The sequence below is a fragment of the Silene latifolia genome, chromosome 8 (assembly GCF_048544455.1).
Source record: "Silene latifolia isolate original U9 population chromosome 8, ASM4854445v1, whole genome shotgun sequence".
NCBI lineage: Eukaryota > Viridiplantae > Streptophyta > Magnoliopsida > Caryophyllales > Caryophyllaceae > Silene > Silene latifolia.
Window position 1 is genome coordinate 46555715 of NC_133533.1, and position 144179 is coordinate 46699893.

A 144179-nucleotide genomic window follows, 5' to 3' on the forward strand; every position below is an offset into this window, starting at 1 on the left:
TTACCACACCTACATTATTTTTCAATATGAGACATATAAAATCTATAAGTAGAAAATATAATGATATGAACTTTTAAGAGTTATTCAAGACAATACTTAAGAGATTCAAAAGATTTTGGGTTGATGCTTAAGTTCCAAGGATGCCTCCTATTTATAATCATAGAATCACCCACCTTATGCTATATTTCGATGTGGGAAAATTCTATTTTTTTATATGTAGTATATTTATCACACCTATATTATTTTTCAATGTGGGACATATAACATACTATGAAATACACCATCTTTAATATGTGCAAATTATATGAAATCTATATATACTCTAATGATAGCATTTCTTACCATAAATCTAATAATATTATTTTCATAATTTTTTTACTGACATTATTTTGCCAAATGAAATGTAAAAGTTTTTATATAAAAATTAGAAACATCACTTGAATATAAAATAAGAAATACAGAGTATATATTATAATAACTAAAAGAATTTTCAAAGATTAACTTAGGATATAAATCATTATTGTAGAGACAGTAATACAAACTCTTTTAAGAGCTCTCTTTGACAATACTTAAGAAAATCAAAAGATTTTGGGTTATGACTTCTATTTATAATCATAACATCACCCTGCCTTATGGTAATCTTCCGATGTGGGACAATTCTAATATTTATACATAGTATATTCACCAGACTTACATTACTTTTCAATGTAGGGCAAATAACATACTAAGTACACCATTTTTTTGCACCTACTTTGACATCAACCCGATTTAATAATGAGAAAATACAATACAATACAATCCACACTCTAATGATAGCATTTTTTTTGTCACAATCTAATTATATAATTTTCATACGATACTTTTTTATCAAATGAAATATAAAGTTTTTATATCAAAATTATAAACATCACTTTAATATAATATAGAAAATGTATATATATGAGACAGTTCTATTATTTATACATAATATATTCATCACACCTATATTATTTTTCAATGTGGGACATATAACATACTAAAAAGTACATATCTTTTATATCAAAAAATTTTGGGTTAATACCTAAGTTTCAAGGATGCCTCCTATTTATATTTATAGAATCACCCTACCGTATACTATTATTTCAATGTGAGATACATAATTTAATTATTTAGATGTACTATGTTCATCATGCCTACATTATTTTTCAATGTGAAAGATATAACATACCAAGAAATACATGTCTCTTCTTAAAAAAGCTACTATTGTATACATATTATTTTTCTTTGAAGGTAAAATCACTTAGTCTCAATCATTAGATAGGGATCTCTACATCGTACATATAACGACTCATTAACGCTCTATTACTGCATTCAGAAGACAACCATTAGTAAAATCTTTAGTTTAGTACTGTGTCAAGAGACTACCATTAGTAAAACCTTTAGTTATTTATTTTTTGATTTTCTTGTTCATGTTCTTAACTCTTTCCCGGGTAGTTCCCTGCAACGATTTCCACTTTATTTTTTATATCATATCGTAGATAATGATAGAAAATCTTAAGAGCTCTTTAAAACAATATTTATGAGACTCAAAAAATTTTGGGTGGATACATAAGTTCCAAATATGCCTCCTATTTATAATCATAGGATCACATCACCTTATACTAATCTTTCGATGTGGAATAATTCTACTATTTATATGTAGTATATTCACCACACCTACTTATTTTCCAATGTGGGACAAAACATACTAAAAAGTACACAATTTTACGTATTAAGAAGTACACCATCTTTAATATGTGCAAATAATATGAAATCTATACTCTAATGATAGCATTTTTTTACCACAAAGCTAATTATATTATTTTCATAATTTTTTTAACGATATTTTTTTGCCAAATGAATTGTAAAAGTTTGATATAAAAATTGGAAATATCACTTGAATATAATTTAGGAAATATACATATTATAATAATTAAAAGATTTTCCACTTTATTTTTTACATCAAAAATTATACTTTCCTAAATTGATTTTTGATGATGTGGACGCTCTCAGATCGCTCGAAAAAACTCTTTTATATATATATATATATATATATATATATATATATATATATATATATATATATATATATATATATATATATATAGATATATTGATTGATTGATTCTGTAAAGTGAATTTGCTTCAGAGCAAAATATGTTTTCTAACAAAATTTATTGTATAGAGCATACATCCACTTATCAACTGAGTGTTAGAAAAATAGGTTCCTACGCCTCAAGATGTATGAATGTATGATTCTAAAGTTTAAGTTTTTTATTTCATTATTTTTTTATTTTTTTTGGTATGGAACGTATATTTGGAGTTCATCGATACTTTGTGAAGACATTTCAAATGACTCTCAAACAAGACAAAAAAAAATATGTATGATAACATAATTTTCATATATTTAGTAGGAAGAAAAGAAAAATCATAATTTTGAAGAACGGATTCGACTAAAATTGCTAATATGAAATTATCATTGAAAATAATGAGTTCATCATGAAGAGATTGCTTGAGAATATGCCCAGAATCACGAGGGTTGACATTTGGAGTCCAAATCCTCATATTATTTTTACACTTGCATCACACAGGTTTGTAAACTTAACATAGACTATTCTGCATATAGTAAGAGTGGATAGTCTCTAATTTCGCGGTAAGCGGTGATGGAGCCGTGAAGGGAGAGAGCTACAATAATGACCCAAAAAGGCGACTACAAAACGAAAAATTGCTAAATATCCAAAAAAATATTAACAGTGTAATAAAATTTCTATGATACTCAAGAATAATCATAGATTTTTTTTCGCTATGTTTTACGATTAAAAACCACAAATTCTCTTGCACAATTTATATCCACCATTTCAAATACCCTAGTAATTCTTAGTTCTCGACTAAAGTACATCTATAAATAATATTAAAATGGTAAACCTTAAAAGCCACGTAGATAATGCCATCTCGCATTACTAAATGTCACCTTGCATAACCAAAATTCCACGTCACTGATTATAGATAGCCACGTCATTATTTCTTATTTAAAAAGAAAAAAAATTGAACCATTAAATGCAAATAGCATAACAAACATTAACTTTGGCTTTTTTAATTTTTAGTTAAATTAAACAACCATTAAAAATAAATTCATACTAAATAAATTTTTTACGTTTATTGTTACAATATTTTAAGCAGCAAATAAATATCACATAATTATAATTTTACACCATTTATAAAATAATAAATAATTTGTAAATATTAAGAGCAAACAATAAAATACTTAACATTAATATTTAAATTTTTAAAACTAGAATAGGTTAAACGAAAAATTAAAAAATTACATCATTCTAATTTTAAACTGTTTATATGTGCAACTCCCTCTTAAATCTTATTGAAATAAACTTGCTCAATTTTGTTAAATTTGATAAATAAATAAATCTATAAATATAATTTATAAATAAAAGGCAAGACAAAATATCCACCTCTTTTAGTTTCGTAAGATAACTCCCTAAACAATTCTCATGTAATGTGAATTTTGTAAAAAAAAAAAAAAAAAAACAAACTTTTACATTTCTTTCTATTTACTCTATATTTATGTTTATAATAAATATGCCAATAATGAAAACGAATACTCAAAACTCATGAAACCTTTCTACATATTTACGTATATATTAACTTTGATAATAATAATAAAAAAAAAGTCTAAAAGTCATAAAATGCATCCTCATTTGGCTATATAAATGTTTTATGGAAGACAACATTTGTGAGCCAAAATTCAAGCCAAATTTTTTTTACCCCTATTGCCAAAAGAATTGTATGTATGTGTCAATAATCTTTCTTATCATTGTATCAATATCAAGGTAAGTGTATTAAGATTTTTAAATTAATAATTTATTTATTTATTTTTAAGTTCGATTGGTTTGAAGTAATGTTCACATTTTTAATTCTAATATATATGTAATTTTGTTTTCATTTAGAGACTATCAAGATTTGTGGAGTTGAACTATTCAAAGGTAAATATACTTATATCTTTATAATTCAATGCCTATTTCTTATCTTATTTAGAGAAAACTTAAATTAATAATGATAAGGTTAATATTACATAAATCAAATTCCACTATTTTATTTGTTATTAATCACTCAGTGGATTTTTTTTGTATGGATATTTAATTGGAGAAAGAAGACTATATGAAGAAGAGTGGTAAGAGAAAACTTAAATTAATAACCATAAGGTTAATATTACATCAATCAAATTCCACCATTTTATTTGTTATTAATCACTCAGTGGATTTTTTTTTGTATGGATAATTAATTGGAGAAAGAAGACTATATGAAGAAGAGAAATACTATAATTCCTTAAAGAATACTCCCCCATTACACTCAATACTATGTTATAAACTAACTACAAAATTGACAACATGAATGTGAATGAGTAATTGTTTTTAGGTTCATAATTTTTTTTTATTTCAGAAACTTTGAACTATATGTTTTATTTGGGTATGTGTTATTTTTTTATTCATCATTTTTTCTTTGAAAAATAGCTCTCATATAATGAAATTGGAGTTGCGATGATTTCAATCTTATTAACAAGTTGGACAAAAAAAAATCTCTTTTGGTATTGATAATAGCTAAATGTAAATTATTGTCTAATACTTATGCGTACATGTCATATTATCTTGTATGTATGTCTTATAACACAAATGAGATTGCAATGAGATTTGTAGTTGGTTACCATTTAACTCATTTTATCTTTTATACAAAATTTTAAAATTTAGGATTTTTGATAAATTGATATAAACGATATATTAAGATTATCGTTTATTAAACTTCATAATTATGCTACTATTAGAAAATATGATTTATGAGAATTAAAAGATTGAGAAATAAAAAGTCTTATAATTTGATATCTTCTTAACTCCTTACATTTCGAGATTTATTATTCTCAAAAAAAAGAAGGAAAAAAAGGATCAATAATTGAGTATTATGGATTAATTTACTCTTTCGCCTTCACGTACTAACTTTAGTGGCCTAAATGACAAAGGGACATTCAAGCTTTCACATAGAAAATTTAGTACATATTCTATACAATCTAATTAAAAGGCAATCTTAAGCATTTATCATGAATTACTGGACTTATTAAAGGTAGTTATTTTTTTAAAACCACATGTTATTAGTATATTAATCAAAATAAACAATTAAAGTACAATATATAGTTTGAACTCTAAACCCTTTTACGGAAAAATTTCGAGTGCGGACGAAGAAGGTGATTTGATTCAATGAGTGGTTGATGTGGTGGTTGTGATATTTGTTGATGTGGTGGTTGTGCTAGTTTTTGAACGATGAATCGAGGTTTAAAGCCCGAGGTTTGCGTGTCATTTAGGGTGATCAAAGATAAGAGTCGTCACAGAGGAAGGGGAGCGAGGTTGTCGATGGGAATAGGCGATCTTGGCGATTAGATTTGGTGGTGGTTGGTAACAATTGGGACCGATGGTGGTGGTGGCAGTGGCGGCCTAGTGGGTGGGACTGTTGGATTAGTTTGACCATAGGATTATGATGGGGAGGGACGTGAAAGGAATAATAATACATTAATAATGGTAATGGTTAAATATAAGTAGTCAATATAGGCATATTTTAATCTTTGTCTGAAATTAATATGGTAATATTCCTAGTTTAGGATAGTATCCATCGCCCCGAGGGCATTCGTTATCAAGATCGTTATTTATATTAGGTAGGAAATATTATCTTTAGGAATATTCTTAGGATTGTTCCCCAAGGTAATCCCTTATATATTGTAATCGGTTCTATCAATAATAATCATCTCATTCAGTTATACTCTCCCTTCCAACCAATGAGACATCACCCTTCTCGACACGCCAATTCCGTATTTCTACGCTCTCTATATACGAAGGACATGTTTGTTAGATTAATGATAATCAAATTCGTTATTCGTTAATTTGTTGCAAATGCATTTTTATTTGGAGTGGAAAAGGTTTTTCATTTTCAGAAAATTAAGTCTTCGCGGCTCTTTCATACAGGAAAATGGATTTCACGAAAGAGCCACAAAATAAGAACTAATTTTAAATGGAACTCGCGTAAAGATATCACCAAATCAGAGTGGCGCAGCGGAAGCGTGGTGGGCCCATAACCCACAGGTCCCAGGATCGAAACCTGGCTCTGATATAATGAGAAAAGCTTCCTGCCCTTTTTTACCCAATAAATCCGCTGTTTTAATAACTGTTGTATTCCTGGCAAAATTCAATCCGACTCGCCCGAAATTAGACCCGTCCGAGACCCTACAATACTATAAACATTTAACCGATACCAAGTTGTATCCGATAACCGATATAACTTGAACCCGATAGCACCCAAGCCGATTAAAACCGGACTATGAAGTCACCCGACCCGAATCAGACTCGAATAACCGCCTAACTACACGAATATCCATTAAGTCAATAACCGATAACCCTAAACCCATGTGGCGCAGCGGAAGCGTGGTGGACCCATAACCCACAGGTCCCAGGATCGAAACCTGGCTCTGATATAATGAGAAAAGCTTCCTGCCCTTTTTTACCCAATAAATCCGCTGTTTTAATAACTGTTGTATTCCTGGCAAAATTCAATCCGACTCGCCCGAAATTAGACCCGTCCGAGACCCTACAATACTATAAACATTTAACCGATACCAAGTTGTATCCGATAACCGATATAACTTGAACCCGATAGCACCCAAGCCGATTAAAACCGGACTATGAAGTCACCCGACCCGAATCAGACTCGAATAACCGCCTAACTACACGAATATCCATTAAGTCAATAACCGATAACCCTAAACCCATGTGCTTCCACCCATCTCTCAATGGACATTTTGTGAGAGGAAACGGTATCCGTCACAAGCTTGTGACGGATATTGCCCGTCTTCAATGAGATTTTGAGAACCGATCAAAGCGTCACAAGCTTGTGATCTCTCACAAAAAGGGAGAGGGGACAAGGTGGGGCACACCCCATGTGTTTCCCACTCATCTCTCAATGGACATTTTGTGAGAGGAAACGGTATCCGTCACAAACTTGTGATGGATATCGCCCGTCTTCAATGAGATTTTGTGAACCGATATAACCCAAACTTGATCATAGCGAAGTCTATTTGATTTGACGCAAGTGAAGAGCAATATTACATGAATATTAGAAAACCGATGATACTACGCAAGTGAAGAGCAATGGTTAAGTTTAACGGGAAATTTCTTAAATTTGCTACTGTATTTGATTTTGCAAGAAGTTTAACTTGAGTTTTTCACTATTTCACAATTTTATTCATTTTAGTTGAACATGTTATTAATTGTGGGAAAGGCCAGGATCCACGATGCATGAAGCACTGGTGTTGATGATTGAATATATGCTTACTTGACCTGCATATTTATATTTTATGCAAATTCATAACTCACGTTTAGATTAAAGTGAGAGGTGGCAATCGGGTGGGCCGATTCGATTTCAAGTCGGGTTATTCCGGGTTCGGGTCATCGTAGTTTTGGATTTTTTCGGCTCATGTGCATTGGTAGGCCTAACCGGGTTCGGTTGGATCATTTCGGGTCATGACATAGTCCGGGTTAGAATGGATAACTCTTGGTCAGGTCTCGGTTGTTACAAAATAAGGTTAGTTCGGCTAACATGTCATGTAACAATTCATATCAGGTCAAACTTATTATCTGTCGGTTTATTTCGGGTTAAAAGTAATCTTTATCGGCTCATAACGGGTTAGACGGGAGCATATTAATTCGGCCAACATGAACAATTCATATCATGTCTAAAATATTATTTGTGGGTTTATGTCGGGTCAAAAGTAATCTTTACTGGCTCATAACAGATTAAACTGGATCATATTAAGTCGGTCAACATGTCATGCAACCGTTCACTTTAGTTCATAATCTGATCAAATTATGCTCACTTCAGTTCTGGGTTTAATTTATGCTCAGCTCAGTTCAAGTTCAAGTTCATACTTCATTAAGACCCTGTCTTTTTTTACTTAATTTTTCTAAGCTTATCTTAGGTGTTGTTCGTTTGACCAAACCGTTAAACCAATCAAATGAATCTGAATTTGACTTATGAGCAAAAAAAAACTGAATTGAACCGAAGTACTCAACTGAACTAAGCATAAATATAAGAACATATAAGAACTGAAATTAAGTTCAAAAGAACAGACCCTTGTATATGAGGCCTAATATGAGCCGGAGTTTTCTGGACTAAACTAATAGAAAATAAACTGATCTTATAAGAGTTGGAACTTTTCTGAACTTATAGAAGCAGAATCAAACTTATAGGAGCCAGACTTTTAGAAAAATGGGTATAAATGGAACTGAAACTTAGAGAAGCTGAACCTTTTTGAATTGAACTTATAGAAGCTAATTTTTTCTTAACTGGACTTATAAGAACTAAACTGAACTTAAAGAGAGTGACTTTAAGTCCAAAAAACAAGATCATTGTAGTTCAATTAAGCTAAGTTAAATTTAGTTATTTGATTTATGTTAACTTAAGTTTAGTAAACTTAATTTTAATATATTTAATAAGGTAAATTGTTTAATTAACTTAAATTTAATTCAGATAAATTATTTAATTTAATTTAAACTCAACAAAATCTATTAAGTAAAGTTAAATTTATTTAACTTAAATCTTAAATTAATCAAGTTAATTATAACTTACTTTAATTTTGTTAAGTTCAATATTGGCTTAGCCAAACACCGGAAGGTTAATGACTTGAACCGGAGCCGATATTGAAGACCCGATAATTATGTTCACTTGGTTTTTATATTCTTAATTATATTTTGCTACTCTAATCGGTTGTGTTGTTAATTGTTGAACAATTTATTTCGTGTGACTCTAATCTCTATGTGCTACATTTATCGTATTCTTCCTACTTGATGATGTCAAGAGGGGGAAGTTGTTAAAATTATGCATGTGTGATCTAATGACTCTTAGGCTTGCGTACATCGTAATCATGTTAGCTAAAACGATTAGAAGTTCTACTTAGGCAAATTAAAAATTTGACCAAATTAAAGTACAATGATTATGTATATGCATCTTATTTCGATCATGTTTTGACTTGTGAATCTTAACCATGGATTAAGAGGGAAAAACACACTTAATTTTATTTGTCTTGCCATCATCAAAGGGAGGAAATTTTTGAGACCCAATTTGATTAGCTAGTGTTGATGATGCCTTAAGACAAATTAATCTCATTGTTTATTTAATCGCGTGCCTCTTAAATGTTAATCTTGTAGCTCAAGAGATCTAATTGTCAATGAAGATTGCACAAGGATGATCAAAGATGAAGAATGCCTTAGGTTGAGTCATGGTATTGTAAGAGATCATTAAACTTGGTTTATTTTCTAAGTGCAAAAACAACAGTGCAGTCCACTGTGAGTTATGAAGGCTCGTCTTTGAAAGAAAAATTTCGAAAATGTTTTAACTCTTGTAAATGGCTTTCCAAACTTTCAACAAACCTTTTACACTTAAGAAAAATATGTTGTGATCTTTTAAATTGAGAAGAAAGCTATTGATATCTTGGAAAAGAGGTTGCTTGCACAAAAAGACACTTATAAAAAATGGGTTGTTTACTTTTACACATTTGGCAAAGTTTATGGTTCCCATAAACACCGCCAAATAAGCTCTTTCTTGAACAAAAACTTAACCCATATTTATTAGTGTGTGGACAACAAGATTACTTGGAGAAGTAAGATAGATTACTTGAGCATAGAACTCGTGTCTTGCTTAAGGGGTCACGACTTTCTTGATCAAAAAACCGTCTCATTTTTCAAGTGTAGCCCAAGCTTCAATTGTTTACATTATTTCTACACTTGGACTATGGTGTTAGGTTCATATACCTATTATTAGACTCCTCTAATAGTGAACTAATTAACTTATTAATTATTTGTTCTTTAGATCTAGTGCATGCATAACAAAATGAAAGATTTATAAGAAAACAATGTTCCTTACATTGTTATGTATTTCGAAAATATGGGCACAAGTAAGGTCACCTTCCTTCACTTATTCTTAGTATGAGATTTAATTATGATATTTAAATCATGTGATCGCACTATTGTTGAGGACACATTTCCCAACAATCTCCCACTTGTCCTCGACAAGTGTGCGTCACCAATTCTCTTGTCCTATTACAATCTCCCACTCAATGCAAGGTGTCTTGCAGGTCGTACTTACATTTGATCATATCTTGAGTGGTTTTCTCGATCTGGAGATTAACTGACTGACCGGAATTATCTATCACAGATACCTTCCGAGCGTGGCAACGCATTTCCAGTTAACTACTCCCCGAGTGGCCTTGAGATTTCAAACAACCCTGACAAGGGGTGGACAATTCCTATCGCCCTATTCCCTTCGTTCAGCCACAGTCCATCATAACCCAAAATATACCCAGTTTGACCTCATTTACGAAATCGTAGAGTATAAATCAAAGCTAATCAGAAGTTGTGCTAACTTGGGCGAATAGTCTCTAGTCAAAAGAATTGACTCATAAGAATACTATAGTAGCTCTTGCCACGACCAGCTTTATGAATTACCGTAACTCTATAAGCGGTCACGCCCGACGATTGTCCCATACATGTCGCCTATGTGATCGACTAGTCATCCCATATGACTCTATGACACTTGAACTTGCCATCAATCGCATCACACTCTAGTCACTTGGAGACGTCACCTCATATAAGTAACTAGGGGCGAATACCATGTCAATCCAGTTCACTTTAATGGGGTTCAATTTGTCTCTACAACCCATTCGGATACGACAAGGTAGCGGGTGAGTTTAATAAAACTCAAACGATAAATGTGATTATCACATATGAATAGTCAATACACTATTACTACTTCATATTCTATAATCTTTAGTGTATAATAACACTAGTTAAAATGCAATACAAGCTTGGCAAGTGGATATACCCGATATCCATATATTCCAACTTTATTAATTGTTATTTCCTTCCATTCAATGTCATCTCTAATGACATGAATTTCTCTAAATATATGTCTAGACTTCATACTAGACCTGAGCTCTTTAACTTGAAAGAAGCTCCCACTGTTATCGCATAACTTGTGATAAAGTCATTTGTGGAGAGATTCACTCTTAATCCCTTCGTTGACTATTTTATCACAATTTTACTTAGATTCCTTTTGTAGAATTTGCAATGTGCGAAACTAAAACACTTTTCTTAGTTTCTTACTCCTTTGTCAATAACATTAGCTTAGGATTTCATCAAATCCTTTTAAGCTTGGAAACTAAAGTTTGTGCAACCCTTCAACACCTAACTTAGTTTATCATCCAAACATGTGTACAGATCATCAATTGTACTTTAAGGCTTTCACAAGCCCATCTTATGAATTAACTTATTATTGACTCATAATGTACCTAGCATATGGTACATCACAAAGATGTGCGTCTGTTGGCATACATAATCGTTCTAATGGCGGAAACATTAGTAATCGATTTCATGTAATCAACAACTTAATGGGTTCAGTGAACGACTATGATTCCATCATAGTAATTGCACTTTCATCATCATGAATAAGCCATTCAACTTTGTTGTTGTACAACAGATGTGAAATATCTTATCCTCATAAGACTCTCAACTCTATGCCAATATTCTCTCACATAGATTCAAAATCTAGAATACTTTGCATCCCTTTACATGTCTCCCAATTACTCTTACCAGAAGAGATCATTGGTATATTATTCTCAATAAGTAATATGTTATCATCATATATGACATGGAGAAACAATTCTAACTCCCACTTAACTTCATGTATATCATGATTCTTCAATCATGTGAATGAAACAATTCACTATAATCACATGAACGAAAAGTACAATCCTTTAATGCTAGCTTAAGACCATCTTGTGATCACTTAAGATAGCTACGCATAATATGTTAGGATTCTTAGATCTTCATCTAAGGTTTTGTGTTTTAAACACTTCCTTCTCTAAATTCCCATTTTAGAAAAGCGAATTCTATTTGCCATTCTTCATTAAAATGAAATGCGGCAATTCCTAACACAATTTGTCTTGATCAACATCTTTATGTAAATCTTATGCATTTGTGTACTCTAAAGCTCTATTTCCCTTTAAAGAGACCCTCACTTTAAAGTAAATCTACTCATGAGCAACAATTTTCGGATTGTAATGCTTCGGCTCGTATGTAACAAGGTCATGATACTATCACTTTCACAAAGTAATATTTTTGAACAATAAGACATGTGCGATAAACTCTCACTGAACTATGCTCTCATACTATCTTCATAGATAATAGTTCAATACCAACTCCCACTCTATAATTCAATTACTTTCACAAAGTAACATTTCAACTATAAGAGATGTTTGTGACGATTCAATCTACTCCCACTCTAACTCTCAGAAATATATCAATATTCATGAGAGATAGCTTTGTGAGTCACAAACATATATATTTAACGGAGTATTAGGAGTTTATCTAGACTATGTATTAGCTTTCAATGGGCCATCCTAACATGGCAGCTAGATAATATACGAGTCTTATCCATGTCATCTGTTTAATAGACTCTCTATTCTATGTATCTCATGGTTGACCATCCAATTAGAATTACTTGTCCGTTTTGGATTGCAAATTCCCAAAATTGAGTTCATCAACTCAAACCGACTCATATTAGTTTGATCTTATGGGTAGTGACGCTAGGTCATAATCCATCTTTAATAAATCAAATTTATTACTTAGATCTTTGCCACTACGATTGGGTCGTAATGCTTAGAACTTTATTCAATTGGTTCTCTACGTCATTTTAGAAATTTCTCAAATCTCTCAAATGCTTCACCTTTTATTAGATTAAGTAAATATACCCTTATCTACTTGAATCATTGGTAAAAGTGACGAAGTAGTCATAAATTCCCCTTGCGGTGATGTTTATTAGAACACATACATCGGCATGTATTAGTCTTAACAATCACTTGCTTGTGGCCCTTTACCACTAAAGGAAGTACAAATTATATTGCAAAGGAGACAAGATTCGCATATTCCATATGATTGAAAATCAAATGGTCCAATAATACTAGTCGACACTAGCGTTTAATGCGTTTCTCATTTACGTAACCTAATTGAAAAATCAAATGTACAAATCATTTGAATTACTAGTTATGAGTATTATGGTGCATATTATGTAGATATCTTTACATGAGTTGGAACTGTCTAAAACTTGTGTATCATAAAGATAAGTAACATGGCTCACATCCATGTCTATTTCAATAAAATACAACAATTGTTTTTGAGGACAAAATATAGATCCTTTCATGTCTCACATGGAAATAATGTTTTTAGACTAAGTGGGTACATAATAACAATTATGTAAATTATAACTCAAAGCTATTTGCTAAAACAAGTATATAAATTTCTCATGAAGTGGCGGCTACCTGAGCTCCATTTCATTGTCGGCGATCCACATCACCCTTGTTTAGCTTCTCCACATTTCCAAGTCCCACTTGGAGTAATAAGTCCAACTTGATATCTTCCAAATACTCGGGGCAAATATGCTTCCATTGGCCCATGACATTAAAATAATGATATTCATGGTAGGATAGGATACCCATCTTGGTTTTGTGGTAGTCTCACTATCAACTTCCAATTCACAATCGGATTTGGGTTTCTTTACTTTTCTTTGCTTTTCCATTATTAATACCTAATACTCCTTTCATTTGCAAGGACACTCTTGCTAGAACTCCCACTTAATTTGATATTTCTCCTTGTTTCATCAAACAAGGACATCTTGGAATCTGTAAGATTCCCCTCATATGATCCTCTTACCTGAGAGGTAGGCATGAGTATGTGAATGGGATGTGAAGAAGTAGTAAAAAGACAAAGATTTCCATCCTCACTAATGCCAACGCGTAATTCTCTAATCGTTTCATTGTCATAATCGGAGCATTTTTCATCGTATGATTGGAGCTATGAATTAAGGTGATGGGTGTAGGAGTATAAGATGAATTCATTGCGAATAAATAACTACAAAAAATGGAAATAAAGGAAATAATTATCATCTATCGTTTTAATAATACTCGTAAATTTAACTACAAGCATTTCATTTATATAGTGACCTCCACCCAACTACATAAATGATTCCGAGATCCAAATTCATATCAACTCGGGCACGGTGAGCCGATTCATCCCTTATTAATATAACTCGGTGGATTAACTCTTTAATCGATTCTACTTTTAGAACTCTCGGTCGACAAAAATTACTCTAATTCTCATCTTTAGCCCGGAACACATGCGACTACGGTCAACAATACTTCCGTTGAGCTCAATCCAAATTTTGATGTAATAACATTTTATTACCCCACTTCGCCAACGTAACAAGGTTTGTATTACGGTGAAGCCGGATTAACTCCCTTGTGAAATTGGTACTTCATGGGTTTCTACTTTTTGGTAAGGCTATTTCTCAATTATTATATGTGAGAGGTCTTGTCAATTTATTATCTATCACGTTTTAAGTGAACTAAAGCGGTGAACTACGATAATTATAATTGACACGGTCGATGACTCGATATGATATGCATGTGTTGTTATGGCGATTTGGCAATGCATGCAACATATTAAAAGAAATGCAAAGCAATAAATAAAATTCCTAGTATGGCCTTCCTAAAATAGAAAAACAAATAATGTATTACATATTCGGAAACCAACTCCTTTGGTCCCTTGAATCTTCAAATGGCACGCCTCCCAAGACACCGTCTTTGTCGGATCACCTTTCCGAATGGCACCGTCTTTGAAGATGCTCCATAATTACAAATAATAATAAAAAAAATACAAAGCTATTCCTATTATACATTTGTAAAATGGAAAAACTACTGAAAATAAAATAAAAGTGATTCGAGATCACATTAAATTACAACCGAATCAATATTCCCTTTCATTACGGGTAATATCGATTAAAACTAAGGCCATACTAAGATAAAATTACATAATTCAAAATTATATAAATAAAAGACATTCAACAATTGAAATATGCAGCATTATAATATGTACCTATCATGCAAAATCGTGTGCCAAATCGCCCTATTTAACTTATGTCGTACATATAACCCGGTTTCATGGAAATGCGTGATAATAACCTTTTAAAATCACTAATTAACACTTAAATCACATCTAAGCTCAAGTTAATTATCCTAACACATTTTAGGACTCAAAAATCAGTCATCACTAAATTTTTGACAATAATTCAACTTGATTTAATTTTATGCTCATTTTTTACCTTAAAATCATTATTTATATGAAATAAATCCAAATTAAATCATAAAAGTTTCAAAATTTGAATTTTAAATTTTTGAACATTCTGGAATAATTCCATGACCCTCATAATGTCAAAAAATATGGTTAAAATTTTCGAATTAATTTTGAGAAAATATAGTTGCATTTTTATCGTTTTTATCTCATAAAATATATAAAGTATACGAAAATTAAACCAATAATTTTTCCAACTTTAGATCTGATTAGTGGGATATTAATTCAACTTAAAATAATTTTCTCAAGCCATGCAATACGTTTTAGCTAATTTTTGCTAAAATAGTCACTATTTATGCCATTTTTACTCAAAAATCCATAAATCATGCTAAAGAAGATATTTAAATCTAGAAATTTACATACTCTCTTTAAATCTTGCATGTGACATCATATTAAAAGATCATGGCTTAATTCGAAATTTAACTAATTTTAACCATTTTACCTCTTTTAATCCATTTTTATCTCATAAAAATCATAAATCATGCAAAATTAATCAAATTAACTCGTCCTTTTACACACAACTTTTAAAATATGCATGTGAGGTCATATAAAGTTTTCAAGGTCAGAAACAAAATTTAACTATTTTTAGCATTTTAATTCCCATTTTAGTCATAAAAATGTAATAAAATGACCAAAAATCCTTAAAATGAGCAATAAATTTCCATGAATCATAAAAATGACCTAAAAACATTTTAGGACCAGAATATATAACATTCATGGTGATTTCGTGGCTTATACTTATAAATCACAAATTTTTAGTTTTATATGTTAACCTTTTAACTCGGAAAAACAATAACCGATTATGCATGCAACATCCTATGCTCTGATACCACTTGTTAGGTTCATATACCTATTATTAGACTCCTCTAATAGTGAACTAATTAACTTATTAATTATTTGTTCTTTAGATCTAGTGCATGCATAACAAAATGAAAGATTTATAAGAAAACAATGTTCCTTACATTGTTATGTATTTCGAAAATATGGGCACAAGTAAGGTCACCTTCCTTCACTTATTCTTAGTATAAGATTTAATTATGATATTTAAATCATGTGATCGCACTATTGTTGAGGACACATTTCCCAACATATGGTTTAGTGAAATTGTTAATGTGTGAAGTATACACTACTTGGACATTATGAATACCTTGCTTAATTCATTTTAACAAGTGTGCAACAACGAATTTAAAACCGAAAAAAAAATACTATAGCTTTTAATCGAGTAAATTAACTTTACAAAATCGTTTATCACTTAACAATTATTGAGCCACATTTTGCAAAATTGTTTTTTCTTCGAGTCTTTTAACGAGTACGTTGTGTTGCAATTAGTCATTCAAATCTTGTTCGATGATCTCGTGTAAAGAACTTAAAGGTTATCTCCACGTTCATATTGTGAACAACATTGGGATTCGTGTGTCTTGTAACAACCGAGTAGAACAAAATCAAAGTCTTATGATAGAGTTATCTTAAGCACGAAGTCTTTGAAGCGGAGTAGCTTTTGAGCATGAAGTTTTTCGGCGGAGTAGCCCAAAACAAAAGTCTAATTGAGGAGTAGCTTTAAGCAAGAGTCTTGGAAGCGGAGTAACGTTTAGCTAATAACAACCGGAGTAGGTTGAGGAGTTGTTTTATTATTCGGGGTGGTCTTAGTTTGTATGAGTTTACTTTTGAGACGTTTAATAAAATAACGATGGATGTAGGTCGCGGAGTAGTGATCGAACCAGTTTTAAAAACATCGTTTGTTTTGTCTATTTACATTTTAATTCCACTGCACTTTAACTCTCGATATTATTTCAGAATCTATTGTGGATTCCACTGCGACTTATACTTGCTGAATCGTTGCATACTTCTAATTATAGAATTATAAGTATCAACCTCTGTAATAACCCAAACTTCTAGAGCGTATTCGGTATAGTATTCGGCCGAGTAAAAGTCACTCGACCGACTGGGTTTTTCTACTCGACCGAGTAGACCTGGTAAGTGCTGGGCAGTGTTTTGCCGGCTGTCACTCGAGCGAGTGAAGAGTTCACTTGACCGAGTGCCAGGCCGCTTTCACTAAATCCAGCGTGAAAGGCTTGCCTTATCTCCTTATTATTTCTAAGCATCATTTCATATTTCCTCGACATTTTTACTCCTCACCTTATACCTCTATCTCTCTAAAACTCATAAACTATACACTACACATTACCCACAATATCTAGTTCATTCCTTTGAAGATTCACTCCTTAATTCTTGTTCTTGCTCATCCTTTGACACTTGTAAGTTTATACTCATCTTCTCCTTTTGTTCTTTAAATAGTAAACCCTAACCTTGCTAGTAGTAGTATGATGGGCTTTTAATTAGGAAATGACTAATTAAGTGGAGTAAATAGAGAGTAATTGGTATTATTAGTTGTTGTAGGATGCTTTGTGATAGTTATTATGTAATGTATGTAGGATGAGACGGTTTTATGATATGGATGCTTGGTGGTTTCGGATTGCTTATGGAGTATGCTAAAAGGTAGGTTAATCCTACACGGTTTCAATAATGTGTTCATTACACATGTTGTTGTTAATATTGTGATTAGTGTCACATAATTAGAGTAATTGCATTATAACATGTTTAGTTCGATTGCATTATAATATGATATTGGTTAAGACGACTTGATGAGTCGGTAATTGGCATATTGTGTGGTATCTTGCATTTATTGTGCTCGTCATGTGTATTGGAAGATATGACGGTTGTGATTGTTTGGTTTTTGTTGAGGAGTCGGAAGGCGGTTTGGAGACCGTCTTCCGCTTGGGCCGCCTCTTGGAGCTTCCCACTCTAAGAGTGACACCCCCATACTCCAAGTGCCTTACCAGGACCACTCAGGTATAGGAACGTCACCATCTCGGTTACCCGAGGCAATGATAATCATAAGAAAATAAAGAAACGTACTTTAAAAGTAAATATAATTTAAGTGATTACATGTCTCAAACCAAAACTGTCAAATGAAATACAACCAATCCAAAACTGTCTACTAATAAAACTGAACAACTACAGGACATCGTCTGACACAGCGGAAGACTCTTCTAACTGCAAGTGATGACTCATCCCAGCTAGCCCATATGCATCATATCAAACCTGCTTAATAGCTGCTCACCATCCCTAAATGGATCACCTTAAACGGGGTCAGTACTAATTACACAATTAAAGCCACACTGAAACAATCATACAAACAGCTCACACACAATCCCAATCTCCATCTCCAATCACCTCATAACTGACTACACACTAAAGTATGTAGCCTTGCCAGAGTACCCATCGCAATAGATACTCCTCGCTGCCAGTGGAGGACCGCATCCGTTCCCACCTAAGACCCACTCATCTCCATTGAGCGATAAACCCATATTCATTAATGTGCACATCCCTTCTGTGGCGGGTTCCACAGAAGGCGAATCAAGGGCGTGAAGCCACTCCCGCAAGTGACTCCACTCAGCCAGGGATGCACCCCGAAGATCACAGACAGTTATATACAACAACAATTAACAGTATAAGCCAACAACCGTCAAGATCACCAACAATGTAATTAATCAACAACTACAGCACAATCACCACACACATCATGTAACTAATATTGAGTAGGGAAGACCCTACCTAGAAAGCAATCACAAACTTAGACGATCTAAGCAGCTACTCAAAATCTCTCCTCAACAAAGCCTCCTCCTATACATACATACATATAATTACTACCTTAACCATATGATCATAAAACCCCCAAATCCCCAAATTAGAGTTTAACCAACATTAACCAAATACTATAAAAATGATATGTAAAACTTACCCATAACACAAGGATCACAACGGTACAAAGAACAAAGGAAACCGACACCTCTAGCTCCGGGATTTGATAATAATGCAGAAGAACAAGGCAACGTAACTTGAAATCTCTCTTAACAGTGAATTAGGTTTTGTAAAAGTGTTTAAATAAGATGACGAAACTTATTATATATTAATCCGCATTATTAACAAAACCCGTCAAATAACATCATATTTAGGACACGTATCAGAACTCCAAAACATACTTCCCAAACCAAACTCAACCCGACTCAAAACTGTACTAAGGCCAACATAGAACATACAAACTCTATGAAAACATGTAAGAACTCTTTGCGACCATCTCCTACCCCCCTAAAAGAAACAAGGTTACGTCCCCGTAACCATACATACCTGATAAAAAAGAGACGGATATCGCTCCCTCATAGCCTCCTCCGCCTCCCATGTAGCCTCCTCAACCTCATGGTTAGACCAAAGAACCTTAAGCAACACTGTCTCACCATGTCTAGTTTTCCTAACCTTTCGATCAAAAATCTGTTTAGGCACCTCAAGATAAGACAAAGACTCATCCAGCTCTATGTTCTCTACCTCTTACACATGTGACGGATCACTCACATACTTCCGCAACTGAGACACATGAAACATATTATGTACCCTATCCAAAGCAGACGGTAAAGCCAACCGATAAGCAACCTCACCCACGCGGTCTAAGATCTCATATGGTCCAATGAACTTCTTGCTCAGATTCCCTTTCTTACCAAACCTCATGACCCCATGCATAGGAGACACTTTCAAAAGAACCTTGTCCCCAACCTGAAACTCTATATACCGTCGATGTAGATCAGCATAACTCTTTTGTCGATCCTGAGCCGCTCTCATCCTCTGTCTGATCAGCTTAATCTTCTCCACCATCTCATGTACCATCTCTGGTCCTAAGACCACTGCCTCAACACTATCGTCCCAACAAATTGGACTCCTACATCTCCTCCCATATAAAGCCTCAAATGGCGCCATGCCAATACTGGTGTGATAACTGTTGTTGTAAGAAAACTCAATCAAATCCAATCTCTGCTACCAGCTACCACCAAAATCCATAATACAAGCTCGCAACATATCCTCTAGAGTATTGATGGTCCTCTCCGTCTGGCCATCTGTCGCAGGATGAAATATTGTACTCATCTTTAAGGTAGTTCCCAAAGACTCCTGCAACTCTTTCCAAAACCGTGAGATAAACCTCGAATCTCTGTCAGACACTATATCCTTAGGCACCCCATGCAATCTAACCACGTTCTTCCGATAAGCCATAGCTAACTGTGCCTTAGTCCATGTATCTTTCATTGGCACAAAATGAGCTGACTTGGTCAAATGATCCACTATAACTATATCATGTTGTTACCCTGTTGACTCATCGGTAAACCCACGATAAAATCCATAGAAATGGACTCCCACTTTCACTCAGGTACCTCAAGAGACTGAATTTTACCTTGTGGTCATCGCTGCTCCCCTTTCACTCTCTGACATGTCAAACAACAAGCCACGAACTCAGCTGTTTCTTTCTTCATCCCAGGCCACCAGAAAGTCTTTTTCAGATCTTTATATAACTTGTCACCGCCTGGATGTACCGAGTATGGTGTGCAATGAGCCTCTGTCATGATCATCTTTTTCAGCTCCTCATCACTAGGGACACACCACCTCCCATCAAATCTCATACTACCATATGTATGAATAGAGAATCTAGACACTGTCCCATTCTCTACTCTAGCTCTCCACTCCACTATATTGGGATCCAACGCCTGTTTACTGCGAATATCATCATAAAGGTCTGGCTGCACTGTCAAATCTCCCTTGGCATCCTCTTTCTGGATCATGTGTATCCTGAACTCCCCCACCTCATCTCTCAATCTCATCAAAGATATAGCTGTGCACAAAGAATGCACACTCTTCCTGCTCAAATCATCTGCAACCACATTGGCTTTCCCTTCATGGTAGATAATGTCCATGTCATAATCGCCAATCAACTTCATCCACCTCCTCTGTCTCATGTTCAACTCCTTTTGAGTGAAGATGTACTTGAGACTCTTGTGATCAGAAAATACCTTAAAGGTCACCCCATAAAGGTAATGTCTCCAAATCTTAAGAGCAAACACAACTGCACCCAACTCCAGATCATGTGTAGGGTAATTCTCCTCATAGCGCCTCAATTGCCTAGAAGCATAAGCAATCACTTTCCCATTCTGCATCAACACACAACCCAGCCCATTCTTTGAAGCATCCGTATACACCTCAAAGTTCTCACTCCCTTCAGGCAATGCTAAGATTGGAGCTATGGTCAAACGCTTCTTTAATGTTTGGAACGCTGTCTCACAACTTTCATCCCAGCGAAACCTGTTCTCTTTCCTCATCAAAACTGTCATAGGTCTGGCAATCTTGGAGAAATCTTTCATGAACCGTCGATAATATCCTGCTAAACCCAAGAAACTCCTAATCTCAGCCACATTCTTTGGTGCTTCCCACTTGGTAACTGCTTCAATCTTCGCAGGATCCACATCTACCCCATTCTTTGAAATTACATGCCCAAGAAAAGCTACTTCCTCCAACCAGAACTCACACTTGGACAACTTTGCATACAACTCATGTTCCCTCAAGGTTTGCAACACCATCCTCAAATACTGCTCATGCTCCTCCTTAGTCTTAGAAAAGACTAAGATGTCATCTATGAAAACCACCACAAACTTATCCAAGAACTGACTAAAGACCCGGGTCATCAAATCTATAAATACAGCTGGTGCATTAGATAACTCAAACGACATTACCGCATACTCATAATGGCCATACCTCGACGTGAAAGCTGTCTTTGGTATGTCCTCCTCTCTAATATTCACCCGATGGTAACCTGACCTCAAATCAATCTTAGAAAAGACTGTTGCACCACTCAACTGATCAAACAAATCATCTATCCTTGGCAAAGGATACTTGTTCTTCACCGTTACTCTGTTCAGCTCTCTGTAGTCTATGCACAACCTCAGGCTCCCATATTTCTTTTTCAAAACAGAACTGGTGCTCCCCATGGTGACACACTAGGTCTAATGTATCCCCTCTCAATCAGATCATCTAACTACTTCCTTAGATCCTCCAACTCCTTAGGACCCATACGGTACGGTGCCTTAGAGATTGGCCCCGTCCCCGGTTTCAGCTCAACACTAAAATCTATCTCCCTCTTTGGTGGCAACCCCAGAATCTCCTCTGGAAAGACATCTGGAAACTCTCCCACAACTGGTATCTGCTCAACTGTCGGACTCTCCACTCTGTGATCCCTCACATGGCACAAGATCAACGGGCACCCCTTCCTCAGACAGGACTTCAAGGTCACTGCTGCAATCAACTTAACTTTGGGTTTGACAACAAACTCACGATAAGATACACTAATCCCCTTAGGACCTCTCAGAGAAACTTTCTCTTGATGACAATCTATCTTAGCTTTGTACTTTCCTAACCAATCCATCCCGACTATCATCTCAAAACCGTCTAAAGAAAATTCCAACAAATCTACAGGTAGATCAACTTGCCCAACTATCATGGACACACCTCTATACAACCTCCCACAAGATACAGACTCCCCCGAAGGTATAAGAACTTCCTCTCTTACAGACTCATACTCACTCAAACCCAAACTTTTAATATGACTCGATGATACAAACGACTGTGACGCTCCCGAATCAAACAAAACAAAGGTATAAACACCATGATCAAGAAATATACCGGTGATAACGTGAGCATCATCCTCAACTGCTTTCTTCTCCATCATAAACGACTTGCCCTTTGGTCTTCTACCCACCTCCCGGACAGTACTAGCTGAGGTAGCCGGTTTAGCACCCGACCCCTGGTTGTTGTTGGTGTTCGTAGCTGGTCTCTGATAAGAATTACCGCCATTGCGGTTACCCCCACCATTGTTGTTCTGACCTCCCCTGTTGTTCCATGACCCAGCCGGTCTGTTACTAGCATAACTCTGTGTAGGACCTTGTGAAAAGCTTCCCTGTGACGGTCTCTAGAAACCCTCACTCATCGCACTGGTGCACTCATGTCTCTTGTGGCCCATACCGCCACAGTTGAAACAGGTCATACCCCACCTACCACCACTACTACCACGGCCTCGCCCGTATGAAGCCCCAGCACTGAACCTCGAGCCCGATGAATATGCTCTCACCTGATTATGGTTATTCTTCTTATAGTTGGATTGACCACCCCCTTCACTTTCAACTTTCCTCTTCTCAGCACCCCTCTCTTTGGTCATCTCAACCAACCTCCCAGCCCTCCCAGCTCGCTCATAAACTTCCTTTACATCTGTAAGGACTCCCACCGGTAGCTTCTCCATGATCTTGGGGGTCAACCCCTTTTCAAACCTCAAAGCTAAGTTGTCTTCACTCAGCCCCATATCCTCAGCATATCTGGACTTCTCATTAAACTGGCAGTAGTAATCAGCTACCGTCATATCGGATGTCATCTTAAACTCATCAAACTCTTCCCTCAGCATACTCCTCACATGTTCCGGCACAAACTCACGCCTCATCGCTTTCCTGAACTCATCCCAAGGTATTGCAGGTAGCCCCTGCTTCATGTACATCTCCATAACATTCCCCTTAACCTTATCCCACCACTCACCAACCGCTTCCCTCAGGTAGAACGGAGCCTATTCCACCTTCAACTCCTCCGGGCAATGAACTAACTCAAGAATGTTCTCCATCTCTCTGTGCCAATTATCTAGCAGAATTGGCGCCCCCGTACCCTTATACTCCTTAGGGTTGAACCTAGCTATGTGAATGCTGATTTTGGTGTGATCAACATCCTTATCCTTTCCCACTCGTTTCAAGGCATCCGTAAGAGCATCCTAGTACTCCAACATCTTCACTATATCATCAACCATCATACTCTCAGCTCTAGCATACAAGACGTTTCTTTTTGGCGGCATCTTGAAACTATATAAGAGAAAGGTAAACATAAACACTCATACCAAAACCCAAAACATGCATACGACCTGTATAAAACCCACTCGATCGAGCCCCTCAACCCACTCGATCGAGTCACCCCTCTTACTCGATCGAGTGCCTCGACTCCAGAATCTGACCAGAAACTTTTCTAACACATACTCGATCGAGCCTCTAACCCACTCGATCGAGCTGACCCCACTCGATCGAGTGCCCCTACTTACTCGATCGAGTGCCCAAAATCTCGCTTCGGCCCAAAAAACGTAAACTACCCACTCGATCGAGTCAGACCCACTCGATCGAGCCATGCTGACTCGTAAACACTACCCGCAAGTTCATCTTACTTTCCCAACATTATATAAAACTTCTATACTTTCAACATAACAACAACAACTATGCATGCATATATACGCAACTCTTTATATACTCAACAAAACAACTTCACTTCCGTATTTCTAACATGCTACATTATAAGTCAATCAATGTGCTTCATTCATCCAACATACAAATCACATATCTATCAATTTTAATTCCCCATATCTCCTATCCTCCACATTCACATATCCACCAATTCACATCACATGTTACTATATAAACACTCAAGTAAGAAGACTACACATACGATCCCAACACGTACCCCATGTGACCGGTTCAAAATTGTAGGGCGAGTTCGCGACTTTAGGACGCCTCCCAAGCCTTTGCATTAGCTCCTACAACCTCTACCCCGGGTTCATTTTAATTTGACTCCCTATGTTCATTAGGTTCATTGGTTACAAGTTTCAGGATCATCGTTCTGATACCACTTTGTGACACCCCCATACTCCAAGTGCCTTACCAGGACCACTTAGGTATAGGAACGTCACCATCTCGGTTACCCGAGGAAATGATAATCATAAGACAATAAAGAGACGTACTTTAAAAGTAAATATAATTTAAGTGATTACATGTCTCAAACCAAAACTGTCAAATGAAATACAACCAATCCAAAACTGTCTACTAATAAAACTGAACAACTACAGGACATCGTCTGACACAACAGAAGACTCTTCTAACTGCAAGTGATGACTCATCCCAGCTAGCCCATATGCATCATATCAAACCTGCTCAATAATTGCTTACCATCCCCGAATGGATTACCACAGTTTTTAAAACATTAAACGGGGTCAGTACTAATTACACAATCAAAGCCACTTTGAAACAATCATACAAACAACTCACACACAATCCCAATCTCCATCTCCAATCACCTCATAACTGACTACACACTAAAGTGCGTAGCCCTGCCAGAGTACCCATCGCAACAGATACTCCTCGCCGCCAGTGAGGGACCGCAGCCGTTTCCATCTAAGCCCCGCTCATCTCCATTGAGCGATAAACCCATGTTCATTGATGTGCACATCCCTTCTGTGGCGGGTTCCACAGAAGACGAATCAAGGGCATGAAGTCACTCCCGTAAGTGACTCCACTCATCCTGGGACGCACCCCGAAGATCACAGACAGTTATATACAACAACAACAAACAGTATAAGCCAACAACCGCCAAGATCACCAACAATGTAATTAATCAACAACTACAGCACAATCACCACACACATCATGTAACTAATATTGAGTAGGAAAAACCCTACCTGGAAAGAAATCACAAACTCATACGATATAATCAGCTACTCAGAATCTCTCCTCAACAAAGCCTCCTCCTATACATACATACATACATACATATAATTACTGCCTTAACCATATGATCATAAAAACCCCCAAATCCCGAAATTAGATTTTAACCAACATTAACCAAATACTATAAAAATGATATGTAAAACTTACCCACGACGCAAGGATCACAACGGTACAAAGAACAAAGGAAACCGACACCTCTATCTCCGGGATTTGCTAATAATGCGGAAGAACAAGGCAACGTAACTTGAATTCTCTCTTAACAGTGAATTAGGTTTTGTAAAAGTGTTTAAAGAAGATGACGAAACTTATTATATATTAATCCGCATTATTAACAAAACCCGTCAAATAACACCCGTAACCCGACTTACTCCATTGAGTGCCACTTACTCGATCGAGTGTCACTTACTCGATCAAGTGCCAACCTTACTCGATCGAGTAGCCTACACGCAGATTACTGTTTTCACATAAAACCATACTTACTCGACAGAGTAAGCCCCACTCGATAGAGTACCCAAAGATTCGTAAACCCGTAGTATTACAGAGAAGTGCACATTAATGACTTGAGTTTGGAGGGACTCGTGTGGTTGAGACACGGCGTATGGCAGGGATCCAGTTGGCTTCCGGACACGGTACGACTGGGCGTGTCCCGGTACCTATTTGTTGTTGTTGGTATGTCTGGGCGTATCTCGGTACCAGTGTGGTTGTCGGTATGTCTGAGCGTGTCCCGGTACCGTGGTGGTTGTGGGTACATCTGGGCGTGTCCCGGTACCGGTCTGGTGGCCGTTTGATAGCGTCTCATTCATGTTATAGTCATGTTACATACTCACACACTTTGAGTTGTGTCACACATTATTTATTTATTGAAACTGACATTTGTATGTCTGTGTAATTGTCACCTATTTCCGAAGTGGCCTTTGTCGATCCATATGATATTTCCGATCATATGGGGAGCAGGGTGAGTATATGTTTTGCTTGTTGACGTGAACAGGATTCGGGCCGCGCTACGGAATTTGGAGTCGAGAACTTAGCCACTAGGTGGATGATATAGTCATAGACGACTCATTCGTTTACGTTTATAGTTTGTAATCACTAAACTTAACTTATTTATTTATAAGAAATGTTTTTGATTGTATCTCCGATTTACCACTTCGGGAAACCGAGATGACAACATCTCCCAATTACCTTGGCCGGGTACGAAGGAGGTGTTATAACGTCTCCTTTCATATAAGTTTAGTCAAAAGTGTGTAGGAGTTTTAAAAGAAACTTTTATTAAGCTTAAATTTTTAAATAGACACCTAATTCACCCCCTCTTCCTCTTAGGTGCTCCCGTGCTTGACTCTTTACATAGAGCTGAAACCATGGAACACCTCTTTTTTAGTGTGACTATAGTAAAAAGGTGATTAACCTTGTGGGTTAATGGATTGAGGTTTCCATACCTGTAATACTACGGTTTTATGAGTCTTTGGGTACTCTATCGAGTGGGGCTTACTCTGTCGAGTAAGTATGTTTTTATACGAAATAGTAGTCTGTCTGATGGGTACTCGATCGAGTATGTGTGGCACTCAATCGAGTAAGCGGCACTCGATCGAGTAGGTTACTTACTCGATCGAGTAAGTTGGTCTTACGGGTTGTTTTAGCCGGGTTTTGTTAATAACGCGTGATTAGTATAAAAGGTTTCCGTCACCTTTCTTAATCAGTTTTCACTTTTCTAAAATCTTTCAAGAGAGAAAAAGAGTTACGTTGTTCTCCTTCTTCGCGTTAGCAAATCCCAATGGCTAAGGGGGTCAGATCGTCGTGTTCTTTACACCGTTGAGTTCGTCGTGTCGAGGGTAAGATCCTTGTATAGTTTTTATGTTATTTCATTGAGTTTGGTTAAAACCCTAATTGGGTAGATTTAGGGGTTTTTGGGTGATTTATATGTATGTGGTAGTAATTGAATGTATACATGTTATAGGAGGAGGATTCGTAGAGGAGAATTCTGATTAGCTGCTAGATCGTCTGTGGTGATTGCTGTTTCAGGTAGGGTTTCCCTACTCAGTATTGGCTACATAGTTGTTGGTGATTGTTGTTGTGATTGTTGAATAATTATAATGTTGGATTGGTTTTGGTGGTTGATAGTATATTGTTGATTGATTGTGTAACTGTCTGTGTTCTTCGGGGCGCGTCCCTGGCTGAGTGGAGTCACTTGCGGGAGTGGCTTCACGCCTTTAATTCGCCCTCTGTGGAACCCGTCACAGAGGGGATGTGCACATTAATGAACTTGGGTTTATCGCTCGATAGAGATGAGCGGGGATTTGGTGGGTACGGCTGCGGTCACCCACTGACGGCGTGGAGTACTTGTTGCGATGGGTACTCTGGCAGGGCTACACACTTTAGTGTGTAGTCAGTTGTGTGGAGATTGGAGATGGAGATTGGAGATTGTTTGAGCTGTTTGGACTGTTTCTATTTCTGTTTCATTGTGGCATTTGTTTATGTAATCAGTACTGACCCCGTTTAAATGTTTTAAAAATTGTGGTGATTCATTCGGGGGTGGTGAGCAGTTATTGAGCAGGTATGTTTGATGCGCATGGGATAGCTGGGTTGAGTCATCACGAGCTGCTTAGAAGTCTTCCGCTGTGTCGAACTTTGTTCTTAGCTAGTTGGTTTAACATTTGAGGACCTTTGTATTTTCTTTTGCCAGTTTCGGTTTTGGTTGTATCGCTTTAAACTTTATTATTATTAAAGTACGTTTCGTTATTGTCTATTTGATTATCATTGCCTCGGGTAACCGAAATGGTAGCATTCTCATGCCTTAAGTGGCCCTGGTAAGGCACTTGGAGTATGGGGGTGTTACAATACCAACGCATGCAATACTCGACTGGAGTCTGAGAAGGAGGGGGACAAAAACAAAGGTAGATCTGATTTTTGCAGTGATCAATGCATGTATCTACCATGTCTGGAGGTAAAGAAACATGAGTAAGTATGACCTTACTCTAACTTGCCCTTGAAAGATTGTTTCCACCATGGAGGAAGATTTGAAGATTAGATTAAGGGGTACTACAAAACGGCACTGAAAACATATATAAATTGGATTTGGAGGCTTATTGGCAGTGATTGAATGATGGATGGAGAAGACTAAGGTTACTATCGTGCTTCTTTGAGTTTGAGAGATGGAAATAGTATCGGCTTTTGTTGGATGAGGAAGAAAGATAGGGTTCTATATTTTTTGTTGGTTTTATGTAAGGTATAGTGTTTGGGCCAAGTTTGTTGAGCCCATTGTTTGTTTTGCGTTGGAGCGAGTCCAGTTGTCTAGCTACCGATGTAATGGCTCCGATCTTCTTTTTATGGTCAACTATCTCTTTTTTTTTATATATATATATAATATACTTACATTTTATAAAAAAAAAAAGAAACACAATTGAGGTAATTTAGTTATGGACCAATCGAAAATGTCAAAAGCGTAATGCTCATATGGTTTCTACTTTCTATAACTAAATAACCTACTAACTAGGTTTGTGACCTGTGAAAATCAGGGGTTTATCTGTTTTAGTTTTGTTATATTATAGTATTGTTAAGCTTTGTCCGAGCAATTAGTTAATCCATTTAAAAAGATATAGAGTCTTGAAATACATAAAAATTAGTTAGTTAATGGCTTATTTCTTTGACAATTTTGGTTTATTTGCAAAACTATATATTGTACTTTAATTGTTATTTTGATTAATATACTAATAACATGTTGTTTTTAAAAAAAAAAATACCTTCAATGAATCCATTCATTCATGACACCCATGTGGAAACCCGTTCAACAAATTCATGAGTAACCCAACCAATTGATCAACATCCGAGCAACATGCCCTAATCAAATAGGTAATGTAAATTGTAAATTATAAATAAGAGGTTAAACTTAGTTCATATGATCTGTATGTTACTAAAATTGTTGAAACTACACATACCTTACCGGCTATCGCGTCTTCACTTCAAATCTTTTAATTGCTTTGGTTTCTACTTACATTGAAACGCATGTGAGATGAGAATTATTTTAATTTGGTATGAATGTGAACGTATCAACAGTCATTCGACAAAACATAAATAATAAATAAACGAAATTAAATTTTACATTATTGATCCTATAATTATAAATTATTTGCCTTCAAAACCTTAGGAACATGGGTTACTGAAAATGAACAAAATTAATTTCAAAGTTTCTGAAATACTAATTTTTTTTTATGAAACTGAAAACAATTAGTCATTCACATTCATGTTGTCAATCTTGTTGTCAGTTCATAATATATTATTGATTGAAATGGAGAGAGTATTTGTTTAAGTAATTCTAGTATTTCCCTTATTCATATCGACATGTTTCTCCAATGAACTATCCCTACCAAAAAAAAGCATTGAGTGATTAATAACAAATAAAATGGTGGAATTTGATTTATGTAATATTAACCTTATCATTATTAATTTAAGTTTTCTCTTATATATAAAATAAAGAGGGCATTAAATCATAAAGATGTAAGTATATTTACCTTTGAATAACACAATTCCACAAATCTTGATAGCGCATAAATGAGAACAAAACAACGTATATGTGAAGATTAATAATGTGATGAGTACTTCATAACCAATGGAACTTAAAAATAAATAAATAAATAAATAAATTATTAATTTAAAACTTTAATATATATACTTACCTTACCTTAATATACTTACCTTGATGTTGATACAATGATATGAAAAACTATTGACACATACAATTCTTTGAGTGATGAGGTTAAAAAAAATATTAGCTTGCATTTTGGCTCACAAATGTTACTTTCCATCAAATATTTATAGTCAATTGAGATAAGTTTTATGATTTTTGGACGTCTTTTTTTATTATTATCAAATTTAATATATAAATAAATATGTAGCAAGGTTTTATAACTTTTGAGCACTGTTTTTCATTATTAGCAAATTTAATATAAACATAAATATAGAGTAAGGAGAAATGAAATGTAAAAGGTTTGTTTTAATTAATTAATTAATTTATTTTTATTTGCTCAAAATATTCTAATTTAAAATTTAGTATGAATTTTGATTTTTAATTGTTGTTTAATTTATCTAAAAAATTAAAAGGCTAAAGTTTAATGTTTGTTATGCTATTTGCATTTAGTGTTTCAATTTTTTTTTCTTTTTTTTTAAATAAGAAATAATGATGTGACTTGCTAGGATTTTAATGGTGAAATGAGATAGTTTTGGCTTGCCTTTTTATTTTATTTATAGATTTATAAATTTATAGATAAATGAATAAATCAATGTCATATAATAATTTGATAATCCACGGACTTGTCATGTCACATTTTTTAGGTTATCCTTTTAATAAAGATTTTATAGAATACTTTTCAATTTTTCAACTACACCTATAATTTTGTAAACACTAGTAGTTAATGTTAATTTTGTAGGGATTAAAAACACTATTTTGTTGAGGGAAAGAAAAAGGAAATCTGAACGTTTAAAAATTTTTTTTTAAAAAAATGCGCATCCGGGGAATCGAACCCCGGTCAGTACCGTGGGAGGGTACTATGATACCACTACACTAGATGCGCTGTGTTGTATGTTTAGTCGCTACGTAATATATATTCCTACAAACGCGAATATAGAGACCTATCAATCAAACATTAACAAATGGTTTCCAAAACTAAATTTTACAGTAGATTAAATCAACCAATTGACCTGCATTGGATTGGAAAACTAATGTTTGAATAGAGGATCACTTATATCTGCATTTTTGCCATTTACATATAAAAAAACTCAATTAAATGTAAATGAATTTGTAGACGAATTTGTGATAATAGTATGTCATCAGCAGAAAAAATATGCTAAAGGCCCATTAAACTTCAAAAAAAAAAATATACTAAAACAAGTTTTCCCATTCTGCTCTAACACATCCCACCTGTTTTATTATTTAAATATTTAATATATAGATGGATTCCATCAAAAGAAACTAATAATAATATCTGAAAACTAAACCACGCCTTTGTTTATTCTCCAAGAAATCCCGGCTTATATAAACCCAACACCCCATAACAATTCCATCACATCTTAAATCTTACAATTCTTACCCCCATAACAATTCCATGGCGCCAACACTACTAACCCCAGCAGAAGCCACCCTAGGGAGCCACCTGGCACGCCGACTAGTCGAAATCGGCGTGTCTGATGTGTTCTCAGTCCCAGGCGACTTTAACTTAACCCTCCTTGACCACCTCTTAGCCGAACCGGGTCTGAATCTAGTCGGGTGCTGTAACGAACTCAATGCCGGGTACGCAGCTGATGGGTATGCTAGGTCACGTGGTGTTGGCGCGTGTGTAGTTACATTCACTGTTGGTGGGTTGAGTGTGTTGAATGCTATTGCTGGAGCGTATAGTGAGAATCTTCCTGTTGTTTGTATTGTTGGTGGTCCTAATTCTAATGATTATGGGACTAATAGGGTTTTGCATCATACTATTGGTTTGTCCGATTTTTCTCAGGAGTTACGTTGCTTTCAGACCGTCACTTGTTACCAGGTACGTACCCGTTAACGAATTAATTAATGAATATACTGTGTGACCGTGATAAGTTTATTGTAAAACCGTCTAATTATTATGATTGTTTTATTTTAATAAAGGCCGTGGTGAATAATCTGGAGGATGCGCATGAGCAAATAGATAGAGCGATATCGACAGCATTGAAGGAGAGTAAACCGGTTTATATTAGTATAAGCTGTAATTTACCGGCGATTCCTCACCCTACTTTTAGCCGTGAGCCTGTTCCTTTTTCTATCTCTCCCAGGTCATTTTCTATTTTTTGTTTCCTTTTATGTTTCAATTAATTTGATGTCATCTATTTAGAACCTCACATAATAGTCTCGGTATCACCCGCTCACAATAGGGTGGGATGATACCATTTAATAAAACTCATTTTTTTTAATACTCGGTATAAAATAATCATTGATGGAATGTTAAATGTTAATTTAAGGAGATTATGGTCATAACTCATAATCGGAATAATATCGATATTATTGAATAAGTTACTCCGTGTAAAATAATCGGAGTATTATATTACTATGTTACTAATGTTAGATGGAAGATATTGTGATTATGTTTAGATGTTTTGACTTTTGAGTATTATAGGTTCGGATTAATGTAATCATTGAAAATACGAACAATTATCAATAATACAGAATTACCTTTATGAATTATGGCTTCTCTACTTTTAAGATTCAACGTAAAAATTTTATTTATTTTTATCTACTAGAACATTTATAACCTGGTTGACTGCTATTGGAATTACATCCAGATGAATATATTACTATACACTACCTTTTCTGCCATAAAATCTTAGAGTGTGTGCTTTTGCTTGTTAGTTCCGACATGCGAAACGTCCTCATCTTTGTATCTATGTGTGTCAATCAAATAGGATGAGTAACCAGTTGGGGCTGGAGGCAGCTGTGGAAGCAGCAGCTGAGTTTCTGAACAAGGCCGTGAAGCCAGTGATGGTGGGTGGGCCGAAAATGCGTGTGGCAAAGGCAGGTAATGCTTTTGTTGAGTTAGCGGATGCAAGTGGATATGCAATGGCCGTGATGCCCTCAGCTAAAGGGCTAGTCCCGGAGCACCATCCCCACTTTATAGGCACTTACTGGGGAGCAGTGAGCACTTCTTTCTGTGCTGAGATAGTTGAATCTGCTGATGCCTATCTATTTGCCGGTCCAATATTCAATGACTATAGCTCAGTCGGCTACTCATTGCTTCTGAAGAGAGAAAAGGCGATTGTTGTCGAGCCTGATAGGGTAGTGATCGGGAATGGGCCCGCTTTTGGGTGTGTTCTGATGAAGGATTTCTTCAAGGGATTGGCTAAGAGGATACAAAAAAATACAACAGCTTTTGAGAACTATAGTAGAATATTTGTTCCAGATGGGCAGCTTCTTGAGTGTGACCCTAAAGAACCTCTGAGAGTCAATGTTCTTTTCCAGCATATCCAGAAGATGCTGTCCAGTGACACTGCTGTCATTGCTGAGACCGGGGATTCTTGGTTTAACTGTCAAAAATTGAAGCTTCCCAAGGGTTGCGGATATGAGTTCCAAATGCAGTATGGGTCAATTGGTTGGTCTGTTGGGGCTACTCTTGGTTATGCACAAGCTGTTCCTGATAAGCGAGTTCTTGCATTCATTGGCGATGGTAGTTTTCAGGTAATTAACAATTGTTTCCTTGCTTCTTGTATCTCTCAATAAACCTCTGATGATTTCATATAGATAGTGTAAGACTGACTGGTTTTATTCATGATCGATCTTTATAGGTGACTGCCCAAGATATCTCGACTATGCTGCGAAATGGTCAGAAGACCATCATCTTCCTGATCAACAATGGTGGATACACGATTGAAGTTGAGATTCATGATGGTCCATACAACGTCATTAAGAATTGGAACTACACTGGTCTTGTCGATGCCATCCACAACGGAGAAGGAAATTGCTGGACAACCAAGGTAGGGCTTCAATCCTACAATCTAAATTGGTTTTTTCATCATTGTATATATTAGATGGGGTATCTCGCAATAATTGTATTGCGATACCATCTAATCTGAGAATTTGTTTTACTCATATCTGACGGAGTCTTTGGGTTTGGCATCAAACAAACAGGTATTTTGTGAAGAGGAGCTGGTGAATGCTATTGAGACAGCTACTGGACCGAAGAAGGATTGCCTCTGCTTTATCGAGGTGATCGTGCACAAAGACGACACCAGCAAAGAGCTTCTTGAATGGGGATCCCGAGTTTCTGCTGCCAACAGCCGCCCCCCAAATCCTCAGTAACTCCATCCTTTAGCCTGATGACTGGAAATAATTTCCGAAATCCCCAGTAGTAGAAGACTTGAAAACTTTCTTTAGGGCACATGATAGAAAAACCGTCATATTTTAATTAGCAATGACTTTGCTGTGCGTAGTTATTTTTAGTCCTGAACGTATGTTGAAACTTGACATTTAAAGTTGAGATTTGTTGGGGCCGGTCTAATAATGTTGATATTTGTTTGGTTTTCTTTAAAACTTTCCGTGTCGGATTCGCACAGTAAGACACTAAGAAGGCCGGACTTGGAGAGGGCAATAGCTCAATTCAGTCCAGTTTTGGAAATTAAGTTCTAATCCCTGAACACCGAAGTTTGAAACCTCTGTGGTTGATGCGTGTCTTCGAATATTGCACTTTGTAGTTTCTGGTTGATCCATCTTACTCTTTATATGCTTGCTTGCAGCATTGTTACAGTGTTACTGGTACTCACCACCTCACCGGAGTCACTTTACTGTGAGTTTGTGACTCATGTCTTGATTTTTCATCTGTCGGCCACTTGGCATAGGCATTGGCAATTTGGCATTACAGTTACCTTCAAACTCCTCTGGTTTTCACCTTAACAAAACAAAAATAACCTGCTCGCTAACAAAGGTAACAAATCAAACGATAAGTCTTTGGATTTTTTTAGAATGCAATTCTAAATAATGCTGTACAAGTAATAATATATTATGAAGGAGATGAGTTACATACTAAAAAGTTAAATAATCTAGAGACTCCGAGAGAGGACAAAGAACTAGACATATATGTTTCTGAAAAATTTATGTTTTATTATTCTACGAGACATTAGCCCTCCTAACTCCAACCGTATTTCACCCGGATTTCTACGCTTTCCATATACGAGTGAGTACTAAGGACATTTTTGTCGGATTAATGATAGTTGAATTCTTTAATTTGTTGTAACCGGCTTTTGTTTCGAGTGGAAACGTTTTTTCTAGCTTTCAAATTTTTGCATGTTTGATGTGAGTTAAGCTTGCAGAACCGAATAGCGTGAGTTTATATAAATTTTGACCATGATAATCAACAAATCAGAGTGGCGCAGCGGAAGCGTGGTGGGCCCATAACCCACAGGTCCCAGGATCGAAACCTGGCTCTGATATTAAAGAGAAAGCTTCCTGCCCTTTTTTACCAAATCCGCTTTTTTTATACTGTTGTACTCCTCTGTCCGCATCTTTGTTCAATGCCATTTCCACTACGCATAAAATCCAGCTAATAAACATACTGGCTCCACAATGATTTGCTATCACCGCGCCATCTTTCTCGAACATTCTGCTGGAAAAAATCGAAAGAAATTTTACCTTTGTCAAGAAATCACAGAAGCATTTTTGGTCGATCCATGATAAAACAGTCGAGAATTCACATACGACTGATAGTCTGATACAAATTTACAAGTACATGGTAAAGAATTCCTGTTATTCAATTGTTGATGAATTAAATGAGTCTTCAGTCTGGCTGTAACTGTAAGTGTACACAGAGATGTTTCTTCCAGAAAATAAGATCAATGACATAAAAACATTGCTGTGAAAATGAGCACTCAAAGGAAAACGGGCCATGGCATCCTTGTTCTATCTTTGTTCACTGTTGCTCTATGAAGCACAGCCTTGTATTTTTCATTGCTCATAATCTAGAAAACATACCGAAAATGTAGTTGGAGTTTAGAAATATACTCGACTTACCAAAGAGTAGACATAGCAAATCAGACTCGACCAAATCCGTACCCTGATAAACTGACATGAAAATGATTTCTAACCCGAATAATTTTGATACACATAATCTCTTTATGGATAAATCCATGTAGCACGGTTTTATTAAAAAAACTCGCTGAAGTATGGATTATGAAATGTCGATTCACCCATAAACTGACATTATTATATATTACCTACCGTATGGATTATAATACTAATAGTCATATTCTAGCTTTGAGCTGGTTGTTATTCACTCATAGGATCATAATTATTGCTCTATTCCTGATTAATTTTTCTCCAAGAATGTTAACTCTATTCGCTCTCTCGAATTGTACTCCGTATATTCAAGTTTTTGAGTTAATAAATCAAGTAAAACAAGAGTATGTGAATGAATGTAATTTGTGTGTTGTATTCATTATCGAAGCCGCGTACATTTATACAATTCTAGTGTGAATAATAAAACTAATCTTTGCCTATTTTACAAATATATGATTACGATATGATATGATCACGATATTATACATTTCGTGATATTTGCCTAATATTGTGAACACAATATGATGCAAATATTGCCCCCCTCTTCAAGTTGGAGCGTGTATGTCAGAAACGCCCAACTTGCCAATCAAATCTCCAAAACGTGGACGACCCAATGCCTTTATCAGAATGTCAGCGAGTTGAGAATGGGTATGAACATAACATGGAGTGATAACCCCATTGCGAATATGATTACGAATGAAGTGACAATCAATCTCGATATGTTTGGTGCATTCATGGTACACCGAATTATTAGCAATATGCATAGCACTTTGATTATCGCAATGTAACCGAACGGCGGTCATGTATACTAATCCCGAGACCCTCGAGCAAGCCCTTCAACCATAAGAACTCGCAGGTTGCCGATGTCATGGCACGATACTCAGCCTCAGTGGATGAGAGGGAGACCGTTGCTTGTTTCTTCGTTTTCCAGGAAATGGGTGAACCACCTAGACAAACAAAGTATGCGGTAATAGAACGACGAGTGATTGGACAACTCCCGTAGGCAGCGTCACAATAAGCCTCAAGATGCAAATTCGAATCAGCCCGGAAAACGATTCCTTGTCCCGAACGACCTTTCAAATATCGAACAACACGTAATGCAGCCTCCCATTGTGATTGAGTTGGTTTTTGCATGAATTGAGCTAGAATATGCACCGAATAACATATCTCGGGTCGAGTAAGAGTTAAATAAATAAGCTTACCAACCAAACGACGATACTTCGCTCCATCTTCGAGAGGCGTGTCATTAGCAAGAGCAAGACGATGTTTCTCATCCATGGGAACACTAACTGGCTTGCATCCAAGAAGGCCCATTTCGGACAATAAATCAAGAGTGTATTTCCGTTGACAAAGAAACAAACCCTTCGACTTACGGGCCACCTCAAGACCGAGAAAGTACTTTAATTTACCCAAATCCTTCATATAAGAGCATTGACTCAAGTAGGATTTAATGGCGGAAATAGCATTCGTATCATTCCCAGCAATCACCAAATCATAAACATAAACTACAATATCCATTTCAACTTCATTGTTACGATATGTAAATAAAGAATTATCGGAAGCGCTCATAATAAAACCATACGAGGATAAAGTCATAGCAAGTTCGCATATAAACTAGAATATCCATTTCAACTTCATTGTTACGATATGTAAATAAAGAATTATCGGAAGCGCTCATAATAAAACCATACGAGGATAAAGTCATAGCAAGTTCGCAGACCAGCACCTAGGGACCTGACGAAGACCGTAGAGTGACTTGCGAAGATGACATACTTTACCCTCCAATCCACGACTAAAACCAGGCGGCATACGCATATAAACCTCCTCCTACAGGTCGCCATGAAAAAATGCATTATGTACATCCATTTGATGTAATTCCCACTTCTTGATTGTAGCGACAGCTAAAAAAGTGCGGACCGTTACCATCTTCACTATCGGAGCAAAAGTTTTGGTGAAGTCGACACCGGCTTCTTGGTGATTCCCGAGAACAACAAGCCGAGCTTTAAAGCGCTCAATTCGAGCTTTAAAGCGCTCGATTGTCGCATCCGACTTACATTTAGGACGACTAACTTGAGGAATGAACTTCATTGCTCGTAAAGAAGGATGTCCTAACCGTTTGTGCCAAAGATCAAAATTCCCATTGCCTTCGACCACATTAACACGACTTGAAGCATCCATTGACAAGTGATAGAGTCCGTCAATGAGTTCACCCTCACCAATCCTCGTCTTCAAGATAGGGTCCTGTATAACGCATTTAGTGTTAGTGAATTGAATACTTAATTGTTGAGATAACAAAAGTTGTGAGATGGATAATAAATTGCACGTAAAATCCGGCACATATAAAACATTATATAACACGAGTCCATCATTTATTCTTTCTCGTCCTTTATGAGTGGCCTTCAATCGAGACCCATTAGAAAGGCCAACTTCTAGAGGTTGAATGGAAACAAAATCATCAAGTAACCGTAAATCGCCACAAACATGAGTTGAGGCGCATGTATCGACGAGCCAAGTGATGATATGCTTACCATTAAGACGGATATGATTGGCGTCCATAGCTTGCTCACCAAGTACAGCATTGGTTTTTAGAGAAGAAGGACCACCACCTGCATCCGTACCAGACCCGGGACGAGGTCCACGTCCATCTGGATAACCGTGCTTTTCACCACAGCGGGCCTCCGTGTGTCCAGGCTTGTTGCAGTGGGTACACTTCAGGCATGGTTTCCCTTGCTTGACCCCTGATCCCGTGCTTTGCCCCCCTTAACCGCAAACACCATTACTGCTGCTCGTTGTTGGGTAAGTGTACGCACCTCTTCCTCCTGCACAATTCGAGAATAAACAGAGTGTAAAGGAGGTAAGGGATCGCTTCTCAGTATGTTGGAACGAGCAGTTGCATAATAAGGTTCGATCCCCATCAAAAACTGACGAGTTTGTCGAATTTCCTGTCGTTTGCGGAGGGTGGTAGTCAAACCACAACGGAAGCCAGAACAATCACAAGAAGGAAGAGAATCATAGTCATTGATGTCATCCCAAAGCTTCTTCAAACGACCATAATACTCCATTATAGTCTCGCCATCTTTTTGTGTGCAATCAGAAATTTCTGATTCCAATTGATAAATTTTGACCCCGTTTCCATGTGAGAAATGATGCCGAATGTCCTCCCATAATTCAATCGACGTCTCGCGATAAGAGATCGTAGATCGTAGAGTAGGTTCAATGGCATTAAATATCCAAGCAATGACAGTGTAATTAACCGTCATCCAATCTTCAAGATCCTCCGAATTAGCCGAAGGTTTCTTGAGAGTGCCATCGATGAAACCAAGTTTCCTTTTAGCCCCCAAACCATTACGAAAACCCTTTGCCCATTCTTCATAATTCGGACCCTGGAGCACAACATGAGTAATTTTGGCTCCGGCTCCATCGTTCTTAGAAAGAATGTAGACGGGTTTGATGGTGTGGGGCGTAGGAGTAGATAGTTTATCGTCGCCTGACATTGTTAAGAGTCGATGGAAAATTGAAACCCAACTGATACCATAAAGTAAAACAATATGTGAATGAATGTAATTTGTGTGTTGTATTCATTATCGAAGCAACGTACATTTATACAATTCTAGTGTGAATAATAAAACTACTCTTTACCTATTTTACAAATATATGATTACAATATGATATGATCACGATATTATATATTTCGTGACATTTGCCTAATACTGTGTGAACACAATATAATGCAAATATTGCCTTACAATAAAATACAATAATTGATTATGCTGGTTTATTAGCGGTATTGATTACAGTATATAACTGTACACAAGAGATTAGGAATATCCACAATAAGAAGCACAAATTCTCATTATAGACGGACACTATCCGTCTATCCGTATAGACGGATACCATTTTCCCTCACAAAATATTCATTTGCCATAAAATGGAAAGCACATGGGGATGCCCCACCTTGCTCCCCTACCCATTTTATTAGAGGTCTTTATCCGTCTGTTTGCCCCACCTGTCTATACCAAAACCTATTGAATAAGAAGATAGCATTACGCGAAACTTGGCCGAGTTGATATATAATTAATAATTTTAGACATGTTGATTAGACAACAATGGGGGTGTAGCTCATATGGTAGAGCGCTCGCTTCGCATGCGAGAGGCACGGGGTTCGATTCCCCGCACCTCCATATTTTTTTTTCTCGCCTCCTTTTTTGTTTGTGCGTGTCTTTTCTCATCACCAACAAAGAACACGTATTGCAATTGAATCGTATAAAATTATATGTGCGATTTGTCTTGATACAACTCAAATTTACGTCATTTTTCATATTTTCCAAAGCTAAACATCATAGCATTAAATTGATAACTCTAATTCTCTCAACCTCTTCATCTTTCTATTTAATACTCCTACTTTGTATAACCAGTAAACAACAAATGTGCTTTGCTAAGCTAAATTCGACTCATCACTTAGCTATTTATTACGTACTCGAAACCTTTTTCTTTCATAAGCCCTATAAATATGTATGTGTTCATACTTGATAGTATATTTATGTTAATCTCGAGTTCACTACAATGGAGAGTGTCATTAGTAGACGTAAGCGAGGCGTAATCAAACCAATAGAAGTTAAGCCTATGAGCAAAGACGAAGATGCTACGTTCAAAGAAGAAGAAGAAGAAGAGCCATTGAGTCCGGGTTCACTCATATTTCATAGGCCAACTTTTAACATACATATTTTGGCTATTATGGGTTGTCGGACTCCTATTAACGTCGATCTTATCAAGGCTAAACTCCCACTTACGCTCCTAAAACACCCTCGTTTCTCTAGTCTCGTGGTAATGTTTTCTTAATCGCGTTCAACCCTTTTTTTAGATTCAGCCTCGCTCTAATGTCTTGTCTTTCGACGTTGGAAAAAATATATTTTGTCGAAATCTGTCCTTATTTAATCATGAAGTATGAATATTAGCCTAGTACGTACATGACAAATTACACGCTAATAATGATCATGTATACAAATATGTATTCAGGTAGGAGATGCAAGTAAAGGTGAAGAACTGAAATGGGTAAGAACAGAAGTGAACTTGGATAATCACATAATAATCCCGAAAATCAACCTCGAAAACAATATATCACCGGAAAAGTATGTCGATAATTACATATATAATCTGAGCAAAACAAGCTTAGACAAGTCAAGGCCACTATGGGACTTCCATATTCTTCATGTCAAGACCTCTGAGGAGACTCAAGCGATAGGCATGTTCCGAATTCACCACTCTTTAGGGGATGGATCGTCTCTCGTTTCTCTCCTTTTAGCCCTTATGCGTAAGATGTCAAATCCCGAGGAGTTACCGACAATACCTCCTCAAAAGACAAGCAAAAATAAGACAAGGAATGATGAGAAAGGTGTGTTTTGGAGACGGGTTTTAGGCCTATGGTGGGTTTTGACATTGTGTTGGAATACCTTAGTGGATGTTGCTTTGTTTGTGGCAACAACGGTGTTTTTGAAGGATGATTCGCCTCTTAAGATTCCTTCTGTGTTCACTCCTAGAAGGGTTGTTTACAAGATGGTTAGTCTTGATGATTTGAAATTGGTCAAGAATGCAATGGGTGCTGTAAGTTACTAATTAATACTCATTTATAGTTTTATATTTTCGTAATTTACCCCTCCCATCGATGTTAAAATAAAAAAGAGGTATTGGACGATCAATGATTGATCTCGAGTAAAAGTCGTGTAAGTTTTTAATGTGCAGACGATCAATGATGTAGCACTTGGAGTGACAGAAGCTGGGTTGTCTAAGTATCTTAGCAGGAAATACGGTAAATTAAGTTTGGCTTTAAAGAAGTCGCGTACTGTCATGAAAAGGCTGATACCGTGTTTTTGTGTTCAGGAAATGAAGTAAACAAACATAAATCCAAAGAGCAAATAAACAAACTTCTCAAGAAAATGAGACTTAGATCAGTACTACTAATAAACTTACGACCATCCGGAGGAATACAAGTAAGCATAGTAGCATACAATAACTGTTGTATTGTACATTTTCAGAAGTGTTTCGAGTTTAAGACTAAATAACATGACAGGCATTATCTGACTTGATGGAGAAAGATGCAGAAGCGAAATGGGGGAATGCAGTAGGATATGTAATTCTTCCCTTTACCCTGGCATTGAGAGACAATCCTCTGGATTATATTCGAGAAGCCAAGGCAACTGTCGATCGCAAGAAGCACTCTCTTGAGGCTTTACTCACTTATTCAATCTCTGAATTTGTTATGAAACTCTTTGGTACTAAGGTTAGTTGTCATAGCTACTAAAACATCCTTAATTAATTAGTACGGAGTATAAATTAGCATAAATAATGATGTATTATTAATTATTAAATTTGCAGGTTGCGAGTGTATTGTCACACAGAATCAATACACATACAACAATGTGCTTCTCAAACTTAGTAGGACCTTTGGAAGAGATAGGCTTCTATGGTCATCCCATGTCTTTCTTGGCTCCAACTTCCTATGGACAACCACATGTAAGTAACTTACTACTACTTTTCTATTAACCTTCTTTGTTTTTAATACCTTCAATATTAGTAATGGCTTCTCAAACTGGCGTATGCGCGTTTTATTGGTCTTTTGTATTCCCTCAGTTCAAGTCCTTTCCATATGTTCGTTCACATATGAAAATGACTTGAACTGAGGGAGTATTATTGAAAGCAATGTTAACTCAAACCTTTTATCTTGTTATACGCTCGAATAATGTTTTTTTGTTGATTAGAAGTTCCACAATATGATGATGTTATTATAACACAAACGACGTTATAATGGTATAGGGTTTGATGATCAACTTTCAAAGCTATGTGAACAAGATGACGATAGTAGTATCAGTCGATGAAGATACCGTCTCGGATCCTCACCAGCTAGGTGATGACATTGTTGAGTCTTTGAAGCTAGTTAAGGGTGCCCTCATAGCACAAGGCCTTGCTAAGGATGAAATTGCATCATGACATGGAATTTTGTAAAAAAGTTATTAGTATGAATGGTATGTGGAAGAAATAAATGAATGACTTAATGTAGTCAATGCTAATACTCAGGATGCAGTTGATAAATGCATTATATTTATGACAAGTAAATCTATGTCCTATGTCATAATATCCTTGTGGCACTATTCATTTCGCTGAATAGATGTCAGATAATTTGGCCGGTAAATTCTCGAGAAGTGGTATTTATGATCAGTGAGGATCATCTGTTCCATTTTTGTGTCCCATTGTATGTCACACTAACACCGCTTACATTTCAACACATCAATTGTGGCAAAATATAATATTACAATTTATATATTAACTAGTCTAGTTCTCGCGCAATGCATGCGCGGTATATATAGGGTTTTTATTTTTAGCATGTTTTAATCATAGGTTAAATCGGCACGTTATTAATTTTCATATTTCATGCTAAAATGTATTTCAATTGGAGGAAAAAAAAAAGTAAATGTATATTTTAATGATTTTTTTAAATTCGAAATTAATGACGTCTATTTATAAAATTACTTAAAAAACATTCATCATATAAGCTAAAAATATGAGCTTAGTTTTATTTTCTACAGGTAATTTTTAAAGTTTAATAACAAATTATACTTTGATAAAAATAAGATATGATAAAAGGATAATGATTTAGGCCTTTTTTTTTGATTTGAAGCATCCGATCTCAATCGAATCAACTTATAGGATCTCGAATCAACTTAACTTAACTTATAGGATCTCGAATCGAACTTATTGGATCTCGAATCAATCAACTTATAGGATCTGAATCGAATCGAATCGAACTTATAGGATCTCGAATTGAACTTAAATTAAGTGAGGTATAGGATCTGAATCGAACTTATAGGATCTCGAATCGAATCAATCTAACTTAAAGGATCTCGAATCAATCAACTTATAGAATCTGAATCGAACTTATAGGATCTGAAAAATCAACCAACTTATAATATCTGAAGTGAACTTATATTAAGTGACTTTAAGTCCAAAAGAACAGGGCCTTAATGGAAGAAAATCAATCTTATTTGTTTCCTTAACTAAAGAAGTGCTTTTGGAGAGAAAACATTTCATAATCCTTATTCTCATGTACACCGGCCGGGCAGGTGTGGGCTAGGGCTGGTGGGTGCGGCATTGAACCGGATTAAATGAGAACCGAGCTGGGCCGGGCTAGTCTTTGCCAGTTTTGCTTTTATTAAATCGCCCACTCGATGTGAACTGGGCTAGCCTCTATTTTTATTTTATTTTGTGTTTGGACCGGGCTGGGTTGAGGAAGTTGTGGCACTAGCCCGACACTAAGGGATGACCGGGTTGGGCTGTGTGCTGACCGGCCACCTTTTTACCCACATATCCGGATTGGGCTGGGCTAGGTTGGGCTAGCCTGCCACGTTGTACACCAGTTTAAGTCAAAGAAGAATCTCAAGTGATATTGTACGTTGAGAAACATGACAGGCCACCAGAATAAGGTGGTTATTAGTTAGTTGTCTATCCTATCTAATCAAATGTATAATTAAATGAAGAATCTACCTAATTAATTAACTTACCTCTATTTAAAGGACCTACACATATCTTGTCACTTAAGGTTGGGGAGGTTGACCTCTAAACTACTGTTTACCACATTATGGTATATTAATTTGCAGCAGCCAAATACCAGTAAGGCAGTAACTCTACTTAACTATGTGGTCAGAAACTTTTGACACCTAAAAAAAAAAAAATTGATTTGGCGTGAGGAAGCTTATAAATATTCTTCAATGTCGATCCCATAATTTCGAAGCAAATTATTAAGATATAGAACAATTGATTAAGCTGCCTACAACCATTAATTTAAACTTTTAATTGGGATGTTTTTCTCATGATATCAAGAGTTTGAGAAAATTAAAGTTCGTGTTCGAATCCTCGTAACCTCCAAATCTCACTTCAGGTCTTCAATACATGGTTCTCACCCTAATGACTAATATTGGATTTTCAAGCAAACTAAATGTTGCATAATTGACATTCGAACATCAACAACACATTTCAAAAGTCATACAAAAATCACAAACTAGACAAGTTATTGATGGCAAAAGTTTACTTATAACCAACTTATTGGGTCCCTTATACACCTAAAAGCTACTGTATTATTTTTTTTCCACATTGTCATATTTTATGTTTTTAAATGATACTCCGCAAGAACCTAAGAACGACACTGAAAAACACGAAAGACGAAAACAGAAGCAAGAAACGTAGGGTCAAAAGACCAGAAATTGAAGTAGGAAGAAAAGGCAGTAACTAATGATTACCCGCCAAAACCAACCACCTTAGTCCTTATATTATAGGGATACCCCATTTCAACATCATAACATAACCCAGATTTCTTACACATAACACATTCTCTTTACTTTGAATGCACGAGACTGTTACATCCCAACCTCCCTACCACTTTATTACATCTTTTATGTTTTTTTTTTTCTTGTAATTCCTTGTCTTACAAAAATCATCCATTTAATCATCCAATTAACGCAATTTATTGTGTACTATGTCTATAATAATGAGGAACTCAAGATATCGAGTTTTGGGTGTGCTTTTCGGGTTCTGGGTTTTGATTGTGATTGCTTCAGCTCATGCTGATGAAGCAAATGCAGGGGTTCAAGATGAAAGATCACAGTTCTGCAATATTGATTTAGCAACTTTTCTTCCTCCTCCTTATGGTAATCTCTCTTATTCAAGCTGTCGAAACGTCTGGGAGACTTTCGTGTTGAGGGTAAGTTTTGTTCTGTTTTGTATATGTTGTGGCAAAGTTTCGGAACTCTCAAAAGAACTTGTGCCTAATACTGTTGTTAATAATGCAGTACTACCAGAGCAAGGAAAATACAGTAACCATAGTATTATCATCACTATACACAGGAGGATGGGTAGGAATGGGATTCTCGAAAGATGGAATGATGGTGAACGGAAGTGCCATGGTTGGGTGGATTAGCAAAACCGGGCATGCCAGAATAAAGCAGTATTATCTCAAAGGACAGAAATCATCTGAGGTCGAACCAGGAAAGGGGGAACTCAACCTCACCAGCATTCCACCAGTTGTGGTGCTTGACGGCGCTAACATTTACCTTGGATTCCAGCTTCAGTTTGATGCTCCTCTCTCTGAGCAACCAACTCTTCTAGCTTTCGGAAGCAGGATTCCTATTAACCACAAGCTCTCAATGCATGACGATAAAACCACCATACGAATTGATTATACAACAGGTCAGTCGCCATACTTACTTGAAAATATGGTCCTATACAAACAGCATGAATTGCAATTTGTAAAGACCACAGACAAAAAAAAGTAGTCATTTGGTTGTCAAAGGAAGAAAACTCTAATATTTTGGCAAATTATCAGGATTTGCTGCAACTGACAGTGGAGGCCGAAATTTTGACAAGATGAAAAGGAGTCACGGGATACTCGGTATGCTTGGATGGGGGTTAATTCTTCCTATTGGAGCAATGGTAGCCAGGTTTCTAAAGGGAAAGGAGCCCCTGTGGTATTACCTCCACACTGTCATTCAGTTTACAGGGTTTATCATTGCACTGGCCGGGATTGTGGTCGGTCAAGCGCTTTATAACCAAATTCATGCAGACATTCCTGCTCACAGAGGCATTGGGTATTTTGCTTTGTCACTCAGTGTTCTTCAGGTAATGTTTTTTTTTTTTTTTTTTTTTTTTTTTTACCTTCCTCCACATATGTTATACTGAAACCCCGTGTAGCATCTGGTCATTATCTACGAATATTTTCAGATACTGGCATTCTTCATAAGACCAGACAAGGAGACTAAGTTACGTAGTCTATGGGCAGCATACCACCGTTGGTTTGGAGTAATTACCCTCTTCTTCGGAGCACTAAATATAGCGCTCGGGATCCAAGTTGGGGGTGCGGGATCTGAATGGAAGATAGGCTACGGGTTTCTGCTAGGCTCTCTCATTGTTACAACAGTTGTATTACAGGTCTTCTCTATGATAAGAAAACCGGAGAAGACAGCACAAACATCTACCTTCCAAATGAGCTGAAGTTCAGGTCGGAAAAGATTAAGATAACTCACAATTTTGATTTTCTAGAGCAAAATGAGGGAGACTCATTCAGCTCCTATTTCCAGTTTTCTACTCCAAAACTAAAAAAAACTAAGTAAATTGGTGATTGTGTACAGATAAGTAGGTTTCACTTGCAATGAAGTTTTGGGCTCTTTTCAAGCAGTACTCCTTTCGTTACTTCTTTCATTCTATTACCAAACCCCCACCCCCCACCCCCCACCCACACACACACAAGCTCAAAGCTCCCGCTAATGACGTGGGTAGAAGTGGTCAGATGTACCCTCTACTTTTGTATTAACCGCAGAGAGAGATTGTTCATGAATGAACCATAATGAAAAACAATCGACAAACAAATCGAATACTCGCTTCATAATAAGAGGCGTACCTACAACTAGAAACTGGTCCCAAAACAAAAACAAACAAAAAAGCAGATAATAGCGTAATCCATAGTCAAGGGGAGAGTATAACTGTATAAGCTATAATAAACCACAAAATTACTGCAATGGTGAAAAGAAACCATAATCAAATGAAACCTTTTATTGAATGAGAGAGAACGAAAAACAAATACCTCGTTAGTACAGCTGCTGATGCATTTAGCATACACAGTTGAATCTAATTATCGATAAGGTCAATGTTTTGCCAAAATCAAAAGTAAATTGGTTTATGGATTCTGAGAATCAAAATTCAGGGATTTTCTGTCCTCAATATATCAAATTGCGACACATTCTTCAGATATTGAGAGAAAAACTGCTACTTCACTAGACAAAAAAAAATCCCTGACATAGACCTGCAGTCAAAAAAAATCCAGCTCTCAGAAAAATTCAAGCATGGCAATGGTCGAAGTCACTGCATCCACTACTCATTCACCTGTAGTTTTTTCTAAGATTGTACAGTCTACAACACGCTTCTTGCCTAAACAAAAAAAAAAATGATTCTACAAATTCTAAGTACACAAAACTAACCTTGATCTTCTCAAAAACGTTAAGCCTGTCAAATTACTGCAACAAGAGAACTGGTAATGTTTAAGAAACAGCACTGGTTGAAGTTTAAAACCAATTCTTCATTCACGTGCCATCTTTCTCAAGATGATAAGGGCACAGGCCTAGAAGTTTCACTATCTCGCAAGACTCTACTATACGCAATTTTAAATGACTGAGAGCAATGAGGTCTTCTAAGCAAACTAATTGGCACTCTTAGAGTCTGTTTTCGTCTTCTTTTCCCACGAATCAAAATGCTGAAAGTTCTCTCATCATTCTTCACCTGATGATCAGGCTTGTTAATCTCAACACCAATCACACCGTTCTTTTTTGGAAAGTCAACGTTCAGTTGTTCTGTCCCCTGACAGGATATAGCATCATTTATAGTTTTTTGGTGCTCGTTCTCCATACCAATCCATTTGTCTGAGTTAAGTGTCACTTCTTTCTCCACTTCCTCCCCGACACCAATATCTTCAGGAAGAAGAGGAGCCAGACCTGGGTTAGTCTCAGAACTTGGAGATGAAGGATTGTGTTCAACAGATGAAACTACAGAAAACTCAACTGGGTGCCAAACAGTGGTTGGGACAAAGTCTGGTGTCACCGGGTTCATGTTGCATTGCCAAGCATAATGATTGCGATGAAAATGACTGCCACCTGGAGGAAAGCCATTTGTAGGTACAACTACAGGCTGACCTTGACTGTAAGGAGGGTAAATGAATGGCACTTGTTGGATAATGTTAGGAGTACCAGGAGGAGATGGGTATGCATGGTGAGGTGAGGAGAGCATTTGACTGACACTTGGCATAACCCCAGCAGGTCCAGGGTGGAGAATTGACCAGGGACCTGATTGATGACTTATGGTCAAAGGCAGTGGAGTGACACGCGTAACAGCTGGAGATGGTTTGAATGGTGCAGCGGAAGCTGACAACTTCCTACAGGGGATATCTTGTGGATCGCTCAAACTAGTAACCATCAGTTTGTCCTCCAACTGCTCTTCCACTTGCGAGGAAGATATTACGTTATTTTCGAGCTCAGAACTGCACTCAACCATCTCGAAATTCACATCACTAGAAGAACTCATTGAAGGCATCTCATCATGTATACAACCATTCCCTGGTACAACTTCATGAATGTCAATTGTATCACTTTCAGCTCTGTCAATAGTGATAGGCACTCCAGCTATGCCATCTGATTGAATCAACTCAAGGATGCTTTCACCAGACAATGACAGTTCAGAATCTGAGAGACGGAAATCAATCTCTTTAACATAGTCAACTTTTACCTCAGCCTCCTGAGAGAGAGCATCTACACATTTTCCAACAGAAACCTCTGTGTCTATTAGATCATTATTTTCATTGGCGTTTGAATGCAGCTTAGCAATTGTCCCTGGCGGTGCAACTGCCACATCCTTATAGGAAGGAGATTTTCCAAGACTGACAATGGAAGCTTTTTCTAGATTTTGCCCAGATTCAATTTCTTTGCCAGTGACCTCCCTTGATTCTTCTCTCACAGAAGGAGGCACAGACTTGACTCTGTAACTCACAGCTTTCATAACTCGTTGACCAGATTTACCGACTTGGGAGGCACCTTTTGCAATATGATGATCTGTGTAACTTCCAGGTGACAGGGTTCTTTTCTTTATGAAACGATAGTTTGTACCTTGTGGAGAATTATTCAATCGGGCATGATCTAACTCAACAACTTCTTTCTTTAGATAACCATATACTTTGCCATTTGTTGTACGCCTCTGTCTTACTCGGCGGCCATAACCTCCAGCCGATCTAGGCCGCTGGACTGGCTGCCACCCATCATCGCCTTCGATATTGGTTTCAGGCACGACATTAATGGAAGTAACGTGATGTTCCTCAATTGTGGTTTCAAGTACAGGCACGGCTTCGTGAACTGGATCTTCAGAGTTACTTGCCAAATTTAGTTCATCAAATGCAACTTGGTCGGATTCATCAATAATATGTTCATCAATTTGATCAGTTCGATCTGAAGTAATCAAGGGTGTATCTTTTGTAGAATCCTCAGTGACGGGTTTGCAAAAATTTTCTTTCTCCTGGATCTGAACATTGGAAATAGCTAGATGAGAGGAATCCAAAGAAGAACCAACAGTAAAAACCCGCTAATAAACTGACTCTTATCAAGTTATAGTTTCAGTTCATCATATCAAACCATTAATTACAAGAACTGAATAGCAACAGCTGGTTGTTATATGACTTCTATAGACAGATTGCTAGGAAATTCTAATCTGATTAGTTGCAAGTCCATAGTGACTTCAGAGAAGCTGTCCTTCATTTCAACCAGTTCAATCCACCACAGATAGCATCCAAGGAATCAAATATAACGGAAATGGTTGAGTGGCTGGTAGTTGTTTTCAAGGCTCAAGTACCAAAACTTTCTACTCTAAGATATAGGCAGCATCCACAGTGATCAAACTGATAAATCTTGCAGCCTATGCATGTACGACCAAAAAGTCAACAAGTAGGGAAGTCATGCAAGGACCAAAAATTATTTTGACTAGAAAGATACGGTTAGGTGTTGATAGTTTAGGTCACAACAAACAAATAAGAACTTCCCACCAAAGCACCCATTATAACGAAAGGATTCTGCTAACCTATTCAAAAATCAAGTCATAAAATTTAAAGAAAAGGAAATTGTATAAAAGGTCTAGATTTATACTTGGTATACCTTCACCGGATAGCATTTTCTCTTGGCTGTCATTGAATTTCTCCCTTTAGTATCAGGATTTGGATTTATGTAATCAAGCAAGTCTGATACACTGGCAATATAAAGCAAATATAAAGCAAAAACAGGCATCAGTCAGAGGCTAGACAAACAATAAGCATATGCATCCATAGAGAAAGCTACCCATGAGCATTGAACCAAATAAACAATACCTCAACGTTTATCAAAATTTTCATGAACAAACCCCCAAGTTAATCAAACAAAGTAATGTGTACACAAAACAAATTGAACTGAACACCCTACTTACGTGTAAATACTTCATACAGAGTATCGTTATGGTCGAATTAATAAATAAAAACTGAAGATACACATCTCCCTGTCCCCAAAACAAATGGACAAAAGATCAACAGCTTATGACACAATGACCTAAGCAAGTCCAACGTTCAAGACTTCAAGGATATACCTCAGGTGGCCTTTGCTGGCAATGGAAGCATCAGGTTTTCGTGTCCCATTTCTGGCAGCTTCCTGCTGTTCAAAAGCCTTGGATTCAAAATACTCAAGCCAAGCAGCAGCATCCTGCAGATAGGACACCAACCATGAAGCAAAAAATGGCCAAGATAAATTTAATGCACTTAGTTTCTTGCTCCAGAAACTGAGGAAGCATAAACAAGGTTTCTAGTTTCTACTAAATCATGAAGCACATATTTCGAGTGGGAACTTTCTAATTAGTAGTATCTTCCTGGAATAATCTATCCAACGGAAGGACATTGCTCGGACTGACAAAGGCATTTGATTTAAAGGCACATGCTAAAATCCAGCACAGTTTTTTAGCTTCACTCTAACCAAAGTGAACAATGATCTCTTCAAAAGAAAATAAAAATTAAACAAAGAATAAATACCTGTGTGCGTAAATCATCAGGACCTAGCTTAGCTCGAAGAATTTGCAAGGTTGTTTGCTCATGCTGAACACTCAATGGATAGGCTTCCATCAATGAAAGTGCAATGGCAATAGCATGGTAACTAGCTGCAGTCTAGAAAACAGGGAAAAACAACAATTACAGCTAGTCAATAGTGGGCTTTGGCTAAACAAGAATTAAATGTGGTGAAGCAATTCATATGGCCCACTGCAGTTTTTCAAAAGCATTGTCAATAATTCAGACAGAACCTGAGCAGTGTACAGCGTATTGGCCATACATGTGCACATATTACAGGATGAGTATTATACAAAATCTGTCAGAGGCTGCTTAAAAATCTCGAACGACTTTTCCGTCAAGAGCATACCAAAAATAAGGCAACCATTGAACTAGCTTACAGCACTACAGCTAATAAAATGATGGGTACTAAATTTGAAACAGTTCAAAGAAAAATGACAAACATAATGATGGCGCAATCAGAAATTAATTTTACTCCATAAAAGCATTAAGGAAATGGCCAAGCAAAGAACCTGAATGTGATCCGCGCCTAGTAACCTTTTGTTACATTTTAGAGCCTTGTGGAGGTATCGAAGGGCAACATGCACATTCCCTAAGCCTTCCTCCATCATAGCCACATTAATATAGGTGGCAGCGGTATTTGGATGGGATGGACCACACGTAAGATGAAGCAGATACAGAGCACGTTTCACATACCTGAAGTCATAACAGATATATCAGTGTTATGACACTACAGATAAGAGGCACAATGAAACTGAGTTTTAATTGACACCAAATTCACATGGCAATATAGATTATAGACGACATTGTTTCTCCAGAATGCAGAATATTTCATTAAGTTTCAAGTACGCCAAAACACCACCCGGAACAAATGGTTCTGATCATTTTAAGATTCACAATACAACCACAAAAACTACTATACCTCCACTTGTATAATAAGCATTGTACAAGTGTACAACCACTATACATTTATCCGAGCTTATGTTATTTTTCTGAGCTTTTCAAAAGTTTTTTTTTTTTTTTATGTTTTAAGTGTGTGAATTCAGAAACTTTACCGTATAGCTCAGATTCTTTAAAACAAAACACGAAAACTTTAGTGCAGAGCTCGGATTCTAAACCACCAGTTGTACAACTGGTGGTATAATCTATTAATTGCAATACAACCTATAAAGTATACACTCTTTAAGTCTAACATAGAAATATTACAAAGAAATCATACTTGAGAGCGAGCTCTGTATGCTGAAGGCGGTAATAAAACACGGCCAAATCTCCATAACTTTTCATTGTATCTGGATGATCAAGCCCCAGTTCCCTCTCATTGATGTCCAAGGCTTTTTGCTGGTAGATTGTTGCCTGTGAATTAATTGCCAAAAAGACACATTAGAAGAACATGCTGTTTAGAGTTTAGACAATGGAAACTAGTAGACATAAAAAGTGATATGCTAATTACAACCCTGCAACCTCGATGAGAATTCTTCGAAAATTGGAAAGGTAACTATATCTGTCAAGGCATAATGTGAAACTTAAGGCACCTGATTAAAATCTCCAGTATGATACAAGACCACAGCAAGGAGACTGTAAGCTCCCGCTGTCATTCTATGATAGGGACCACAAACCGCAACCAGCTTTGCTAAAGCCTGCAAACACAACCAAAATTAAATATCACACATCAAGTAGCCAACTCTCCTAATTGAACTTCTTTCAAGACACTCAACAGAAAAGTTTCAAGTATCCCATCATAGTAAGTAGTAAGAAACCTTAGTCCCGTAAATAACTGCATCTTCAAGTTTCCCTTTATCCAGAGCTGTCTTCGACGACTCCAAAAGTTGCCTTCCATCAGCTGATGAGCATGCTGCTTGCTGCAAGATAATAATGACACAAAATAACACTTAGTTCAACATCTTCAACCAGCATACCGCATAATATATGCTCTTTTTGAGATGAAATTGATAACATTTACTCCATATTTCTTAGTCCTGACCTTATGAACAGGTATCAAGCTGACAATGTCTGTTCTTCTGAAAGGAGTTGCAGAATTCATATTGTAGTCCCTCGGAACTAGCTCAAGACCTACCTGTAAACAATAATAAAAAAAAACCAAAAAGTTCATTAATACCAAAGCTTTTAGCGGAATAAAATATACAAAAAGAGATGGTAAGTTTTGTGTGTATCCTAGCGACATACAATTATAAACTCCTACACCCTCAGTACAATCAACTAAAAAATCAGGTCAAGACAATCTACACACGCCAAACTATTAGAAAATGATTAGCTAACTAAACTTCTCGTAAGTACTGAGACTCTGAGAGTAAACTTCGCCAAATTGCTGTCCTTAGTGTCCTATATCACCTGTGTAAAATATTCCGCATTATTGCCAACAAATGTGTCCCGTATTGAATGTCATTCCTTGACTTAACATCATTTAATTAACTATTTTGCATATCAGCTTAATATGAACAAATTAAACTGAAAGATTAAGTAATGATCCACTACCTTCTGACTCAGTCCACGCAAGATGGCAAATTTTCTCAAATCTTTGAAGTTATATCCACCAATATCCCAGTCATATCGTCTCAACAAGAACAATCCCAACCATCTCCGCACAAGAGAATGGATCGTGTACAGCTTCTCAGAATTATCTGGGACCCCCAGCATCAAATTCAGTGCAGCAGCAATGGTCACAGCCACATCATTGGTTGCAACTGAAGAAATTACAGCTTGAAGTATGTGCTTATAAGCTCGAATAATCATCTCATGGATACAGAGAGACTGAACATGAGACAGTTTTTCTGATAACTTCACCTGTACAAAGAAAAATGTTTCACGAGGTAATTATAAATTGAACTCCAAATCGAATGAATGTGTTCTATGAAATGACCCACGTTCTTATGAGACATATCGAAACAACTGAAATATTGTTGCAGAAGCAAAAAGACAAAGGACCATGAAACTTACCACACGCCCAAGAGAACGCATACGAAGACCCCTCGTGTGCATGAAATCAGTCAAGGTCCTCCCATCGACAGGGGAGAGTTCCAATGAACCAAAATCTGCAACCTGTAAATAAATAAAAATGTTAAGATAGCGGAATGATCCAAGTGCTCTCAGTGGTGGACCAAATGTCAACAATTCAGGTGCAGCTGTGCAAGTGCATCAATTTGATTGGCAATAATTTTCTTTCTTGAATTTTCATAAAAACTGACACATCAAATTATTATCTTGCACTAAAATAGATGAAGTCTGCATCTGCCTCTTAGTGCATTATGGACTGAGAAATTCAAGACAATGTCAAAAACATCCAGGTCATTACCAGCTTAGGTAAAGCAAAGTCATCATAATATTTCTGGGAGAGATCAACTAAGTCCCGCAAAGACTGCATTAAAAAAAATTGTTAATAGACTGTTACTATTTACAACATGTGAAAAAAATGTACCTAGTTTTAAGTAAATAAATGTGATCACCACCTTCTCGTGCAATCCTGTATCGGACTCTTTTAAACGATTAAACGCTTCTTCAGACAAGATCATTTTCAGTTCAGGCTCACTATCACTCGGGTGGGGTTCTACTAAGGACTTTGAGATATCAGATTGAACAGAAGATGTTACTTCCGACTTCTTGCTCTTGAGTGATTTAAGGGGTGTTCCGAGTCCTTCAACTTTAATCTCATTCTTAGCTTTCTTAATGGTAGTTTTCTTGTCTTTCTCTGAAGTTTTCTGATCTTGGAGATGTTGTATCCAACAAGCTCCTAGCTCCCACCTCACAAAATTGTCTTGCCTTGGGGTCTCCTCCTGAAGTTTGGCAAGACTGTCCTCCAACAGTTTCTCAACAAGAACCTGAGAGGCCCTAAGCCTTTTCTTTTCTACAGATTCTGACTGGTATAACAATTTCTGATTATCGGAAGTCGCTCCTTCATGAAGCAGCAGCCTTAAACTGCAAGAAATGTAAAAAAGAGAAAAAAACCATTGACTTGTGGGCAACGAGAGAAAGCCATAGGACAATCCCTATATTTACAAGTAAGAAGATATTTGGTTGGGTCTCTCGGAATGGATTGGAATTGATTTGTTCCATTCCAATGTATGGTTAGAGCATTCTGGAATGAAGTTTGATACCTAATGGATTCTAACTCCATTCCAACCCCTTGGAGTCCCATAACCACCTTTCCCCCTTGGTTTCAAATTTCATTCTCCCCTCTTACAAGTTTAGATGAACCAAACAACTTTATATGTGAATGGATTTGAAATCCCAATGAAATTATATTCGAATCCATTTCGTTTTATGTTATTGAACCAAACGACCCCTAAATTCCCTCCAACCCCCAACATTAAACCAAAAGTATGCGAGTAAACTAAAGTCGCTGAATCAAGAGTTAAAAAACAAAAAGTAAAGCGTAAACCACAGTTGCAAGTAAGATCATCATTTACAGAGTCCACATATCAAAGATAAGTGACCTGTTGATATTAAGAGCATTGGCGCCACCTTCGAGTTGATCAAAGGACTCCAAGCTTGAAGATAACGGTTCAACTAGAGCATCTTCTTTCACCTCAACCTTGACAGTAACAATGTAACCAGCAAACCTCAGATTAACATAACCTAAACTGCTGACATCCTGAAAAGAAACAATCAGTTTATTTTAGCATTCTGTTTTTATTCAACCATCTAAAAGATACAGCTCAATAACAGCAATGCAATCATACATGAGCAGCTGTATTCTCATCAGCTGTAATCCCTTTCAACAGGTTTCTTTCTGTAAGATTCCTCCGATCCAATCCAGTGGCCTGACGCCCGTCTATCTTAGTGTCAAGCTTGCAGCTTCCAAGGGAAACATCCTTCACAACAGTGACGAGCAAGTCGCCAACTTTCTCAGAATGAAGAATCTCATTATTTGCAGCCATGTTCGTATCCATTTTTTTGGAGACATGCTGCAAGGCGAAAATTGCCCTGAAAATTGCTACATCTACAAACAAGTTATGAGTAAGAAAAGCCTTTCTATCACGAATTTGCCTCTCCTCTGGAGTCTTGCATGGCATTAACGCAACAAAGCGGAATTCATTCGCCCAAGGTATCAAATCACTTTTGCCATCTCTTCCCCAGCCACCACCATTGCCACCCCAATTTGCATCCTCCACCGGAAGAGGAGGGAACGTAGAAAGAAACTGTGTTGCAAAAGGAGGAATGAGCCATGTATTTGCTCTAAAGCCATATGGTAGGTTGCCAAACTGTAATATTTAAGAAAATTTTGTAAGGAAAATGGAACTGAGGTTGAAGGAAAAGATGACTACGATAATCTTGAGAACCTTGGTCCAGAATGTAAACAAAAAACAAAGACAATTACGTACCTTGTTACGATCGGAAAATGCTTTCATGAGGTCATCATAAGCCTGCAAACCAAGTAAAATCAAACATGGATTATGTTTCAAATCGGCAAATCAGCATGGAATTGCAACTAAAATTATAAACCCATTAAGAAAAATGAATAGTAGGCCAGTAGGGTACAAAAGTTGTGTCTAAAGTCTTAAACATACAAAATCATCTTGCAGTAAGTCCTGAAATAACTAGCCCACTTGAAAATAATGAATTGATGATTAACTGAGAAGTCACATAATCAGAAGAGTAATGCAACTGTGTAAACCACATACTATATGTCTATATCCAACAGCAAACGAGACAAGTTGACACTCACATTATCGAAAGCTCGACTAATTTGTCTTAGCAGATCAACAAGGTTGTGACTGAGAATACGATGCTTCCCAATGCAAATGAAACCTTGCTTGCAAGCCTCAACGTGCACCAGCTTACCATTGCACAGCTTAATCTGATCCAAGCCCAAAACAATGTTAACAAAATATCAACGCCCTCCAAAACAAGCTCAGGGTAACAAAGAAAATATAGACATAAAACATGACAATACAGCACCATTTTCATCTATATGTACCTTAGGATTTGTTTGGAGACAAATAATGGAGGGAAAGAGAGAGGATGGTTTTCCCTCCCTTTCAAAACCCTTCATCTCCATTTTGTTACCCAAACAACCTTTCCCTACAAACTCCCCTATCTAAACAAAGTTTTAGTGAATTTTAAAGGTTAAAGGAGTATTTTCGCAATTTAATTGCTATTCCAAAACATAACTAAACACACAGCCTTTACACAATGAACTTCACAACACTAGAGCTCTTAATCCTCTTCCTACTCATAGGAAACTATGTCATCAATACACGAAGCATTGATGTGGCTATGCCAGATGGCTCTAGTTACTATCAAAGTGGAAAAGTTATTGACATTCTAATCCAGCCTACTACCTATTGAACATCAACAAAGGCTAGTGTGAGACATAGGGGCTTGTCTAACACGCAAGATTAAGCGCTATACATACCATGTGTGCTCGCCACACACGGACATGAGAATATGAGATTATCTCAGCTAGCCTATTGCTCCACAAAATCCTAAAATCAGTGACGGGGCTAAAATTCAAACTTCTAAAGGGTGCAAACTTGCAATTCAAAAGAATTGCTTAGAAAACTAAAATTGCAAATTCGAAACATAATATTCAAATTTTCATTGCCGAGTGGCTAGCCCTGGGCTCCACTATCAACATTTTCATAAAATTATGCAGTATTTCGCTTGCAACATAGTACAATGTCAATCACAAATCAAGAAAATTCTTACATCCAGAAAAAACAGATGATCGTCCTCTACATTCTGATCATCAACCTGTCGAATTGCTCGTCGGATAACTGCAACATCATCAAATCAACTATGACGATCAACAAACAACACTCCAACGAATCTCCTCACATTTCATCAAACATAATTCCGAACAAACACGCAAATTAAAATTAACAAGGTACAAAAACACTCACACTGAAGAGGAGAAGATATATGCGAAAGCGAAAAGAAGTCGTAGAAGCTTCCGAGCTTAGGGCAAGCATTGTTCGTTTCGCCATCGCCGTCAATCAACGCGGAAACATCATTTTTTCCGTTTTCCGACGCATTCGCTTTTCCGTCGGTATCCTCCGCCGTCGACGGCGGCGATTGCTTTCCGCCGGCGGATTTTGCGGTCGATTTCTTCGTCTTATCGTGCACCATTTTACCGTCCACCGCCTTTCTGACATCCTTAACGTGCGCCGATGGACCAAAGATTGTGGTGCACGCTACAATGTCCAGCAGTCTTCTAACGTGCGCCTCCGCGCTCTCCTTATCGTACGCCTCTGTTAACAGCCAAAAACCGTACAATTTAGTTAGTTGTTAGTTGATTGATTAAACGCTGTCGTTTCGTGATTTAATTAATTCGTTGTTTTGTTTTTGGCGGGGTGGTTATTTATAGGTGTATTTTGACCTTGGGTTATACACTAAGGAGTTTATTAATACACTCATGTAATAACCGTCACAAGCTTGTGACGGATATATCGTCATAAGAGGTGCGATACTTTTAACTTAGGTTCAACTATCTTTAGCGATATATTGCACTAGTTGTCTCATTACACTATCAAAAATGATGAGAGACAATTATTTTATATAAAACTACTCATTTTTTGTTAGTAGATTTAAAAAAAAAAAAAAATTACGATTAGTGATATCCTTGGGTTTCAATGAGTATACAAATTGTTGTTTAAGATTAGATTATTCATCTTAAACTTAAAACGGTCAAATACAGAAGATTAGACAAAAACAAAATGTTTAGAAATGAGTAAAAATGTGTCCTATTCTATCTACTTCCTCCATTCAACTCCACTCTACCTATTTCACTTTTGTACACTATTCACAATTATGTATTCAATTTCGATTTTCTCTCGATACGTAAGTGGAAATATATTCACGTGGGATCTTGTTTGATTAAATCTTTCGAAAGACATTAAAAATATCTAACTTTTATAATTTTTGCAAATACGTAGCTAACGATATTTAACGCGTAAAACACGCGTTGACAAACGTGAAAAAGGAAAGTGGTAGAGTGGAGTTGAATGGAGGAAGTATATAAATAGAATGTAATTTAACCCCGTTTTAATTTTAAAATATTAATTTGTTTGTTTTAAGAATGAGTAATTGGAAAGAGTGAGTCCATATGTATGATGAGAAGATTAAGAAGATAAGGCAAGACAGGGTCGTTTTCATGGGCATAATGTATCACCTTCAACTAATGTAAGAGTGCAGGGCCTAAGAGCTGCAACGTCCACCGTATCTTTCAATTGTGGACCCCTAACCTGCACATTTTCGGACAATTCCAATTTCAATTCATGCTACTTGTATACAAAATGCATTTTGTGGTTCTAATTTGCCCTTTTTAGCAAGAGGTAAAAAAGGTAAAAGGTCAAATATGGTGTGGTTAATTTTTGTTGATTGAGGGAGATTTGTCCTCTTCACATCATTAGTAAGGCAATAAGGCCCCATTGATGACTTTGGAGAGTTACCAATTTGAGTTAAAAAACATAATTAGAGCCTTAGAGGTGAGTAAGAGTATGGTTTCCAACCTCATGAGACAATGAGAAGTTGGTGATGTTGCATGTCGACGTGTTTACTGATAACAGTTTGCGGACGTCGATAATTTTATCTGTAGATATTCCCTGTTTTTTAAAATAAAAATACATTAGAAATATCGACAAAATGAGTAACTGAGTGGTGTATATTTACTATAGACAAAACAGGCAGATTCTGAATAAAGAAATGACAATGAGGCGATGACCGAGTGATTAAGCGAACGTCAGAAGTGTGCAAATTTTGATGAAAACGTAAAAAAGCTTGTTTTATGCGACATTTGAATTTAAGGGATTTCTGCCACGCATATGTAATCTTAAAATATGATGGATGTCGATAAATTACGTTAATGAATTAATGGTAGAGGCTAACCACATGAACACTCATTAAGCATAAATCTTAATTACTTATAAACAAAAACAATATTTTCATTGTCTAGCTAGGATGGGAAATCACTTGAACAAAATTCATCATCTCCACCAAATAGCTTATAAAAAGGAAATTACTTCCTAAGATATTAATTTTAAATGCAAAAGTACCCACATAGATTTGATCCCAGCCAATGAGGAAAATGACACCACCTTAGTCTTATATAATCAAAAATCTAAAATAAAATTCATTAAAGAACATTCATGCGTAGGCAACCCATTGAAATACTCCGTATTTGCTAATAACATTAAGGTATCTAATTAATCTCACTTTCAAATAAATGATTATTTACTTAAAAACCGTTTTCAATATAAACAAATTTAGTTATTTACATGAATATAGTTGAAGTATGCATATATTGAAAATCGTCAGACCAACCTTCAAAATGACACTCGTCTCATCTGGAAGGTTAACGGTGATATCCATAAGAACGGGAAGAACTGCAAAACAATAAACACGATTATATAACAAACAAAATTTGTCCCAAACTACGGAATATTAATAATACTTAATCCGTACTTTACTAATTTTACCATATGAAAATAATTTAACAAAAGCCATAATAAAACCTTCAAAAAAGAAAGAGTGTGAAATTAAAGATTAATGAATTAAAGAGTACATACTCTTTTCTTCTTTTTTCTTCTTATCTCCCTTGCTCTTTCCTCTTCCATTCTTATGCGCCATATCTTCAGCAGCTTTTCTTTTCAACCACTATGAATTGTGAATTGCAAATTTACAAAGAGTAAATAAATATTTCCTCTGTTTAATTTGATTATATTCGTTTTTCAAAATATGTGACGGGGTTTGAAAAACGTATACAATGAATGAATTGGAACAGGGCTACAGGAGAAGTATATTCAACTATAGATTGATTTCAATGTTATTGACTGAACAAAGAATCTATATAGGTTTCATGAAAAACTACCTTAAAACTCAAATGAAAATGCGAAAATATAGGATGATCTGCAGTGTCTTCAGTGCAACATTAAAAGCTTATATTATATGAATATGAGAGAAATGATGAAATTCAACTAGTATTTTCAAAAACTAGAATAATACAAATAAGTAGCATTAAATTAAAAAGGGTAATTAATTAGTGAAAAAAATGGAGAGAGAGAGAGAGAGAGAGAGAGAGAGAATTGAAGAGAGTTAAAATATAATATGGTTGATGAAAACAGGGGAGGTGGGTGTGTGATAAGGAAGGAAGGGTGGAGATTAAATGGTCAGAATTTTTGGCATTTTATGTTGCATTTTATTTGCTCTCTCGCTTACACCATTTCTACTAAAAGTAATTTTGGGTTTAAGTGGGAGATTTGTTGGGTTAATGAGTAGATGAGTAGATGAGTAGATTTAGTGCAAAGAGTGCAACTAATCAAATGTAAATGTGTAATTTTTTTTTTTTTTTTTTTTGAAGAGAACATCCCGAAGGGTATTAATGCATTAACGATAAATCATAATCCGCTGCCGAGTTTGCACACGGAGGTAACAAAGTTGACCACACCGTTTTACCGACTATTCTAGGAACGACATGAGCTAAAGCATGAGCTACAGAGTTATTAATACGACTAGTATGAGACCAAACTACCGACTGAAAACTATTACAAAGCAATAAAGTATCATCAACTAGAAGCGAAAAAGAGCTTCTCCCGCTACGTTTGTCCTTGAGAGCATCTATGGCTTGAAGACAATCGCTCTCCACCACCACTTGTTGGATGCCCCTCGCCTTAGCTTCCTCCAACCCATCATGAACCGCCATCGCTTCTGCAAACTTGGGATCCCATTCCTCCTCTCGAACCACCGTTATACCCCACATCACTACTCCTCTACCATCTCGACAAACCGCCCCCGAACTCACCCCTTCCCCTTCCTTGACTCCCGCATCCACGTTGATGTTGACATAAGCCCCCATGGCCGGCCTCCAACCCTCATTCTCTTGCTCCCTGCTATCCACCCCCTTCCTGCCCACCCTGCCTTTCCCCTCACTTCCACCGGACTCAATCTCAGCTAAAATATCACGAGTGCGTTGAACAATACGTGCCGGTTCCAACACTTCCTTGTCAAAAATCATTTTGTTTCTGTGCTCCCAAATGGCCCAGCACCCAACCATGCACTTCCCATATTCCCCCACCTCCAGACCTCTCCATAAACACTCCACCCATTCACGCACTCCCCCCGCACACTCCACGCCATCCCCACCATCATTCCAGTCCACCCCCAGCGCATCCCACACCCATTTAGCCACACTACAATCTCGAAAAAGATGTAAACAAGACTCGGGATTAGACTCACAAAAATAACAAGGGTTAAGAGACTCACCTCGCACTCGAGTTGCGATATTTTCCAATGTAGCCAAAGCTCCACTACACAGTTGCCAGAAGAATAGCTTGATGCGAGGCCAAACCCGAACTTTCCATAGCCGATTCCAAAGCCACCTCTCCTTCTCCCAGTTCGACGGACCACCCGACTCATATAAATCCCCGACAATATTCGCATAAGCCGTCTTGACCGAGTATTCCCCTTCTTTGTCCAAGCACCAGTACCACGTATCCTTCGGCGCATTTGGGCTAAGGCGAATATTAAGGATCCTCTTAACTTCAAACAGGAGAAACAGCTGGTTTAACATCGTCACATTCCACCCCCTACCATTCGGCTCAAGTAGATCCGCCACCATCATCAGCTCGTTACCCGGTCCACAAGGCGAAATGACCTTCCCACTATTCGACCCCACCACCCAAGCATGCCCCCACACACTCGTATCCTTCCCGTCACCAATCCATCTACGCAGCCCCCTCTCCAAAACACTCCGGGCACCCATCACACTCCTCCATGTGTAGCTTGGCCTGTACCCCATCCCCGCACTCATAAAATCTCCGGTATGATAGTAGCGAGCCTTCATGACCCGAGCCCACAAATATTCTGGGTCCGAGATGAGCCGCCAAGCTTGCTTTCCCAGTAGCGCATCATTGAAAAGCTCGAAATCACGGAAGCCCATCCCCCCTTCACATTTCGGTCTACACAGCTGCTTCCATGAGACCCACGAAATTCCTCGCTTCCCTTCGCCATGTCCCCACCAAAACCGAGAGACCAAAGACCGAAGCTCGTTACAAAAATTCGCCGGGATTTTGAATACACTCATCACATAGGTAGGAAGTGAATTGGCAACAGCCTTTATAAGAACCTCCCTACCAGCCCTAGACAATGTTTTCCCACGCCAACCTTGTAACCTTTTACTTAACTTGTCACGAATGACATCAGTGAGAACTTTTTTGGATCTCCCGACAACCGTAGGCAAGCCTAAATAACGCTCCTGGACCTCCACCTCGCTCACACCCAACTTACCCACAACCCCATCTCTTCTCGCCCTTGGAACTCCTCTGCTAAACGACATCGTGGTCTTATCCAAGCTGACTAATTGCTCCGACGCGGCTTCGTATCTCCTTAAAATATCACTCACCACTTCCGCTTCATCCTCCGTTGCTTTCACAAAAAAGATGCTGTCGTCCGCAAAGAATAAATGAGAGATAGTAGGAGCTGTAGCTGCTATCCGCAGCCCATGCAGAGAGCCGTGCTCGATAGCCCATCGCATAAAGTTGGATAACGCCTCTGCACACAAGATAAATAGGTATGGTGACAAGGGGTCCCCTTGGCGTAAACCACGCTCAGGCCGAAACACTTCCGTCTGAACTCCGTTTATGAGGACTGAAAATGAGACAGATGAAACACATCTCATGACCCGCCCAATCCACCCTTGGTCAAAACCCATCACCTCCAGAACCCGTCTCAGAAACCGCCATTCGATCCTATCATAGGCCTTAGCCATGTCCAGCTTAATAGCCATGTGCCCCTCAGCTTGTCTTGAACTCTTCATATGATGAAACATCTCAAAAGCAATAAGGACATTATCCGTGATAAGACGGCCAGGAGTAAAAGCACTTTGATTTTCGGACACAATTTCACCCAGAAAAATTTTGAGACGGTTTGCAAGAACTTTTGAGACTAACTTGTACACCACATTACACAAGCTAATAGGTCGGAAGTCTCGAATTTTATCCGGCGCTTTCTTTTTTGGGATTAGAACGATATTAGTCTCATTAAAGTCTCCCGGATCCAATTCACCTCTTAAAATTCCCAGAACCGTGGCAATCACATCCGGTCCAATAATGTGCCAAAAATATTGGAAAAATAAAGCATTCATACCATCCGGTCTCGGCGCTTTTGAAGGGTGCATTTGATTCAAGGCTTCGACTACTTCTTCTTCTCGGTATTCTTGTCTCAACATCAGGTTCATACGCTCCAAAACCCGTCCCTCCATTCCTGCTAACACCTCATCGAAACCGCTTGGTTGGGAAGAAGAGAACAGTTGCCTAAAATAGGCCGTAGCCACTCCCGCAACATCCTCATGTCCGGCCCGTTCCACCCCATTATCGTCAACATGCATACCAATATAATTTTTCCTCTTCCTCTCCCCCGCCCTAGTGTGGAAAAACTTAGTATTTCGATCTCCATCCGCTAGCCATAGAGCCCGTGATCGCCGTCGCCAATACTGCTCTTCTTGTCGCCTAAGAGTAGCAATCTCAGCAACAAGTTTTTTCCTCTGTCGAATCTCCTCCCCAGACCGGTTACCTGCAGTTAAACGAGCCAGCTGACGATTTTTGCGTTCGATCAGGTACCCAATTTTCTTAATGCTTGACTTCTTCCATTGGTTAAGCTCACGGGTGCAAGCTCTGATTACTTCACCCAAGACGCCACTCCCTTTTTCCACTCCGCGTCTCACTGCCTCCTCACATCCCTCCTCCCCAATCCAAATCTGCTCAAACTTGAAACCCCGCTTAGCTGTCTGTGCCACCACTCGGTTATCCAGTCGCAATTTAATTGGAGCATGGTCAGACCACTCCCTCGTTAAGTGGAACAACTTCGCGTAAGGAAAGATATCAAGCCACGAGGTCGTGCACATCGCCCTGTCAATCATACTCTGCCTATTGGCTTCTCCCGCTTGCCCATTATCCCAAGTAAATTGGTACCCCTCCCAACCAATATCCTTGAGCCCACAATCACTCACAGCTGCTTGGAAGTTATTCATCTGCCACTGCGCTCTACTGCCTCCTTTCATCTCAGTCGAATATAAAACTTCATTAAAATCACCCATACATAACCACGGAAGATTAGACTGCCTGCCTAGCAGCCGAAGTAACTCCCACGATAAGTGTCTATCAGATACTGATGGCCATCCGTAAAAACCCGTGACTTGCCACCCCCTCTCCCCTTCTCGAACCGTCATATCAATGTGATGAAGAGAAGCCGTCATGAGCGTACAATCTACCTCCTTCCTCCACATAAGAGCCAGACCACCAGCCCTCCCCATGCTATCAACCTCAATCCCATAATACCCATCCAATTTCTCTCTCACTCTCCTCATGTCACGACCACACAGCTTAGTTTCGCACAAAAAAAGTATGGCCGGGGCCTCCTTCCGTACAAGAGCACGGAGATTATTTACAGCATCGGGGTTGCCCAAGTCCCGACAGTTGAGACTTAGAAGATTCATTGGGCTCGGCGGGGTTGAGCTCCCTCAACCTCCGCCTCAGATATCAAGACGTCCCCGTCTGTAGTAAATTTAAGTTTCTTGCTGTTGTCCTCTCCCACCTCCTCACCCCGACCTCTTTTCCCTATTTCACATTTCCCGCCTCCTTTACTTATCACAATGACCTCCCTCGCCATCCTCGTCCACTTCCCAGTCCCCTTCTCTCCCATTTTATTCCCAGCTCCACCCCCCTCTTCTCGCCTGAGCCCCACAACCAGCCTGCTGCCCTGTGTCCCCATGTTATCCTCCAGCTGTACCCCCTGCCCCTCATCCTCCCCAACTACATCATTCCCCACCGTTTCCCCTCCACGGTCTGGAACAGAATCAGCCTCTGTTTCCATACCCGCAGAAAGAATCACCCCTCTCTCCCCTCCCTGCTCAGATTCAGGCACCCTCTCCCCCTCCCCTTCTTTTCTACCATGCGCCTGATTCTCCTCAGAAGTCCTATTCTTTTTCGTTTTGTGGTCAATAGCAATTGCTTGGAGCTTATCAATCATCTTTGCTATATCGAATTCGCCAGCTTGCTTTTTCTCTGATTCGAAGACAGTACTCAAATCCCTCCTTACCCTACCCGGACCCTCACTGGTTGTTTTTGTTACCTTCCATGGGGATGCTCTCAACCACTTCCCAAAACGCAGTTCCCCTTCCTCATATGGCCTCTCATCGCAATCCTTCTCGCCATGCCCAATATGCCCACAACCATAGCAATATAATGGGAGTCGTCCATACTTTACATCAAACTCAACAACCCTACCTCCCTTCATCTTGATTGGCACGGTCGATTTCAATGGGGCACGAACATCCTGCAGTACTCGTATTCGTACCGCCCTGTCAAGTTCATTATTCGGTCCTACTTCCATGGCAATATAGGACCCTAAAGCAGCACCAATTTTCTTTATATTTGTCTCACTCGACCTTCCCGCAATTGGTAAATCATAAACCCTTGTCCAAATTGGGAAGAGAAATAGCGGAACATCAGTGATCTTACCTTCACAATTTGGTTCGTTAAAGCACCATAAGAATTTGTCGAAATGCCATGGTTGTCCCTCGAGAACCTTCGCTTTATCTCGCTCACACCCAAATCGAAAGACGAACACTTTCTCCTTAGCATCGATGATGTTTCCCGCCATAGGTTTTGTAGGGTTCCAAAGTCTAATCATCGATTCAATGGCAGCTTTCGCGTTAATCGACTTAGAAGCCCAGATTTTCCCGACAAGTAGCAGATTCTCCTTCCCCTTTCCATCGTCGAACCTTCTTCCCATTCAAAAATACCATCCTCTCCCTCCGTTATCTCTCCTATCGGTCGCTTTCTGTCCCGAATGAGGCCTCGCATCGAACTATCAATCTGTCCCTGCATAGAAAAACAAAAGCAAGAAAGAAAAACAAAGCAAAATCCTTCTCCCTACGATCGAAATCGAAAGAAAAGGCCTCGAGAAAGAGGAGGAAACTAAGGAAAACGATAGACGAAACCCTAGGATTCTCTAGGAAGTTAGATAATGTAAATGTGTAATTTTAATTAGGGTGGATATGTGATTAAGATCTTTTTAATGTAGAGTGAGTATTAATATTTTTGTTGATTTTCGCATTGTGCGTCTTACTCAACGCAATTCATTTTTACTATTTCTATCCTTCATTTTTTCTTCACATTTTTTTCTCTCAATTATTTATGATTAACTCTATTTTATTTGTGGGGGTGGCTAACGGCATAGGAGGTGGTGGTGGGTGGTGTGGATGGTGGTAGCTGTCGGACGGCGTGAATGGTGGAGACGGAAGGGAGGTGGCATGGGAGCGAGTGTGCAGTAGTAGTGGTGAAGTGTTTGTTAGAGTGAGAGGGGTGAGGTGTTCATCAGATGGGGGAAGGATTGTGCGTGGAGCGAATGGTATAATGGTGGTGGCGAAGATTGTAGGCAGGGTGAAAGAGTGGGTGGTGGGTTTTTTAGAAGAGTGCGGCCGTGATGGTTAGTAGTACAATGGTGGCTAGGCCAGTGCGATAATGGGGGGATTGGGTTGTGGCGTGGTGGGTTGTCGGCGGGGATCTGACGATGGGGTTAAGGGCGGGGATATGTAGTGGCGGTTATACTTGGTGGTAGAGTGATGGTTAGCAGTGTACTGCTTGGATTTCTATTTTAGGAGTTTTTTTATGTAGTACGTTGATTTTTTAAAATTAGGAGTATGCAAATGTAAAATAATCGGGAAGAAAGCTATTGTATTTAGTAAAATGTGTATTGTGAAAACAAATTATAAAATAGAATTTGTATAGTGGATTATAATAATAACCTTGATATCTTGTGGAGTTTAAATTTGTTCTCTTAGCCGACAATTGTTGTTATGTAATTGCTAGGTTATTTATTTTGTAAGAAGTATCTCTAATAAAATGTCACACGCCACTTCAGAAGGCATAGTAATTGAATATAAATCGGACAAAATTGTGAAGGATTCAAATAGTCAAATTACTAGTATTTTGATAATTATGGTTCACAATAAAATGTTGAAAATTAACTTATTCAATGAAATGTTACAGTTCAACCAAATAACAAATTACACTGAAATCGTTGCTGAAATCGCGGAGCTATATCGACAGGAAGAACAATATTGGAGGCAACGGTCTCGTGCTTTATGGCTGAGGGACGGGGATCGTAACACTATGTTTTTTCACTCGAAAGCAGGAGAGCGGAAAAGGAAGAATTACATCAGGAAGTTGATTGATGATACGGGTACTATGCGTGAGGGCGAGGAGGCAGTGTCGAAAGTTGCTAATGATTATTTTCAATACCTGTTCACTTCATCTTTGCCATCCCATTTTGATGATGTTTTAGTCGGGCTAGAGGGAAGGGTTACAGGCCGAATGAATAGACTTCTTCAAGCTGAGTATTGTGAAGCGGAGATCGTTGAAGCATTAAATCAGATGCACCCTTTGAAGGCTCCGGGACCTGATGGAATAAACGGTCTTTTTTATCAATTCTATTGGCATGTAATTGGACAAAGCGTGGTGTCCACCGTGCTTGGCATTATGCGTGGTGAGTTGTCCCCGGAACAGGTAAATAAGACAAATATCGTTTTGATTCCTAAGAAGAAAGCGCTGGATAAAATACGAGATTTTAGACCGATCAGTCTGTGTAATGTCGCGTACAAGCTCGTGTCAAATGTTTTAGCCAACCGATTGAAATTATTCCTGGGAGATATTATTTCGGAAAATCAAAGTGCGTTTACGCCGGGCCGTCTTATTTCTGATAATATCCTAATTGCCTTTGAAGTTTTTCACCATATGAAGAATAATAGAAATTCGGAGGGGTATATGGCTATCAAACCTGATATGGCTAAAGCTTACGACAGGGTAGAATGGTACTTTTTACGTCGAGTTTTGATGACAATGGGGTTCGATGGATATGGGTGAACCGGGTTATAGACTGTGTGTCCTTTGTAACTTTCTCGGTCCTTATTAATGGTGAACCATCTCGGGAATTTCGGCCAAGTCGAGGCTTGCGACAGGGAGACCCGCTATCACCATACTTATTTCTCCTTTGTGCTGAAGCTTTGTCTAATATGATGCGACGGGCTGTCGAGAATAATGCTATTCATGGGAGAAGAGTTTCCTCCACCGCACCGTCTATTTCACATCTTTTGTTTGCGGATGATAGCATTTTCTTCGTTCGAGCAACTTTGGAGGAAGCGGAGGCAGTGAACGGTATCTTACGGAGATATGAAGCGCCATCTGGTCAGCTGGTGAGCTTAGATAAGACCACCGTTTCCTTTAGCAAGGGAGTTCCTGAGGGCCGAAGGAATAGTGTTGCGGAGAGACTAGGGGTTAGTATTGTTGAGGAGCAGGCGAGATATCTCGGGCTACCACTGTGATAGGGCGGTCGAAGAAAGTGATCACTGACATTATTCGAGACAAACTTTGCAAAAGACTTCAAGGATGGCGCGGGAAAATTTTGTCTAGGGCTGGTAAGGAGGTTCTTATAAAGGCGGTGGCCAATTCACTCCCTACCTATGTGATGAGTGTGTTTAAAATTCCTGCAAATTTTTGCGAAGAATTAAGATCGATTGCGTCACGATTTTGGTGGGGGCATGACGAGAATAAAAAGGGGATTTTCTGGGTGGCTTGGAAAAAGATGGTGAAACCCAAGACTGATGGAGGGCTCGAGTTTAGGGACTTCAGGCTCTTTAACCTCGCGCTTTTAGGCAAGAAAGCATGGCGTCTAATCACAAATCCCGATAGTTTATGGTCCCGGTTGATGAAGGCTCGATACTGTCCCGAGGGTGAGTTTATGACAGCTTCGATTGGACACAATCCCAGTTACACTTGGCGGAGTATTTTTGAGGCAAGATCGGTTTTGGAGCAGGGACTACGAAGGAGGATTGGTGATGGGAATGAAATGAAGGTGTGGGGACATGCTTGGGTTCCTAATACACAGACGGGACGGATTATCTTGCCTTACTTGCCGGGTAATGAAGGTATGCGTGTTAGTGAGCTCATGCGAGAGGACGGACTGGGATGGGATACGGGGAGGATTGCTCAGCTTCTCTTGCCCTTCGAACGTGACCGCATTATGAATTTACGAATGAGCCCAAATAGGCAATGGGATATTTGGTACTAGGGAAGGGAACGGGATGGGATGTATACGGTTCGAAATGCGTATAAGCTACTTGCCGGGGATGTGGGTGATATGGCTAGCTCGTCTGATTGGGAGAGAGGGAAATGGCTCTGGAATCGGATTTGGAAGGTTTCGCTCTGGCCCCGCGTTAAACTTTTCTTCTGGCAAATGTGTAGTGAAGCGCTGGCCACGAAAGCAAACATCGCTGCCCGGATAAGAGGTGAGTGCTCTTCTTATCTTTTTTGTTCATATTTTATTGAGTCGAGTCTTCATTTATTTCGAGATTGTGGGGTGGCAAAATGGGTATGGGAGGAGCTGGGCATTGAGTATGGAACGGAGGGTGAAGGTGGTGATATTCGGGATTTGGTGGAGCAGGTGTGGAAGGAGATGAGTGCAACGGAGTGTGGTACTTTCATGGTGGGATGTTGGGCTATATGGGAACACCGAAATAAGGTGACGTTTGACGAAGCAAGGGTTGATCCAAAGGGAGTTGTGCGAAGGGTTAGGGATGTCCTACATGAAGGCATTGGGATCGAGGTGCATACAATAGCGGGAAGGAGGAGACGTGAAATAGGCGATGGAAGGGACTCGGATAATGCGGAGGGGTGAAAGGTGGCGGGAGATGGCTATGTAAAGATTAATGTGGATGCAGGGGTGAAGGAGGGGGAAGGAGTTGGGACAGGGATTGTTTGCCGTGATGGACGAGGAGAGGTGGCTTGGGGCTTGTCTGTTGTTCGGGACGAGAGTTGGGAGGTTCATGAAGCGGAAGCTATGGCTGTGCTCGATGGGTTGGAGGACGCTGCTCGTAGAGGAGTGCCGAAGGTGGAAGTGGAGAGTGATAGCGTCTATCCCTCACTTTAGCACGCTTCCTCATGTCTTCACGCACTCCAACAGTGATTCTCCCGAGCTCAACTTCACTAGTAACCAAAATGCAATTTCAGGGACGGTTTTGGCTCTTTTGTACTCCTTCAGGTTCAAATCTGCAGTAAATACAAAACAACACAAAGTAGCCTATTCCTGGGAGGATAGTAGCTTACGCTACTCAAAATAGCCTAGAAATGCGTGCAAATGAACATAATAAACGTATGAAATGGGCACGCATCAAACCTCCCCAAACCAAACCCTTACTTGTCCCAAAGCAAGCAAAGACTAAAGATATAAACAAATAATGGAATGGTAGAAAAGCTCAGAGCTAACTATACTTCATATGCCCAAACCGATTTAATGCAAGTAGCCAAAACCAATGTACAAAATCGATTGCAAACGAGTTATACGTATGAAACAACTTACTGAACCTTCAAACATGCAAGAATCATGTATATCGGACTCTCACGGGTCACTCATCACTCGTTAAAGAACATGGCGAGTATATAATGTAAGATAGAAGGAAATATAGTCACTCATATAACTGCAACCTATAAGAACATGCATGCAGTCTAATATGATAGTTATCTCAATCAACCGTACATATGCATTCCAACCAAACAAGACCAAGTCACATGCCGAGGATTTACAAATATGGTAAAGTGAGGTAATTGGGTAAAAAGCACTACGCCAAATCGGACCATCAATAAGGAGCGTATCACAACGGTTTAATGCATTTAATAACGACACTTAGATTACCGTTTTCAAAATATTGGCGGAAACCTAGACCGCGCTAATAAGAATAACGGTTTCCATCGAAAATCGTTCTTATTATAATGTGACAACGATTGTTTAACAAACCGTTATCAAAAACGTTTAACGGTTTCCATAAACTCGTTATATAATCACCCTTATCAGCGGTTGTTAGACAACCATTACCAGTTTAAGAAAACGGCGTTTCGAAAACCGTTACTAAATTAACACTAGCAACGTTTTTTGGTACCCGTTGTTATGTTATAGCTACGGGTTTCTTGTAACCGTTATCATTTGCTATTATGATATAACGGTTCCTCTATACCCGTTGTCATTTATCATTTACGGGTGAAAAATAACCGTTATATACTTTTTTCAATGTAAAATATTCAACCGAGCATGTATGATAAATAATGAACCGTTTCATGCATTGTTTTGTTTGACCATTATTTACTATCCGTCCATTATTATATCCACACATGCATACATATTTTCCTATAAATATCACTTATAATGTGATCAATTAACCATATTCACCAATTCAAAGTTCAATTAATCATAGCCTATAATTTAAAAATATTACACTTCGATCACCATGTTGTCGTCGTCTTCTACACCCGCCGAATCACAATCAAATACGCGTTATGTCTATCCTATTACGTGTATTATACACAAGCTTCCAATCAAATATGATGACAATGGTAAGGCTTTTTCGAGAAGTTTTACTTGGATGAGAGATATGCTTCGTCAAGGTGGTTATACGAACGTTAAAAAGGTCCACCCAGCTTGGACTAAAGTTTATGGTTTTCTTGGTTACGCAATGATCGAGTTTGAACGTCTTTGGAACAAGCTGGAATCTTTTCGTCAAGCGAGAAAACTCCAGGCAAGATACGAGGATCATGATGTTGGGAATAAAAAATATTATACGGATGATGTGTTACAAGCGCAATATTTATGGATTGCAACCGATTGTGACATTAATCTATTAAGAACATATCGGCACTACATTGACACTGTGCCTCGTTCATGGGAGGCAAAACAAGTGCCTCTTAATAATCCACATATTGAATTCCCAATATTTATCGCAATCGCAGGGGAATTACAAGATGATTATGTTAATTAATTATTATTATTATTATTATTATTATTATTCTAATTAATGGTTTTAAAATAGCGCGTCTTTTAGTTTCTTGTTATGTATGTGTTTTTCTTGAATAATATATGCGTGGTAGTGTATTTTATTTTCTAATTATTTATTGCAAGTTACGTAGGTTTAAAATATTTGTTAATAAGTCAACTTTGACATTAAATTAATTGCCAACGGTTTTGAAAAAAAACTTATAAATGTGACTATAAATGTTAAAGCATCCTTTACTAATATTCATTAACCAAATCAAAATATTTCATCCCCATTACACAAATTTGAAACAACATGGCAATGAACCCTAATGTTATCAACAACGAAGAATGGCTTACACAAACGATTGAAGATAATGGGAAGGTTCTCGCTGGGCTACCCGCCGATCAACACCCATTAACTAAAGCATCCCTTGAACATCAACGGTATTATTGGATTAAGAGGCGTGAAGCAGTCCGGCTTGTCAACAAAGCCTCATCATCATCATCATCATCATCTTCATACCCTCGTCGGCCTGTTACTCGCAACTTGGCTGCAGCCAGAGATATGTTGAGTTGTACTCTTCCAACCTTATCTCCACATGCAAGTCGTGTCCTTACATATATTCAATCTGTTATTGCAAAATATGAAGCCAATGACCCGGAAGTTAGCGGTATACTGGAGTGGCGTGATTGGTGGCGAGTTGAGAAGCGTTTTTTACGCTTAACCGGTTGTTCCTAACTTATTATACATCTTTTGATTTCTGATAAATGCTGTAATGTATTTGGTTTAAAATTAAATGAAATGATCATTTTGAAAGTGTTGAGTTATGCTTGTTTGATTTGCTTCCATTTTTTGAACTCCATAGATCAGTTAGTAATCAAGATCCAGATTGCTGCTACGTAATACTCATCAACAACGGTTCACCTGCAACCGTTGTCTATTGATCAACAACGGTTCACCTACAACCATTGTAAATTGGTTCATTAACAACGGTTAACCTACAACTACAACCGTTGTAAATTTGTTCATTAACAACGGTTCACCTACAACAGTTGTCAATCGTGACATTCTAACTTCAACGTGCACCGTTTATTAATTGTTTGACCATACGACTCAATATATTAAAAAAATAAAAAAATGTAAGATATGACCATACGACTCATTATATTAAAAAATCATTAATTGTTTGACCATACGGTATTTTTTAATCCGTGTGCCAGTGGCTAATATTTCTTATTATTCTTGATTTGACCAATGCACAGACGGTTCAGTTATTTTTATTTGAATCAACGTTGCATTATTGGTGAGTTAGAATCAACACTGCATTATTGGTGGGTGATTCTATAATTTTAATTTTGTTCCAAAATTATGGTCGTTAACCAAGGTACAAATATTGTGAGTTCATGGGTGCAGAGGGATCGTAAGTTGTCAGAAGAAGCAGAAAATAAAAGATTAAGGGAATTGCGGCGTCAACCAAGCTATATTGAAAGCGAGAAGAAAATGGATGTGTTATGAGAAAGGTTAAAGGAACAATGTCCTTTCCATTTCATTAAGTTCCCCCCTAAACATATAATTCTTGAAAGTACAGATGAGAATTCATCGGCTTTCGAAGTTGGTTCTTTTGAGGATTTGATGGTAGGGTATATATTACCCAGATGCGATTGGTATGCATCTACCGTGAGTGAAGCAACAAAAGCTTGGCGTCAATGGCGGTTTAGGTCCTCGAAAGTGATGTCGAATTTGGAGGAAAAGACCAGAGTTGAAATAGACTCCTACACCATCATTAATGGGAAGAGATATTGTCCATGACGTAGTGTATATTGGGTCATTTGATTAATGTATGTTTATTAATTGCTCATTGGGTTGTATTTAGGAAACTAATTGAGGAAAGAAGTTACATTGGGTTGTGTATAATTTAGTCTTGAATTTCCATTTCCCCCACTTGCTATCCCAGTTGCCTAATTGAGGAAAGAAGTTTGTACTAACTTAATACGAATTACCAAATATGGAAGATGCTTTTTTTTGTCGGGAAAAACTTGACACAATGAAAGATAAATGAAAACGGTTAGACACCAACCGATGTAATATAATGAAAACAATTATGGGTTTATAGTCAGCCGTGGTCATATTGTAAAATACAGAATACGGTTTCTCTTAACCCGTGTTTATTAGTTTCAATCAAATATTCAAACAACACACATGCAAACCTTCTCCTCGCTCACTTAAAACCCTCGAACACTGAGTTTCCCTAGAACCACTACTATTCTCCATCGTCGTTGCCGTCGTCGTCGCCTCTGCCGTTGCCATCCCCATTGCCTCTGCCGTCCCCTCCGTCATCGTCATACCGGGGCCGACTTCTCCTATTTGATGAAGTAATAATAAACCCTACTCCTTCGTCTCATTAACTTAATGTCTTTATTTTCTTAGTTGTGATATTATCCCCTAATTATCTTAGGTTTATTGTGTGTTAAACAACACCTATTATTTTAAGTATATTGTGTGTTAAACAAATCTATATTTTTAGGTATACTATGTGATCATTTATTTGAGACGGTGCTCCTGCTATGTCGACTTAATGCTTAAAGTAAGTAGTTTGTTAATTTCTGGTTTAGATATGGGTGGAAAGCGGAAAAGAAATGATGGGAAAAGGTCAAACGAAGAAGATTCAGGTGATGGGAATAATTTGGAATCGGATACTGGGCGAAGGACCCATAGGGTTTTCCTAGAAGCAATAATAGATAGGGGGATACCTAATAAAATTGAATGGGATCCATTAACAGGGCTACCAGATGGTATCTTTGCTTCAAAATTCGCGACTTGGATTGGTTGTTGTGTAAGAGAGTATGTGCCTCTCGGTTTACCGCGTATCAATCAGTTGAGTAAAGACCAGGAGGAAAAGCTATGGGGGAGAATAAATGTATATATATACAATAATAAATGCAGTGAGATGAAATTATCTTAGTATTCGATATGTGCTATTAGCCGAATTTAACCAAATATGCTCATCATATATGCAGGCAAAGATAGGGGAGTCCTTCAGAGCATGGAAGTTAAAGGTTTCTCAGAACCACTTGTTCGACAAGAAGACTGGGAGAGATAAACAAGATACCACCAACGAAGAAGTATCGGTTTGTCAACCAGCAAGATTAGTATAACTTTATTGCTTATAGGCGGTCTGAAAAGTTTAAGGTAATTTATCTGCGATTCATTGGGATCACTTTATTAGTAATCACTTAATAAGTAATGAAATATGCTTACGTTACTCGATACAATTCATTTTATGAAGACTATGAATAGGCAGAATCAAGAGAACATTTCAAAGAAAGAGAACGTCTTTCATGGCTCCAGAGGTGGTTATAGATTGATTAAGAAGAAGCTTGGAACTGTCAATCGTCACGACGCTTGGGTGGCCGGTCACACTCCTAAGAAGGGAAAATTAGAAACTCCATATGATAAGGCCATCAAAGAGAAAATTGCAAGTTTGAATAAATATGTCACTCCTACCACTGGTGGTCGGTTATATAATTGTGAGTTTAAATAAAATTTAGTTGCATAATGGTTTTATGTGTATGTAGAGGATCTGTGAGAAGGAGGTACAGGAAGGAAAATGGAAGCCTGAAGGACGCGATGACATTCTTGCTAGGGCAATCGGCAAAGCAGAGCATCCAGGTCGTGTGAGAGGGGTATCGACGCATGTTGGTATCACTAAGTATTTTGGGAAAAATACTCGAAGGACAATGAGTGGTGATGATAGGGTATATAAATACTGTATTTTATTCAACATAATTTATATATATATATATATATATATATATATATATATATATATATATATATATATATATATATATATATATATATATATATATATATGTATGTATATATATATATATATGCTGAAATTATACTAATTTTAATCATATTCATTTCTACTACACAGCTACAAACAATGGCCAGGTTGATACTCAGAATGGTGGAAACGGGGGATAAGCCATCTGAAAAAGAGTTGGTTATGATTCGGCAAGTCATAAAGAAAGCAGAGGAGAAGAAGAAAAAAGCGGGCATGCGAAGTGAAAAAGACACGACAAAGGATCAAGATGGGGTAGATGAAGAGGAAGCCATGAAGGCAGGGGAGAAGGAGGTGGAGGTGGGAGCCGAAGACACTTTCTTATCATCTCCAATTCCGGGTTTTGACGAGGTATTAACTACTACGACTAGTTTATAATTGCTCTATATATACTAATTAATTAAATTTACTATTTAAAGTAGTGCATGTATATATACTAATTAATTAAAAATGTGAAGGTCATTTGCAAGAAGCCTTGTGTTCTTTACTATAAAACCTCTACAGTGGCATCGGGTAGAATTGCTATTGCTAGGGGAGTTGAGGTTGAAGGCAATCAAGGCATTGCCCTCCGTGAGGGATGGAGGGAATAGGAAGTGACCGAGTTATATCTGGAGAAGTATGGTACTCTAATAGTACCATGTAGTGAAAATTGGCTTTTGCAAGATGCCGTGGGTTCTATTGTGCAATGGCCTGAAGAATTCATTACTGTTGACATCTTCGGGGTAGTTATGCTAAAGCGAACGCATTTTATATAATGAACGCCTTTAAATTTATTAGGGTAACCGTATCTAACATATAGTAAGTATTTGAATTTTTACATTTTCAGGAGTTACACGAAGCCATTATGGCTGAAATTAGGACTACTACGTCAACACCCAAAGTCACTGATTCGACCGCCTGTCCACCTAAAATTCAAGAGGTAATAATAATTTGAAAAATAGATTGTGAGTTTTTCCTTTTTTTTGGTTATTTAAATTATATATGACATCTCCTGTAATATATATATATATATATATATATATATATATATATATATATATATATTTTTTTTTTTTTTTTTTTTTTCTAAATTGTAGACCAGGGTTAAATCTACTCTTGCTGCACACAACGTTGGTGTTCCTCTTAAACTTAGATATCAGACCGATAATTATAAGCAAAAATTGAATACTTCAACGTTCGTGGCTTTGCACCAGCTGGCTGAAAGGAAGCTAGCTGTCGGGGAAGTACTCATTATTGACATCGGAGAGGATGTTATGGGTTTTGGTACAACTATTTATATGGATGGGGAATCACTGTGTCAGTTTCTTGACCTTGACGAGTTAGATGCTATGCACATTGTAATTTGGATGAAGTAAGTTTTTTAATTAAAACTTGGCATTTGGTTTTACGAATAGTGATGTTTATTTAAATCATCAATGAAAATAACATTCTTCGTTCCGTTTGACGTAATAGCTACCTGTGTACACACATGGCTGAGGGGAACTATGTTTCTCATGACTACAGATTCGGGTCACCTGAATTGTTCTTTCATAAGTATTTTGGATACACATACAGAGAGTACATCGATAGAATTGCTGAACGGTTGATGACCCCCAAAAGCCTATGGTTTGCCCCATACAATGAGAATCGGTATGTATAGTAGTTTATTATAATGAATCACGATTCTATTCATTTATTAACACGCTTACATGCATGTATATGAACTAACAGTTCAATTTTCAATATTTCATAGCAAGCATTGGCTGCTAACGGCAATCAGTGTGAGAAAAGGCATAGTGTACTGGATTGACTCTTGCGGACATCCTCCCACTGAGAAATTTGTAAAGATGATGACTGAGTAAGTTTACAACCTTACATTATAATGTCAATTGTTATTGTATGACCTTTGAAGACTATGCTCCTTTTAATGTCCCATCAGTATTACTGAGCCAAATGCTAATTATAATTTCCTCTATATATTTATGAATTAGTGTGTTTCAAACAATTGGAGCATCAAGTCCAACTTTTGTCACGATAAAAGTAAGTGTATTATTAATAATTACTCCTATCATTTAATTTATGTTTATGCGAGAGGTTGATCTAATTTAGCTTATTTGTATGTGATTTATATAATAGTCTCCTCTACAACAACCAGGCAGCAACGAATGCGCCTTTTTCTGTTGTCGGTCCATGTGGGAGATTATCACCCGAAAGTATATCAACATAGAGTCACCGGTTAGTGTGTTTTAATAACTATTTCAAACGTAACTTGGGTTTAATTCTGTGTAATATTTCACTTATTCTGTCGATTTTGATTAAGTATATTTTGATTTGTAGTTCCCACCTTCAATCAACAACAAAGACCCAACCTATTCGAAGGAAGACATCGCCGACATGAGAAATAAGTGGGCCACTTATTTTCTTTCATTAGCGGATGGTCAATAGTCTACTCACTATGTATGTGTGTATATATAGAGCCATGTATAATTAGTTTTGGTTACCCTGTTTATAATATTTTGATGTTGGGTTGAATAGATCAATCTGTGTAATATTCTGATATTGCAGGATTGAAATTTTGTAATGCGCATCTGCTAAAATGCTATTTTGCAGTAGCATTTCAGCGGAACCTGCTACTGCAAAAATTAGCATTTCAGCAGCTGCTGGAACCTTCTAAAACAATTTATTTTAAAAAATATTTATAGATCACGGTTAAAAATAAAACCGTGGTCAATAAATCTATTGAAAACGGTCGCATTTAAATAGAAACCCGTTGACATATTCATCCATAATGTAACGATTTAATAATCACAAACCGTTGTCGAATTCATGACATTTAAAACGGTTTAATAAGCATAAACCGTTGTCATATTTACTATTTTACAACGGTTGTGTTTCAGTAAAACCGTTGTCATAGGTTTTCGTAGAGCATTTAGACTAATACTACCACGGTTTCAATATTATAGACAATGTTTTTTGAACCGTTCTTAATATTGTATTATGGTTATTTGAACCCGTTATTTACATTTCATAACGGTTCCGCCTTTTTAACAACCGTGGTCACGAAATAACAACGGTCGATGTAATAACGGTTTCGTATTTTGTATTACAACGGTATATCACCTTATCAAACCGTTGTTGCACCGATTATTTGGCGTAGTGAAGGGGTAAAACATTTTGGAAAAGTGGAGGTAAGAGCCAAGCTAGTACCAAAACGAAACCAATAGTAAATAAATCCCGTCAACAACCCAACTGTATAAGATGAAACGATGCCAAAACTGGCATAAAACTCACACACCAAAAATTACTCCTCAAATAGTATGGAACTAGTATTGGTGCCCGGCTTCGCCCGGGCTACCTCTACTTACCATTAATTTTTTTTTTCATTAAATAAAATTATTTAAAGTTGCATAACTCATAAATTTATCATTAATATATTTTTATAACATATCCTAAAATTACGATAAAATAAATTTTGAGACAAATTCACTACTCCCGCTATTAATATTTTACTCCTATTAATGAAACAATAGTAATAACATTTCACTACTTCTCCGTAATCATTGTTACTTTCACTACTCCTGCCGTAATTATTGTTACTGTCACTACTGCCGCATTAATATTGATAATTTCACTACTCCCGCCGTAATTATTGTTACTTTCACTATTGCCGCATTAATATTGATTATTTCACTACTCCCGTTGTTATTTCTACCACTCTTACTAATCTCGTTGATAATATTGTTACTTTTACTGTTCAAATGAGTGATTACTATCATATAACTATATCCAATGTTACTACAATTTTTTTCTTTACTGACGAAATTACCTTTACTACTTAGACATGCAATTTTAAGAGGATTATATATTTATATAAATATATTACATATATGCATTAAATCAAATCGAAAGAATTATGCAATGTTATTGTTCCGGGTGTAATTCCAGAGCAAGTATAGTTACCACCCGTGGCTTGTTGAATGATGTCTTGAGTTGGATTCTCCCTTGGTCTTAATCGTTCCTCTCGGCCTCTCCTGCAACAATGAACGAACTGAGGGCTTGGCTTTGAGCCAAGCGTACCCACTCCGACGCCCAAGTCAGTAAACTTAGATGTATAAGTTGTATGCTAATTGGCTAGGAATATATTGTAGAGAGATAAGGAAGATTATACCGGATGAATAGTGTATTTAGGTCAAGTTGTGTATTTACGGATTGGATGGGATCCTTTCCTCAATGAAGGTTGAGGAGTATTTATAGACTTCACCTTTTGTCACGTAGTGGCCAAGTGGCCAAGTGGCTAGCGGTGGAAAGATCGATCTACCCCTCGGCCGAGGACCTATGGCTGGCCGGCGGGCCCCGTGACCCGCCGCCGAGGGGTCTTGGATATGAGTACGCGGATATGTGTCCCGGTGGCGGTAGATGGGCCGCATCGGCTAAATAGGGTCTAAGTCGTTGACTTGTTGTGGACATCTTTGACCTTGCTCAATATGTTGACTTGGTCAGCGGTGCAGAATATGCCCCATCAATTTGCCCCTAGCGTAGTCTATGCCGTGGTATAGGCTTCGATGTACGTCTGAGCGTATATTCTGCGCGAGTAGTTTGTAGAAAATTTTCCTGCATCGGCTTCTTCCGCTCTGCCTAGTCTTTCTTAGGCCGTACCATATCCCCCCTCCACATGGATGTGTATTGGGCATCCGATGTGGAAAAGAAAGGGACGCCGGCCGAGACCGGTTGAGATCTAGGTTATTTTTGATTGCCCCGGCCGGCGGTGTCTAGCTTGGTTGATCATGTGGCCGGCGGATAATAGGTGCATGGGAATTTGTTGAGGAAGGTGAATAGGCGGAGAGATTTGAATAGGCGTGTTGAAGACGTTTGGTCACCGTTGCATTGATTGACACAAATCCGTTGCAACGATTGATATCCGTGGTTGCATGTCCGACACGTGTCCGCATGCTTTGATTGGTTGACGCTTCATGGGTCTGTTCTCGATTGGTCCTGCTTCATGGGCTTTTCCTATAAATAGGCGTTGCTCCGTGAAATTGGTCACCAATTTCATTCTCCAAAATTTTTCTTCTCTAAACTTTCAAGGGCTTCTGTCTTCTAACATTCGAGTTGTTATCCCTGAGTGTTTTTCTTCAAGGTAAACAAACAAACTTCTTCTTTTTATTTTGTTAAATAATTGTTGCTATTATGTCTCGCTGCGGCGCCGGGACTAGTACTTCGCGCGGAGGATTCCCCGTTGCGTCTTGATGGGGATGAGATACTAGACGCCATTCCGATAAGGTTTGGGGGCCCTAGGTCTCCTTCTCCCGTAGTCGATCCACCAATTCGGGGGACGGGAGGATGAGGGTGAGGATGCTTGATGAGGATGAGGGGGCCCTTCCGATGGTGGGAGGTCACATGCATCCCGGATCATGGCGAGCCCATACGATCGGTCTTGAACGTGGTTGGTTCCATAAGTTCGGCAGTTGTTCCGGCGAGACACTTTTCGGAGGCCATTTCTCATTCGGTGAGGGGTATAAGATCGTTATTCCTAAAGAGGGTCAGGCGGTCTGTTGCCCTCCACCGGGTCACACCGGCGTGTACATCGTGCATCCGGAGTATGGGTCACGGTTTCCTCGAATAGATACGTCGTGGCCATTATCAGAGCTATGAACGTCGCGGTGGCCCAACTACATCCGCTGGCCATGAGGACGATAGTTGGCTTTGTGTGGCTTTGTCTCTTTAGGGGGGAGATCCCGACGGTCAACTTATTCCGCCGACTTCACAGTCTTCGACCGTCAATTGCTGGTAAGGTGGGGTGGTACAGCGTACAGACGGAGCCAGGCTATGTCTCCGTGAACAAGCTTACTTCCTGCAAAGACTGGCAACGGCGGTGGGTTTATGTCCAAGTGCCGGAGGATTACCCATTGCCCCGGTCTTTCCAGAGCCCTGTTTACTTGCGGTGTGAGAACCGGGAAGAGTATGAGGAGTGTACCTCCCGGGGTAAGGTGAAAATGGACGCTTCGAAGGTTCCTCTTACTGAGGATGAGGAGCGGGCGATGCAGCTGTTCGATGCTGAGAAGGGATGGCTGCCCCCGACTCAGATTATTCTTCAAGATGAGCTGCTCTGTCACGTCGGCCTCATACCGGCCCTCAGCCAGGGTGAGTGGGGTCGGTGTGAGGCCTATTTTTGCCTGTTATGCTCCTGTTTTTTAGAGCTATATTCTATTCCTGTCGTGTAATTCTTGTTTGGTTTTCCTTTTGCAGACCGGTTTGGCCAGGATCTGTCCGAGAGTACCTTGAAGCGGTTAGGCCTTGATAAGGACGGGAAGGTCGTTGTGCGGCATCCTACGGCTGAATTGCGCGATCGCAGACCGTCTCCCAACGAGCTCATGGATAAGCAGTTAAAAGGGGTGGATCCGGTGGCGGCTCAGGCAAGGGTTCTCGGAGGCGTGCCAAAGAGAACGAAGAGGGCTGCGACCGGGGCGACGGCGGCGTCTGTGCCTGCTCCCTCTTCGACCCCAGTGGTTCAGAGGGAACCTGTGGAGGTCGTTGATATTACCGGGGGGTCGGTGACCATTGCTAAGGAGTCGCCGCTTGCTTCTACCGTTGTTGGGGAGAAGAGGAAAGAGCCACCGTCTCCTTCCGTTGTTGCCGGGGAGAAAACCGATCCATCCGGCCCTCGAACAAAAAGGGCCCAAACTGGTACGGATCTAACTTGTGGTTCGGATTTAGCTGGTTCGCTGGACATCCCAGCACGACCGCTTTACGATGTGTCAATGCAAGGTGACATGGATGCTTTGTGCAAATTTTTTGCAGATCCTTCCTTGGCGACCGTCGTTCTTATTGAGCGGCAATCAGGGAAGCAGCCCGAGAGGGCTATCGAGACGGCGGGTGACGGAAATGTCATTGTTGACTCCTCCGCTCAGAAGATCTCTGCCTCCGAGCTTGTGGCGGAGGGTGTGAAAATGTATAAGAGGCTGGCGAAGTGGACCCAACAAGCCGGCTCCTATATCGCGGAGCAGAGAAAACCATGGGCCAAGCTGCGCCGGCCGATGGCGAAGCTTAGACTTGACCTCTCTGCCGCAAAGGGGAGGCCGCGAAGTTTAAATCGGATTTCTTTTTCTCGCCAAGAAGCGCGGAGGAGGTTGAGAAGTCGCCGGGGCCGAGAGGGCCAAAGTTGAGGAAGCTGATGGCGCTACTGCCAAGATGATGGAGGAGCGGGATAGGTACAAGGACGCTCATAACGCCGCGGTTGCCGAGGGGGAAAAGTGGAAGAATCAGTTCCACAACCAGGCGGAGGCGCTTAGGGACGCGCAGTCGTCATTGCTCAAAAGGAGAAGGATATTGCCATGCTCCAAGATGAACTTCTCCCAAAAATGTGCGCCCAATTCCGGGACCAGGCCGAGGAGGCGACCAGGGAGGCAATAAGGAAGCTCGTCCCCGAGGGCTCTTTCCCGTGGGATGAATTTGAGAAGCTTTTGGACGAGATGGCTGAGGCTGTGGACGAAGCGGCGGCGAAGACGGAGGCCGTCCTGTGATGCGAGGTGAGGGAGGGTGACGTGCTAAAGGCACTTGAAAATGTAGAGCCCTCTTCCGAGCCGGCCACCGGAGAAGCCGCTGCGATGGAGGACAAAGAAGCGAGCATAGGGAGACGGGCGGTCGTCACCGACTCACCGGCGTCTCGGATAGCTTTAGCGTTCGGGGCCAACTATTGAGCCTTCTCCCTGCCATCTTTTGGCGCTTCAAATCCTAAGTCTGTAACCTTTTGTTTTCCTTGCTTTTTGTAAAGCTTTGGTAGGTAGAGTTTAAGCTATCCTCATGGGGACGGCCGTCGTCTGTACTCTCCTTGCAATCATTTTTAACAATTTTATCTTTTGGTCCTTGGCTTTGGCCGGGACTTTGATCATCATCCTTCATTTGTCTCTTTGCGTTATTTAATTGAGTGCCTTTGTTTTTACCGTCGGCATGGCCGAGGCAGTTAGTACGCGCATCACAACTGTGTTAACGTCTTTAGTATTTCCTCTAGCGTACCGGTCATTGTGTCCCCGTCGCTCTCGGCTAGGGCCGAGGTAATCGGGGTTATGGCTCGATAGCATTCGTAACTGTAGGCATATTGACCGCCAGACTCGCGTCTCAACTGCACTGAGTATACGTTTCTTCTAGCATATCGGTCGTTGTGTCCCCGTCGCTCTCGGCTTTGGCCGAGGTAATCGGGGTTACGGCTCGATAGCGCTTATCGGTCATTGTGTCCCCGTCGCTCTCGGCTAGGGCCGAGGTAATCGGGGTTATGGCTCGATAGCGATTCTTCTAGTGTACCGGTCATTGTGTCCCGTCGCTCTACCGAGGCCGAGGTAATCGGGGTTAATGGCTCGGTAGCGATTCTTCTCTTTGAGTGACAAACACTTCGACGGAAAAGTTGGGTGATTCATTCGTTTGCTATGATCATGCGTTGGGGTGTCCACAATGAGTTTGGACACCTCCGCCGCTATACAAAGTATTTCCTCAAGTTGTCGGTGTTCCAATGGCTCATCAAAGGCACACCTCCCATGTCTGTCGGCGGTATGTGCCGGTCTCATCTCTTCAATCACCTTGTAGGGACCCTCCCGGTTGGCCGTCGCTTACCATGAATATTTCCTTTGTTGGTGGCAGCCGACTTCCTTAGGACTAGGTCTCCCACTTTTAAATCCCTCTTGTGGACTCTTCGTTGTAGGCTCTTTTCATCCGGCTCGATATACCGCCAAGTTGAGGCGTGCTCGTATCTCGGCTTTCTTCGACCAGGTCTAAGGAAGCTTTCGCCATCCTCGTTTTCAACCGGGGTCAAGGTAGCCGTTTCAATATTGGCACCGTTGCTTCAATCGGTAGGACGCGAACCGTAGACTAGGTGGAAAGGGGTGTAACCCGTTGCTTCTTTCTCCGTGGTTCGAAGGGACCATAGGACGCCGGGTAGTTCATCGGCCCACCTTCCTTTAAGGTCTTCGACCGTCTTCTTCGCACCGTTGAGGATCGTTTTGTTGGCCGCCTCCGCCGTCCGTTGCTCGTGGGGGCGGCGACGGAGGAGTATGCAAACTTGATACCAAGCTCTTCTAACCAATTCATTATCGGTCACTCCGAACTCTCGGCCGTGGTCAAATACTATAACTTGGGGTAATCCGAAACGAGTTATAACATTTTCCCATTACCTTTCGACGGCCGCCGTGGTCTTCGCCGCATCGCTACGCTTCAACCCATTTGGTGAAGTAATCAACAGCGACGATCAAGAACTTCCTTCCTCCGGAGGTCGTTGGGAATGGCCCTAGCATGTCCATCCCCCACCGTGCGAAGGGAAGAGGGCCGAGCACCGGTTGTAGGTCCCCAAGGGAGCGTGTATTACACGGGGCATGCATCCGACGATTCGTGCACTTCTTGGTCTTTGCTCTGGAATCTTGAAGCATGGTGGGCCAGAAGTAGCCGGCTCGTAGAGCTTTGTGGGCTAGCGTTCTTGCCCCCATGTGGTGTCCACAGATGCCTTCGTGAATCTCTGTCGATGCTCGCTCTGCGTCGGTGGACCTAAGACACTTCAAAAGTGGTCTTATTACGGACCTTCCGTACGCTTCTCCTTCGAACACTAAGTACCTGGCGGCGATCCGTTTCATTTTGGCCGAGGGATTGCGGCCCTCCGGTAATTCACCTGTAAGTTTGTATTTCATTATCGGAGTCATCGACGTTGTCTCGGCTTCTACGTTGCCCACCATGCCGTCGGTCTCAGTGATGCTCTTCGCATTCCGGATATCTACCAGCACGGTTCGGCTGACGTTCTTGATGGTTGAGCTGGCAAGTTTGGAGAGAGCGTCGGCCCGGTTGTTCTCGGATCTGGGAACGCATTGGATTTGGAAAGACTTCAATTTCGCTATGTCGGCCTTTACCCTTTCTAGGTACCTTACCATTCCGTCGTCCCGAGCCTCAAACTCCCCTCTGATTTGGTTAGTAACCAACAAGGAGTCCGTCTTCAACACAATGTGCTCGCCGCTCCGGCAGCCTAGCTAGCTCGACCCCGGTTATCACCGCCTCGTATTCGGATTCGTTGTTCGAGGCCGAGAAGGTGAATTTCAAGGCGTACTCGAACTCGTCCCCGTTTGGGCTGATGATGAGGATGCCGGCTCCTGAGCTGTTCGTCGTGGAGGAGCCGTCGGTGTAGACCTCCCATACGCCTGGGTTTGGCTCTTCTTGATACGTGCATTCGGCCAGGAAATCTGCAAGTGCTTGCCCCTTTATCGAAGGTCTTGGTTTGTCATCGAATGCCGAAGCCGGAGAGTTCCACCGCCCACTTGATGAGCTCCGCCGGATTGCTCGAATTTTTCCAAAGCTTTCTCTAACGGCTGATCGGTTAGGACCGTCACGGGGTGCGCGTCGAAGTAGGGTTTTAACTTCCTCGTGGCAACGACGACGGCGAAGGTCGCTTTTTCGATTAGTGGGTAATTTCTCTCGGCGAGCAACAACAGTATGGTCGACAAAGTAGATTGGGTGTTCTTTGTTTGTCTTCTTCCCGATGATCACCGCACCGACCGTGGCCGAGGTAATCGCTATGTATAGGTATAGCGTCTCCCCAAAGATCGGCCGGACAGAGTTGGGAGAGTCTCGAAGATGAGCTTTCAACCGCTTGAAGGCCGTGCTCGCTCCTCCCCCACCAAGTCTTTATTCCCTTTCAAAACTTTGAAGAATGGGGTGCTCTTGTCGGCTGACCGAGAGATGAAACGGGCGAGAGCCGCCATTCTTCCGGTCGGATCATAACCTCTTTTCGATTCCCGGGCTCCGGTAGGTCTAAGATTGCTTGGACTTTGTCCGGATTTGCATCGATGCCTCCGCACCGACAAGTACACCGAGGAATTTACCTGCCCGGACACCGAAGTTGCATTTCATTGGGTTGAGCTTCATCTTGTACTTCCTTAGTGAACAAAATGTTTCGTGTAAATCGGCCAGGTGTTCGCTGTCGGACTTGCTTTTTACAATAGCATCGTCGACGTAGGCCTCAATGTTTCGCCCTTTTTGATTTTGGAACACTTTGTCCACTAGCCTTGTATACGTTGCGCCGGCGTTTTTCAAACCGAACGGCATCATTTTGTACATGTATGTGCCGTTAGCGGTGATGAATGCGCATTTGGGCATGTCTTCCTCAGCCATGAAAACCTGGTGATATCCCGAGAAGGCGTCTAGCAGGCTCAGCATGGTGTAGCCTGCCGTGGCATCGATTAAGCTGTCTATCCGTGGCAGAGGGTAACAATCTTTGGGGCATGCTTTATTAAGTTGGGTAAAGTCTACACACATTCTCCATGCCCCCGATGACTTCTTTACCATCACAACATTGGCTAACCACTCCGGGTAGGTGCAAGGCATAATAAAGCCCGCCGTAAGTAGTTTGTCTACCTCGGCTTTGATGGCCTCGTCTTTCTCGGCTGAGGAGTTCCTCATTCTTTGCTTGACAGGGCGAGCGGTGGGGAGTACGTTCAGCTTGTGAATAATCACCTCCCGGCTCACACCCGGCATCTCGGCCGCTGAGTAGGCGAAGACGTCTTTGTTTTTCCTTAGCAGGTCCAGGAGTTTGGCTCTGAATTTTGGCTCCAGGTTGGTACCGACGATTACGGTGCGGCCTGGGTCAATCTCCACCTCTTCGGTCTCAGCTCCTTCGACCATGCTAATGGTTCGGTCGTGCTCGGGCCTGGGAGTGTGCTGTATCTGGAAGGATTTTAATTTTGAAGCGCCGGCTCTCACCCTCTCTAGACCATGCTATTATGGATTCTAACTTGAATTATTTATAACCTACTTATTATATTTTTGTATGTTAAATAATTAACATCTCTATACATCTAATAAACTATAAAGTTTAATAAAATTACATAGATTTTAAATTTAATATATAATTTTATGATTATAATAATTAATACTATAAGTGTGCATGTTTATACTAATTAATTATTTTATTTTAAGAAAATTGACCATCTTCTAGTCTTCTATAAATATTTAGGAAAATTACCAGACATCTTCTTTCTTTTAGTTTCCTTGAAATTGACCATCTTAATTAATTATTTTATTTTAAGGAAATTGACGATCTTATTTAATTATTTTATTTTAAGGAAATTGACCATGTTTAGGAAAATTACCAAGCTTCTATATAATTTAATTTTAACCCAAACTATTTAATATTTGCATTGAGATCCCTTAATCGGGTCCATCACACGGTGCTATTGATTTAAAACTATATAGTATAATTAATTTGTATAACTTTCTTTAATTACATTGAAGTCCCTTGGTTCCTGGATTTAATATATAGTATTGATTGATAAGAACATAGGAGTGAAACCATCTTCTTTTTCCTTTTTTTCTTTTTCATTTTTCTATGTTTTGTCCTTCTCTTTTTTGTTTCAACACCTTTCACGTTTTTTTTATTATATTTTTTTCAATTATTTTTTTTTTCTTTTTCATTTTCATTTTTAACCTTCTTCAATTCAAACCCATACATAACAAAATAGAATGCCAACATCGACAAAAACACACGTACCTAAGGTTAATAACCGTACTAGCTCGACTAGGGTAGGCTATATAGGAATGTGGTTAACAATTGGGTCAAAACAAGTCAATTTGGCTTATGTGAGGCTCGAGGGTGAAATAAGAAGAAAAAGGATGCCTCTCCACATGTGACACCGCCACTAACCCGAATGCATACAGGTACTAAGAGACAAAAATCATGTTTATGCAAATTGATGTTACATGTCTTATAAGGAGTACTACTCTCATCCTAGCATGAAACTGATCATGAATGTCATCAGTTTATTAAGCTCTATACCTTAGAAATTTTGAGTAGGCTGCCGATATTAAGTCAAGTTTATTTGTTCAGAAAAGTTAATCACAAACTCGTAGATTATGCAACGACCGCACAAGAATGGCAAAGCAAGGCTTGGGCGGAAAATAAAGCACAGACGCAGTTTCATCATTGTTATCTAACCGTTCCAACTCGACCTAAGATGCAAAATAAAACATTTTTTTTTGTAATTTTTTCAAATTTTTCAATTTTTGTTGATTGATTTTTTATAGTGGAAAAAGAAAAACAATGCATACAGAAATGCAATAAACACCACTCGATCGAGTATTCTTCCTTCAAATCAGCCCAAACTCATGCCAGACTGCCTCGTAAACCGTGCCTTCGCGCTTCTCAATGCAGGAACTCACTCCGGAAAATCCCGTCTCCTCAAAATGCATGCAAAAAGGACGAAAAATGGTACGATTCCACTACTTTCGCGTTCATTTCTACAAAACGGACAAAACGAACCAAAGTAGCCAATTCGGGGGCAAAATGCAATATAAACAGTATGAAAGTATATAGAAATACGTGCTAAATTAGACTAAAAAGACTATATAAAATGCACGTATCAAAACATGTAAACAAAAATGTAATAAAAATGCAAATGGATGCAAACAGACAGATGCATATCCTCCCCAAACCAAATCACACAATGCCTTCATCGTGTTCAGCAAACACCAGCAGCATCAAAATATATGGGAGGAGGGGTACGCAAAACGAGATAAAATACAAGTAAGCAAAAAAGGAAGAGAACTCACAAAATGTGGCACGCAAAAGACCTCCCCAAACTAGCCAACAACAAGGGGAGGTCGTAGCCAGCGGCTACTAGTCGTTGCACTCCTCGTAGTCGTCGTCCTCCTCCTCCCACGCCCGGGAGCATGAAGCGAGCTCGACACGGTACCTTTCCTCCACCTCAGCCGTGTCCTCCGTAGTAGTAGTGTCAGGGTAACTGCCCTTAGGGTAGCGGTAGTAGGACGGATGTGGCCACCAAGTCGGTGGCAACCATCCGGAATGGGCGTAGCGGGCGTACACAGGGAAGTCGGCAAGGTCCTGGTTCAGCTTCATCCTAGCTGTACGTCTGCACATGTCAAGTAAAAGATAATCCCGCCCCGCCTGATCTATGACCAGTGGGGCCACAAAAGGAGGTGGACAAATAAAGTGAGCCGAGTATTAACGGTTGTGGTCCAGGCTGAGTCTCAGTAGTGGAAGGTGTAGTGCGTGGAGATGCACGAGGTGAGTCACGTGGTGCCCTAGAAGACTGACCCGTCTCCTTAGTGGACCGATAAGACTGCCTAGAGCGAGCAGTGGGCTTCTCGGGCAACGAGTAAGGAACATGGTAGACGGGACAAGGAGGTCGTGTTGCTTTGTTCCTAACATGGGCCATAGGAATAAGAGGTGGGAGAGTGTCACAAGGTAAAGGGACTGGCAAACACGTGGAGATCTTCCATGCGTTGTCATCAGCCAGCCATTGTAATTGCTTCATATGACACGGTAAAAAGACACGAGCTATCGATATCTGGGTCCGCATGTCCAATGGGCATCAAGCCCCGGGGAAAGTCAGGAAAGACGTGGCGGGCGATATGTGTGACCAACCCCCCCGCAGTAAATGGAAGATAAAGCTCCTATTGCGACATTAGTAAATCGCTGAGCAACAAGATAGGCAATATTAAGAATAAAAGGAGTGCCACTATCAATGTTTAGATAGCCAGCTAAAATAAACAATTCTTCAGAGTTCACATTGTTGGACTCTTTCCTAGCGAAAATAGTACCGCCTATAAGGCGGAGCCAGACACGGATAGGCGGGTGATGAACAAATTTCCCTCTCTTCTTGCCCTCAAATTGGTCAGCTATGGCGCCCCACATGGAGTCAAATAACTTCCGAGGGGCTGTGTGTGGCCCCTCACTATGTAGGCCTAAGTGACCGCCAAACTCAGCTAAGGTCATGTTAAAGTCACGGTTGAACAGGCGGAAATGGACGCAAGTAGAGTTTGCGTCAGCTTCATAGTCCCTTGCATTAATTTTAAAACTGCTAAAGAATTCAAGGGTGGGTGTCTGGTAAGTATATTCCCTCATACTCACCAGAGTAAACATACCGGTTCCGTTTAAAATTTCCGCAACTGGTTCATAAATACCCAACGTCACTGGACTTTCCTGGTCTAGAAAACGGGTTGGAACGATGGGGTGTTCTAACAAAGCACTAAAGCGATTCCTTTGCTCTACTGAAGAAAAAATTACCTTGGGTAATCGCGCAAACCTTCAACAGAAGGAATAGGAGTATAAGGAATGAGTGTGGTACCCATTTGTGACGGTATGTAACTGCCATGACTGCTGCTGGAAACTGGTGGCGTCGTCTCGCATCGCGACGACTATCCTGCAGTCCGTCTTCTTTTGCCTTCCATTATTTGTGTGAAGATTAGACGGAAAATAGGAGGAAATAACACTAAAAACAAGCAAGAAAAAGTGAAGAAGGGAGGATGAAGGTGACGGTTTGATGCGTCGCTGCTGCTGCTCTTGCTCCTCTTTTTTTTTTTTCTTTTTTGGTTCTTGTGTTAATATTAATGAAATAAAGAGTAATAAACTCCTTTCAAAAGAATTAAAACACTCTGGCAAAGGGCAATTTTAGTCGATCGACAGGAGGCTTGGTCGATCGACTTTTTCAAACTTTTGGCATTTGATTTTCAGTCGATTGACTAGTATGTTCAGTCAACCGACTTTTTTGCTGGTTTTGCTTTTAATTTTGGTTGATCGACTATGCAGTTCAGTCGATCGAATTTTTCCATATGTAAACAACGTGTTTCCTCCTTTTTGAGCGTGCTAGTCGTGAATATGCACTGCCTTGAAGTAATACCTGAAAGATTCATCAAAATAGTCCACAATAGGCAGAAAACGCACGCTAAAATTGCAAAGACACTTTGTGACAGAACCTAAACTAAAAATCAATAAAAGCACACGCACACAGACACACACACACACACACAAATTAAAGAGTTTATTACAAATGGTATACAATCCGGGTTGCTTCCCGGTCAGCGCTGGTTTTTAAGGTCCCGCTCGACCCTTGTTACCTCAATTTGCTGGCTCAGAAATGGGTTCGAAGTACAGCAACTCGACCACTCCAACAAAATCATTAGCATCGTAGTAATGCTTCACTTGGTGACCATTTACCTTAAATTTCTCTCCCGCGGAGTTCTCTAGTTTAACTGACCCGAATTTGGAAACAAATGTCACCGTATAAGGGCCACTCTACCTGGACTTCAGCTTACCAGGGAACAGACGGAGACAAGCATTAAACAGTAGCACCTTCTCCCCAACTTGGAACTCGCGCGGTATGATCCTCTTGCCATGCCATCTCTTGGTCTTCTCCTTATAGATGCGGGCAATGCCATAGACATTCAGCCTAAATTCCTCCAGTTCATCTAACTGCAATAAACGTTTCTCACCACACAGTTTAGAATCAAAATTGAGCTCACAAATTGCCCACCATGCCTTATGTTCTATCTCTACAGGCAAATGACAAGACTTACCATAAACTAAATGATACGGTGATGCACCAATTGGTGTCTTAAATGCAGTTCTATACGCCCATAAAGTATCATCTAGTTTCATACTTCAGTCTTTTCGTGATTTAGATACAACTTTACCTAAGATTTATTTAAGTTCCCGATTGGAAACTTCTACCTGGCCACTAGTTTGAGGGTGGTATCCCAAACCTCTACGATGTTCTACACCATATTTGGACAGAAGAAAAGTAAGCTATTTTTCTTTAAAATGCATACCTCCATCGCTGATGACAACTCGAGGGACACCAATGCGGAGGAATATTACCTTTTTGAAAAGCTGGATAACAGTCTTTGCATCACAATGGACAAAAGCAACGACCTCTACCCATTTGGACACGTAGTCACCAAAATATACCTGTTGCCTTTGCTAGACGGGAATGGTCCTTGGTAGTCGATGCCACAGACATCGAAAACTCCAACCTCTAAAATGCCAACCTGAGGCATCTCGTGTCTCCTTGAAATATTTCCCGTCCGCTGACACGCATACCAAGCTACAACAAAATCTTTAGCATTTTTAAACATGGATGGTCAATAAAACCAGACTGAAGTACCTTAGCCACGGTCCTAGAGGGACCGTGTTGACCACCATAGGAGGAAGAATGGCATGCTTCTAGGATATATTTAGTCTCCCACTGCGGTATACACCGTCTGTAAAGACCATCAGCAAATTCATTAAACAGATAAGGATCATCCCAGAAGTACTGCTTCACGTCATAAAGGAACAGCTTCCTCTGTTGATATGATAAGTCAGGAGGTAATAAATCAACTACAATAAAATTAGCATAATCAGCATAACAAGGAGTTTCAGCAGTAGAAATAACCAACAAGATATCATCAGGAAAAGAGTCATCAATAGGTAAAGAATCTCCCCCTTCTTGCAATGGTAGGCGTGATAAATGATCAGCTACTACATTCTCAGCACCTTTCTTGTCTTTAATCTCTAAATCAAACTCCTGAAGAAGGATTATCCATCGCAATGGTCTTGGCTTAGCTTCTTTCTTAGCAAATAGGCATATCAGCGCTGCATGGTCAGAAAATACAGTAACTTTCGAACCTAATAAGTAAGACCTGAATTTCTCCAACGCATATACCACAGCTAACAACTCCTTTTCTGTTGTTCCATATTTCACCCGAGCCTCATCCAGAGTTCGACTTGCATAGTAAATAGCACTCAAAGCTTTGTCTTTCCGCTGGCCCAACACCGCGCCAATTGCATAATCTCTAACATCGCACATAATCTCAAAAGGCAGCTCCCAGTCTGGAGGCTGAATGATCGGTGCTGAAATCAAGGCCTGCTTCAACCTGTTAAAAGCAGAAAGATATTCATCAGTAAAATTAAATGGAGCATCCTTAAGTAGCAATTGTGTAAGTGGTTTAGCAATTTTAGAAAAGTCCTTAATGAACCGGCGGTAAAAGCCAGCATGACCAAGGATAATCCTAACTCCCTTAACATTAACGGGAGAAGGTAATTGCTCAATCACTTGCACCTTTGCTTTATCAACCTGTATACCCTTATCAGATAGTAAGTGTCCAAGGACGATGCCCTCATTGACCATAAAATGGCATTTCTCCCAATTCAGCACTAAATTAACTTCAATACATCACTGCAAAACTTTCTCAAGGTTAGACAGACAATCATCAAAATCATTACCATATACGCTGAAATCGTCCATAAATACCTCCATAATAGACTCTATATACTCAGAAAATATCCCCATCATACAACTCTGAAAGGTAGTTGGGGCATTACACAATCCAAATGGCATTCTGCGATAAGCAAAAACACCATGAGGGTAAGTAAAAGTAGTCTTTTCCTGATAGTCAGGATGGATTAGGATCTGAAAGAAACCTGAATATCCACCTAAATAACAGAAAAATTTATATGAGGCTAATATTTCTACCATCTGATCAATAAAAGGAAGGGGGAAGTGATCTTTCTTGGTGGCGGCATTTAATTGTCTGTAGTAAATGCACATCCACCAACCTGTTACTACTCTAATTGGTATTAATTCATTTTTCTCATTTTTCACCATCGTAGTTCCTCCTTTCTTAGGGACTACCTGAACTAGACTTACCCACTTGGAGTTGCCAACAGTGTAAATAATACCTGCATCAATTAGTTTCATCACCTCTACCATAACAATATCATGCATCTTCGAATTCAACTTTCGATGACCCTGCTGGCAAGGTTTATGTCCTTCCTCTAACTCAATTCTATGCATACAATGTCAGGACTGATGCCCTTAAGGTTATCTAAACTATATCCTAGAGCCTTCCTGTTTTTCTTATGAACGACCAACAAAGCAGAAAGTTGGTTATCATCAAGTTTAGCATTAACAATAACATGATATTGCCCAAAATCATCTAAGAACACATATTTAAGATGAGAAGGAAGAGCTTTACGCTCTGGTATCTTTACCTCAGCAGTATACTGTTAGGTTCATATACCTATTATTAGACTCTTATAATGGTGAACTAATTAACATTTTAATATAAGTTCTTTAGATCTAGTGCATGCATAACTAATTAAGAGATTAAATAAGAAAAACAATATTCCTTATATTTTTATATGGCTCGAAATAAGGGCACAAATAAGGTCACCTTCCTTATTTGTTCTTGAGCTTAAATGTTATGGATGATCCTCCTTAATCCCAAATATAGAGATCTCCTCTTGTTTTACCCAAAACAAATCCCTTAAAATAATATACTAATTAACCAGATTAGTGTATTATTATACCTTAAAATAGATTATAATATTATCACTATTACTACACTAGTAATCTAATGTTTTGATAATATTAGATGAACAAATTTCTATTTCTAAAAGCTTGTTTTAGAGAGAGGCTGTGGAGAAAATATAAGATGAATGCATGAGAATATGGAGAAGTAAAATGAGAACAAAATTCTCTTCATAAAAGGAGGAAGGGGCCGGGTAGGATGAAGGCTAAATGCCAAAGCATGACATCTCCTTTTACTTTTACTCTTCTCCAAAATGTAGGTATGTAAGGCTAGTGTAGGATAGGTATGATTATATGCATTTTATCACATAAAATAAATCACCTACTAACACCTTACACCCTCCATTTTTCGGTCCATATGAAAAACGGATTTCGATTTTATTTTGTCAATTTTTCATATGTTACACAATATGTCACATGTAGTATGTAACATGTTATTAATTAATTTAATACGTATTTATCAAATAAATATCATTTTATACATTAATTAATTACATATAACAAATTGTCTAGTGATTCTTGATCACATAAATAAAATGGGTCATATAATTATAATTCACAACATATTGTAATTCCCTATAGACTAAAAGAATAACACATCTGTGTTATTCCTGCTCAAATTTCCCGCTCATCTATCCTCCCATACGGAATATTTCCTTATAGAATATTCTCTTCTAATATATTGTGGTCAAAATATTTTAGTCAACCCATATATGAAATATTTCTACTACAATATTCTACACAATTAATAATAATATTGCCGTCAATCACTATGCCTCCATATGTGGAATATTTCTTATGGTTACTTTTATATATAAAAGTACATTTACATTTACATTAAATTAAATTCATATTCAATTTATTAAAATAATATTAATACACTAAATCTCTAGAATTAACCTTTATAAAATTACCGTGCTGTAGCACGGGTTGCTATACTAGTTATAATTAACCATTCTTATCTCAATTATTTCATAAACAATAATCAATTTTAGTAATAAAATCTTTTAATTACTAAAATAAATCTTATTTAATCAAATTACAATAAGATATAAATATTCTTACTCTCAAATGAATTGTTCAAATTTAATGAATTGTTCAAATTTAAGGAATTGATTAACATATATCGTCATACAATTAATCAACTTGTCTATTAAGGGAATTGTCCTATAGGTGTGACCTTAAGGGATCAACTGGTCACCTCCGTCAAACGACAGTAATGTCAAACTCTAGTTAGTCAATCATTACTGATTAATGTTGATCAGTTGACTATATATAAATGAATCATCCCTTACGTATTCTTATTATGAGATTTAATTATGATTTTAAATCATGTGATCGCACTATTGTTGAGGACACATACTCCAACAATCTCCCACTTGTCCGAGACGAGTGTGCGTCACCAATTCTCTTATCCTATTACAATCTCCCACTCAATGCAAGGTGTCTTGCAGGTCGTACTTACACTTGATCATATCTTGAGTGGTTTCCTCGATATGGAGAGTAACTGTCTGACCGGAATTATCTACCATAGATACCTTCCGAGCGTGGCCACGCATTTTCAGTTCACTACTCCTCGAGTGGCCCTGAGATTTTTAACAACCTTGACAAGAGGGTGGACAATTCCTATCACACTATTCCCTTCGTATAGCCACAATTCATCATAACCCAAAATATACTCATTTGACTTCAGTTACGGCAGTCGTAGAGTAAATCAAAGCCATTCAGAAATTTGTGCCAACTTAGGAGAATAGTCTCTAGTCAAAAGAATTGACTCATAAGAATACTATAGCAGCTCTTGCCACGACCAGGCTTTATGAATTTTTAGAACTCTATAAGCGGTCACTACCCGACAGAGTGTCCCATATAGTCTGTCTATGTGATCGGCTAGTCATCCCATATGACCCTATGGCACTTGAACTTGCCATGAATCGCATCACACTCTAGTCACTTCGAGACGTCACCTTCTATAAGTGACTAGGGGCGCATACTATGTCAATCCAGTTCACTTTAATGGGGTTCAATATTGTCTCAACAACCCATTTGGATATAACAAAGTAATGGATGAGTTTTAAAGAAACTCAAATGATAAATGCGATTATCATATATGAATAGTCAATAATCTATTGCTACTTCATATCTTATAATCTATAGTGCACATTCTACACTAGTTAAAATGCAATAAAAGCTTGGTTAGTGGATATACCATGTATCCATACATTCAAACTTTATAAATTGCTATTTCCTTCTATTCAATGTTTTTTTTTCTAATGACATGAATTTATCTAAGTAGATGTCTAGTCTTCTTACTAGACTTGGGCTCTTACACTTGGAAGATGCTCCCACTGTTATCATATAACTTGTGATAAAGTCTTTGGTAGAGGGATCTACTCTCATTCCCTATGTTGACCATCTTATCACAATGTACTTAGATTTTATTTGTAGAATTTGCAATGGTTGAAACTAAAACATTTCTCTAGTCTCTTACTCCTAAGTCAATAATATCGGCCTAGGATTTTAATAAATCCTTATAGGTTTGGAAACTAGAGTTTGTGTAACCCTTCAACACACAACTCAGTATATCATCCAAACATATGAACGAATCCTCAATTCTCATCAAGAATCTTAAAGGATGTTCTTTAAGGCTTTCACAAGACCATCATTCGAATTAACTTGTTATTGACTTATTATGCTCCAAGCATATGATTCATCCCGGCATGTGCATGTAATGGCATACATGATTGTTCTAATGGTGGAAACATTAGCAATCGATTTCATGTGATCAACAACTTATTAGCTTCAGTGAATGACTATGACTCTATCATAGTAATTCCACTTTCATCAATATGAATAACCTACTCAACCTTGTTGATGTAAAACAGATATGAAAGATCTTATCATCATAAGACTCCCGACTCTATGCCAATATTCTCTCAAATTTAACACATAGATTCGGAAATCTAAAATACATCACACTTTTTCCTAGTCTCCCAATCACTCTTTCACAGGGGAGAGTATTGGTACATTATTCTCAATAAGTAATATGTTATCAACATATAAGACATAGGAAAAATAATTCTGGCTCTCACTTAACTTCATGTATAAATATGATTTTTCAACAATGTGAATAAAATCATTCTCAATTATCACATGAACGAAAAGTATAATCCTATGATGCCTGCTTAAGACTATTTTAGGATTAATTAAGTAAGCTTTGCAGAATATGTTAGGATTCTTAGATCTTTATCTAAGGTTTTTGTGTTCCAAACACATCCTCTTCTAAACTCCCATTTTAGAAAAGCGAAGTTTTAATATTATTTGCCATTCTTCATCAAAATGAAATGTGGGAATTCCAAACATGTTTTATCTTGAATAACATCTTCATGTCAATCTATGCACTTAGATATTCTAAAGCTCTATTTACTTTAAGGAGACCATCGCCTTAAGGTAAATCCACTCTTGAGTAACAAGTTTTTGGATTGTAATGCTATGGCTTGTATGCAACTGAGTCAATTTGGGACTAGGTCATAATTCCATTATTTTCAAAAAGTAACATATTGACAATAAGAAATATCAACTATACTCCCACTCTATCTCAATAGATTATAGTTCCATCACTTTCAAAACGTAATACATTAACTACAAGACATGTTTGTGACGATAAACTCCCACTCTATCTCTTAGAAATACACCTATCTTCTAAGAGATAGCTTTGTGAGTTACAAACATATATAGTAAAGTAATAGAAGTTTGTCTAGACTGACGTGTTACCTCATAAAAGACCAGCTCTATTATGGCAGTTTGATTCATGTAGTATGCGAATTTGATCCATGTCATTTGTTAAATAGACTTGCTATTTAAGGTATATGCAGGTTGACCTTTCAAAAATTAACGTGTCCGTTTTGGATTGCTAATTCACAAAAGTGAGTTCGATAACTCAAACCGACTCATGTTCATGTTATATACAAACTTGAAGTCTTAAGCCCTCCCATAGCTCGTATGGAGTCTTATAAGTGATGTAGCCAATTGGTTTATCAAATTTTCCCTTTTAGAATTCAAATAACTCTTTTGACTTTATAATCATTCTCTCAAATGAGATGCGACATTGAGTCACAAAAACTTTATGACTTATGAACTTAATTACAATGATCCCATCGTTGTAATTCCTATATGATTAGATTAAGTCAATATAATTTATGTTTTGATATGTAAGGTGTTTAATGACAAGTTTTTAGAACGAAGGAAAAATTACATAACCGAATGACTTGGGTTGAAAGCCAAGCCATTAAAATTCATACAACCATTGTTTGCAAAATGAAAATAAAACATACTTCCATGTCTAACATGGAAATCAAAAGAAGTTCTAAAAACAACAAGCCAAAATACAACGATACTAAGAAGACAATACAAAATAAAAAAGCCAAGCTTCCATAGGTCTTCTTCTATGGGCGGCTACACTAGCATCCCTTGTGGAAGATCATCCTCAAGCTTGCTTATCATTGCCTTTGTCCTTACTCACATGCCCTATATCACATTTAAAGGGGGTGAGAATCACAACTTGTATCAAAATACCAAAGTTGAGATTTTAATCAATAACATAATAGATTAGAGAATTTATTACCTATTGGAGTCACACGTCCAACTTTAACATCTCCAAGATACTTAGGGCAATTTTGCTTCCAATGGCCCATACCACAACAATAGTGGCATTTATCTTCAGAAGATGCACCCTTTTTCGGCTTGGATGAGTTATTCCCAATAACTCTCCATTTGCCCTTGTTGGGTTTCTTACCCTTACTAGTACTCCTCTTAAATTTCCCTTTGCTTTTGTTGTTTATGGCAAGTACATCCTTGGTTGAACTAAGATCAAGACCCATGTCCCTCTCGGCTTGCACAAGCAATTTGTGCAATTCATGGAGAGAAGTCTTCATGTTTTACATATTGTAGTTTACCCTAAATTGAACATATGCATTTACTTTGTTCAATGAATGTAGAACTCGGTCTATGACAAGTTGTTCGGGAATATTGACCCCTTGGATCTTAAGAGTCTCAACAAGCTCAATCAATTTGAGCACATGAGGGCTAACCTTTTGGCCCTTTTTGATGTTGATCTCGAAAAATGCGGAGGCCGCCTCATATTGGATTATCCTAGGAGCTTGCAAAAACATGATCACAAGCTTGGTGTAGATCTCATAGGCTGTTCTCATTTTGATAGCACTTCTTTGGAGATCGGGCTCCGAAGAGAAAATCAAGACATTCTTGATAGCGGCCGACTCTTTTAGATAGGCCTCATAGGCTTCCCTTGCGGCGGAGGTTGACCTAGTGGTAGGTGCGGTGGGAGCGGCTTCGGTAAGGTAACGAAGCTTGTCGTCACCTTCCGCGGCCAAACGGAGTTGCGCGTTCCAATCGGCGAAGTTAGAACCATTCTTTTCAAGTTTACATCGATCCATAAAGGATCGGAGCCAAGAAGCATTGGGGAGTGGTGGAGCGTTTGTGCTATTTGATATGGATGTGATTGGAGTCGACATTGCAAACTAATCAAATTGACTACAAAACAGAAAATGAAGGAATTATAAACATTTATCGTCTTAAAACTTGTAAATATTTTAAAACAAGTTTTAGCATTTATATAGTGACTTTTACCCAACTATAATAAATGATTCCGAGACCCAAAATTCATATTAACTTGGATGTGAGCCAACGGGTTCTCTACATTTTTACTAATATAAGTTCGGTCAGTTAACCCTCTTAACCGATTCTACAATTAGAACTCTCGGTCGATGAATTTACGTTAAGTTCATCTTTATCCCGAACCTTTTGCGGCTACGGTCGCAAATTACCTTCGTTGAGATCAACCAAATTTTCGAAGTGTAATAACTATTTATTACCCCATTTATCCAACGTCAATAGAAGCACCCCGAAAAACCGTATTGTACTCCTCATGAAATTTAGACTCATGGGTTCCTACTATTTGGTAAGGCTAAGTCTCAATCTTTTAAAAGTAAAGGTCTTGTCAATTTATTATCTATCAATTTTAAGTGAACTAAAAATTAATTATCGATAATTATAACTGACACGGTTGATGACTCGATTTGAAATGCATATGTTGTTATGGCGATTCGGTAATGCATGCAACATATTAAAAGAAATGCAAAAACAAATAATAAATTCCTAGTATGACCTTTCCTAAAATAGAAAATCAATTAATCTATTACATATTCGGAAACCAACTTCTTTGGTCCCTTGAATCTTCAAGTGGCACGCCTCCCTAGAACACCGTCTTCGTCGGAACGCCTTTCCGAATAACACCGTCTTGAAGAAAATCCGAAATTACAAATAATAATAAAAATACATAGCTATTCCTATTATACATTTGTAAAATGAAAAACTAGTAAAATAAAAGTGATACGAGATCACATTAAATTACAACCAAATCAATATTCCCTTTCATTACGGGTAATATCGATTAAAACTAAGGTCATACTAAGATAAATTACATAATTCAAAATTATATAAATAAAATATGACATTCAACAATGAAATATGCAGTATTATAATATATGTCTATCATGCCAAATTATGTGCCAAATCGCCCTATTAACTTATATCGATTATATAACCCGGTTTTATGGAAATGTATGATCTTAACTTATTAAAATCGCTAAAAATACTAAAATCTTATTTTAGTTCAAGTTAATTATCCTAACTCTCTTAGGTCTCAAAAAATTAGTCATCACTCAATTTTTGACAATAATTCAGCTTGATTTAATTTTTATGCTCATTTTTTACCCTAAAATCATAACTATTATGATATAAATCCAAATTTAATTACAATAATTTCAAAATTTGAATTTCAAATTATTGAACATTCTAGAATATATCTATGACACTCATAATATCAAAAATCATGGTTAAAATTTTCGAATTTATTTCTAGAAAACTATAGTTGCGATTTATCGGTTTTATCAAATAAAACATCTAAAGTATACAAAAATTAATCCAATCAATTTTACAACTTTAGATCTGATAAGTGGGATATAAATGCAACCTAAAATAATTTTCTCATTCAATGCAATTCGTTTAACTATTTGTGTTAAAATAGTCACTATTTATGTCATTTTTACACTAAAAATTCATAAATTATGCTAAATGAATCAAGTTTATCTTAAATTTTACACACAATGAGTAAAATATGCATGTGACAACATATCAAAATATCATGGCCTATTTCGAAGTTTAACTATATTTAACCATTTTACCTCCATTCAATTCATTTTCATCTCATAAAAATCATAAATCATGAAATATTAATCACATTAATATGAAATTTTACAAACAATACATAAAATATTCATGTGAAGTCATATAAAAATTTCAAGGTCAGAAACTTAGTTTAACTATTTTTAGCATTTTAATTTCCATTTTAGTCATAAAAATGTAATAAAATAACTAAAAATCATTAAAATGAGGAATAAAATACCATAAATCATAAAAATGACCTAAAAACTTTTTAGGACCAGAATATACAATATGCATCAATATTTCGTGATTTTATCTAATAAATCACAAATTTTTAGTTTTAATGAAGTTACTAATAACACGAAAAAACTATAAATCGATTATGCATGCAATATCCTATGCTCTGATACCAATTGTTAGGTTCATATACCTATTATTAGACTCTTCTAATGGTGAACTAATTAACATTTTAATATAAGTTCTTTAGATCTAGTGCATGTATAACTAATTAAGAGATTAAATAAGAAAAATAATGTTCCTTACATTATTATTTGGCTCAAAATAAAGGCACAAATAAGGTCACCTTCCTTATTTGTTCTTGAGCTTAAATGTAATGGATGATACTCCTTAATCCCAAATTTAGAGATCTCCTCTTGTTGCACCCAAAACAAATCCCTTAAAATAATATACTAATTAACTAGATTAGTGTATTATTATACCTTAAAATAGATTCTAATATTATCACTATTACTACACTAGTATTCTAATGTTTTGATAATATTAGACGAACAAATTTCTATTTCTAAAAGCTTGTTTTAGAGAGAGGTTGTGGAGAAAATATAAGATGAATGCATGAGAATATGGAGAAGTAAAATGAGAACAAAATTCTCTTCAAAAAAGGAGGAAGGGGCCGGGTAGGATGAAGGCTAAATGCCAAAGCATGGCATCTCCTTTTACTTTTACTCTTCTCCAAAATGTAGGTATGTAAGGCTAGTGTAGGATAGGTATGATTATATGCATTTTATCACATAAAATAAATCACCTACTAACACCTTACACCCTCCATTTTTCGGTCCATATGAAAAAAGGACTTCCATTATATTTTGTCAATTTGTCATATGTTACATAATATGTCACATGTAGTATGTAACATGTTATTAATTAATTTAATGCATATTTATCAAATAAATATCATTTTATACATTAATTAATTACATATAACAAATTGTCTAGTGATTCTTGATCACATAAATAAAATGGGTCATATAATTATAATTCACAACATATTGTAATTATAATTAACCATTCATTCTTATCTCAATTGTTTCATAAACAATAATCAATTTTAGTAATAAAATCTTTTAATTACTAAAATAAATCTTATTTAATCAAATTACAATAAGATATAAATATTCTCACTCTCAAATGAATTTTTCAAATTTAAGGAATTGATTAACTTGTATCGTCATACAATTAATCAACTTGTCTATTAAGGGAATTGTCCTATAGGTGTGACCATAAGGGATCAACTGATCACCACCGTCAAACGACAGTAATGTCAAACTCTGGTGAGTCAATCATTACTGATTAATGTTGATCAGTTGACTATATATAAATGAATCATCCCTTACGTATTCTTATTATGAGATTTAATTATGATTTTAAATCATGTGATAACACTATTGTTGAGGACACATACTCCAACACATACGAGGTTTCCATAATGGCGTTTACCGTCTCACCTTTCTCAATAGTGAACTCCTTACCTTTTAGAGCGGCTTTCATCGTCCTGTAGTCGACATGTTCATCCTCTGCAAAATCATCAAGAGCTATCAAAGCTTCTAAAGGGTCCCTAAGAAGGGATCCCGTCCAATAATCAAACATTGATTCATCTACAATGTCTACAGCATAACATGTATCTTCTATCATAAGCTTAACCAGTGTGCTAGCCAAACTAAAAGTAACCTTATCATCCCCTACCTCGAGCGTCAAACATCCCTGTTTGACATCAATAATAGCTCCTGCAATATGCAAAAATGGCCTATCTAAGATTATAGGAATCTGAGTATCCTCACCCATATCTAACACAATGAAATCAACAGGTATAAAGAATTTACCTATCTTAACAGGGACATCCTCTAATACACCTAGAGGTCGCTTAACTGTCCGATCAGCCATTTGTAGGGTGACATTGGTAACTTTAAGATGCCCTATATTTAGTTTCTCGCAAACCGAATAGGGCATGACACTGACACTGACACCCAAATCACATAAAGCTTTATCTATTACATGGGTGCCTATTGTACAGGGAATCGAAAAACTACCAGGATCCTTCAATTTCGGTGGAGACTTCTTTTGTAGGAGTGCACTACACTCTTCTGTAAAAGCAATGGTCTCCATTTTGTTAAAGCTCCTCTTACGGGTCAAAATATCCTTCATAAATTTAGCATAAGAGGGTACCTGAGTAATTAGCTCTGTAAAAGGTACAGTTACCTGAAGATTTTTGACGACCTCCAAGAATTTACCGAATTGCTGCTCGACTTTTGTGTTCTTTAGGCGCCCTGGAAAAGAAACCTTGATAACGATTGGCGGGTCAGCAACTTTACTCTTCCCTTTATCAGAAATAGATGCCTTAACAATATCAGGAGACGTCCCATCAATAACTTGTAACGGATCAGCAACCCCGTCTGGTGAAAAATTCGATCGACCAACTGAACCAGTCGATCGACTAACAGGAACAGTCGATCGACCACTTTACCCAGGCGATCGATCTTTTTAAGTCTCGTCATTGTTTTGTTCTGCGATTTTAGTCGATCGACAATCAATTGCAGTCGATCGACTTTTTTCAGACGTTACAGCGGCTTTGCCAGCTGCTTTTCCTTCCGCATCTACATCTAACTCCTCAATTATGACCTCTTCAACATTCTCAGGCATCCCGGATCCATCATAAGTAAGACCGCTTCGGAGATGAATCACATAGCCGTGTCATGTGACTTCTCAGGCTAAGACGACAACGTACCTGGTTGTCTAGTTGAAGTGGATAATTAGGCAATTTGATTGTCCAACATCTTATTATGTGCCATTAACTGAGTGACAAGGGCCTCTTGCTTCTGTGAGGCTGCCATCTGCTGCTGTAGCATGGCCTTAATGTTAGACATGTCATTATTCTGATATTGTTGACCTCCTTGATTGTTCCTTTGATAACCACCATGTGGTTGATTTCCACGATTCTGAGGGATAGTGTATGTCGGGCTCGGACCTTGTGGCGGTGGTGGAGTTGGGTTTAGAACATTATGACTCCTATAAGAGAAATTAGGATGCTCCCTAATCCTCTTATTATAGAAATTTGAGTACGGTGTACCTTTTTTGAAGGACTGAAAAGCGTGGACCTGTTCTATAGGGCTCATACATTCAACCTCACCATGTCCCGCAATACCACATCGCTCACAAGGGACTTCCTGTTGGGTCATGGCATGAACTATCTGCTAGTTTCCCAAAGACTGGGCTGTCTTTTGTTCGACAATCTGAGCAGTTAATGCCTCTAACTGAGCTGCAACAGCTCCATCAGATGAACTTCCCCCTCTCGTACTACCTCTGGGGTTCCCATATTTGGCAGTGTGGGTAGCTATTTGGTCTATTAGCTTCCAGGCATTGGCATCATTAGTGTTGTCCTCGAATCGCCCGTTGGCTGAAGAATCGAGTAGAGCTCGATGGTAATCACATAACCTATTATAGAATTGATTGCAGAGAAACCACTTCTGAAACCCATGGTGAGGGACCGATCGAACCAGTCTCTTAAATCGAAGCCATGCCTCGTTTATGTCCTCAGTATGACCTTGTTTGAAACTAGTGATTTGATTTCTCAGGGCATTTGTCTTTTGGGGTGGAAAATATCTCTTGACGAAGGTAAGAGCTAAGCTGTTCCAGTCGGTAACCCCATGATCTTCCATGTCTAAATCACACAGCCACTTTGCAGCACCGTCTCGTAGAGAAAATGGGAAGACTACCTGTTTTACTTGGTCATGGGTCACCCCAGTAGTCAAGGGTATGGAGCAGCAATATGTAACAAATATCTCCATATGTGTAGAAAGGTCTTCCGTAGCTCCCCCTCCAAACAAATTTCTTTCTACTAGGTTAATGTACGACGGCTTTATCTTGAAGGTTCCATCGACTGTTGTAAGGAGTTTGAATCCTTTAGGAATGGACTCAATTGTGGGTTCTGAGTGACTTGCTAAAGTAGGCATGATTGTAGTAGTGGAAAAAACTAAAGTGTCTTCTTCAAAAGACTAATTTTCTGCAATAAAACTGGCGTAAGCGGCGTCAAGCGTACTTAAGTCTTTTTCTTGAAAGACTTCCTTCAAAAAATTCGTCTAGCTCGAAAAGTCTTTCTGGTTCAGAGTCGAATGGCACAAGCTCGGACCTGTGAGACCTGGGCATAAACAAAACACTAAAGAAAGGAATAAGAACGGTCTCAAGGAACTAATGTTCCCCGAGACAAGACAGATTAAAATAAGCAAACAGAAAATTGTTGCCTCCCCGGCAACGACGCCAAAATTTGACAGGCTAAATCGCATACCTAATAAAAAATAACCAACTAGCCTAAACTAATGCAGTAGAGGAAGTCGGGATCGTATCCACAAGGAGACAAACGTGTTCTATATGCTAATTATAAGTCCGTCTAAGTAACAAAGCTGGAGTTTGATTTTTTTGATAACTAAACTAAAGAAGCGAAAAGTAAAGAAATAAAGCGTAGAAATCGATTCTAAAACTATAAGGGAAGATAGCTAGGATATTCGGTTCACCATGGTCTAACAATGGTCAAAGGTAAAGTCAAAGACTGGTCAAATTATGGTCTGAAGGATAGTGATAAGGTCATCTTGGTCTACTAATCACCCTAGAAACTTTCTAATATGCTCTCGCTCTATTTAAAGTATTCTATTGTTCGTAGCAGGTCTCACTCTTTCCAATCTCTCGCTCTAGGTCGGAGTTTACTAGATTAAATTACTAGCCGCATACATTCAACTAATTAAATAACATTAATTGCTACAATTAACAATTCAGACATATAATTATTTCAGATCTAATATCCTAATTATGTACCCTCATGCAACCATGGATCCCCTAAATCCTAGCATAAGAAATTAGCTACGCATAACTGTAATAATAAACTCGGCAATAGTAATGGAAATTAAACTAAGCATGATGAAAGTAAGAGAATAATAAGTAAGCATAAAATAAAAGTAAGACAAGGAAGAATAAAAGAAACAAGATAATAAGATAACTGAAGAACGAAGGTTAATTAAATTACCGAATAAAAACGGAATGATTCCAAATTCCAGATCTGGAAATCAAACGTAAAGCAACGTGTAAAAGTGTTTTTGCAAAAGTCAAGATAACCAAAAATTGTTCTCAGTTTGTCGTTATATAGAGATAGCTGAGATTTATTAACTAAACAACTAATGGGCCGAATTAACTAATTAAATTAATGCGTCCTGATAAGTAAAATAGTCGACCGACCACTTGAACCAGTCGATCGACCAATTCTCTGGGCAAACCAGTCGATCGACCAAAACAGGCTGTCAATCGACTTTTCTTCAAGCGTTTCTAGTCGATCGACCATCAGTAGGTGTCAATCGACTTTTCTAGGGGATCAGTAGCGTCTATCCCTCACTTTAGCACGCTTCCTCATGTCTTCACGCACTGCAACGGTGATTCTCCCGAGCTCAACTTCACTAGTAACCAAAATGCAACTTCAGGGACGGGTTTTGGCTCTTTTATACTCCTTCAGGTTCAAATCTGCAGTAAATGCAAAACAACACAAAGTAGCCAATTCCTGGGAGGATAGTAGCTTACGCTACTCAAAATAGCCTAGAAATGCGTGCAAATGAACATAATAAACGTATGAAATGGCCATGCATCAATTACCACCCTGACGCTGGTAATCCCCTACATTATTACGGTTAAAGTAGCAATTGTTGTTATTGCTTTGACCACCCTGATTAGGCCACGACCCAGATGGCTTATAACTTGCCATGCTGTGACTCAGTGCCTGGGAATACTTCTCTTGGTGCTGTCTCTGGAAGCCCAGTGCCCCATAGTTCGTACACTTAAATCTCTTGTGGCCAGTACCATCACAGTTGAAGCACTACAACCCGGAGTTGCCACTGCTGGTATGACCGCGCGACCACCAAAAGACGACCCTCCACTAAATCTAGACCCTCCAGAATAAGCCTTAACTTGGTTGTAATTACCACGCTTGAACTACGATTACCCGCTGTTCTCATTATCAGATTTCCTCTTCTCGCTCGGCTTTTCTCTAGCTTTCTTAGCCATATCGACTAATTTGATCTCAGCATCCCCAGCCCGTTCATACACATCTTTCAGGTCCTTAAGAATCCCAGCAGGTAGCCTCGCCATAATCTTTAGTGATAGCCCTTGCTCGAATCGGAGAGCCAAACTCAATGGACTCAGCTCTAAATCGTTCGTGTAGCGTGATAATTCATTAAATCTCTTGTAATACTCCGCCATAGTCATGCTCCCAGTCATACGGAAAGTGCTAAACTCGACCCTCATCTTATTCCGAATGTGCTCGAGAACAAACTGGACTCTCATAGCCTTCTTGAACTCAGCCCACGGAATATCAGGTTCACCTTTGCTCCTATAATACTCACGAGCCCCCTCATTCTCTCTATTCCACCATGCTCCAACCTCATCCCTTAGGTAGAACGCAGCTTGTTCCACCTTCAACTCTTCCGGACAGTTCACCACCTCAAGAACACTCTCCATATCTCGATGCCAGTTATTGAGCAAGTGAGGCGCTTTTGTGCCCTTATAGGTTGTAACAACCCGGATTATAAAACAAAGGAAAAACGTAATATAAAGTAAATATCAGAGTATAATACTGATAAAAGGGTCAAGGTGGCGGAAACACCTGACCAATCCGGTTCGCTACTAAATCCAAAACCAAACTAATACATTATTCAAAGGTTCTTAAAACATAAAGCAAACTCCAATTTTATTATTAAGCTCGCTTCGCACATTCCCCAAGCAAGCATCAACCAGAACAGCAACAAGCGTTCAACCTGAACAACCTGAGAATGGGGGTCGACAATCAGTCGGGAGTAACTAGATGCTCTCCCAGTCATGTCTACAACAATTGAATATAATCAACATCATTAACAATTGAAATGTAAAACCAGTAAATATGTGAGATCATCTATACTCATGAAACCAACACAAACTTACCATAACTTCATCCACCTCAGACGGATGCAAACATGCAAACCTAGACCATATGCAACCACTAGACCATGAACACTTATAAGACTAGTAGCAACAAATGACCCACCTCCACGAAAGGCACAAAGCTAGCATTAAAGCATAGCAAACATGGTGACACACGATCCACAGCAACTGAAGGCACAAAGCTAACATCAAAGCATAGCCGAATTGAGCGAACGCCGTTAGAGCGTATAACGCACTGCCTCTAACTGCTAGAGCGTATAACGCACTGCCTCTAGCTGATGGAGCGTATAACGCACTGCCTCCATCGGTGTGGAGCGTATAACGCACTGCCTCCAAGGTACTATGTATAGCGTATAACCACTGCCTATATGTCTAAGACCTGACCAGACTCTCGGTGCAATAACTGTACACCGAACGACACTCGGGGAACAGAGCGTTTAACGCACTGCCTCTGTTACCCCCTCGACCATAAACCATTCACCAGTCCCCGAAGGGTAGCGTTTGTTCTTTCCGATAGTATATAACTGATACTACCGTCATCTATTCAAACCAGCCAACAAACAAATGCACAGTATAACTGACTGTACTAACATGCGTGAACAACATCACGACTCAACTCACAGGATAGTATAACTAACTACCCTACTTATCATATGAACAACAGTAACCAACGTCAAATGTAACATAGCATTATATAATAACAACTGAACATCACATAACATATGAAAAAAGTATAGGAATCCAATGTTATAGTAACTTTAGCTATAACTTTAACATTAACCATTCAATGTTATAGTAACCCTAACCATATCATAAACTCTGGGTGCGAGGTTATAGTAACCTCGACTATAACTTAAACATATATAACTTGAAGTTATACTTACCTCAACCATAACCTTGGCACGTAACTCAAAGTTATACCAGTTCCAACTATAACCTTGAGCCATGAATCTCAGGGTATGTTAGTTTCAGCTATAACCTTAACTCGTATCCAATGTTATAGTAGATTCAGCTATAACCTTGAATTCATATTTCCAAGGTTATAACTCAAACAGCCATAAGTAGAGTAACTACCCAAAGTTGTATTAACTTTAGCTATCACACTTGAATCATCATCAAGGTTATACTAGCTTTAGCTATAACTTTGGAGAGCACTCTTGGCCGCCTATCATGCCGCCACTAGGGTTTCATTCGTAAACCCTAATTACGCTCATGACACCCATAATTAACGCATAAGCAACATATGATATATAATTAATGTATTAAAACACATACAAACATGCGAAAATATAATTAACATGATAATAAACAATCATACATGTACCAATCATACAAAGAAATCATTAAATCATATTAATTACATCAATTGGCATAAACACAATTAAAGAAAAACACCTAGTTACCTTTTTAGCAATTATTAATGATGCAAATTAATGAAAACCTCCATGAAAGACACGACCATCAAATCCTTGTTTCCAACGCGCATGTCAACTACCCAAAACCGCCTTTAAGGACGCACGAACCCATGAGCAAGAAGTCGTGCATGCAGAGCCTCTTTTAAAACGTCAAAGGAATGACACAAAACGAACCCTTGAAAACACCATGAAAAGATATTCTTCTTTACCCATAAAAATAAGAGACCATAAAGGTAGATCTAAAAGTCCATAAAAATAATCTCCATAAAATTATTTGGAGATAAATATGACGTAGATGTAAGAGCAAGGATTGTAGAAATATAATTTGTGTATGAGTTTGTAAGAAGAAAAGATATTCAACAATGGAGTCAAAGGGAGAAAAGAGAACAAAAGAGGAAGAAAGGAGGAATGGCGTGCGGCATGAGTACGTTAGGAAAAGAAGGAGCAGCTTGCTAGCTTGCTTAGGGTTTTATATTTATATAAGTTCATAAGAAGGTTAACAAGTGGGCTTTGGGTCCATTAGCTCATACAATGGATTATCTGATTATAAATCCGATTGGACCATATTAAAACGTAAGGAGGCCTTATAATAGAAAAGTATTTATTGAATTAAAATAGTAAAATCGTCCACGGACATTTTAACCCAATCAAAAGTAGATTAAAACGAGAAATAATAAAATAGAGAACGAAGACGATAAATATAAATATTTCCAAAATACATCCATCCACTTTGAAATAGTTAATTTAATAAAATACTTTTATAATAAAATATTATTATAAAATACGGGGTGTTATATAGGTAGTGGGATTAAAGCGCGAGATGGTGGTGCTCATCTTAGTGGCGTCGACGATCCCTTCCTTCGTCTTCCCCACATTCCTGAGAGCCTCAGTAAGAGCGTTGTGTTGCTCGATCAACCAAGTAGCCTCATCTACAGTCGTCTCTGAAGCCTAAGGTACGCAGGAGATCTCTTTGGCGGTATTTTTGAGCTGATATAAGAAGATAAACGTAAGCATGTAGCCTACGGCTCAAAACAAGAACGCAACCGCCCAAATCAGTACTCAGTTGAGTACACGACGGTACTCGGTCGAGTACAAAGACTACTCGGCCGAGTACTCAAACTCCAGAAGCTGGTCAGAATCCCACATAAAGCATACTCGGTCGAGTATCTGAAGTACTCGGCCGAGTACGCCCCACTCGGTCAAGTGGTCATACCCCAGAAGCTACTGTCAACTACACATTCACCCTCACTCGGTCGAGTGACCGGTGCTCGGTCAAGTTCCCTCTAATCGGTCGAGTACCTCCCTCACTCGGCCGAATCATACCGACATGACTTCCCAATCACATAGTTAACCAAGTAAAGTACCGAAATAAACCAAACATCTTATTCTCATATTGCTACTAACAAGTAAAGCAAGACATACGATCACTACTAGTCATGCCATATTATCATCTCGTCTATTCCACAACACATAAGGCCAACTCATGCCATCTCATCTCAAACCACAACATGCACATTACTCTATAAAACACAAATATAAACACAAGCATACACCGATCCCCCATGACACACCCCATAGTGACCGGTTCGAACTTGTGTGGGAAACATTGCGGTTTCGAGACATCTCTCAAACCTTTGCGGTAGCTCCAAACAATTCCTTCTCAGGTTCATTTTAATTATAAACTCTAAGTTCATTTGTTCATTAGTTTTAGGTTCCAAAATCGTCGCTCTGATACCACTTTGTAACACCCCCATATACCAAAGCGCCTTACCAAGGACCACCTTAGTATATAAGGGTGAACCACCGTACTACTCCACTCGTCAGCAAGAGATGGAACAACAAGCTTAAGACTATGAAACAAACCGTTAGTGCTCAAAATATCATCATGAATGGTCTCAAATTGGTTGCATGAAAACTCAAAGAGGCGAGACTCATCAAAAATGGGGGGTTCATCCCACTTAACCTCTAAGTTAGTATCACTAAGTCCTCCATCAACCTCAAATGGATCAACTACACTCTCTGTGAAAGAATTTTCAAAGGTGTCTAAAGGCTCGGACAGAACCTCACTTGATTATTTGGACTTCATTTGGGCTTTCATTTTCATTTCTTTACTTGTGCACCAACCCAAGTTGGTTTCATGCTCGTGATTTTCTAATTCTTCCCAAAATGTCCTTCTATGGTCAAGTCTCGTTTCCATTAGCCTCGTGAACTTTGGTGCTTGCTAACTTGACGGGAAAAAGCTACTGAATGCTTCATTTCCTGTAAAATGCAATGAGTATAAGCAAAAACACCCAGAATACAGAATTAACTCACAAATACATTTATAAAAGTGCAATAATCAAATAAAACCGAGTTAAAATAGGGAGTAAAATCATATATAAATTAGACACATCAAGTGCTACCATCTCGGTTACCCGAGGTAGTACGCATCATAGAAACCATAATGAAACAACTTTTATTAAAACAACTTAAAGAAAAAGGTTACAAGTCTTAAAACTCCAAAACGGTACAACTAAAACCAAAAGTCATGAAACTAAACTCAGTTACACCTAAGCGACACAACAAGTGATGACTCCGCCCATCCATATCCCTCAAGCTCTTGTGGTTATAAAATACCTTAAAGGTTGCTCCATACAAGTAATGTCTCCAAATTTTCAAGGCAAAGACAACGGCTCCGAATTCTAGATCGTGGGTTGGGTACTTCTCCTCATAGGTCTTCAATTTCCGTGATGCATAGGCAATGACTCTACCATTTTGCATAAGTACACATCCTAGACCATTATTTGAATCATCGGTGTATACTTCAAAATTCTCACTCCCTTCCGGCAAGGCTAGCACCGGGGCCGTGGTTAGGCGCTCCTTTAGGGTCAAGAAGGCCGTCTCACAACTCCCATCCCATTTGAAACGGTTCTCTTTTTTCATCAATGATGTCAAAGGATTAACAATCTTGGAGTAATCTTTTACAAATCGACGATAATACCCGGCTAGGCCTTAGAAACTTTGAATTTCCACTACATTCTTGGGTTCCACCCACTTAGACACGGCTTCAATCTTGGTATGATCCACGACAACTCCTTCCCTTGATACTACATGACCTAGGAAAGCCACCTTCTCCCACCAAAACTCGCACTTACTAAGCTTTGCATAGAGTTGGTGCTACCTCAAGGTTTGCAAAATGATTCTTAGGTGCTTCTCGTGCTCTTTTTTGGTCTTGGAGTAGACCAAAATATCGTCTAAGAATACCACCATGTATTTGTCCAAGTGCGGACTAAACACCCTATTCATGAGATCTATGAAAGCGGCCGGGGCATTTGTTAACCCAAATGGCATTACCACGAACTCATAATGTTCGTACCTTGATCTAAATGCGGTCTTTGGGATGTCTTCATCTTTTATTTTCAATTGGTGATAGCCCGATCGCAGGTCAATCTTCGAAAATACTCGGGCTCCACTAATTTGGTCAAATAAATCATGGATTCTGGGTAGAGGGTACATGTTCTTGATGGTGACGTTATTCAATTCCCTATACTCGATGCATAACCTCAACGTCCCGCCCTTCTTCTTTACAAATAGAACCAGTGCTCTTCATGGTGAAACAGTCGGTCTAATTTAACCTTTATCCGCCAATTCCCAAAGCTTTTTCTTTAATTTTTCCAATTCTTTTGGACCCATCAGGTACGGGGCCTTAGAGATTGGTCCCGCACCCGGCTTCAAGTCTACCCCAAATTCTATTTCTCTTAGAGGAGGTAATCCGCGTAACTCCTCCGGGAACACATCCTCAAAGTCTCCCACACCGGTATGTCTTTAACTTGTTGTTCTTTCATACTAGTGTCCTATATATGACACAAGAGTATAGGACAACCCTTCTTCAAACATGTCTTCAAGGTCATTACCGAAACTAGTTTCACCTTTGGTTTGACTAAGTAACCTTTGTATGACACTATAGCACCTTTGGGTCCTCTTAAGGCGATCTTCTTTTGGAAGCAATCTATATTGGCTTTGTGTCTACTTAGTCAATCCATCCCTAGGATTAATTCAAACCCTTCTAGAGGAAACTCAAAGAGGTTTACCGGAAATTTGGTCTCATGCACAATGACCGACACCTCTTTATATACTTTCGAACAAAATATGGACTCTCCCGAAGGTTAGGACACATCGTCATTGGCTAGTTCTCCCTCCCCAAATCCTAGGGTCGACATATGACTTTTGGACACAAAAGAATGAGTAGCCCCCTGAGTCAAATAAAACAAAACAAGGATGAGAATTAATAAGAAATGTACTGGAGACAACATGGGCATCCTCTTCGACACTATTCTTATCCATGGCAAAGAGTTTGCCACTAGACTTGGGTTCACCTTGCATCGTGCTTGCCGATTGGGTTGGCCTACTTCCCGAAGCATTGCCTCCCGCGAAGCTTGTTGCTATTGATGGATCTCCCGGATTGAAATTTCCACGGTTGTTGCTGCCATTGAAGGTGGAGTTAGCATTCCTCGGGTTGCTCTATACCACTGAACTCCGGTTGTTGATCCCCCTTTAAGAAGGAGTGTAGCAGGAGTTTCCTTGCCCGAACCTCCGGTTGGGCCCTTTTGGGGTGCTCGTGCACTTCATTTCCTTGTGGCCAATAGCACCGAATTCCTCCTCCTTCACTCACGGCCCTTCCGCCGTAGCCGCCCAACTTCTCGTAGCCACTTGTAGGCGCTCCTCCCGAGTAGGATCTAGTTTGATTGAAATTAGTCTTCTTGGGTTGGTACCCTCCGCTTTCACTTTCAACTTTTCTCTTATCCACGGACCTTTCCATACCCTCTTTGGTCATGCCGAGTAGCCTCTCCGTGTTCCCGGCCTTCGCATAGACCTCTTTCACGCTTGACACTTCTCCGGGTGGGAGCTTTTCTAGGATTTTGACGGTTAATCCTCCTTCAAACTTGAGAGTCAAGTGCGATTGGCCCAGGTGGAGGTCCTCCACGTAGTTAGCTAGCTCATTGAAGCGGATATAATAGTCTTGTACCGTCATTACGTCGGTCATCATAAACCGATCGAACTTCGCCCGTACCTTGCACCTTACGTGTTTGGGGATAAATTCACTTCTTATTTCTACCTTGAAATCGGTCCATGGTATTGCGGTCTCGCCTCTTTCCTCATAAAATTCTCTCATAGCGTCCCTCTCTTTATACCACCATCCCCCCGCGAGACCTCCCAAGTAGAAGGCGACTTGCTCCACCTTGAGCTATTCGGAGCACCTTACTACTTCAAATAGGTTCTCCATCTCCATTATCCAGTCACTAAAGAGACAAGGCTCCCCAACCCCAACGTACATGGTGGGGCGGTGGTGCGAGATGGCGGTGCTCACGTCGGAAACATCCATCGCCGCATCTCTCTCTTTAGTGACATTTCTAAGGGCCTCGGTGAGGACCTCATTTTGAGCTATGAGTCGCTCCATTTCTTTCTCGGATACACGGGATGGAGGTGAAGGAGTTCTTGAACGGGTTCTCGGTATTATGTCTCTTCAATAAGTGTAACAAATGTCAATACATGCTCCAAATTAGGAGGCAAATGACATTGATTACTATACAGGTCCACTTGGTCGAGTGTGGATCACCACTCGGTCGAGTGGTGAGCCCACTCGGTCGAGTGTCTCAGCTTATAGAATATTTCCAGAATCCCCCTTAGTCCACTCGATCGAGTGACACACACTCGATCGAGTGGATCCTTCACTCGGTCGAGTGCCAAAACTTACAGGAGGTCCTAGGGGTCTGGAAATATGTCCACTCGGTTGAGTGGCAGGGGCACACGGTCGAGTAGTTTCTAGTCGACCGAGTCCCTTTTTCCACTTGACCAAGTGTGTATCTTATAGGCTATTTATCCATCCCAACTCACACAAGTCCACATATATCCTATTTACATGTTCCTAAACGCATATACGGGGAAAAAATAGAGGCATTGACATGATATACAACTCATATATGATGACAATTAGTACATATACTCACATATATACATCCAATACATCCTTCACAATTGTGCCATCATCAATCATATTATCATATAAAATATCAGTAAGCATATAGAAAATCCACAACACCACATAAGGGATATGCAACAACCATATGCAATAAATACGCCCTATTGCCCCCACGTAGTGACCGACTTAAGTAAAGAGGACAATGGCACAATCTTGGGATGTCTCCCAAGCTTGTACAATCTCTCTATGACTCAAACAGGGTTTATTTTAGATTGACTCATCCTAGTTCATTGGTTCATTGGTTTAGGCTCCAAAATAGTTGCTCTGATACCACTTTGTAACACCCCCATAGGTCGGAACCCTTTCCACTAGGCATTCCCAACATATGTAGGCATTAGAAGACTTGGTTTCCCAAGCTTATAGTGCGAACAATCAAGTAAAGAAATTCTCAATGCAATATAAATAGATTAGTTGTAGTTAGTTAAGATGGTTACAAGTTTGGGGGATGCGAATACCATCCCAATAATACAAAACCCAATTGAAAATAAGGAGTTTAATTGTCAAAAATCTAAGATAAATAAGAGTGGTGACGAATAATGAAGACTGCTCCCCAAGTCCTTGAATCTATCATGCTAACCTGTCAACACTGCTCCCCATATGGGCGAAAATCACCATATGGTTCACCACGGATAATTCAAACCCCAAGTGTTAGCTTAACGATATAAATGTTCAATGCATGCAATACTAAGCTTACCTATTCATATGAGAATGCAAAGTAAAACCAACAAAGCACGGTGATACATAGGAGTCACCCTCCAACATACATCTCCACAAACCGGTGATAGGGACACGCCCACGATGTCACTATCAAAACAAGGTACTCGGAACACGTCTGTGGTAACGGGCCCGAGTGCGACTCGAGTCTCCTGCCAGACGTCATGTCTCACCACACGAGTCCCTCCATAACCCAAGTACTAAATGTGCACCCCCCCCCCTCCCGGAGTGGTAAGCTCCAAGGGTGACTTGAGCGGAAGACGGTTTCCCAACCACCTTTCGTCTCCAAAATTGTAACCAATAATCCTCCAACATCCTCCATTGTCAACCAAACCATGAACAAACCAAGCAAGTCCAATCACACAACTATGAAACCATATTAACACAACAAGTATAATCATGCTCATTTCTTCTCATTTAATTGTTCTTTAACATGTTATAATATAATGTAATCATCCTTGTGGCAATTTACGATACTTATCTTCACCTAATCACCATAAAGTTATCTTATGTGATAAACCCTAATTACCAAAACATGTTATAATGCAACTATTATGAGACCAATATAATTAATGATAATAAATGCACAATTAAAGACCCATATCATCATAGCTAAGTAGCGAAAACCCTACCTCAAGCTTATCTTCACAAATCCACAAGCTACTCACTAGAAGTGCTCCTTAATAAAACTCCCTACACATATTAATTACTACAAACCATTATAATAAATCTACTAATTAAACTCTTTAATTACTCCTCTTATTTCTCATAACCTAATTAAATTATGAGGTAGTATACTAGGATAATTAAGATTACTAAGATAAGATTAGAGGAAGTAGAATATAAATCGACTTACAAACAAGATGGATGAACAAGGAGGTAAGGATTCTTCACTAGGATGCTAGTGTTTTGAGGGGATTTGTTGGTGGATGTTTTAGAGAGATGTTGGGGAGTTTAGACAGTGGTGGGAATAGTGTTTTAGAAGGGTTTTAGGTGGAAAATCTGAAGAGATAAGGCATGAAAGCGACATCTCACCAAACAAAATTTCCATGTAAGCTGTACTCGACCGGCACTCGGTCCAGTGGTCGGTCCACTTGGTCGAGTGGATGGTCACTCGGTCGAGTGACTATTTTTCCAGGCTTCCAGCTTACTGTTAGATGGTACTCGGTCGAGTGGGGCTACACTTGGCCGAGTGAATCGTCTACTCGGTGAAATCTCAGTCTTTATAAATGCGAGGTATTACAACTCCAACCACCTATTTATAAGAAACGCGTATGGGTTTAAAGCAAGTTTAGGCCTAAAACTCACCCAACCACCCAAAACTCACGTGAAACCCAATAATAAAGTGGATCTTCACCCGTTTTCAACCCCACAGGCCAAAAGAAGAAGAAAGGATATGTTCCCCGAAAATAAAATACGAAAAATGGGTAAATAAAATTAAAGAAATATTAAACGGAAATTAGGGGTGTTACTCCCGATGAGGCGATGTCCCCAGGTCTGTTCGGTTTTGTCGGTCTTTAGGATGAGTTTAACTCATCTTGTGTCTTGGTGGCTTATGTTTGTTGTTCTTTGGGTCGATATGGTGTTCCCCTTCCTCTCGTCCCCTTCCTCCACCCATCGTGTCCTTGGGATGGACATAATCCTTCGTTGTTGTCAGAGTCTGGTGTTGCAGTTTGGAATTATATGGTGTTCCCCCTCCCCCTCGCCTCTTCCCCCACTTATCGGCTCCATTTTGCATGTTTTAAAGTTTCCTGCTGGATTTTTAGTCTTCTTGTGTGGTTGCATGCAAGATTCGTTAGAGTCACGAACAATCCATGCAAATGAGAGGGAGATTTGGAGAGGATTAGAGTTACGTTGTGTAGTTTAGGTTTTGTAAAATGTTTTAGAAACTGTAAAATGCGTCTCAATATAACTCTAATCCTTTCTAAATCAACCGCAGAAAATATTACCCGTCAGACCGGATACTCGGTCGAGTATAGAGTATACTCGGCCGAGTATCATCTACTCGGTCGAGTATTACCCATACTCGTAGAGTATTCTGGCGATAGCAAACGAATACCCAACACACTTTACTCGACCGAGTAGGCCATACTCGGTCGAGTACCAGCCTATAAAATCCGTAGTGTTACAATCTTCCTCCCTTAAAAATAACTTCGTCCCCGAAGTTCCAACCCAACCTATAACACATGGACACCTAACGCCAGCTCCACTAACCACGCTTACTAGATAACGTATCCTCTCGATATTGACTCCATAATATTATCGAATAACCACAAAATAATGTTGCCAATCTTGTCTCACTTCCATAACACCCAATAGCACTCAATACCAAGACAATCCACATAGAAGATCAACCATCAAAACGGAATGTTACATTCTACTACCCTTAAAAAGGAACTTCGTCCTCGAAGTTTACTCACACTCATCAACATCATCATCCAGCTGCCAAAACTCTCGAACTCATAAATATCATCATCCACTTTTATCAACACTATCGAAAAAAAAAAATTCTCACACTCCAAAACATCGAACTACTACAAGCACAGCCATGGCCTTTTAACACTATCAACCACTATATGTACCCATCCATTCCTTATTCTACACCAACACTCTACGTCCAATAATATTACGACATGCACAACCCTCAAACGCTCTTTGCCGCATCCTACTCCTCTTAAGACACATGTTACGTCCTCGTAACTCACTAATACTAGATCCTTAGCTATACCTCTCATTATCTTCATCACCACCACATGTGAAAGATACCTTTATAATCTAAACACTTACTATTCCTATATCCAAGGCTCTCTTACTTAAACAGTTTTCATACCTCGACTCATTTTGCACTCCAGCTAACCAAAACCACACAATCCTGATCATAACAAACACTCTAACTCTTCCACATTACCGCGACATGACATACCTCTCTATATAAACTATATAAAACTCTTATCGCCAAAAGCATAACTCACAATCCACACTTGCTACGTACACTCACACTCGATCCTCAAGTTCCTTTCTTTCATTACTGCAAGGCTCATACATAACTTAACACGACACTAATTACCCAACACCCTACACTCACTGTCTCAACAAATGATTATGAACCACCTGCATATATCAGATCATTACCACACATGTTCTACAAATCACTTGCCATTAACATGTCTACCAAAGTCTCATCTAGAACAAGATCAAAATTACTGTAACAACATATCCCAACTGTGTCCCATTAACAAAATATCACTATACCATGACAACAACGAAAACATATACAACTCTCTTTCATATCATACTCTACCCTCATTCCCAAATCAAATCGTAAGAAACATCAACAAACAAACAACGGTCTCGTGTCTAACCAAAACTCACAAGAAACAACAAAGAACAAAACAACAATCAGGCATAATCAATCCAGACTTTCGAAACTCAAATTGTAACCACCCCGTATACTCCACCACAACCGGTGACGGCATCGCAACACCGCCACCAACAGCCGCACCGCAGCGCGAAAATGCCCGCATCACAACACGAAGTACCGTGCCCGGATCACCACCCGAGGCACAACAACCACATCGATAAATATCACGCCCACATATAATTCCCACAAACACTGACTCAGTATAACTCTCCGGACAAGAAAACTTACTCAAAACTACTTTGCTCGACCATAACACAACATTTTATACGGAATAAACATACAACAATCTCTTGCATATCATCCATACCTTTTCACGGAATAAACATGTATCATCAATACACATACGATTTTAACTATCCAAGCCAGATCAATCAAATTATTACCTTTTGAACCTTATTCCAATAGATTGTCGTACCCAACATATATCACAAACATTCATATAACAACTTTATGACTATCACACCCTAAAGCTTCTCGTGAGGTCAGAACCTCACACAAACATTTATACACATCATAGACCCATAATCACATCTAACTAGTCAATCCACGATCACGTAAGTTACCACCTGTTAAAAGTTACCTCTCACCCGAGTTTAACTCGTACACCTCTCATAACATATTCTCCCATTCGCATAACCATCACCCCTGACAAATGTAACCATACCATTAATACTCAACTACTAACAACCGCCTCATATAACCACATCTTATACTCTCTCACAACCATACATATCTATCTGGTCTCTACAAAATAAACCTCATTAGGACAACTAACTTCCCTAAAGTAACATCACCCTCAGCCACTAGTGACACTACTATGACACCAACATCCTTCATGTGACTACTCTCTTACTATCACTTCTTAATATAACAATCTGTTTCCTCTCTTTGGTTATCATCCCAAATACGAACATCCAATCCATCAACAAAACATACCTCAACATTATTCCCAATTCTATCCTTTATCATATCGCTACCTAACTCTCCACCAAAATCTCAGATCGTGCAAACACTCTACAAGCTCCTTATTCCCTTAATACCTCGAAACTCACGGCTAACACGTCGTCCTGCTCTCCTATATAACCATTAACTCACACCCTCTAGTGGGGATATCGTACATTTCATAATTTCCTACCTTCATGCTCCTTAACTCCGGTCAACGTTCTCTCAACTTACTTCCATCCCTCTTTCCCTCCTTTTACTCAATAATGCCAATTAATAAGTCATCTCCTTTCTCTTTCTACCTAACTCTTTAGTCATTTGTTTATTTTCCATAGCTCCACAACTCTAATTCCATTAATTCATATCAATATCTTATCATTCTTCTTATCATTTATCATCTCTCATCTTGCTTCACACTCACCCTTGTCACCATCAAGTCCACACACTAACAGTTACTCTTCAATTAGTCGTATCTCCCTTTCGCATCTCTAGAAACCAAAATTCACTTTATACCGTTTGTCCAAAGAATTACACACTAGGCTCACCCCTTTGATATTCCAACTTCCCAAACTTAGCCACTATCTACAAACCCACATCGCGACATAACTTCCTTTAAGATCAATGTATACCTCTCTTTCCTATCTTCTTACAACAACCTTCCATTACATATATCCTTAAGCAACTCTATCCTAGCTGTCTTCCTCCATAAATCCTTACACATCCAAATATGCCACTATTCGTATCCCTTATCTCAATCTTTCATTCTCATGCTTCTTTACACTTACATCACCCTTGTCCATATACACTTACTTTTATACTACTCAACACACGACTATATCACTCATCATATCTCACAAAACATGCTCTTTACCTCTTTTAGCTCATCATTCTTCCCTTTTCTTTTTCCACTATCCTTCACAACCACATTAACACATGTCTTCCTTACCCAACACATGTCCCTCATAAGCCGTCATTCTCCATGTCATAACTTCCGATAACTTACGTATCAAGACCGTCTCACATATAAAAGAATGCGTTAAGACTCAAAACATACATGTGTATATACCCTACGACTCAAAACAATGTAAAAAAACATAGCCACCGGCTCAAAACAAAAGTAAGAGCATAGCCACCAACTCAAAACAAAAGTAAGAACATAGCCACCGACTCAAAGTGGCCGCCCAATGAGGTACTCGGTCGAGTACATAACATACTAGGTCGAGTACAAGTCACTCGGTCGAGTAACTATATTACTCGGTCGAGTTTTCGACTCCAGAAGCAAACTCAATTGTCGCAGAAGGATTACTCGGTCGAATATTGGGAATACTCGGCCGAGTAGACCTTACTCGGTCGAGTATGAGACTACTCGGCCGAGTTCACGACTCCAGACGCTAAACAGTATTATCACAGAGGGATTACTCGGCCGAATATGGAACACTTGGTCGAGTATAAAAGATACTCGGCCGAGTAGGGACTACTCGGTCGAGTATCGGCGCAGTTCTCAGCACCGTCCAGTTTTTGTAAAACAGTCGTATCTCACTCGTTACTTGGTCATTTTGGGCGTGTGACCTATCGTTAGAATCGTAAAAAGACAAGCTATCACCTCAACTTATAATTACAGCAATATCATTTCTAGAACTCGACTTATGTCAGTTTTAAGACAACCCTTCTCTAATCGTTCTTTATACAAATCAAGTTTCCTAAGCCAAAACAACTTGAACATACATAAGGCAACAATAACAATTCAATACCTCTAAAAACCAGTACATAGTTGAATATTTATCATACTCACATTAAAATTAAACATGACATTTACATATATGGACGCATGACCTTAATCACATGCTTCTACCAACAATCAAGTATTAAAATCATCATGTTCATATGCACATGTACCACTACCATACCTCATGCTCAACATTGTATTAAACAGATAACATGATCACATTCTTCATACTCAATATCAATCAGATACAGATTCACAATTCACCTTTCCTATTTTACCATGTTCCAACACTTAACATGCCAACATATTCCTTCCCAAAGTTTAACATGAACAATCCTCGATGCATCTTTCAACAACTATCACATTCCACTTATTTCATCATTTTACCCAACCATGCATAAGATTCAAACTATAGATATCAAACTCACATGACTCAAACATACAACAGTTTCTCCCCATGTGACCGGCTTGAGATCGTAAGGGCCTTAATGCGACTTCGGGACGTCTCCCAAGTCTTTGCGGCAGTTCCAAACAACTCTCCCCGGGTTCATTTTATTTAGACTCCCTAAGTTCATTGGGTTCATTTGTTTTAGGTGCCAGAATCGTCGGCTCTGATACCACTTTGTAACACCCCCTCATACCAAGGTACCTTACCAGGACTACCCCAGCATGAAATATTGTTACCATCTCGGTTGTCCGAGGTTAGTATATATATCAAAAGTAACAGTCCAAACACATTTATTAATGTACGGTAGTTATAAAAGTTACATAGTCTCCAAAATCTAATAAACGAATTATCCAAATGGCAACAACTACCAAAACAATAACTAAGGCTCGTGGTGGTGTCATCTAATCCAGCGTGGTGACTCTCCCATAACTGCCCCAAGCTCAATAAATGTATCACCTGTCACAATCTGCTCACCATCCCCGAATGGATCACCGCAGGTTTTACAAAACAACAACACGGGGTCAGTACTACTCAATCAATATAAGACAAAGAAACAATACAACCATTTGATCATCGATTTCACACACAAGAATCGACTACACACCGAAGTGTGTAGCCCCGCCATTACCCATCGCAACAGTAATCCTCGCCGTCAGTGGGTGACCGCAGCCCATCCCCACCTAGTCCAGCTCATCAACGAGCGACTAACAATCCCTGTCCCTTAATGTGCACATCCCCTCCCGTGACGGGTTCCACGGAGGGCGAACTAGGGTGTGAAGCCACTCCCGCAAGTGACTCCACCACAATCACACAACACCACAGCATCTCAGCTGTCACAACACCACTACCGTCACAACACAACCACATCACCACCGTCATCACATCACCCATACTCCGATGATCAGCAGATAATAACAATAACAACACAAGCACAGTCTTAAATCAATTAACAGTAACTGAGTAGGGAAACCCTACCTTTTCGCAATCCGATATGCTCTAATCAATCATACAATATGCATAACAATTACCACATCGTCACCTACAACAATTATAATCAACAATCAACACACATATAATGACCAAACCCTAAACCCCCAAATTAACCCAAAACAATAATTAGAGCAAAACCCTAAAAGTCAACTTAATGAGACTCATGAAATCAGAGACTTACCGACATAATCGACGCAAGGCAAGATTTGTTAGACTCACGAACAATCCATGCAAATGAGAGGGAGATTTGGAGAGGATTAGAGTTACGTTGTGTAGTTTAGGTTTTGTAAAATGTATTAGAAACTGTAAAATGCGTCTCAATATAACTCTAATCCTTTCTAAATCAACCGCATAAAATATTACCCGTCAGACCGGATACTCGGTCGAGTATAGAGTATACTCGGCCGAGTATCATCTACTCGGTCGAGTATTACCCATACTCGGCCGAGTATTCCTGGGCAGTAGCCAAACAGAATACCCAACACACTTTACTCGACCGAGTAGGCCATACTCGGTCGAGTACCAGCCTATAAAATCCATAGTGTTACAATTGTCGTGTTGTTTTTGGGTTGTCGTTTAGGTATTGTTTGGTGGTCACCGTTGAGGTCGCGTCCTGTTCTATTAGTGGGCTCTTTTCTGGGCTGCTTTTGTTGGATTGGTGGAGATGCATGGGTTCTTGATTGGAGTGGATCAGTGTTGGTGTTTGGTGTCCTGTTGAGGTGTGATCGGGTTGGCCTAAGATAGGATGGATAGGGTATTGGTTTGAATGGCGTCGGTGGTCTGATTCGCATCTGTGGACATGGCCTCCTATGCGCCCAGCCGATCTGTGGGCGTATAGCAGTCTTTTAAAAGCCACGCTCGGCGGCATAAAAATGCTTTCGACCGGATCGTTTTAGATCGGTTGTTTTCGTCTCGGCAAGGGTCTCGAAACGATGCAAGAGATGTTCGGAGTCGCCACCAAGCATTTGTGGGATGCTTGAAACCCGTTCGAATCCACTTTATACCTAGGTCAACCAAGGCAAAAAGCGGTGTTTGACATAGGTACTAAAGATAAGGAATCGTCCCTCTTTAGCATCCTATCTCTAGAATGACTCTCGTACGCCCTAGATAAGGTCATCCACTATGAAAAGTTTCTGAGTAAGCGGTGAAGGTATGTATTGGGAAGCCCTTTAATCGGACACCCAATCTCACCCGCGGTAGCGGCCTCTACTGACCGATCTTGGTTGGTTAAATGCAAAAGTTGATAAAACGGGTAAATGTATGAATGCGCATCCACAAGTTTGAACCTAACATGTGAGCTTTCTATGTCGGTTGTTTAATCCAAGTATCAAGTATTTGATATCGAGTTGGATTTAATGTTGATTTGCATGCAAGACAAAAATTAAACATCCATTTACCGAGTTAGGTTTATGGTGCATAACGTAATCCATTTGTGATAGTAAGGCGTTTTTCAAATACAATGTAAAATGGACAGATTCTGTTAGGATTCATTAATTCCATTTCTATACATATTCATAGTATGGTAGTTTAATTTAGTCATAAAATTAAAACAAGATCTTATGCATGCAAACATAAAATAAAGTAGAGAAGAAATCGTCACTTCTTACATTGGTGTTTCAGATTTATTGGGCACCAACAAGATCTCCTACTTGTTAGTTCTTGAGCTTTCCAACAATGGATGAACTAAGATTCAAATTAGAATCTCTCCCAAAAGTTTATACCCAAGGAACACCCTTAATAACTAATATTATTATGAACTAGTAATAATACTAATCTTACTTAAAATTTGGACACAAAAATGGTGTTTTTGTTCTCTTGTATTTCGGTCAAGAGAAGAGGATTTTGTGAGCTTTCTTTCTCTAAAATTATTTCAAAAATGTAGAGAGTTAATAATTTCTAACACTAGAAAAATAAATAATGAAGTAGTGAATAATTATAGAGAAAAATCCTTGGCTTTTTCCTAGTGGGAAAAACCGGTTGGGAGGGGGATTAGGGACCAATGCATGGTCTTGTGTTCTTCTCAAGATAAGACTAGGCATGCATGGCTACAATTCGACTATAATCATTGTGTTTTCCTTATTAGAATAATCAACACAATTTATCCTCTAATACTCCCTCCATTTCGGCACATACACATAAAATAGAAGGTCTATTTTATTTTGTCATTTGTCAATTTTGTTATATGTCACATGTTCCATGACATGTTACATTATAATGTATTTTTAACATATTAAAAATCAACATATTAATAAAATATGTCACATACAAAATTTAACTAGTAATTCTTGATTACTTGTAGCAAAATGGTTTATCGAATTATAAATTACAACGACTTGTATTTATAATAAATTATTCAACCTGTTTCAATTGTTTCGTAAACAATAATTTAATCTAAGTAATAAAACAATTCGATTACTTAGACCGTATCTAATTTAATCGAATTACAATGAGACACGTTAACTTTACTCACAAAATCATCCGTCAATTTTAAGCAATTTAATTAACTCGTATCGGCATACGATTAATTAAATAATCAATTAAGAGTATTTCCCTATAGGTATGACCTAAGGGGATCAACTGATCACCACCGTCGCACGACAGTAATGTCAAACTCTAGTCAGCCAATCATTACCGATATGTGTGGACCAGGTTGATCAAAATATTACTTCCCACATGTATTCTTAAATATGAGATTTAAACATGTGATCATTATGATCGATAGTTGTGATCGCATTATTGTCGGAGGACACTTATTCCAACAATCTCCCACTTGTCCTCGAAAAGTATGCGTCACCAATTCTCTTGTCCTATTACTATCTCCCACTCAATGTAAGGTGTCTTTCGGGTCCTACTTGAAAGTGATCATATCGAGAGTGGTTTCCTCGATCTGGAGAATAACTGATTGACCGGAATTATCTACCATATATACCTTCCGAGCATGGCCACGCATTTCCAGTTCATTACTCCTCGAGTGGCCCTGAGATATTGTTTTAACCCTGGCAAGGGGTGGACAATTCCTATTGCACTATTCCCTTCGATTAGCCACAGCCATCATAACCCAAAATATGTCCATTTGACCCCATTTACGAAGGTCGTAGTAACATAAATCAAAGTTAATTTGAAACTGTGCCACCTTAGGCGAACAGTCTTTAGTCAAAGAATTGACTCATTAGAATACTATAGTAGCTCTCGCCACGACCAGGCTATATAAATTTGCCAGAACTCTATAAGCGGTCATTAGCCCGATAAAGTGTTCCTAACAGTCTGCCTATGTGATCGACTAGTCATCTCACATGACTCCATGGCACTTGAACTTGCCATCAATCGCATCATACTCTAGTCACTTCGAGACGTTACCTCATGTAAGTGACTATGGGCGAATACATTGTTAATCCGTGTTCACTTTAACGGGGTTCAATTGTCTCTACAACCCGTTTGGATGTAACAAAGTATAAGGTGAGTTAATAATAACTCAAACGACAAATGTGGACATCACATTCGGGTAGTCAATGCCATATTACCACCTTGTGATGTATATTTTAAGTGTGTAAACACTAGTCATTTGCAACATGAGTTTAACACACCATGTGTCCATGTGTTCAAACTCTTGAATTGCATTTTCCTTTATTTTCATGTTTGTCTCACATAGCATGAATCTTACCAAGTACATATCTAGTTTCCCAAACTAGGTTTAGGTTCTTTATTTTGAGAGAACTTTCTTGTTGCTTATCACATAACAAACGAATTATGGTGGATGACATAACTTGCACTAGTCAAGTGTTCTTCCAACTCATAATGTACCAGGTATATGTTTTGTATGATCTTGCAACAATTGTCGAGATGATTAGCCTAACACTTCTCATAAGTCCTAGCAAATTTGAAAATACTAGTTTTGAGTAACTTCTTACTATAACCAAGTATCTATTCAAACTTCTTATTTCTCCTTTTAGCTTAATAAGCTTAGGATTTTCATAAATCCTTACGCGTTTTTGAAACTTCAATATGTGCAACTTCTTGTCACATAACAGAGTGTTCTATCAAACACTAGAACAGCTCATTTGTTCTTCTCGAGAATTCATGACGATTCTTATATGGCTTACCAATGACTCTTCATGCTCTTAAGCATATGATTCATTATAGGACATGTGCATAATTATTCTAATGGCAGAAACATTAGTAATTTAATTTTTTTTAATCATATAATCAACCATTCTTAGGTTCAATGAATGACCGTGACTGCTAATGGTAATTCTATTTTCATCGATATGAATAACCTACGTTTCTCGTTGACTTGATGTGCATATCTCAATGCCTATCCAACATCCCATGTTGTGATTGGATTCATCTTAGTCCATTTTCATCCAGAATTGAAAACTCAAATACTTCTTTGTGAAAGACAGTACTAGCTCGCCATTCTCAATGAGTAATGAGTTATAAATTTTACAAGATGATTGCTCCCACTAAATTTCATGTCTTTACATGAAAATTTCAAACTCCCACTCAATTCCACATATTTCGAATTTGACTACTCAATCGAAATATTTCAAGAATTGAAATCAATTTTGCTTTGCCAAGTTATTAAGATAAAACCATATATGTTTCCAACATATCTTTTTAAAATACCTATTTTGAAAAGGTTTCAATCTTAAACTTATGGAAAGAGATTTTAATCTCTAACTCATTCATTTTTATAATGATGCGTAGAAATGTCATTACTTAAATGTGAAATCCCATTTAATACATGTCCTTCTCAAAATACCCTTTTCGGATGGAGGTTTAACCATTTTATTTTCATAATGAGGTTAAGTAACGACACTAGCGTGGTTAACAATTAACTTAGCTCTTGTAGACATCGGCATATCTTTCTTTGCAACTTTTAATCATAAATCTCATTTATATTCAAGGATGCAACTTTGTTTCATTTAGGCTCTTAAGTAAATATCAATATTGAAACTCTATTTATATCTAGGTCATAAACTAGCAAAATCTCTTGTTGAGACTTTTGTTTAGTCATTTTCTTTCAAGAACTTTCTTTTGGTCTCCTCGTGTAGTTATCTTAAGAACATATTCTTTTGATTACTTCACTTATCTTATGAACATATTCTTTCGATTACTTCACTTGGTCTCTTTTGTCATGTAGATCTCATCTATTCATGTATACTTTCTATTTTGGTATACAAATCATTCTTTCTTTCGTAGATCTCATTTACTCAAGCATACAAATTATTCTTTGTATTCTTTGTGTCTTCATTTTTCTCCCACTCTATCTTTAGAATAAATACACTAGATATTCAAATATAGCTTATGAGACACAAATAATGATTTTGAAGTAGAAGGAGGACTATCTCATAGATTGACTAATAGATTTTAGATTTGATGAGTGTTCTTGGTAATTGACATTTCTTTAGGAGAGTTCATCAACTCAACATCACTTTATAATTGATCATACACAAGTTTCAAGCTTGTGGACATATAATTAATCCTATCATTATAATTGTTAATTGGTTCACTTTAAGTAGATGTTCATATGTTTCTATGTGCAAGCATATAAAGACGAATTTTTAGAACAAACAAATACGATAAAAGGGATGACTTGGGTTGCAAGCCAAGCCACCAAAATCCAAAATACAACCATTGTTTAAAAGGATCACACATTTCCATGTCGAACACATAAATCAAAATAGTTCTAAAATCCATAACATTAAAATAAAGATAATAATAAAAGCCAAGCTTCATTGTTAGCTACTCCTAGCTCCTTCATGATTTCTTAAGCTTGCTTCACTTTTCCCTTGTCTTTGCTTGGAGGAGGCCCTATTTACAATAAAAAGGGGATACATTATCACAACTTGTATCAAAATACCATAGTTGAATTAGAAACATAAAAGAAAGGATAGTCATTTACCGACTGGAGTGATCTTTCCAGCTTTGATGTCACCAAGATACTTGGAACAATTCCTCTTCCAATGTCCAACACCATTACAATAATGGCATTTATCAAGAGGATCCTTCTTGGGTTTGGAAGTGCTAGCTTCAAAAGTCCTAGCCTTGGTGTTCATGGGAGCTTGCCTCTTACTCTTTTTCCCATTCTTCTTGAACTTCCCCTTGCTCTTAGTGCTTATATTTAGCACATCCTTAGGTGGGCTAACATTTAGCCCCATGTCTCTTTCGGCTTGCACAAGTAACTTGTGCAACTCCTCAAGAGACACGTCCTTGTCTTGCATATTGAAATTCACCCGGAATTGCACATATGCTTTGACTTTGGATAAGGAGTGAAGAATCCTATCAAAATTGAGCTCCTTGGGGATTTCAACCTTTTGAATTTTCAATGTCTCGACTAGCTCCAACAATTTGAGCACGTGAGGGCTAACCTTTTGGCCTCCTTGGAATCGAGATCAAAGAATGCCGAGGCCGCCTCATATTGGACGATCCTTGGTGTTTGTGAGAACATTCTCACAAGTTTAGAATAAATTTCATAAGCGGTGCCCATTTTGAAAGCTCTCCTTTGGAGATCCGCCTCCATCGCAAAAATTAACACATTTTTAATTGCGGTGGATTCCTTATGGTAAGCTTCATAGGCTTCCCTTGTTGCGGCACTCGACCTAGCATTAGGTTCGGGTGAAGAGGCCTCCATAAGGTAACGAACCTTATCGTCACCTTGGGCGGCTAGCTTGAGTTGGGCATCCCAATCGAAAAAGTTTGACCCATTCTTTTCAAGTTTACAATGATCCATGAAGGATAGGAGCCATGAAACATTAGTGAGAGTGTGAGCGTTGTTGTTTAGTGCGGCCATTTGTTATGAGAAATAAAAGTGGTCTACAAAACAAAAATAGAAGGAATAAAACACTTGTCGTTTTTAAAATAATAATAATACTCGTAAATTTTAATTTAAACAAGTTTTATTGCATTTAACTAGTGACCTCTACCCAACTTTGATAAATGATTCCATGGGCACGCTTTGGCGATACATCCCTTATCAATATAACTCGGTGGATTAACCCTTTAATCGATTCTACTTTTAGAACTCTTGGTCGATAAAATTACATTAATTTTTATCTTTAGCCCAAAACACATCCGGCTATGGTCGAGAATACTTTTGTTGAGTACAACCCAAATTTCGAATAAATGTGTCCCCGATCCAAATTCACATTAACTTGGGCACGCTTTGGCGATACAACCCTCATCAACATGAATTCGGTGGATAGACATTTATCACCCACTTACCCTACGTAACAAGGTTTGTACCCCGGTTTGGCCGAGCGCACTCCCTCACGAAATAGGTTTTCATGGTTTCTAATTTTTGGTAAGGCTAAGACTCAATTGTTTATTTAGCGAGAGGTCATGTCAATTTATTATCTATCACGTTTTAAGTGAACTAAAGCGGTGAACTACGATAATTGTAATTGACACGATCGATAAACTCGATTTAAAATGCATGTTTAGTTATGGCGATTTAGCGATGCATGCAACATATAAATAAAATTCAAAGCATAAAAAAAAAAATCCTAGTATGGCCTTCCTAAAATAGTAAATCTAATAAACTATTACAAATGCGGAAACCAACTCCTTTGGTCCCTTGAACTTCGGTCTTGGCACGCATCTCGAGGTAACGCTGTCTTCATGGAAACTCCGGGAAAATTACAAATAATAAATAAAATTACATAATTTCCTATTATACATTTGTAATAAAAATTAAATCTATTAAATTACAAAACGGTGATACGAGATCACAACAATTACAACCGAATCGATATTCCCATACATTTGGGGTAATACCAATTAAAACTAAGGCCATACTAAGTAAAATTACATAATTCAAAAATTATATAAAATAAAAAATATGACAATCATAAATAAAATGTAACATTATAATATGTATGAGCATGCTTAATTTTATGCTAAATCGCCTTTTAAGAGCCAATATCGTATAAGTTATCGGTTTTTATGGATTTGCGTGATTATAACTTGTTAAAATCAAACAATGTCTCATAAATTCATATTTATGTTCAAGTTAACTACCCTAACCATATTAGGACTCAAAACTTAGTCTTCACTAATATTTTGACAATAATTAAACTTGATTACTTAATATTGTTCATTATGGACCAAAAATACAAAATTATGCTATAAACTTCAAATTAAATTATAAAAATTTCAAATAATTTCAAAATTTGAAATTTAAACCCATGAACATTCTGGAAAAATACCATGACACTCATAATGTTCAAAATTTAGGTTAAAAATTTCGAAAATTTATCGGGAAAAACAATGTTGCGGTTTATCGGTTTTAACAAATATGACCATTAAAATATGAGAAAATATATTTTCATCAACTTATCACTTTTAGATCTAAAATATATGATGAAATGCAACATATGACGTTTTTCTTTAGTCATGAAGTATGTTTTAGCATTATAACTAATTATAGTCACTATTTATGTGATTTTTCATCAAAAATTCATAAATCATGCAAAAAGACTTCACTATAGCCAAATATTTTACACACATATTGTAAAATTGCATGTGAAAACATACTAAATTTCATGATTAAATTCGAAATATAACTCATATTAACCTATTTACCCATTTAAATACGATTTTAAAATATAAAATTCATATTTCATGCAAAATAACTTAGTTTATCACGAGATTTAACATGCCATCAGTAGATAATATATGTGAAAACATATCCAAAAACCACTGAAAAATTCGAAGTTTAGCTATTTTTCGTCCAAAAATGACATTTTTCTCATAAAAATCACATTTTAATGCCAATAATATATAAAAAGAACAATAAAATCCATAAATAAATCAAAATATCCCAAATATATTTTAGGATCAGAAACTTTAATATGCAAAGTGATTTCGTGATATATCATAATAAACACAAAATTACAAGTTTTATTTGTTAATAAGATTAACTCGGAAAAACAATAAACCGATTTGCATGCAAACAACCTAAGGCTCACGATACCACTTGTTAGGATTCATTAATTCCATTTCTATACATATTCATAGTATGATAGTTTAATTTAGTCATAAAATTAAAACAAGATCTTATGCATGCAAACATAAAACAAAGTAGAGCAGAAATCGTCACTTCTTACATTGGTGTTTCGGATTTATTGGGCACCTACAAGATCTCCTACTTGTTAGTTCTTGAGCTTTCCAACAATAGATGAACTAAGATTCAAATTAGAATCTCTCCCAAAAGTTTATACTCAAGGAACACCCTTAATAACTAATATTATTATGAACTAGTAATAATACTAATCTTACTTAAAATTTGGACACAAAAATGGTGTTTTTGTTCTCTTGTATTTCGGTCAAGAGAAGAGGATTTTGTGAGCTTTCTTTCTCTAAAATTATTTCACAAATGTAGAGAGTTAATAATTTCTAACACTAGAAAAATAAATAATGAAGTAGTGAATAATTATAGAGAAAAACCCTTGGCTTTTCCTAGTGGGAAAAACCGGTTGGGAGGGGGATTAGGGGCCAATGTATGGTCTTGTGTTCTTCTCAAGATAAGACTAGGCATGCATGGCTACAATTAGGCTATAATCATTGTGTTTTCCTTATTAGAATAATCAACACAATTTATCCTCTAATACTCCCTCCATTTCGGCACATACGCATAAAATGGAAGGTCTATTTTATTTTGTCATTTGTCAATTTTGTTATATGTCACATGTTGCATGACATGTTACATTATAATGTATTTTTAACATATTAAAAATCAACATATTAATAAAATATGTCACATACAAAATTTAACTAGTAATTCTTGATTACTTGTAGCAAAATGGCTTATCGAATTATAAATTACAACGACTTGTATTTATAATAAATTATTCAACCTGTTTCAATTTTTCGTAAACAATAATTTAATCTAAGTAATAAAACCATTCGATTAATTAGACCGTATCTAATTTAATCGAATTACAATGAGACACGTTAACTTTACTCACAAAATCATTCGTCAATTTTAAGCAATTTAATTAACTCGTATCGGCATACGATTAATTAAATAATCAATTAAGAGTATTTCCCTATAGGTATAACCTAAGGGGATAAACTGATCACCACCGTCGCACGACAGTATTGTCAAACTCTAGTCAGCCAATCATTACCGATATGTGTGGACCAGTTGACTGTAAAATATTACTTCCTACATGTATTCTTAAATATGAGATTTAAACATGTGATCATTATGATCGACATTTGTGATCGCATTATTGTCGGAGGACACTTATTCCAACAGATTCGTCATTTGATTCGTCCTATATTCGGGTCAACCGAAGTCGGGATCGTCCTAGACAAATACTGGAAAGAATCAGGGTCTGCATCAGGCAGCCTATATAGGCGCGAGCCATCAGGCGATGCAAACAGCCTGTCCTGGTTTGAAAATTAGAAAATGATTAGCCTGTTTAGGCGCGGGTCAACAGACGGTTGAAGGGACGTCTTCTAACCATTAAAAGGTTTATAAAATGGTTTGAAAAGAGGGTGTTTGAACCCGTCTTGGTTTGAAAAGGTCGTTTAGACCGCTTTTGTGTTGATGTGAAGAACGAGACTTGAATAATCGTCATGACAATATTAGATGTCAGGTTCGGTTTTGCAAGCTTGACATGAATAGTTTTGAGAATGATTATGAACTAATTGTTTTAAGTTCATTTGTTTGTGATTAGTCAATGCTTATCACCGTACTCGGGTTAAAATCCGACATGGTATGTAGAACCAAAGATGATTTTGTATTTGTGACTAATATGCTTTTTTTTTTGAAAATGTAAAGAAATGAAACAAAAGGTTTTAAAATACCTTTTAAAATGTATTTAACCAAATATTATCACCGGAACACGAATTAAACCGTCATGGTATTAGGAACCAAGGGTGAAAAATAATTTACGATTAAAAGTTTGTCATGAAAATGATTTGAAATATTTGAAATGGTAAAAACCGATTACAAATAAAAAATGAATTAAAGAGGAAAATGAGACCAAACACGGTTGGATTAAGGCTTGAGAGGGGGTTTAGGCACGAGCCTGTCTGCTATACAAGCAGCCCCTGTCTCCGGCTAAAATCCGTTTTGGCTCATTTAACCCATATTTGATTCATGTTATGCATGTTTTAGCATGTTATAGTCATAAAACAGATGAAAAACATGATAGAAGAGAATTTTTATACCCTCATACTTACATGCTAGGCTTAAAACGAGAAATCGACGAAAGTGTATCAACTTGTTTGGTTGGAAAACTCGGTTTGAAAACCGTTTTAGCAATGTAATAGAGTGTTTTAAGTTTAGTGGTGGTGTAGTTGGTCGAGATGGTCAGTCAAGTGATTTAATGCACGATGACGGTACCAAACAATGTGTAAGGCTTGTGTTTTCGATCGGTAGGTCGAAAACACGTGTCGGTTTGTCACTTGAGAAGTCGAGTCTAGAATTTTAAAGGAGAAATGAGGTGGAGGACATTCGCGTAATCTTAAATAGTGGCATTTGAGGGGTATTTATAGAGAAATAGGTGGCTGTGTGCGTTTTGAGCGACGTGGCCGCATGGGCTGCTCGAAGAAGCGCAAGCCATTTCGCGGGTCTTCGAGATGTCTTCTCACTATCACGCAATTGTAATCATGATTTGTTCTATCCTATGTTTTGGATGACATTATTTGTACTTGACAATGACGTATTCCGGGAATACTTAACAAGGAAGTCTTGAAAAGTTTTTTTTTGTGTTTGACTCGGTTTGACTCGTTGTTAGAGTTGGGATTTGAATTTTGAGTCGGTTTTTGGTCTGGTGTCGGTTTTGACTCTAGTTAGTGTCATTGTCATCCCGTCGTCGTGCATTAAACACTCCAGGTACTTTTGAAATGTTTTATTTTCAAAATCGTTTTAAGTTTTCCAACGTATAGTTGTACGAAACTGTCGATTAAACGTCACGATTCATAAGCATATTGTAGTCCGATAATAATCAAGTGTTTGTTGGAGACTTGACAGATACTGGGTATCTACAGAGCCCCCACTTTGACTGAGGCTTGGACAGAGCGAAAGTCAACGTATAGCCCCAGGTCAATCGAAGATTACAACCTAGAGACCGAAGTTACGTCGAGGCGGCTCGAAAGAGTTCGGGCAAAGGACTTACCATCGGGAATGGCGACGCCAAGGTGACTCGAGGATACGAGTCAAGGACTTGTCGTCGGGAACAGTTTAGAGTGTGTCGACTGTCTGTGCGGGTCGTTTAAAGTCTGTTAGACTACAAACGAAGGCTCTCCAGCCATAAGAAGAAGTCATACCTGAGGCATCTTCGGGATACGTCCTTGAGTCATTCCTTGTTTGCGGACAAAGGCTCGCCAGCCGTGTTACGGATATGAAGGGGCTCGCCAGCCGCGTTGGGGATATGAAAGAGCACGCCAGCCGCGTTATGGATATGAAGGGGCTCGCCAGCCGTGTTGCGGTTATGAAGGGGCTCGCCAACCGCGTTGCGGATATGAAGGGGCTCGCCAGCCCCGTTGCGGATATGAAGGGGCTCGTCAGCCGCGTTGAATGCGATGCGTTTTGAGGTTCACCAGCCATGTTGAATGTGTTGCGTTTTGAGGCTCGCCAGCCATGTTGAATGTCGAATGATCGACTGTGGGAAATAGTCGCATTGGACGGGCCTATTTCGAGAAGTTGTTTGAGTTAGAAGGCTCCGCAAGGGAGCTTCCGATATCCTATTGGGGAATCTCGGCGTTTATATCAAATGTGTGTGGCGCCGGAAACGGGTAGGCTCGTGAGCTTGGCTCCGGTGGTCGGCGGTGATTTTGAATCTCGAGGTGAGATAGCGGTTTTTATTGCTGTTTGTTTTGTAGAAAAAGGACATATGTGTATTCTATTATCTGATGTGTGTTTGGGGATAGCGGTTTTAATTTCGTCTTCCCATGATTTGATATTTGTGAAGGGTAGTGAATTTCACTGCCTCCTTTTTGAAGGTTTGACGGTTTTTAATGCCGTTTGTTTGAGGTTTGAACATGTCGTTGAAAATTTTGTGAGAATATCGAATTTGAACTTCACTATTGATTTTCGTTTGAAAGGGACGGTTTTTAATTCCCTCGGCAAACATTTTGTGAAAATAGCGAATTTGAATTTCGCTACTTATTTTTGTATTTGAAAGATGACTGTTTTTATTGCCGTCATCGAAATTTTGTGAGAGTAGCAAATTTTGAATTTCGCTACTTATTTTTGTACTTTGAAAGATGACGGTTTTTATTGTCGTCGTTGAAAATGTTGTGAAAATAGTGAACTTGAATTTCACTATTTATTTTTGTATTTTGAAAGATGGTGATTTTTATTGCCATCGTTGAAAATTTTATGAAAATAGTGAATTTGAATTTCACTATTTATTTTTGTATTTGAAAAATGACGGTTTTTTATTCCATCGTTGAAATTTTGTGATTTGTGTGGGAATTACGCCGAAGCCCAAAATTCCGCTGAATGCGCAGAGAACACCCCAATGAGGCGCGAGTAGTTGTGCGAGGAAAGGGGGCTTCCCTATTTTCTATAAAAAGACGCGAGAATAGGAAGCTCCCCATTCCCATCGTCTTCCTCAACATAACATTAAAAAACACGAAAAAAGAGGCCATTTTCGACCTTGCTTTCTCGCTTGCATTTGCGCCATTGTCATCATGTCATCTCAAGGTATGCAAATCCTCTTGAATCCATTTGAATGTGTTTGTCTTTTGGTTAATTGAATTAGGCGAAACCCTAACCATTCGAAAATTAAATTGGGCGTTTTTGTTTAACCCACTTTCGAGTGAAATTGATGATTGCATTAGGTTAGAAACCTGTTTAGGAGTATAGGGGTGCTTTTAGTTTGCATTTTGGTCCCCATTCCCGCCCCTAGGCTCGAAAAACGTGAATGAGACGAGAAAACCGTCTTATTTCACAATGCCTAGTTTTTTTGCTTGAGTTGTGTACCCCACTAGGTTGTATAGTAGTCGGGGAAGACCGTCTTTGCCATATTGAAACTTCGCTGGGTGTTGTGGGCAAAATTTGAGTTTTTGCCTTTTTGCGACGGTCTTATGTCTGATGAAATAAATATCTGTTTGAGCTCAAATTGAGCCAGTTTGTCTTGAAATGGACCTTAATGGTAGTTTAGATCACTTTGAGACGTGATAAAATCACGTTGTTTTGTTGTGGTCGTATTTTGAATTTTTGACCTATTTGTGCCCGAATTGGCGTGAAATTGCCTTTTGGAACTGCGAAAAATACCCAGTTGTGTCGGGAATTTTCATTGTTTATTTGCGGGCCTTGTGTGGGCCTTGAGGTGTTGGGTGGTTTTTGAATTTTTTGTTGTTGTTTTGACTCAACTTTTGCTTGAAAAGAAGGGCGAGTCGTTTTTTTGTGCAATTTTTGTGAAGTGTTTTTGTTGGTTGGGTTTGGGGCGGGTTTGCCCTTGTTTTGTTTTGCATTTGCAGGTGTGTTTTTTTTTTTGGATTTTTCCATTTTGTGCCGTCGTAATGCCGAAATTTCGGCTGACGTTTTTGTTTTATCCTGATTGCAGTGGAGTGTTCTGGGCCCACTGGGTCCATTGCTGAGACTCTAGAGCAGGAGGATGATCCTGGAGGAGGAGAAACAGCTGTCGCCTTGTCCTTGTCGAGTTGTGTTTTGTTTCTCCCTGGCGGCCTTTGTCCAGCCTTTGATCAAGTGTCGATCATTCGCTGTTGTCTGCAGAGGTTCGGACGTCTGATGATTGGGGGTCAAGACGAGCGAATTTTTCTACGTTACCGTCTTCAATCGTTGTTGAGTTCTGATGATTGGGGTTCAATATCGGGGTAGCGCCCTATGTCATATCGTCTGAAATCTGCCAGGCATTGTTTCCCTTTTTGTCATGGAGTAGGAATGAGGTATTAGCGTCATGGTAACCACCTCTGCTTCCGCGGTTACTCCTTTCTTTTTCATGTTGCTCATTTTCTTTTCCGATCAGAAGGATAGGGAGTGCTTGGTTCGGTAGGTGGCGGATAGCTCCCAGTTCGTTGTTTTAGGCCAGTGTCTGTATGATAAATACTTGTACCGGATCCTGTTTGTATGGTCAGTTGTTTGTATCAAATGTGTGTTGATGTATTTTCCGTGAGGCGGTTTAGATATATGTGTTTTTGGATTGTAGTTTATTTTGTTTGGCTTTTTGTGTTGTATTTCGGAGAAGTACGGTCAGCTGCTAGTTCCCCTTAGCTTTGCATTTGTCCCTGCATCCTTAGTGTAGAAAACAGGCAACAGGTAGCACGTACGCATACACGTAAACATGCAAAATCATATGGTGAAGACAAAAAAAAATAACCACGATGACTCGAAGTTAAAATTTGAAAACTAAATTTTGAAAATTCCGCGATAGGTCGTCACGTTTGGAGTTTTCAAAAGAAATTGATTTGAAATTTTGAGCAATTAACTCGTGTTTGAATTAAATTGCATCGAACTTTTCTAAAAATTGATTTGTAACTCGAAAAAACTAAAACTCAAACCATCACAGATGAATTTCAAAAGGTATTTTTGCGAGTTTATTTGATTTGATTTTTGTGAGATTGAGACTTGGATTTGCAAGAGCTTGAATTTTTGAAGAAAATCGACGTCCTGTTATCAATTCTCGAATTTTGTGGAAAAAGCGAAAAAAATTCGAAATTTTTGACTGACATGGAAACGATTCGTCGCGGATCAGGGCGATTAGCCCTTCCCCCGTAAACAAAGAAGAGAAAAACCCGTATGTTTAAAGCTGCGCCATGGAAACTGTTAGAACAATTAATCGAAACGAATTGCAGTAAGGCGTTAATTATACTTTCCTTAAGGAAATTATCCCCCACTATAAGGGCAATTCCTTTAGGATACAATACTGCACTTTGTAGCCTTTATTTATTTCAGATTTGATGAGATTATGATTGAAGATTATTGATGGGTATTGTGGAGGCAATATATTTATAAGCAATGAAAAGGCACGAAGGAACAAACGTATGAATGTACTGACATTCTGTTTGGGCAAAAGATAAGATTGGGTTTCAGATTTGCAAAACTGAAACGGGATGATACGGAATCACCCAACGCCCAAGCGCCCCAAGTGTCGAGTCTTGATTCGTTTAAGTTCTAGGTCCATACTAGTGAATCCACACTAGTCTTTCACTAATGGCCCATTTATCTTAACTAATATAATCACACTCTTTTACTTATAAACTCTCTTAATTCCTCTTAACCCAATAATGTGGGACAAACAAACAAACTGTTCCAACAATCCTCCACTAGTTTGTGAGTTTTGTCGGTAATTACTCATCATGCGAAGCGTCATGAATTATGAAAGTATTTCTCGATTTGAACTTCCACTTAGCAACTATGTCAAAAGATCCTAATGAAGTTTTAGGTGTCCGAAGATTGAACCAAAACTTACAAAGTCAGAATGAAGACATACTGCACATAACACTTTAATGTTTAAAGGCTTAAATATAAATCAGCGCGTATATGGCTATGCGCTGCTGTATCCGTTTCATGAACATTTACAACACAGATACCCGTTATCTTGTTGCAGAAGCGGCACCACTTCTATGTTCATATAGGTGAAGTTATATCAGATTCTGTTACTTCAATCATAACTCCATAAAGAGCATATGCTCATCCTACCATCGTAACAGTCGTCACCTTTCACTCATTTATTAGTTTCATGGGACTTTATAGGTGACATGCAGAAACATTACAACAATTTGTTATTACCCTTTGAACCTGAATTAGTGATACTAATTCATGGTTGGGTTCCCATTGCTGGTTTCTTTAACGGGTTTAAGCCCCATTTCTTTAGCTGTTAAACTTACTAAATCTCTTGGTAATGGTTTAGTAAGTGGATCAGCTAGATTACTTTTAGACTTAACATATACAATTGTGATCACTCCATTTGAGATTAATTCTCGTATATAGGCATGCCTTAAACCAATATGTCTTGACTTTCCATTGTATACGTTATTGTAAGCTTTACACATTGTGGATTGACTGTCGCAGTATAAGGAGATAGATGGCATCGGTTGTGGCCACAACTCTATATCAAGTAATAAATTTCTTAGCCATTCTGCTTCCTTGCCTGCAGCTATCAAAGCTATAAATTCAGCTTCCATGGTTGAATAAGCAATAATCGTTTGTTTCTTTGATGCCCAACTTATGGCACCTCCACCAAGAACGAAGATCCAACCAGTTGTTGACTTATTGTCATTTGTACTAGTAATCCAACTAGCATCACAATATCCATCTAGAGCTGAAGGATGTTTACTATAGACTAATCCATAGTCTATAGTGCTCTTTAAATAACCGAGT

At 38.4% G+C, this 144179-nt stretch overlaps 6 protein-coding genes and 4 non-coding genes across 12 annotated transcripts; 8 read left to right on the forward strand and 2 right to left on the reverse strand.

The window, feature by feature from the left end:
* Positions 1-6111: 6111 nt before the first annotated feature.
* Positions 6112-6183, forward strand: TRNAM-CAU (transfer RNA methionine (anticodon CAU)). The gene has a single exon. It is a non-coding gene; the product is annotated as a tRNA-Met (tRNA).
* Positions 6184-31252: 25069 nt separating this feature from the next.
* Positions 31253-31323, reverse strand: TRNAG-CCC (transfer RNA glycine (anticodon CCC)). The gene has a single exon. It is a non-coding gene; the product is annotated as a tRNA-Gly (tRNA).
* Positions 31324-31666: 343 nt separating this feature from the next.
* Positions 31667-34931, forward strand: LOC141594323 (pyruvate decarboxylase 2-like). The gene is made up of 5 exons (XM_074414417.1): positions 31667-32283; positions 32385-32548; positions 33176-33944; positions 34052-34240; positions 34395-34931. The coding sequence occupies exons 1-5, from the start codon at positions 31855-31857 to the stop codon at positions 34563-34565; spliced, it is 1722 nt and encodes a 573-aa protein (XP_074270518.1). The 5' UTR covers positions 31667-31854; the 3' UTR covers positions 34566-34931.
* A 689-nt stretch (positions 34932-35620) lies between these two features.
* On the forward strand, positions 35621-35692 carry TRNAM-CAU (transfer RNA methionine (anticodon CAU)). Its single transcript has one exon. It is a non-coding gene; the product is annotated as a tRNA-Met (tRNA).
* A 4730-nt stretch (positions 35693-40422) lies between these two features.
* On the forward strand, positions 40423-40495 carry TRNAA-CGC (transfer RNA alanine (anticodon CGC)). Its single transcript has one exon. It is a non-coding gene; the product is annotated as a tRNA-Ala (tRNA).
* Positions 40496-40777: 282 nt separating this feature from the next.
* LOC141594324 (wax ester synthase/diacylglycerol acyltransferase 11-like) lies at positions 40778-43436 on the forward strand. The gene is made up of 7 exons (XM_074414418.1): positions 40778-41138; positions 41331-41915; positions 42054-42120; positions 42192-42301; positions 42382-42591; positions 42687-42824; positions 43125-43436. The coding sequence occupies exons 1-7, from the start codon at positions 40878-40880 to the stop codon at positions 43296-43298; spliced, it is 1545 nt and encodes a 514-aa protein (XP_074270519.1). The 5' UTR covers positions 40778-40877; the 3' UTR covers positions 43299-43436.
* Positions 43437-45743: 2307 nt separating this feature from the next.
* Positions 45744-47425, forward strand: LOC141596794 (cytochrome b561 and DOMON domain-containing protein At3g61750-like). Its single transcript, XM_074417040.1, has 4 exons — positions 45744-46062; positions 46151-46547; positions 46684-46976; positions 47079-47425. The coding sequence occupies exons 1-4, from the start codon at positions 45838-45840 to the stop codon at positions 47346-47348; spliced, it is 1185 nt and encodes a 394-aa protein (XP_074273141.1). The 5' UTR covers positions 45744-45837; the 3' UTR covers positions 47349-47425.
* Positions 47426-47875: 450 nt separating this feature from the next.
* Positions 47876-62142, reverse strand: LOC141596795 (protein REDUCED CHLOROPLAST COVERAGE 1-like). 3 transcript variants are annotated; one of them, XM_074417043.1, is made up of 25 exons: positions 61793-62142; positions 61491-61578; positions 61246-61307; positions 60435-60527; positions 60095-60167; positions 58827-59174; positions 58633-58700; positions 57650-57781; positions 57306-57347; positions 56664-57185; positions 56418-56575; positions 55434-55899; positions 55280-55342; positions 54925-55026; positions 54463-54771; positions 53951-54043; positions 53727-53828; positions 53502-53606; positions 53189-53322; positions 52482-52665; positions 51937-52068; positions 51501-51613; positions 51041-51131; positions 48332-50414; positions 47876-48156 (listed from the first exon to the last, which is right to left on the reverse strand). In XM_074417043.1, exons 2-24 carry the CDS (start codon positions 61549-61551, stop codon positions 48450-48452), a joined length of 5418 nt encoding a protein of 1805 aa, XP_074273144.1. In that variant the 5' UTR covers positions 61552-61578; positions 61793-62142; the 3' UTR covers positions 47876-48156; positions 48332-48449. The 3 variants fall into 3 exon arrangements, with proteins under 3 accessions (XP_074273144.1, XP_074273142.1, XP_074273143.1); XM_074417041.1 differs by having other exon boundaries at positions 51032-51131; positions 61793-62114; XM_074417042.1 differs by lacking the exon at positions 47876-48156 and having other exon boundaries at positions 48204-50414; positions 51032-51131; positions 61793-62114.
* Positions 62143-70560: 8418 nt separating this feature from the next.
* LOC141595124 (putative mitochondrial protein AtMg00310) lies at positions 70561-71046 on the forward strand. Its single transcript, XM_074415098.1, has one exon. It carries the CDS (start codon positions 70561-70563, stop codon positions 71044-71046), a length of 486 nt encoding a protein of 161 aa, XP_074271199.1.
* An 18-nt stretch (positions 71047-71064) lies between these two features.
* On the forward strand, positions 71065-71904 carry LOC141595125 (uncharacterized). The gene is made up of 2 exons (XM_074415099.1): positions 71065-71608; positions 71696-71904. Exons 1-2 carry the CDS (start codon positions 71065-71067, stop codon positions 71902-71904), a joined length of 753 nt encoding a protein of 250 aa, XP_074271200.1.
* The last annotated feature ends 72275 nt before the right edge of the window (positions 71905-144179 follow it).

Bases quoted from the DNA above. Each gene is read 5' to 3' on its own strand.
- LOC141596794 (XM_074417040.1), top strand. From the start codon at position 45,838: ATGTCTATAATAATGAGGAACTCAAGATATCGAGTTTTGGGTGTGCTT. The intron at 46,548-46,683 runs GTCAGTCGCCAT...GCAAATTATCAG, and splicing joins ACGAATTGATTATACAACAG to GATTTGCTGCAACTGACAGT. The intron at 46,977-47,078 runs GTAATGTTTTTT...GAATATTTTCAG, and splicing joins TGTCACTCAGTGTTCTTCAG to ATACTGGCATTCTTCATAAG.
- LOC141594324 (XM_074414418.1), top strand. From the start codon at position 40,878: ATGGAGAGTGTCATTAGTAGACGTAAGCGAGGCGTAATCAAACCAATA. The intron at 42,302-42,381 runs GTAAGCATAGTA...ATAACATGACAG, and splicing joins GACCATCCGGAGGAATACAA to GCATTATCTGACTTGATGGA. The intron at 42,592-42,686 runs GTTAGTTGTCAT...TTAAATTTGCAG, and splicing joins TGAAACTCTTTGGTACTAAG to GTTGCGAGTGTATTGTCACA.
- LOC141595124 (XM_074415098.1), top strand. From the start codon at position 70,561: ATGGTGAAACCCAAGACTGATGGAGGGCTCGAGTTTAGGGACTTCAGG.
- LOC141596795 (XM_074417041.1), bottom strand. From the start codon at position 61,551: ATGGCGCATAAGAATGGAAGAGGAAAGAGCAAGGGAGATAAGAAGAAA. The intron at 59,175-60,094 runs GTGATACATTAT...GGCTGTTAACAG, and splicing joins CACTCTTACATTAGTTGAAG to AGGCGTACGATAAGGAGAGC. The intron at 51,614-51,936 runs GTATTTATTCTT...TCCTATCTGCAG, and splicing joins CTGATGATTTACGCACACAG to GATGCTGCTGCTTGGCTTGA.
- LOC141594323 (XM_074414417.1), top strand. From the start codon at position 31,855: ATGGCGCCAACACTACTAACCCCAGCAGAAGCCACCCTAGGGAGCCAC. The intron at 32,284-32,384 runs GTACGTACCCGT...ATTTTAATAAAG, and splicing joins AGACCGTCACTTGTTACCAG to GCCGTGGTGAATAATCTGGA. The intron at 34,241-34,394 runs GTAGGGCTTCAA...TCAAACAAACAG, and splicing joins GAAATTGCTGGACAACCAAG to GTATTTTGTGAAGAGGAGCT.
- LOC141595125 (XM_074415099.1), top strand. From the start codon at position 71,065: ATGTATACGGTTCGAAATGCGTATAAGCTACTTGCCGGGGATGTGGGT. The intron at 71,609-71,695 runs GTGAAATAGGCG...ATGTGGATGCAG, and splicing joins AATAGCGGGAAGGAGGAGAC to GGGTGAAGGAGGGGGAAGGA.